The sequence below is a fragment of the Zosterops lateralis genome (genome assembly GCF_965231275.1).
Source record: "Zosterops lateralis genome assembly, chromosome: 5".
Lineage (NCBI taxonomy): Eukaryota > Metazoa > Chordata > Aves > Passeriformes > Zosteropidae > Zosterops > Zosterops lateralis.
In genome coordinates, this window is record NC_139766.1 from 68,564,910 (window position 1) to 68,686,805 (window position 121,896).

At 39.3% G+C, this 121,896-nt stretch overlaps 2 protein-coding genes across 3 annotated transcripts; both read left to right on the top strand.

The window, feature by feature from the left end:
• Positions 1 to 9,679: 9,679 nt before the first annotated feature.
• Positions 9,680 to 89,516, top strand: SYNPO2 (synaptopodin 2). 2 transcript variants are annotated; one of them, XM_083862458.1, is made up of 5 exons: positions 9,680 to 10,057; positions 62,429 to 62,580; positions 66,776 to 67,566; positions 70,617 to 72,802; positions 84,780 to 89,516. In XM_083862458.1, the coding sequence occupies exons 1-5, from the start codon at positions 9,929 to 9,931 to the stop codon at positions 85,344 to 85,346; spliced, it is 3,825 nt and encodes a 1,274-aa protein (XP_083718584.1). In that variant the 5' UTR covers positions 9,680 to 9,928; the 3' UTR covers positions 85,347 to 89,516. The 2 variants fall into 2 exon arrangements, with proteins under 2 accessions (XP_083718584.1, XP_083718585.1); XM_083862459.1 differs by lacking the exon at positions 84,780 to 89,516 and adding an exon at positions 77,053 to 78,405 and having other exon boundaries at positions 9,684 to 10,057.
• Positions 89,517 to 105,656: 16,140 nt separating this feature from the next.
• MYOZ2 (myozenin 2) lies at positions 105,657 to 121,273 on the top strand. The gene is made up of 6 exons (XM_083862376.1): positions 105,657 to 105,789; positions 106,336 to 106,439; positions 111,444 to 111,613; positions 113,044 to 113,173; positions 114,521 to 114,704; positions 120,858 to 121,273. The coding sequence occupies exons 2-6, from the start codon at positions 106,364 to 106,366 to the stop codon at positions 121,087 to 121,089; spliced, it is 792 nt and encodes a 263-aa protein (XP_083718502.1). The 5' UTR covers positions 105,657 to 105,789; positions 106,336 to 106,363; the 3' UTR covers positions 121,090 to 121,273.
• The last annotated feature ends 623 nt before the right edge of the window (positions 121,274 to 121,896 follow it).

The window sequence follows — 121,896 nt, forward strand, 5'->3', positions numbered from 1 at the left end:
AGGGCACTTGCCTTAAAGCCAAGGTCCTGACCCCTTGTAAAGTTGGTCCCTCTTAGCTAAAACCACTTTTTCCCCCCTGAAACTCAGTAAAACAGACAGTTTTATAAAATGCTTTATGGTCCACATGTGGTAAGTTCTATACACACCACACATTACAAAAGCAAATGTACTTTAGTAAAATGGCTGTGGCTGCCTTCTCCCAAAAAATAATTTCTGGCTAGTTCAAGCCTCTGGATTTCCCAATATCTGCAAACTGTGAGACTCCTCTGCCTACTCTCATTGACTTGCTATTTTGGCTTTCTAATGAAATCAACATTCTGGCAACTTGATCTGGAACATTTACAGAAGATGTGGTGTTCTGAGAAAACTGCTGTGATGTTTCAGTTGGGGAATTTCAATTATTTTTAAAATTCATTTACTACTGTCTAAGATGCATGATAGGAGAAGATTGCATTACCTGTTCTTAACAAAAAAACACCCCCAAGACTTGATTATCCTGCTGTAATTGATACATAATGAACTCTAACATAAAAACAAAGATGAGGTCTTAGTATAATCTGATTAATAATGTATCACTTCTAAAGCATTGTGAATAAACATTAGGCCATCAGTCTGTAAGAACAGCAGAAAGGTAAACCATTCTTTCTGTGTTTGCTGAATCTATGGAATTTCTCAAACATTGATATATTTCACTTTTACATTCAAAAACATCTGAAGGAGCTTTATTTACATTGGCTTTCATTTTACGTTTCCTGCTTGTGTTTAAAGTTTCTGATGTGTCAGTGGAGTCTTGCTGTAGAGCAGTACTCAAACTCATTATCAATAAAAAGGAGTAGCTGAGTGAGTTCTTCATAACAAACTGGTGATTTGACTGAGTTACTTAAGATGCAAATACTTCTATGTGTGTCCTTACTCTGTGCTTCTGCTTTACTCCCCCATTAATGTCAAAGTACAAAATCTACTTGAGTATGGAAAAATTTACATACAACAGGAAAGAATATCTGGTTTTTGTAAAAATATCAATCTTGATTACAAAGTATTTTTCAGAATACCGGGTTCATGCTATTTGGATACCTTTAGTATAAAGCAATCGATGCCCTCCCCATGATCAACAAACAGATTTATATATATATATATATTAATCTGTCATGTTGTTTTTACACCATAGAAGCAACAGAGGGATAGGAGATGCAGCTGGCATTAAAATGAAGGGCAGAAGCAAAATTCTACATCACACTTGGTGTCACAGCATGCATGGTAGATTTGCACCATGGAGACACATAAACCACTTGTTCAGCATTTGCAGACATAGGCAGTTGTCTGGAAGATAAACAGATCCATGTCAAGGCCAGCTAGAGAGTACATGAGCACCAAAAGCAGAGGCCTGTACCAGAGGCGGAAGGAGCTGAGAAGTCTGGAAACTGGTTCCTGGCAAGAAGATGCAGCACAACAGGCAAGGCTGCAGGATCAGCAGGGGTTAAACATCAAGGTGTTCTTGGAGGGCAGATTTTTCCAATAGAATCTGCTCCAGTTGGAAAGGAATTAGTTATCAAAGAGATGGAATTCTTGTTCCTGTTGCCAGGAACGAAGATAGCTGGATTGCTTTTTAATCTATTGCAGTTATTTGGATGGGGGGTGAGATTTCAGGTGGGGAGGTCCTGGTTGTGTCACCTCTGCTGCTCAGGTAAAGCCTAACCAGAACCATCCAGAGGTAGAGTGAGCAATGCTGTCTGCCTTTGCAGGCAGGACTTGATGCCAAGGCAACTTTTTACACCCTGTCCTTTTGCCAAATGCTGTAGTTGGAACCACTAACATGAGACCCACTGAGCAAAACACTTCCCTGGAGTTGTGAGTGTTAGAAACTGCTTCACAAACCTTACAGCTTATTTTGTAATACAGAGGAGAGAAGGAAGGAAAGGATACTCCAGGAGGACTCAAACTATCAAACTACTAAACTACAAGTAGGGAATTTCAGAAGTTTTCATATTTCTCAAGGTTTCACTGTATATCTAGCAGTTATTTCTCCAATTTTCCAGGCCAAAAAATGAGAGTTTTCAAGTGTCAAAACAGAACCCAAACTTCCCAAGACCCATACTGCATTATAACTCAGTTTTTCTCTGCTTCTCCTGTTCTTGTTTTCACTACAGAAAAATTCATTCTTAGGAACCTTCCAAGTAACAAACAATACCTGCTTTAAAATGCAATGCAAAAATAAGTTGATTTTTATGCTGGACTGCAGCCATGCAGGTAATTGAGCTCTTTCAAAGCAAACAGCAAGGGGAGTTCATCACCTCTACGCTTGCTAACAGGAAACAAAATTTAAAAGGTGAAATCTGATGCAGGTGAGTATTCATCAGACTAATTTTAAATTGTTGTGTTCAAACCTAAATTCCACATTAAACCATAATTTCAAAATTTAGATTACTTGGGCCTAATCCATATCTCAGCTATGATTAAAATATATTTTCTAACTGAATATGATGTGGTTACTCTTGATTAATTTCAGTGTCATACATCAGAGGGGAGTTTTGCATGGTGCATTTCTTTAGCATGAAATGTTCCTTCAATAGGAAGAGGGGAGATCATAAAATCCAAGTGGTTTAGATGAACAGATGGATAGAAGGTGCTGTGTTGCTTACCTGCCACATTTAAATGACAATTCAAAGAGCAGGATGAAGCGTTAGGGCAGAGGTTAGGAAAGTGAAACACCTGCTTGCATTACTTACAGGAGTGTTCCATTCAAGGCTCTTCCAAGCTTTGGCAAAGTTCAATTTTTATTCCCATAGGCTCTGTTAGGAAGAATGTGATGCAGCATCTCCCTGCCAAAACCAGGAAGAAAATGACACATAAATAGTCTTTGTTTCCTTTTAGACACTTTTAGCAGAATTTTTCCAACTACTAAAGCCAAAAATGTAGTCATCCCATCTCCAGGGAATGAAAATGAAAAAGAAATAGACACCTAAGAGTCTTTCCAAGTCCCAGGAGTAAATTAGTTTTTGCTTGCTAAAACACAGGGATAAGTAAAACCAGCAGTGGAATGACACCTGGAAACATGAATTCTAGCCCCTAACCCTACTTCTAGATTAAAAAGAAACAGTAATTCCAGTGTCACAAACTTTTTTTTCCATGTTCACAAACCTTGCAGTGAATGTGTTTTATTTTTCTCACAACAAAATCTTGTAGCTATTTTGTGTATTAATTTTTGGACACAATCTGAAATCCTTGTCTTTTCATAAAGGAAAACCTTCTCAAAAGATTTTTGTCCAAGAAGTCCAGGAAAAAAAAAAAAAAAGTTTACTCTAGCCAGTTTAAGAAAGTATTTCCTGATTATCTGAGACTGGCTGTGGTAAGAACAGGTAGGACAAACACCAAAGAAACATGAGAGGTCTCTTCCCCAAATTATTATCTCTTTGAGTTATCCATACATTTTTATGTCAGGTATTTAATGGTGCAGGTTTTGGCTGCAGAGGGCCCATGTACATGCTGTGAGAGCTTCTCATTAATTGGATTGTAGTTACATTTTCTACACAAATTTCTATTTACTCTGGTATAATTCAGCAATGCTCAATGCTAACAACATTGTTTCTGTGTTTTGGAGAAAAGTGGCTTCTTTTGCCGGTTTTTGGGGTTTTTTCCCCTCACAATAGATCCAAAGCTCCTAATCTAGGATGATACCTGGTAACCCAAATGCTAAGAAATACCCCTACACTTCATTTGCCAGTCTTGAAGCTGGGGAAAAAAACAAGAAAGCAGGACTAGTTCTAAAATTCCAACCCATCATACAGCACCTTGCCTCATAATCCACATTAGGAGTTTAATTTAAAAACTTTTACCTTTACTGGTGAGGAATTGCTCATGCCTCCTACAAGTGTGAGAAGAGTTTTCCTGTCTAGCCTTATAGGTAGCTAAAAATTATCTATGACCTGTATATTTAATTTGTTTTCACTAAGAACTTGTTTTTTACTGGTTTTGGTACCTTTGCCACTCAATGTCTGTCCTTCCAGTGAGCAAATCCTCTTATCTGGCAGTGCTCTGCAAGGTTCCTCATGCAATCAAATCATCTGGATTTTATTAATTTGTCTTGTAGGACAAGAGATTTTTGCTGGGCAAAGATGGAGAGAATCAGCTTTAATGGATGTTAGCTGGAGCCATGCATTTGAACCTTCCATCAATATGTTTAATTCACATTGTGATTTTATACCTCTTTTGAAAATTAAATCCTTTCCATATGTCTCTGTTCCTTGTTGCTTCTTAAGTCACGACAAAAAAAAATTAAGGGCAGCAACTAAGCTGAAATGTATTTTCTACTTCTGTAAGCTTTGTGGATGATGTTTAGATCTGCCTTCAAATTTTGCTTTTGACCTTAGGTATTATAAGACTATGAAACAAGGTGTGTTATTAGGCAGTGATTTGGGAAAAGAACATGTGCTGAGGTGTCACCCTGAATTTTCTTGCCTGTGAAATTCTGTACCTTTGCAGCGGCTTTCCCATGCTGCTTCACGTAAACAATATTGTATTCTTAGAACTTATCTATGTGTTTACATATTTCTTCTCTAGGAGGAGGAATGTGATTGGTGGTAAAGTCCACCAATGATGTTCATAAGGTGGTGACTCTTTTGGCCAATCTTTGGCCTTCTGTACAAAATGTATATAAGGATGGAGTCAGACATTAAATTAGAATCTTTGCTGCTTGACCTGCTGATGCCTGCGTGTCTTTTGTGTGTCTGACATAGCGACACTGAGGTGCTTGAAATTGCCCAGTTTGCAGAAGCCACTTTAAAAAATCATTTGAAGGGATATATTGAAAGAGGCCATCTTCCCTTCATTTGGAAGAGATTGGGCATCATGATTTCTTTAGTGCCATGGCCATGATTTTATCATTTGTTTAATTAAAACAGATATATCTATTTCCAATTGAGGGATTTTCTCCTCATAATTAAAAAAACTAAAAAAACCCCCACAAACAAACAAAAAAGCCCCTCAAAACCAAACCAAATCAAACCAACAAAAAACCCACCAAGAACCCACCAAAGAAATAAAGCACCGGCTTTAATTTTTTCATTTCTTTCGTCCCACTGCTGATTCTCCCATTTGGCTAAAATCACATTCTACAATAAATTGGGTATTTTATTAAATTGTTTACAGATGATACAGTTAAATCTAGAAAGCTGTTAAAATAGGTATTATTGAGGAACTAGCTTATGTTGATTTTAATGTGGAAAAAATAAGATATGAAAAGAAAATGAAATACAGAAAAAGGAGGAAGTCATACCATCTGGGTACTTACAGCAGTAAAATGCTGCCCATAATTTAGAGATCACAATATCCCCTTTCCCTCTGTCTCTTCCTCATTACTAAGGAATGGGTGGAAATGTTTGCATTTTTAAAGAATCCACAGACCTAGGATACTACTGTAGGAAACTGTAAGTGAAATGAAAGCTTTTCTTTTATTGCTGGATGAAAAGACAAACATATGTCTTATTTATTCTCACATTTGGAGAACCTCTTCTGAACTCAGCTGCAGAAGTACTTGATTACTAGATTTTAGATGAATCCACTTGTAGTAAAACTGTTCAGTATCATAAATTATTACAATACAAAGAGAATATATATGAACAAGTGGCAGCAGATGAGGCAAGGAAAACTAAGAAGTGGTCACCAAGACCACACAGAGCTTTACAGGAATTCAAAGCTGAAATAGCTGGCCATTACTGAGATTAGAGAGTGCCATTTTTTAACTAATGTATTCCAAGAGAGACTCAGAAAACAAGGAGCCTGTCAGCCTGATATCTATCCAAAGCAGAGAGGTGGAAGTTGTAATATGCAACAGTGGACATCTGGATAAATATGACTTATCTGGGAAGAGTTGAAAAGGTTTTCCTAAAAGGAAGTCCTGCCTCACAAACATAAGGCAGCTCTTTGAGGGGATCAAAAAACACGTGGATAAGGGTGATCTGATTGATCTTGGATTTACAAAAGGCTTTCAACAAATTCCTTCACCAAAGGCTTTTAAGAAAACTAAGCAGCCATACCATAACGTGGCTTAGAAGTATAAGGTGATACACGTTGGGGAAAAAACATTAATTCACATATAAAACCATGTGCTTTGAACTAAGCAGCCTCGGACAAACTTTTAAGATTTTGAAAGATAATTCCAGGAACACATTAACTCTGCAGTGTCTGGAAAAGCAAATTAGGTGTCAGCAGTGTTGGGGTTAGCAACTAGAGAACAAAATAAATATCATCATGTTAGTGCACAAATCCCAACTTTGTCCGCTCCCTGAAGGCTGCGTGGTGTTGCAGACCCTCATTTCAAAAAGGACTTAGAACTATAGAGGATGTAGAGAAAGAAAATGAGAAGAATGAAAGGTGTGCGATAGTAAAGGGTGAAAGGTGTGAGATAATAAAGGATGAAAGGTGTGAGATAATAAAGGATGACTATTCTCTGTTTGAAAAATGGTGGACATGCAAAAGGTCTGTAAAATAACTGCCTGGGAAGTGTGCCTAGGGGTTGCTAAAGTCACAGTTTCCCTTGATCCATGAACCAGGGACCCAGATTTAAGGCAGAGAAGGTGATTCTTTATGTCACGATTTAGTCAGCAACGACTTCCTGCACTAAGCTATAGACACTACAAGTTATGTGGGCTCAAGAGGAAACAACATGCAAAAGTTCATGGAGGAGAAATTCCTGTTACAAAGTACAGAGGAAAGAAATGCACCTTTTTCCATGTTCCATTTTCAATCTACCATCAGTGACAACATTCCAGGATAGATGGTCTAACTCAGGCTATTCTACAAGTATGGCTATTCCTACCTTATCACAGCTCATCCTGTGCTGTTGTGCTGGGTTTTTTGACTGGCAATTCTTGAAGACAGAGGAGCAATGGGAGGTTTGACCTGGAAATCTTTTAATACAGATCTCATCATACAAGATTAGATTGAAGCTAAAGCTTTCCCTATATCTGGGCACAGATAGATTTTGAGTGAGTTCTGCCATTTGTCATTTTCCCAGTTTATAGGACTATTTGTGACATGAAGGTTCTATCACTTGTTGTCTAAAACTGGATCTTTAGGTTTTAGTGAATCAATGGAGATGGTAGAAGTGGTTAAATGGCTGTATTTGACATTAGCTTGAAATTTTTCAGTGTATTTTGAAAATAATCTCAGAATTGATGCAATTTATTTAAGATCTAGAAATTACAGACACCAAAAAGTCATAAACTCCATGATGGATTTCACTTTTATCTTGATATCCAGTTTCTCACCAGCATTTGGAAATCCCAAAGGATGCAAGAATGGACAAATGGTTGTGAGTAGTATTAAAAAAGCAAAACATACTGCAGCATAAGCATTTAAGAACTTCATATAGGGCAAATGGGAATTGTTAAGGCCTGCAGAATATTCTTTGTGAGATTAAGACATAGGAAGCTTTGGGTCTCCCCATCATGGGAATAGTATAGCTACAGACTTCAAATTGTTTCCTTACTGCAGAGCAAAGAAGAAATTATACCTTAGAGGAAAGCAGCAATTTGTTTGGAATTGTTGTTATAAAAGGTCCCTCAACAAGCTGACAAAACAAAAATTATTTCTCCTAATTTTTTTCTCCTGTCAGGATCACAGCTCTTGTCATTTCAGACAAAGAGTCCCATATCACTTTAAATGTACCAGGTTAAAATATCCCCAAAGCTTTGTTGTACACCAAAGATCAAACAGATCCTGGTGTTCTGACTGGTCATTTTTTCAGCTGAGCAATCACTAATCAAGGTTGTTCTGTTCTAATAGTTTACACATTTCAGTTATATGGTCAAAAGTGATAGAAACATCTGTATCTAGTACACATTCCCATCACATTTGGATGTGACCATCCAAATGCAAGGGTGATTCTCTTTAATTTGACTTCTCCAATAAGTGTATGACGAAGTTCAGAAACAGAGATAAGATTTGATTATTCCTTTTTACCAAAATGATAAGGGACTAATACAAGCTCAAAACACTCTAACAGTAATTAAGCATTTAATCACAAATTTGTAGCATTTGAAGGATGAATAATTATGTGATAAATTCTCCTAAAACAGATGTTTAATTTTTGTGTTCAACAGAGTGTCATGGAGCATTTGTTTGCAGCTATATACTAAAGAATTTTATTGCTGTAAAATCTATAAAAACTTGCATCATTAGGTAAAAGGGAGAGAAGTTTGTCTAAAGCAAGATTCTGCCTAGGGACAGACTAAAAAACTGTCTGCTACAGCCACATATCAACATTGCAGAAGATAGCAAGCAGTTAGTCACCTTGAGCTATTTCAAATGAGCTGTCTGCTCAGAGGTTGTCAAATAAAGTCCCTTTAAAGGCCATCCCCTTTCCTAGTATGGCTTCTCTGATGGTGTTTTCCTTAAGTATTTAATTATATGGCAACCTGTGCTTGTTTGGCTTCTCCAGAGCTTTTGACTTGTAGTCAATAAAGCAAGCACTCTTCCTCCTACTAAATCTTGTTATTGAGAGAGTGACACTTTCCTCTCTTTGGTCAGGGACCTTCTCTCCTCCAGGCTTTGTGTTACTCTAATGTCTTAGAGGACTTATGAAGGACTCAAGCTCTCAAAAGTCTGTCTACTTTTTCCAGCCACAATATTTCAGTTTAATAGAGGATCCTATCTTTACTTTGATATTTTGCCTTTGAAGCATCACACCAGGGGTCACTGAATTGACAGATGCACTGGACAGGTTTAAACCCTCTGTGCTTACCTGCTACTTAGATGCAAAGTCATGTAATTTAAATGATGAATGTTTCCTGTAGCCCAGACATCTCTGACAGCTTGGAACCAACCAAATGGAAACACTTCAGAGAGGGACGTCAGTGAAACTATACTGTGAGAATCTGATGTCCCAGTACCCTGGGTCTCAAAGCAAAAAGTGTTTCTTTCAGAAACTTGTCCAGACATTAAAGATGGCTCACCTGCTGAACACTCTCCTTTAGAACCAGCTTGGTTCAAAATACAATGTTTTTTAAACCAGGCTACTGACTTTGGGCTCAGGTGAGTAGGAGATAATGCTGTCAGTTGTTAACACTCAGCTAGAGGAATATTCACCCTGTGCTGAAGAACAGTCACCTCTTAAACTACTCCAGTAATTATTTTTTTCTTTTTGGTGCTTATAGTAAGGTTCCCCTTTAATGACACAATGCAAACCATCCATTGATAGCATCTGCAGAGGGATCTGATACTTCACTAACCCTGTTCCCCTCTCTGGTAGGAAAGGCAGCACTATACTGAGGTCAGAGAGAACTAGAAAATGAAGCAATTCCACGACAGTGAAATTATAAAGCTTTTCTCCTTTTTTTTTTTTTTTTTTTTTTTTTTTTTTTTTTTGCTTACATGCCCACAGTGCTGCATGAAGTGCATGCAGAGTAGAGATGAAAATACAAAATCCATTTCAGTCTAAGTGAATCAGTTATTCAGAGGATGTATGTAGTGTTTCACTTGAGATTCTCTTGGAGTAAAAATGCAAGAAATGGGTAAATTAGGGTAAATTTGAAACGTCTGGCACGTTTACTAAAGTAAACTAATTTCCCAAATTGTCACAGGGAAATGTACATTTATTTTTGCTGTTGTTTTGATTTAATTGGCAGGAGAGTCATGTTTGAAGCCAGCCTTCTCTGTCTCACGGCCGAGCCTCTTTGTGTGCATTCCCTCAAGTTCCAAGTTCACTTACTTTTCTTTGAAGGTGGGCTGAGCATCGGAATCTGACGAAAGAGTGGGCTGTGCCCTCGGTGAGAGGCAGCTCTTCCATTCCCCTCAATGACTGTATTTGCTCGTGCAGTACACAGCAGCAGCAACAGTGTGGTGCTCTGGGTCTCCAGCTCTGCCCGGCAGGCGAATCTCCAGCCCGCTGAATATCTGCAAAGCCAAGTTTTTCATGTTCTCCTGTCTGTGAATGCTGCCCAACTGCACCGGGAAAATGGGCACGGGGGATTATCTCTGCATCGCTATGAGCGGAGGGGCGCCCTGGGGCTTCAGGCTGCAAGGGGGCAAGGAGCAGAAGCAGCCTTTGCAAATCGCCAAGGTAGGAGCATGACAGAAAGGTGTTGTTGGAGTTTTGTGGGCACGGATGACAGAACCACTTTGTTTAAATCCAACCCGCTTCCAGGGAAATGGTTGGTGTGGATCTTGTTATGATGCTTGTTTGGATTTGCTAACGTGTTTTGCGGAGATTCTACAGGCGCTGATTCCGTCGGTTTCAATAAAAAGGTATTGTTACTTTTGGATCGCTTGCAGGTGCTGCAGAAGTTTTGTTAGATGCTGGATGTTTCCCTTGTGACGCGATGTGTGCATTTCAGCTCCTGTTTGTTTCGCTCTCTGGCTCTGAGTGCACTCGGCACATCGCAAAACTCAATCTCATATTACGAAATGCTGCTTCAGTCATCTATTTACCATAATTTTTCTACTCTGGTCATAGAATAAATACAGCTTTATCGTGAGAAAATGTTCTTACTATTTTGGGAATTCTGGAAAGCATTACACTGACTTAGCTCTCATTTTGGAAAGTTATCCAGTCTTAGAAGCAGCTTTAATAGATGCCAACGTTCCCTCTTGTATTTCATGAGCAACGTTGAAAATTACTGGACACTTTATAAATTATCTGCATGTATAGAAGGAGGGCAAGACAGACAGTAGAAGCTGACAATAAATTAAAAATAGGAACTGGTAGCCCCAGCTTGCAGAAATAATATTTCAAAAATAGTTTTGTTAAAAATCAGTGCTCACTCCAGTGCAACAATGAAGATTTGTCACGGTTATTAAGGCTTATATAACTGTATGGAGCTGTATTCTGTTCCCTAGACAAGAGGGACAAATTCTGTCCAGAGGTCTGAGCTCAGCAAAATACCACTGGCTGAAACTGTACGAGGACTGACCACCAACTCTGCCTAGGTAAACTGAGGGAGAGAGTTTAACATGGATCTTATCTCCTTCCAGCATCTTGGTAATGCAGTACACTGAGTGTGTTGGTTTTACTGTGATACAGTGTTGTAGATCGGTAGTTTAGTATCTAAGCGGTAGTTTAGTATTTAAGCTGTAACTTTCTCAAAGTGTCAGTACATTTCTTAATTAGTTAACTTTAATTTACTGGATCAGTTGACTTTTTCACAAACAGCAGAAACAATAAATCTACCTCATTTTATAGAAGGTCCTTTTAGCCCCTCTGTCAACAAAAGAACATCTTTCACTATTCTTTTCACTTATTTCCAGCCTATCATATAAACCATATCCAATAAGAGAACTATGATTTATTGAGTGTCTGAATATTTTTTCTCATTCCAGTTAAGATCTTTGTTTGTTTTTCTGTGTTTTGCAAAACTTGAACATGTTCACTTTTTTCCTACCTATGGTCAACTGTTGCTGTGCAAGTAAAGCCTCTGATAACCGATGGCAGTGGACTCCTGCCATCTAGTGAAAACTTGTAGCTAGAACCTAAAACATGGTGACCAACGGTAAAAGTCAAGTGGCCCTGATTACATAAAACCAAAAGTAAAAACCACAAGATTATGACTAAACTTTAGTTTCCCTGATAAAAAATGGTCTATTCAAGGATGGGTTGTGTAATTTTTTTTCATGTTCACATCCTAGGTTGGTGCACTTAAGTCTGGGTTCTGTTTTAGGACTAAAGGTTGGGACTTGAGATAGCTGTACCTTACTTCTACTGTATTTTCAGTAATACACAGTATTTTCTAATGGGAAAATCCCCAGGAAAATATACCCACATTTAGAAAAATAATAATATGTATTATTAGGAAAAATCTCACAGGTCCAAGTTTGTTTTCCTGTAAATGAAAAAAAGGCTCCAGAGGCATTGCTTACCTTTGTTAGAGTGGAGGGAAGGGCACCCAGGTTCTGGTCATGAGTGGAGAAATGATTGTGATATAGATCTAAAGGAGAGAGGGATATGAAATGGAGGGAAATGAGATAATCCATTAAATTATGTCAGGACACAAAATTCCCAGATACCCACTTACCTACTCTTTGATACAGGAAACATATTGTTTTTAAAGCTGATGGAATAAGTCGCTGCAGCTCACTGCCAGAAGCAGCTTTTACCAGCTTGTTTTATGCCTTTTGAAATAGTTTTATTACATTTATAAAGAATATGTAAACCATTCCCCCTCTGCCTGGCTCCTAAAGCATATATTCAAGTAGCATTCCCACTGAAATCCATGAAAGTTTTGCCTGGAGTACAAATTATTGTCTTCCACTACCATGAAAAGTGTTACTGGAGAGATAAAGACAAGCCTTTTACCAAAATACATCTTGGTACTTTTTCACAAGTATTTTGAAGATAAAACAGGCAATTTTCATTCAGCAAATAATTTTACAACCACTGCATTAGATTCAAGACTCTTCAGTAATTTATTAGTGTGAGATTGCAACAAATGGATTTTTCTAAAGTATGAGAAAGTATCATTCTGCTTGTCAATTTTAAACCCTTATTCAAAACATACATTTGACTCATTTTCTGTAGAGGCTTAAGAATTATTTAACAATTCTCCTCCTCCAAACCCTGGCTCTCTACACAACTTACTTTGTGAAGTCTGATAACGTTGCAAAGACCTCATAAAAACTTGTTTCCAGTTAAAAAGAATTTGCATATTCTATATACTGTCCCAATATAACATAAGGGTTTTAAAAGAAAATATTTTAAATGCTATGTCCAAAGACACACTGCTAAGAAGGTTATCTAAAAAATGGATGTCATTTAAGAAACCAAAAAATTTAATCAGGAGTGCAAAGCTGAGGCAAACAGTGGTTGTGTGTATCCCTTCACTTAAACCATGTCAGTGCTGTGCTGTAGGATGGTTTTCCCAAAGCAGGAGATGGGAAATCTCAGTGTAGCAGTGACCCTAGAAGGATAAGTATTCAAGATATATAAAAGCTAAGCAACACATGATGTCCTTTCCATTTTACCATGAGATATATGAAAGAATATTTTAAAAAATTAATATAATTGTGGGCTTTTTTCTTGAAAAATTCTTTGCAGTTTTTAATTTAAAATATATACAAAAGAATGGCTGATTTTCTGAACTAGCATTGAAGGAATGTGACTTTTTCTAGTAATACTTAACAATAGTTAACAATAAAGTTATATCCTTTAAGGAGCATCTCTTTTGCAACAGGTAACTTAATGGAGTTGTCCCATAGATGATTTAGATTTATATTCAACGTCAATGTGACTCTATTAAATTATCTTTACAAGAGAGGTACATTATTCTCAGCCTATTTGTTACCTGCACCAAGCAGTAATTTGAAGAACTCCCTGTATCTGTCAAAATCTTGGTAATTTAAGTTTGGGAGTTTAACCAAATAGCTCTAATATTTAAAGGAGGCAAGTTGCATGACTCAGATCTATAGGCATGTCAAAGGAAATCCAGATTAGTACCCTGAAAGTAAAAATGAACAGATGCTTACAAGGAGACTTCTGCTGCTGCTTCCCAAATTGTAGCTTTACCTTTGGCTTAATAATGACATGCGGTAGCTGGCTGCCTGGTTATTTTAGACTTGTGCCCTTGTCCATCAACATGCTCAGCTTTCAAGTCTCAGTTTCATCATTTTGGATTCATTGGAACCTGAAACAGAAAGTGAAACTCAAAGACTTGGGAACAACCTGAACCAACGGTGTGAAAAGTGTTGTCTGAATACAATTACTTAGTATGAGATGTAAACAGAGGTGGGCTGTGTCATGGTAATTTAGCTTTTTCTCTGAATTTATCCAAAATACTTGACACATACAGAACAACCCCATGATGTTTTCATCAAGCTGACCTCTGCATCTTGTTTAGCAGAAAAAAAAATAAGGGGTGAGACATGTTAGCACAGTTATGCTTTGGATCCTGAGGTAAGGATCCAAATTAATGTATCACATCTATATGTGTAATGCATATATTAACAAACAGTTGGTCTCACCACAAAAGACATCACAGCTGCTGGGTTGAAGGAAACCTTTTTTAAAGTTGTTGTCACGCTCTTACATTGTCTCCCCTGCCAAATGCTCACACTTGCAGGCAGGTAAATGAGGTTAGTGAAAGCAGGATCTTCCTCTCTCTCCAGCTGTTTGGAACTGCAGCTCTCAGTGAGCTGGGTGAAGGCTCAACTCTGGGCTAACACCACCCTGCTGATACTGCCTCGTTTCTATCACTTGACATTTCAAGCAGGATTTGAACACAACTTGTGCAATAGCAATCAGCAGAACAAGCCATGTTTAAAACATTCTAGTTGAACTTTGGCAGCAAAGGAGGGGAGTTTAGAGTCAACCTACATGATTTTAAACACAACTTGCCTTACTTGGCCTGTATTTAAAACTGTTTGTTTAAATTTGCTGGCTAATACATTTCCAAACATAGTTTGTTTTTGCAGCCCAGACAGACTCTTATTCTCAAATTCACCCTTCAGACCATCTGACACAGCTGGTATTTGCTGATATTCAGAAAACCCTGTAAGGCATGTTTACATATTCTTTCACATGAGGAGTTGTGTGGAAGATTGTGGGTTTATTGAGGTATTCTGGAGAGGATTTTGAATGTGTTACAAGCCTTGACCCAATTTAATAGCCAATACATTTTTGCATGTGCTTAGTTGACACAGTTCAGCTTTTTCTTAAAGTAAATTACAAAACTTCTATTGACAGACTGGAAGAAGCTGGGCTTTATGGAGCTTAAGTTAATTTATTTTGCAAAACAGAGGAACACAGTAAGGTTCCCCAAATCTAGCAAAAATAGACTACTGCTAAATAACTCTGTTCTGAAAAATCTGCCAGCGCTAGTTGGAAAAATAATGAAGAAATAAATTCATACACCTTAGCCACCAAAGGTTTACATGTTCTTCCAAAGGTTAGGGCTCTGTGTTCCCTTTCAAGCTTTCAAGCTTTTGCATTCCAGCCATTGTGCCAGTGGAAATGTTTAGCACTGGAGTCCCATCCAGTCATTTAAAAGCTGCAGGCTGAGCTAGCACATGAGTGTATACCCTGTTTTGGATATACAGGACTACATACCAAGCTGGTTTTGGCTTGCTTCCCACAGTATTTAGGCAAACACAGGCATGTTTTGGATACATGGTATTATTCATTTGTGCTTATTTCCAACTGATGCCTTTCCAACTCTCACGCTCTGAGAGTTTTCAATGGAATAGGATGAACACCATAATTCACACTGATTTAAACTAAACAAACTAAAAAAAACAAACAGTGTATTCTTACTAAATTAGATTAGCTGCTTTGTATAGAGCTTTGCTTAATTTTGTAGTTTCTTTGCTGGAAACATTTAAAATACACTGCAAGACATTATTACTTGTTATTGTTTTGTATTTTCAGCCATTGCATTCTTATTGTGAATGTGAATGTAATAGTAGGACTTCTGGCCAAGTTCACATTAAAATATCACAACAGGAAATGTAATTTACAGAGTCCTCTAGGATTGTGTCAGATTGCTTAAGAAGACACAGCTAACAATTTATGCATATCATGGAAGGCTTTTCTTTCAAATGCAGAACTCAGTGTTCTTCCTATTTGCAGCAGAAATATTTAGAGCAGAAATTACTTTAAGGAATCATATTTCATAAGTTAAATGCTTAACACTCTACAAAGGGAGAAGAATTAGCAGAGATAGCTTCAGCTTTAAGAGGAATAATTCTGTGCATGGAATTAGCTATGGACAGAAATGATAACGTTTAGATTGCAACCAGTACTCATGAGCACTGTTCATTGGCTGGAACAAAACTGGCAGTAAAAAAACCCCCTGGATATCAACTTGAAGGTTTTAAATTTCAAACCTAATGCACACAAGTTACACAGTGGATTCTTTTTTTTCTTTCTTTCTTTTCTGTAATTTATCCCATCTGCACCATTTCATTAGAATCTGTAGGCCATAGTCAGTGGGAATTTTAGGATCAGACTAACATACATTTAAACTGGAACACCTCAGTGTGCACCAAAATCAAAGTGCTGTGTTTTGGTTACCTGCCAATACAACCTGGTGTTGAGCATGAAGGCCAAAAATCTTCAAAATACCTCAGCACCTTGCTCTGAGTGGAGAGCTAAGAACAGTGAAAAGTGGCTGCCTTATTCATGGCTTTTGTGGAAGGTAAATTCTAACAAAAACTTTGCTCTAAGCTCGCCAGGGAAAACAGGCTTTGACCCTGAGCTCTCTACAATGTGCTGTAGTCCTGGGCACAGCATGGATTGTCCCTCTCTTATTTAGCAGGTAAACTCTGTCTGCAAGTTGTCATTCTACTTTATAGAAATATATTTTGAATCCTTTGAGTCTCTTTCTTTGTTTTATATCTCCTTTTTACATCTGGGACTGGACACTGAATGCATGGGTAACCTTTTGCTTCAAAAGAGTTATGTCATCCTGGATTGAGTAGCTGTGGAATCATCATTTTATGAACTTGCCTTTTTGTAAGTATGTTTTAGAAATATGGTCTTATTTAGGAAACTGGATGCCTTGGGTCTTGAAGGCATGTTTTATATTACAATTCATTAGCAGATGAACTGGTGATGGGTCAAAACTATGAAGAAAGTAGATAAACTGTGGTGTTCTATACTGCTGGTTTTATTTGATACTTTCTCCATAGCATAAACATGCCACGTATGGCATAAATTGCTGCAATATTGAATTTCAAAAAGTTTCTAAAATAAAAATAATGTAAGACATCATATGTCCATTGTGGCTCTTTACAGTAACAGAAAGAAAAGCAAACAGAATGACAGGGGAACATAATTTAATAAGACTAAATTTGCCCTTCCTAGTACTCTCCACCTAATGCAGGAAGATCAGGAGTGCCTAAAATCAGGAATATCAGTAATGCTTGTTGTCTGAAGGCAGAGGTGGCAAAGCTGAAGCTCTGTTTTAAAAACCTAACAGCTGAAATTGCACCAAAGGAAGGCTTAAGAGAGGAGTTACTTTTTTTCCCAGGAACTTATTGGGAGCTTTGCCATTGACTTCAAATGGCAAAGAATTGGGCCTTAGTATGTACAATATAGTGCAGTTATTTAATTAGAAGCAGATATCATAAATAAAAACCCTCATTGGGAGGAGTATAGCAGATTTTGTTATGGATCTATGCAGTACAGATTTCTGTGTCTAGCAGAAGTCATTCCCTTCTAAGGAACAAAAAACTACCTTAGACTTTGGGGTATTGTGATAATACAGTTATATAATGTCATTTTTATTCAATTTACTTGGTAATTATTTGGTATATTTCCCAACCCATCTTTGTCCTATGTGAGGATAAAGATACAAGCTTGAGCTGAAGGCATTTCAATCTGCTTATTTGCAAGTGAAAGAAATGATTGCTAATAGTACAGGGTAGACTGACATTACTAGAAACTAGAAGCCATTTATTAAAGGACTGATAATATATCAGTGTAAGCTAAAGAAAAAATTTAGACAGTGGACATATCCCTCAGTTGCAAATGTTTACTGGTTGAAGGCATTCCTTGTAACTGCCCTCTCTTTCTTTAGCTCTGCAAACAGATTGACCTGTGTTGGCTGAATGGTATTTCCTAAAAAATTTAGATTTCAAGCTTTGCTAACTCACCTCATTTTGCCTGACAGCTCAGGCAGCAGTCCTAGGAGCAGTTTATCTGTCAGATTTGAAGTATAGAAACGCCCAGGTTAGGAGAGGAAGGAGGAAAGGGAGAGGGCTGCCAGGAAGCTGGGGGTGACCACATTTTCCAGCAGGCACAGGTGTGGCTGGACAAGTCTGTAACTCCTTGACACACCCATCTTGTAGATGTGTCTCCAACCATTTAACTGGCACCCTTTGGAAAGGCTCCAAGGGCCCTGCTTGTCACCTGTAAGAAAAGCATTTCTGTGGAGAACAATTACTGTGCAACAGTAATTGTAATTGTTGTCTATACCTGTGTAATGGAAGGTGTTTCCAAGATGTGCTGCTGTCAAGGGGAATCACATCATGAGTTCTAAAAGCTTTATTCATCCACCACCACTGAAAGAGCAATCTCTCTATTTACCCTTCTAAATCCTCATCTTCTCTGCCAGGAATTCTTGTTCTGCTTTCTCTTACCATTCTCACTGTAGTACTTCTATTTAAACACATAAGTACAGCTACTTACTTAAACATCAGTTTCAGTGAATTCACTGAAAATTGTGGGCAAAAATGCCTCCGACTTCAAACTTTGTTATTTGGTTAGAATAGTGCCCATCACTTCCACTGAACTTCCTTTGGACTGAAAGAAACACAGGAAACTTTCTACTTTCATGAACTCCCTCAGCACAGAAATCTCAGAACTACTAGAGCTTAACAGATGTGGCTGGAATAGAGTGATCAGCATTTTGTTCCACAAATTACATTTTCCTATTTTGCAGAGATCACTTCAAAGCCAGCTACAATAAGCCACTGATTTAATTACAGAGGATGCATATGGAAGTAATCCGAAAGGGATAAATAGCTTTCTATATTATCATATGTTCATAAGGAGCTTTCTGCATGCTGAAATAATACTTGCAGGGTGGACAGTGTAAGACTCGCTTGTAAAATCCTTCAAATTAGAAAAAAAAAATCATTAAATATGGATGTTTTAAGTAAATTCCAACATGTGATACTATTTAATGCCTTAGATCCTCATGAAGGAGCAGCTGTTAGACATCTTTCATAGAGAAAAAGACCAAAGTTTCAGAATTGTTGGCTTTCCAAAAAGAAAAATAAATAGATAGCTAGGAAATTAGAAGTGCTTCACCCAAATTATCAGTCAGTGGAATAAGAATATTATGCTAATTTATGCTAAAATAAGGCATTCACAAAAGTGGAGTTTCATTATAGAATAAAGAGTAAGATTACATAATTAGCTTTTGAAACAAAATTTTAGTATTAAAGTTGTTATCTCATGGTATTCCTACTGTTAGTCAAAGTCAGTCTTTAGATGCATTGTGCATTTGGGGGGTATCTGAGGGAAGGTAGCTGATATTTGAAAACCACAACTAGGACACTGTTTCCTTTGGAGCCCCCCAGCCCCTTTGGTAAGTGGATTTGCAGTGTGCCTTTATGTCCACTTTAAATAATCACCTTTTCATGGTACTGACATTATTGATTATCACTAGATGGTGCTCTTCACAATCCCCAAAATCATAGGTAAGTGAATGTAAAGACAGTTCTACCTTGTCTCCAAGATTTGGTTGAAAGGTTTACTGTTTTCTTACTGAAGCTGAAAGTATTCTTCATCTCAGTTACCCTCAAGCCACAAAATTTTAAAGCGCAGAGTAAATACCCTCAGGAAAATTTGTACATAAACCTAGTCGAGAATCACAGAATATCAAATTAATCAAAATCATAACATCAAATTAGTAATTCCAAATCTTCCTTTCACTTCTACTTATTATTCCCTGCACACAAATAAAATATAATCCCCTTAAGGAGGCCTCCATAAATTTGTACTAGGGTTTGACTTGTGTTTTCATAACACTACAGTTAGGATGAATTTTTGTCTTAGAAAAAACCTGACTAAAAAATATTTTGGTAGTATTTCAGAAGAAAGAAGCAGTTTTAATCCTTTAAAGAGAAAACAAAAGTATTTTTGCACCTGACACCATATTATGAACATTAAATAGTAATATTACACACAATTATTGATTACATGCAGTGAAATAATTATTAAAAAGAGTATTAAAAATATTATCTCAAGCTTCAGTTTCTGGCAGCCTGATATGACAGCCTGAGCAGACAGGGCTGGGAGCCCTGGAGGTGTAAGAACTCTCCCAGGTCTTGTATCCAATTTAAATCAAATTCTGAGTTATATTAAAATGGTGTTTTTAATAAATTCCTCATTAGCCTTTCTCTGCCCTCACTTATAGTCATGACGTCAGTCTGTTACACTGGATATTCATTTTACTAATTTGATGAAGAGTAGACTAACATCAAGTACACTAAATCCAGACTGCACCATTGACCAGCCATGGTGTTGGGAATCTACCCGAGTTTTGCAGCTTAAGCCTACTTTTATTCAAATAGTTTAAAATTAACAGATCAGTAGTACAGGTGAGATGTAACTAAATTTTTAATGGTTGAATTTTTATTTCAAGGACCCTGATGCAGCTCCTAAACGTGCTACACTTTTAAGTAATTTTCTAGATCCCCAGGATAATGTTACCAAAGCGTTTCTGATTTCATGGCACAACTTGTGACTACAGAAGGGGTTTGACTTTAAAACCTCTTGTCATTCTGTTTCAGTTTTCTTCCTCTATATTTACAGGAACAGAAATAAACAATCCAATGAATCTTAACATAGTGAGAGACCCATGAATGGCTCTTTTTCCACACCGGCAAAAACAGTACAAAGGCTACAACAATTAAGCCTGAGGAGGTAGTTATGGTTGTGGCCTGTCATTTTTTCAGAGTTACACTATGAACAAACAGAGCACTGAAATGCATGGCCTGAGAACAATGGTGCCCAGCCCCGTACCAGCCTTCCGGGTCACTCACTGGTTGTTTGCTTCCAGGCCTGATTTGCATAAGAGGCCTGGAAAAGTTGCAGAGGCTGGGAATTAGCACAAATTGATATGGGGTGTTGATTGATTCAGGCAAAAACTAAAGATGCACTGACCTGTTCAAATAAGACTTGCATTCAGGCCTCTGGATTCCTGCATTGTTCAGTGCTGAGGAATTAAACCCTGGCACGGTTCATCAGCTGCTGGGCCCTGGGATAAAAATAGACAGGCAGCAATGGGATCATGTTTTAGCATAATCAGCTGAAACTGGAAAGGGTGGGAAGGAACCCCTCCTCTTATGGAAAATACTTTCTTTTTGGGTGTTTTGGATGTTGGTGTAAAAAACGGCATGACAATCAAGCTCACCTAAAATGAGAGCCAAACAAAATCTACCCCCAAAACCTTTCACTGCTCTAGACCCTAATACTTCCTTAAGGGTTGAAAAATACTCATTGTTTGTGTTCCATCAAGAGCAAGGAACATCATTTATTTAAGTGACTGGATGAAATATGCTGGATGCAGCCCCAGTGATTCACAGCTGCAGGAGTTACCTGTTGCCTTAGCCCTATGCAGTGCCTCTCTTGTCTGATAAACAACCAAAAGCTTCTTCCAATAGCTTTCCATCAGATCATGCTGAGAAGAAATGATATGTTAGGGAATCCTCTCTGCTTTTAGAGGTCTGTAGTACTACAGAAAGCAGTGTTCACCCATGGGGATTCACATAATCTCATGTTATACCTTTATGTCGCTTAAAGCAAAAATTACACTCAGGCCCAAGTGAGTTTAGTTTAATTTAAAGGTTTTCATGAACTTTTGTGGATTTCTTCAGTTTTATATCTGCAAGATGCTCTCAGGCCAGATATTTTCATGCGCTTGGGTTTCCTTTTGGCCATTTAACTTGGCTCACACAGGCCTTGCATACCTCTAGTTTCTCCATTATTTTAACACACTTAGTCATACCCTAAACCAGTATCTCAAATACAGATCCTGACTCAACAGCATTTGCCTGGTTTTAATTCATTTCTTCCATGCTAAAAGAATGTGCTCACCTCTCTGACACAGTGACATTAAAATGCTTTTGCTGTGCTTTTCCAATTAATTGCATAAGTTAATAAGAAAAAGGTAAGTTTTGGGGCAAAATAATAAAGAGAAAAGGAAACTGAACACTGATTCTAACACTGAATTGAATTTATGGAGGTGCTGGCCTGTGACATCTTTTTAAAGACTACGTAATCCTTAAAAAGTGTGCTTCCCAGAGAAACTTGAGAAGATGCTAGCAGTTCATATAACAGGAGTTTTCCCTCAAAATTATATTAATAAGAGGTGTCAACAAAGTCTTCTGAGGCAATCTGAGTCAGTTTATCATATCATCTTTTAGGTGAAAAAGAGCACTGTACATGTTCACATTCCTATTCAGTTGCTTAAAAGGTCACTCCTGATCTTCAGTCAGTTTTTAAATGACTCCTTACATCACCAGCATGCTGAAAACTGTGTCTGATTATAAGGGTTTCTAAAAAGCTAAAATCAGTGCCACGATACACAACCTCCGAATTTTTAATGTACATAGTAATTTGAATTGTTGGGAAGTGCTTGCTCAGGAAACAAACACAAAATTATGGAATCAATTCAGATAAATGTCTTTTCAGTTTATACCTGTGCCTTCACAAGTTCCTCCTGGCCTCTACTCCTTTTGTTTAGTGCTTGGCATTTGGAAAAATGCTGCAGATCAGGGCAGACTTTGACATTACACGGGGCTTCCTTACACTCCCTGGAAAAATCACCCATGAATACCATGCTGTCATATTGCCAGATGTTCCCTCAGACTTCTATCACAAATGAGCTCTGAAAGCAGCATAGTGCATATGAGAGGAGAAGGCAGTGATGTCCATTTCCTCTTCTGCTTTTGTCTGCTGTTTTAAAGTTAGTATTTGACATTTCCTGGGAGTTGATGCAATTTCCATAGGGAAACGTCACATGGAGGATTTTGGATTTGTAGCTGCCAGAGTCTTCATTTCAGAAGTACATACAAAAGGTGCTTCTTAATTTGGTACAAGGTACAGTTATTTGTTGCTTTCTTATGCAGTTTTCAGTCTAAAAATCAATAATGAGGATCTGGCACAGCTTAGGATTTAAACATACTAAGGTTACTCAGAGGTCCCACAACAGCGTAGCCAAGTCAGATGCATAACTTAATAGTTGAAAAATATGCAGGACATCTTGGAGCAAAGTTGGAGCAACAGTAGCCACACAAAATGAAAAGGATGCTCCTAGAGTAATACAACTAAGGCTATCTGAAATCTTTCTGTGATCATGTTGGGGTGAAATCTGATGGCAAATAGGTATTTTATGGCCACATGTTAATCTTCTTGAGCAGGATGAGTTATTAGATTAAATCCTCAAAATGAGCAGCTCTTTCATGTGCACTTATATTTTCCAGATGTTTGATACAGTCAAGTTTATCCTGTTCATTTGCATGTGCTTCTTTTGTTGTTATTTTTAGAAAATTCTTTAAATTATTATTATAACATTTGAGTAAGATTTGAATTTTTATTTTTTTTTAGTCTCATAGCATTTTCTTGTTATCTTTCTTAATCCTTATTTCTATTGTTTAAACTTCTGGAAGAGACCAATATTTAATTTAAACTAATTAAGCAAGTAGGAATTTTGTCCTACATTTCACTCATTTGAGAGATTCAGCAATATCAGTGAAATTTATCTGTCATATTTAGCAGTATGGTTTTATAAAAATGACTAAAAGTAAAAGCTGTGCCTCAACCTAAATAATAGCATTTCAAAACGTGATATTTTTCAAAGGCCTTCCTCCTTGCCAGAGCCAGTGTTTCAAAAGATCAATGTGTGTTCAGCACGTGGCCATTCCCTGCTGAGCCCATCCCTCAGTGATCCCGGCAAGAAACATGCACCTGGAGATTCTGACCCTCCGCAGGAATTTCACTCCTAAAAAATATTTCAAACTGAACTTCCAACTGGTGCCTACGATCTAATGGCATCAGTGACCCTGCATCCCTTTCCTCTGAGAAAAGTTTCTTAGGAAAACATAACTACAGCTCCCAGAAGGAGCACATGGGGCTGCCCTTGCTGTAGGATCGATGCATTTCATGAATGTGCAGGCTGCAGCTTTCTGTCTGTGGAGCTGCATCCTTGACTTACCAAATGTCTTCAAGCTGGCACAGATCTGGGACAAAGATCATTCAGGATCTATCTGGGATGAGAGATGCCATATTATGTCTGTGCTAATAAATAAAAGTAATAATTCAGTGGAAGAAAATGAAGTTAAATCATAAAAAATGTATGCCAAAGGTCTGCTTGAAACAATACTCAAGCTTCTTGTATTAAGAATTGTCAAAAATGGCAGCGTTAAAAGCAACCCCATCTGGCCCCTTCCCAAGTTCCATGCCTTTTGGATTTCCTTAAAAATTCAATCTTTACAGTTTCTGAATAATGCAACCATTGTAATTCAAGGACACTCCCCTGCTGGTTTAGATTAATTTATTTTAATAACACAGAAAAAGTCTGCTGTAATTCCTCTGGTAATATAAATCCCTGTTACAAAGGATTCTGTTGTCTCTACCTCTCTAATAAACTGTAGTGTCAGGGGTTCAGAGCTAAATGGATGGCAATACAATTTCAACAATCCATCTCTGCTTATATGTCTGAATTAATATCAGAGTGTTTTCCCCTTCAACCTGTAACTAATTTATAACTCTATTCTTACCTTCCTATATAAGTAGCAGATCCAGTGAAATATGTTAATTTGCATGCAATCACACATTTTATGCTTTAAAAATTAATATCTTGAAAAGAATTTCAGATATCTTTAAAAAAATCCCAGTAAAATAACTGTGGCCATCTGCTCAACTTTTTAAAACTTACTGTAAGTCTCATGACAAATGCAACTTTCCTTTCAGTACCAGCTACCAGTATCTGGTTTTTACCTGAGTTCCAGCTTTCATTAAAATTAGAATACATTTCTGGATGTCCTGGATTGCAAAGTAATCCCAGCCCCAAGGGAGAAAAAAGCCCAAGCAATCCCAAAAGTTTAATGTTTTAATCTTTTTCTCATATGGTACTAGAGAAACTGGTATTTGCTGGTCTCAGGGCTAATGGAATGAGCTTGGCAGGCCCATAGGCTGAGAAAAAAACTGAGTTTTCAGTCTAACAGTGAGGACACTTAAATATCTGTTACAGTTTCTATGGACAGAAATTGAGTGGCACAACAAAGCTGCTATTAAAATAACAGTGGCTTTCACAGGTTGCAGAGATTGTCACAGCAAATTATGGCGTGCAGATATTGTCCCAAATCCTAAGAGCATGTGAATTCTCCAGCATTCGAGCAGCATGATTCTTTTTGGGACTCATACAGCACTTCAAAAGAAATTGCTGTTAGCTTAGTTATACAATTACATACTTCTGAACTGTTTTCATTTCACATAAATATTAAATACATCTTTGTTTAAACTAATTGATTTAAGACTATTAAATAAAAAGAAATCAAACCATTTTCAAGCTGTTTCTTACAGATTCCTGGTAAACTTGCCGCTCGTTTGACATTTTGCATGTGCCATTTCAACAATGCCCATATGTCTGAGTGCATATACAGATGCTCTAGGCTAACATTAAACAATGTTCTATAGCTAGGACTGTTTTTGAAGTCCAAATAAAGTAGGTAGTGTTTTTATAACTATCAATTCCTGGGTTATGGAGAATGTCTTCAAATAGAAATAGAAAGAGGTTTATCTTTACAAACAGGTCTCATTCCCTTAAAAGGAAGTTGTTTCTTTTTTCTTCTGCTTCTTTGGAGAACTGACTACAAACTGGGAATGGTTATTGTATGACTCATTTGGGAAGAATAGCTACAGTGTAAAAAGTTCAGAAGGGATTTTAATAAAACCAAACCAAATTATCTTCTGTTTTGGGCATGATAAGGATAGTTTGAAAGAGCAAAATATGGAGTTTTTCAGAATGCTCTAAGTCAACCAAAACATTGTAGTGTTTTGAAGGGAAGGGGTGAAAGGTCAGGAAAGACTAAAACATTTTCCCTTAGTTTCAGTTCTGTAGATAAGACAGAAATCCCCTTTCTTAAGGAAATTTTAATTTATTTTATTCTGGTCTGATCTAGTCTGGCAGTGAGCTCCCGCATGCACCAGGCAAATCACTGACTGCCAAAAGCAGACATCGAGCTTAGGAACAATCCCCTACTCAGCTATGCACAGGTAATGAGACTTGCCTACTGCAGCCCATGTACTTCAGGGACTTGGAAATTCCCCCAAACCCCAACACTGTCAGTTCAACTGTAAAAAATTGTAACATTAGTCCAAAAAACAGCATTAATGCTGTGCACAGTAGAGACTGCAAATGCTACAAGTAAATATTATTGCATTACTCCCTGCACTGCCTTCCCTGCATTGCCATAAAGGATACAATGGTAAAGTTAAGACAGGAAAACCTCTGTTAATGTTTATGATTCAGCATCCTTTCCTTACAGCCCTCATCTTAGTTTTTAGTTTTATAAATGAAATCACGGCAGGATGCCACTTACAGTTCTGATTCTCTTTGTGCTGCAGCATTTGAATATCCTGCCTTTCAGAGGAAGAAACTGGAGTTATGTCTCATAAAGCAAAGTTTAACAGGATTTGTGATTTGTTTATCTTAGGAACCTGCATTGAAAAGCTGCAGGCTGGCTCATGCAGTAGCTGAGTGAGGGATGCTCACTGTTTTGCAAGTGTTCCATGCAAAACATGGAAAAATGTAAATTTTCTTTTCAAGTTCAGCACTAGTTGTTTGCACATTGCTAATCTAGCAAGACAATTTCATAAAATTCTTCTTTACTTTCTCCTTACTGTACATATAATGTCAAGAAATTTGCTGCATTTGTCCCTTGTAGTCAAGTCATATTCCCTTAAATTTCAGACTATTATGTGGTTTTCTGTTTGAAAGTTCACATCCAATGTTGTCCATTTATATAAAGCTTCCCAAAGTGCCAATAGAATTTTTGTATTATTTTCTCATGCTTGAAGCATTATGAAACTTTTCCCTGAGTGTTTCTAAGATTGGTCCAGCTGAGGCTGAAGTTAATATAAAGTGACCAAGTGATTTCAATGAGAGTTTCACATTTGGAAAGCAAAATCATGACTTAGTTTTGGCAAGACTGTTCATGTATCTGAATTCCTATTCCTAGGAATTTTACAGGAAAATGCTGAACATTTCAAATTGCCATGAGTTTAACTGCATTGGAATCTTTTGAATATATCTAGAATGTCCAGTAGTCTTCAAGCTAAGGTTTAAAAGAAAAAACGCTTCAAAACCCTCTTCACCCCACTTCCAGCTTGCTCATGTTGGACCATTTGGGAATTTCCTGGCCAAACAAAGTTCATGGATGTGTCACAAGCACTTAGTTCTTTCAGCAAACCCAGAAATAATGACTCTGTGCTTTACAGTCCAGCCCAGGTTTTACAGTAGAGCTCAGACATGCACTGCTGATGCTTTATGAGGTACATTTGATGATGGGAGACCTACAGGCACATCCATAACTTACCCCTGCAGTAGATTGTGGATAGACAAATTAGAGAATTTGAGTATTTTAATAGATTTCAAAAACATATATATTTTGTAGATCTCACATTTTAAAAAAAGGTGTGGGTGAAACTGTTGTTGCTGCTGCTACTGTCACAAAGTGCTGTTCATTGGCTGCTACTTGGGAAGGGTCCTGCTGCTGGGAATGGGAGGCCAGCTGGGATAGGATTCTCCTCCTTGACAACAGTCTGGATAGTGCTCTGCCTGATAATGAGGGGAGTGATATTTCAACAGACTGCAAAAGAGAGCCTGTGACTCTTTTAAAGGCCTGCCCTGGACCTGGTTGCCAGGGAGCTGCAGGAGGGCGAAGGCTGGCAGCAGATAGGGAAATAATTCAGCTGAATTCAATTAGAGTGCATCAGTAGAACTAAGTGAACTATTAAAATAAACAGCTTCCCTAAATCAGAAAAGGTTATGACCACAGAAATTGGAGTCTTTACAGATTTCTTTACACCATATTAAGCTATTAATACTTTTTAGCATGAGCCACTGCATTGCACAGTTGCAAATATGCTGAGAACATGATTTTTGTTTAGGCTTGCACACTGGGCAAGGACCCACCCTGGCCTCTCTGACATTGGTCATTTTTCAGGATCCACAACAGGCAGAGGTACAACAAGGCACTGCTTTCCCCAGAGACTGAGAAGCTGCTGCCTTGGTTTGTGGATCAAAGGGAAGCATAAGTAACAGCATGAGAGCAGGACTGTGAGCAAACCCTTCCTTCCTCCTTCTACTGAGGACTCCTGCTGAACACCTGCAGGGAGGGCAATGGCTCCTCTGGTAGAATGGCTCCAGATTTTCTGAATATCCTGATCAAACCACTGGCTAGGACATAACCCTAATCCAGTAGAAATAGCCCAGCACTTTACTAATGCCTTCGGATATCCTGGGTCAATTTTCCTCTAAGTGCTACCTAATTGGTTTAACGAGAGAGATTTTCTTGATTTAAAAGGAAGCATCCTGAGTATTTCCTGGACTGTAGATTTAATTTGTTTGGCACTGGTATAGGTATTCATCAGCGAGGAAAGACCTAGTTTTAATTTATAACAGCCATTGCACTTCATACTAAAGCCAGAGATTTAGCAAGAAACTGGGTGTGAGAAAGTGCTGCTTGCAATTGAGACAAGTGTGCAATACAGGAGTGCACTGCCCTACTGCTTAGACTTCCTTGATGGTAGCTTTTGCAGATACTTAATCTAAGTGAAAAATCAAAGTGAAAAAACATAGTAATAAACAGCATTATAAGAAGAGCATATACTGCAAGAGATTGCTAGGCTACATATTCAGGGGAATAATACTATGTCCAGCAGAGACAACAGAAATACTTACAAGTGTTTAATAAAGAAGTACCTTGGCTTTTGGGTGGTGTTCTCAAATTATGATTTCCTGCCTAAAAGAAAAGAAGGATAATGAAGATAAGCACAGGTTAATGATGAGAAATAAAGGAAACAATATTTTTCAAAAAGAATAGGGCAGGAAGCAGCATACATTTTGTATATGAAAACTCCAAAGAAAGTGTAGTGATAGTCCATAAAAATGTTACCTCAAACTGCTGTGGAATTTGCAGTTGGGCTCCCATTTCCTTCAAAAGTTGAAAATGACAAGTTTCTGCAAAGCAGCCTTCTCAAAGTTTGCGAAAGCCAATGGTTTAGTTTGTATTTTTCCTACTGCAAAGCAAATGACTAACAGAGGTCAAGCATACAATTTGAAAGTTAAGTCCTTTCCCTGAGTCCCTTTCCTGCTGCTGCCTCCCCTCATTGTTCCACTCTCTTGGTTTCCAAGTTCTCCTATGCATTAGTTGGCAGCTACAGCTCATAGCAACACAAAAATTTACACAGGGCACCACCAGAATTCCAACTTGGTGTGTTTTGAAAGCCTAAATTTAAATCAACTCTTATGGAAGGAAACTTATCAGATACTTTCGCTGGAGGAAAATCTCCATGCTGACAATATAAAATATCATTTGCCTGCTTTTTTGCACTCAGAAGCAGAAACCTAAATTGTTTGAAAGGTTTGGGTTTGTTTTTTTTTCTCCAAGTAATACCTTTTTTGGTTATGGACCAGTGGTGCTGACAAATATCCAACTCTTGCCAGAAGCTGAAGTACTTAATGTCAATCTAGTCCATTTTTGACAGTACACATGCAAGATATGGACACAGCTGTTAACATTTTTAGCATGCTCCTTAGAATATCTAAAATCAAAACTGCAAGAGAAAGCACAGCCATTTTCAAACCTTGTTGTATAACTGCAATATTTACTTCTGAAAAATACGCCTGGTGCACAGAACAAGGGTGACAACAGGTTCTGTTAATCAAAGTGTACTCTAATGGAGCTAAATATGGAGTACAAACCAAAAAGTCAGAAATATTATTCAAACTTCCTAGCTTGACCCATTTTAAACTCCTTCAGTGTGGGTGAGAAGTCTGTAATATTTTGTGCTCATATATTTTGAGGCGTTTGGATGCCAGGACATAATTCTTAGCTTGGCCCCAATACTGCTCCAGCAAACTTATTTTAGAAACATAAACTTAAATTTTCACATTGATGTGATCAGCAGAACTGATTAATAGCAATGCAACATGCTGAAGGGTTCCATTGGAAGAGTTGGTTCCAGTAATTATTGCAGCAGTTATAAAGAGCTGATGAGGGGTAGGGATGAGTTATGAATCCACACAGAATAGTCCCACATTACAGGCCAGGGCCTAAACTTCTGAGTCAGATACAGCTTTTTCTGGAAATAGTTAGGACTTGGGTTTCCAGCTACTGCTCTTACCTGCAAACCTGCCTTTATCACATCTGAGTTGTTAAGTGGATCAGTTCTGAACAGATTTTGCAGTCAGAACCTCATCTAATGTCTCGCTGTCCCTCATCCCTCCAGGGGCTCTGACACTCATAGATGGTGTGCTCTGATTTCCTTTTTCACAGAGGCATGAGCACACCACTTTCACCCTCGAATTATCCACTTCTAAATTACCTTGGTCTAAAAAGCTGTCTTCAAACACCTTGCACTGCTTAGTCTAACCTAACTCCTAAACTTGGCCCTATTTTCTTCTGCTCTGTCCTTGGTTTTCTGGTCCTTTTCCTCTATGTCCTTCCACATAGATCAACTACATCGGCTGGGGTGTTATGGTTGTTTTTTGGCTATTTCTACCAGGGGAAATTGCTCCACTAGGCTTCCCCCTGTTTAATGGCATATACATGTCTTTCCTGACATTTCCCATTCCTTCACCTGTCAGGTATTCTAAGGAAGGGAACTCAACAGGCACATTTGAAAGAAACCATTCCAGGTAAAGGTATTGGGAAGCCCTGGAACATGATGAATACAACAGTTCAGTCTGGGATTGTCAGGGTTATCAAACAGGGAAGAACAGTAATTTAAATGTATTAACTGCTTCACTACAAACACTGTGAGCACAAGGAGATGTAAATGATGATGACAGTAGATTAAAATTGCTTTACAAGCCTTCAAACATGCTCAGTATGACATTCTTTTTCACTTATGCAGCTGAGCAAATTTACTTCAGCCAGCAGGTAGGGGGTCTAAGAAAACTGTTTGGACTATAGAACAAGAAGAGATCTGTACAGCTGAGAGAGCTTTGAAGATACACCAAATTTATTTGGGGTATTTTGCCTTTCAATAAGGTTAAGGCTCTTCTAGAAAAATTGTAGTATTTCTTCTACTCCTCATACCAAAAATAGACCCCAAATGACAACAGCATGAAGGACAGTTCATGAAAGAACTTTTATGGCCCTATAGATAGGGTGTCACAAAACAGAACAGTATACAAATGAAATATTGAATAGTTTACATGATGTAGATTCAAACGACCATCAGCCAAACACATCTTTGAAAGTGTTGATATGAAATACAGAAGTTGCCAATTTCCAGCAAAAATCACCTATAGATGCTGGCAAATAGCAACATCCTATTACAGGATGCTGTTACTATTATGCTTCAGTATTTAACTAGGCTTGGCAGGCAGAAAGAAAAACAAAAATATACTCACATTCTGGCAATCTACTGCATGCTGTACTTTAGAGCATTAGCCCATGTAACCATCTTGTCCTTTTTAGGAAATATTTTTGTATAGATTTCTTTTTGGGTTCAATAATGTAAGTGCAAGCTGATCCAAAATGACAATAAGCTTCATTCTAAGTGCAGTAGGAGAATGCAGACACAGACGCTGCTTCACTGCCTTTCCATAAGGAGGATTGCAAAGGATCTGTCAGGCTCCTAGAGGAAGAAGTCTGTTGCTAGCACCTCTCAGGCAGAATTTGCTAGTATTGCTGATTTGCTACATTTGTACACAAAATAGTAAGGTACATAAATTTCAAGACAGCATATTGAATTCTCATACAACATAAATGTTCTAATTGTGAAGCTCTGAAAGATTGGACTGTATTTAAAGTTAGGGTGAAGAAAAAGGAACAGTTCATCTTGTGCAGCTAAATTTGGGAAACAGGAGACCACAAGTGTGCTCTCCAGTGGTTTATGGGCTTCTTTAAGAACATTGTGCTACTCAGTACAAGTCAGGCCCACACTATTCCATTCCTCAACAGTGAGCATTATAGCTTCCTTGCTTAGTAAGTGGAAACACTGGGAGGGTGTTTGCTATTATCCTTCTATTTTCTCTGTCTCCCACACTACATAAATCTAAATTTTCAATTTAAGATCACTTGAGATTCAAATTCAAATGAACCTAAATGTGCAACTATCTTTGGGCCACATCAAGACCATTGCTTTGTCTCCTTTTATGATAGTCATTCATCATTAAATCTTTTGTGTCAAGAGAGGTAACTGGAAATTTCCGGCTTCCAGTTCTCTGCTCAAACTTGAATTTTGAATTTCTGAAGGATGCAATGGGTAAAGCACATTGGAATTCCTTTATGAAGCCCTCCTGATAGCTGTGCTGTTAGATCTCCTGTGGCCACTGTGGAGGAGATGGCTCCAGTCCCTGTGGAGACATCTGACAATCCTCTTTCCTAAGTAACTGGACACTGTAGACATTGGTGCAGCATCCCACAGAGGGCTGTCGTATGTTATTGCAGTCTTATCTCTGAGCTTTTTCTCCTCACATAAATTCATTTTTTCAATCCTAATATGAATTTGACACAATTTTTGGCCAAAAAAGAAGGCTAGTTCTGTGCCAGAAAAGCCCAGGATAAATGTGTCAGAACCTATTTTCATCTGCTTATTTAAGACTTCCAGAACAACATTTAAGCCCTTCTCTCCATCCAGAACTATGCCTACCTTGAATGCTTTGTTTATTTGTACTCAGGATAGCTAGGCAACAAGAGAATCCGTGAGCTGGTAAAACTGAACTGTATTAAGCTGAATGTGTCCAACTCTTTTTTAATGTCAAGGGATTAAATCAAATGCAAAACCTAGGCCAAAACCATGGAGCTGTGGGTTTCTATTGTTATCTTCACCTATTTTTTCAAAAAATTAATATTGCTGCCACCAAGCATCGCTGACAGAAACAACTGTAGCTTTAACTTCTGTTCCAAATCCTGCAGCCTCTCGGTGCACTGAACTCACACTTGCTTTTTTAACACCAGCTGAAGATGCAGTTTTGATGGTTTTTTATCTCCTCCCTATTAGAGTGCACAGAAAGCAAAGCATCATGACCTTTGAGACACCCCAAACGAGCTCTTGCCAGAGGAAGTGAGTGGTACCTGATGAGCTGTGGCTCTGCAAAGGGCTGTGGCACATGACAGGGCTGTGGCACACTGTGAAGTCTGGCAGGCTGAGTGTGAGGTAGGCTTGTCTGCCCCTGTATCCCAGTCTGAGGACTGGGAGTACTGGGCAGCACCATGGAGGAGCTGCCCTCATTCCAGTGGAGCCAGACTTATGAGCCCAAGCTCAGGGCTATGGCTTCAGCCAGCAGAGGCAAGGAGGACGCTGCAGCCACTTGTGGGAGCAGGGTGAAGTGGATATAATAGAGAACAAATCTGGCCAATTTTTTCAAGTGTGGCTTGGCCTCAGAACTGCTTGGAGTCATTATTGCGTAATAATATATTAGATGTGCCTGAACAAGTTAAATTTCTCGTTTTCTTGGACAATGAAACAATATTCCTTCTTTTCTGTACTATAAATTACTGTAAAATACAAATTGAGATATCCTGTTGATATGTGGGTTTTCTTTCTGGTTTTGTTTGGTTTGGTTGTTATGCCTGGTTTCTAACAAAGCATAACTTTCAGAGCACATTCATGTCAGCAATGTTCTTATTTGAAACAGCACTTCTTCTCAAGGTGCCTCACAGGGTGATGACCCTTAATTCCAGGCATCCCAGCTTTGATTAAAACCACATGAAACAAGTTCTTCTTTGTAACCCTGCACTAGTGGATTGCCTGCCTGCCTTCCTCAAACACACAAAAAGCCTGTATTAAGACTAGCCCAACTCATCTTTATGTTGGTCACATTTTCTTAAACCTTCCCTGTCACAGTTCAAGCTCTGAACAGTTATTACAATCACGAGCATTCCTCCTGAATGAGGAGCAGAGTCATTTTCATTTTAACTGCAAGAACAAATCTCTTCCTATAAGACAAGATTTCCTGTTCTCTCCTTCTACAGAAGTAAACTGCCTATTATCTTCCCTAGGGTTATAAGAAGATGAAATCATGGCTACTCCTGTCCCTCCCAAAAGTAGCTGGCTAGAATGGAGAGGAAAAGGAAAAGAAAGGAACATAGAATGCAACACCAAAACCACAAAGCTCTTTGGAGAATTGAGAATTTTAAAAAAGAGGGAAAAAAGGAGGCAACACAAAACTGCCACCACCAGTAACTGCAAAAGCCTTAAAGAGGAGCTGTGAGGAGCTGCCATGATTTTATTACCCATTTTAAGACAAGAAGCAACAAATATGATACAGGGCTTTTCAACGCAACTATGGCCATATTCACATTATCACAGTGACACAGGGCACCTAAATCCAACAAAGACCACCCTTCATGAATTCTCTCTCCCTCTCAGCAATCACTGCCTTCACTACTGCTGCTTTCTTTTTGTTTAGAGGTCAAAAAACTTGTTGGTTTGGTGCCCGTCATTCTCTCTCAGGCTTTCACAGAGGGTTTATGAAAAGTTGGTATGATCTTTCATGATCATAGTTTTGTGATTCCCATTTGAATACCCACACCCTTTTCTTTCCTTCTAAAGCAGCTGCTCTGATCATATAGGCCTTGTATCAATCCAAGTTTTTAAAGCTGCACTGGAGATGCCTCAATCCACTCAGACACTTGTGGAAATTGATTAATAATGACAGCTTTACTGTTCCTATCCACATAAACATCTTTTTATCCATCTTTCCTCTTCCTGGGGAGAAAAAAAAAAGGCCCCACCTGATAAAAATGAAATTTTGAATGTTTATCTTGTAATGTAACAGTAACAAGCCACCTCCATGGCACCCCCCGGACCACCTTAAAAACAGACCTCGAAAGCGAGAGCCCGTTCCCTTCAAAGAAGCTCGGCACTGCAGCTCCCCCACCCCCGCCAACGCCGGAGCAGCCAGCACTGCCACCGCCGAAGCAGGGGAAGAAAAAGCCGGCCACTCCCCCCGTGCTGACCGCGGGGCAGCTAGATGCCACCGTGGGGCTGGATCCCGGGGCCCGCGGAGCTGCGCGCCCCGGCCCCGACTCCTGCCACTGCGGGGCTGGCTCCCCACGGTCCCTGCCGAGTCGCTAGCTCCCCGCAGTCCCGGCCCGGGCCCAGCGCTGCCCACCGCGGAGACCCCAGCCGCCCGCGGCTGCCGCCATCGAGATTCTGCCTCAGGCTTCCCAGCACAGCGTGGCCAGCCCCGTCCGCGGCCCGAGCCCGGTGCGGGGGATCCCGGGGCCTGCGAAGCCGCCTGCCCTGGGCCAGACCCCCCCGCCGGACCGCCGCCCCGTTCCAAAAGAAGGGAACTCACGCCCGCCACGTTCCATTCCCACCTCACAAGCCCCAGCCCGAACCCCCGCAAACACTGCCGCTGCTGTGAGGCAGCGCGAGACCCCCCGAGACGCCATAACTGTTGTAAAACTGCCATGCGGTCGCTAGAGTCTCCAGCCGCCCGCCCCGGCCGACCCCACATGCAAATCAGAAACCCCAGGTGCATCTCGGAACTCTTTTAACACCAAAAACCCCTTATAAAAATAAAACTAAGTAAAATTAAAACACACAAGAACCAATGCTAGGCCGTGTGGACCCTAAAGTATCGGGGGAACTGATTTTTCCAGTTTCTGTGACTTGCTGTGACTTAAGAGTGCCAAGCCAGAAGTGAGACCCCCGAGGAAAACAAAGGCAATTCAGAACTCTAAGAACACTCCCAGCGAGGGAAGGGTTCTCCAGCCCTGCTCAACTCCTTGCAGCAGAGCTGATCAGCACCCTCCTCCTCCACGGCGCAGCAGGCGGCCAAAAACCCCTTGAGCAACCATTGTAAGAGCTGGATTAATAAAGGCATTTTAAGGAGATTAATATTATCTCCGCCCATTTTATTTATAACTCCACCCAGCATTTCAACAGATAAATAAATGAAACATTTTGAAAGTGTCAGCAGATTCCCAACTCCGTCATCACTGTTCAAGACTTCCAAGAGGAATTCAGGGAGAGCATAAAAGATATGAAATACTGTGTGAGTGATCCTCTAACATGATAGTATCTAATGTCTAAAATACAGTTGTTGTTTCTGGCTTCTGGTGAGCAAACTAATGCTGACTGGTTGTTTGAGGGTTTTTTTCGAGAGCACCATACAATGTTACATGCTTTTCTGACTTTCACAGTGTAACCATTGCAATAAGAAGCCATTTCTAAACAGTGTAGACTAACTTCAGTACATGGAGTAAACTCTCATGCTCTGAATCTATTAAGCATGGACATAAAAATTATCTTAAGCACCTGCTGGCAAAAGTTGTTAAATTTCTCCTTAAATAAGGAAATGCAGACAGAATATTTAATTGATAAAGCACCAAAACACCAATTGATAAAGCACCAAAAGTGACTTTCTGATTTACCTTCTGTCTATAGGTATGTTGATGTTTTCTCAAGGTTGTGAAGTACTAATTATCCCCAAGGCTAAAAGCAAATTCCTCATATAATAAATCCTAAGCATAAAGCAGCCATTACAGTTACAATATTTTGTGGAAAATCAGTTGACCCTCTAATAGTTCAAATTCTGGCTGCATAAATGCTTCTGTTCACTGAATTATGAGACAGAAACCCTTTATGTGCCCCAGAAAGTAATTCAGCCTTACTAATTTTCCATCAGAGCTTGTAGTCTTGCCTAAGCATTAAAGTCCAGATTAAAAAAAAAATTAAAAAGAACTTTAAAAACAGAAAAGTAATTGAATACTGTTTTTTTTCTAATTGTGGTTTCACTTTCTGTAGGAAGAAATGTTCCTGTGGGGATCACCTGAAGGAATGCCAAATATCCATAACAGACTTTAGCACTCCATTTCATAGAGTAGTGCAAACCTCTTCACAAATAAGCTTAGCTCAGTTTCAAATAAGCATGAAATTGCTTTATTTTTTCTTCAGTTTTCACGTGGAATTAAGGGAAACAGAGCAATTTTAATAGAATTTTGCAAGGAGATTTGTATTAGTTAATTTTAATTCAATTACCAAGCCTATAAGCTGTTTACATGGACATACCCAGAGAAAGCAAAATTTAAGTTTTCACAGCCATGCTCATGACTTTGAAACATGAAGTTATAAAAACCACATTCTTTAGAGTTCATAATTAAATGAAGGACACGTGTCACCTATATCTCCCTCTTTTAAACACCTGTAAAAAATAAAGCTAATCTATCACAATATTTGATTTCTTGAACATTCGGGTCAGTTATGCCTATAGAACAAGAATCTTTGCACAAGCTATATATAGAGCAATTGTAAAATGTAAAGACAACAAGACAACTGCTTGTAACCTGCAGATATAAGTAAACAACCAACAAAACATGGAGCATTATGCTGTGCTAATGTAATGAGGGACAAGGTTTCTCAAAAAATCTTGGAAGATGTGTTTTTCAGACCTTTGGGACTGAACCTGCAACTCATGAACACTGATTCCTATCTACTCTCTCAGGCAGAAGTGGCACATGATGTGCACTAACAACAGCCATAACCCACCAGAGTGCTCAAGCACATAATTTGTATAAATATACATCATTCATTTGTACAAGAGGTATCTGCACAGGCTCAGAATAATGCTGATCCAGCTGGCTGAACCACAGCACACAGAACTGTTACACAGTTACAGTGCTGCAATTAAACATAAAATAGAGCCAACAGAAGTAACAATTTCGTTACAAGGATTCTACTTCCATGAAATTGGAGGTTTTCATAAGCTTGTATGAGAGTCTACAAATTAATGCTGGTGGTATTTGCTATACTGGTCCAAAGAGAAAATCCTCACAGCATCTAAAATCACGGATCACGCAGATCATTTTTTTTTTCTTTTGTGAGAGAATCATAACTTGAGTTCTATCTTTAACCTGCTAAAGTTATTTCAAGTGTCAAACCTCTGTCTGTACTAAAGAATGGGACAGAATAGAAAGCACACAGCAGTCTCACACAGGCCATTGGGGAAAAGCTGAGTCCCAGTGACAACAACAATGGAAAAGGTGGATTTCTGCAGCTAAAACCTGAAGCCAGAGAGGTGCAGATGCTTTGTTTCCCCTGCCATAAGTTTAGGTATCCATTCAGAGGATTTAGAGATGGAGATGTGGAAAAACAATCATGCCAGCAAATTTTTTTGTGTAGACATAGTCCAAATTGAATTGAAGCCAACTGCCTGGAGACTCTGTGCTCAGAGACCTGGCACCCATCTTCTCCCATCTTCTAGAACACACATAGACACAATTGTTTCTTTTTTTGTTCCTAGGAGACATAAGTTGAATAATTAAAAGAAAAGACATCACATTGAATATGCAGAGAGATGACAAGGTATCTTGGGAATGAATGTATCCACATCAAAAATAAACATAGAAAAAGAGGAGAACAGAGCTAAGTGAAGGAATTTTTAGCAGCAGGAGACCATAGTGTGTAGGTAAAAATATACAATGATGAAATAGTAAGAGTTAATAATAACCTTAGTCTTGTGCAGAGAAAAAAAAAAAGAGATAAAAGGCCTGAGTCTTGTTAAACTTTCAAAGTGTAATGTAAATGCAAAGCACTAAAAATTATTGCTCTCATCTTATACACGTATCACTTTCTACAGAATTCAGGCAGTGCCTTTACATCAAAAAGAGCTGGAATGAAGCCTGGTCTGGCAGCCTGGTGTCTGGCTGAGCCTGAGCTCCCTGTGGATTTATACAAGTGCTACAGCCCAGAGCTGGGCTGGCATGGTCTGGTTGCCAATCATCAGTTTATCTTTTAGGGCAGCAATGATGGAAACTCAAGGGCTGGGCTTCAGCAGAAGCTCAGCAGTGCCTTGCACACACAAGCTGTAAAGCACTGCTGAGGATATAAATCCAGACAATCCTCGCAGAGGATCTTCCAGAACCACTGATGTTTCCAGTGCTGAGCAGCAGAAGGGCAGAGTTACGGAGGAAAATACACTCAGCGAGTAATGCTAACTGCAGTTGGTTAAGCATAGGAAATGATCAGGATGGAAGCTAAAACAAAAGTTTGGGTAGAAGAGTCTACATTCTCTAAATGGAATGTGAAACTGCTGTAGAAGGGGCGGATTCTGTTTCAAGTGTAGCCATTGCAAGCTCTCCCCTGTACTGTATGTCTATTCATATCTCATCTGTCTGGAAAGGAAAAAAATATTAAGGAAAAAAAAATCTTCCCCAAACCACTAGTGAGCTAATGAGGACTTCTGTACAAAATTACTTTAAAGTTTTCCAACTTGCTTCACTCTGCAACACAATTTATGGATTCCCCTGGTATTTAGCTTCAGTACACCACAAAGAGCCAGGCTTCCAAACTAACTGGATCCCATTTTTTGGTGGCACATTTAGGGAACAGTTTTCTGAGGATCTTCTTTCCTTGTTCAATTTCCCTGGTCCACATACTACCGAGATGCATTCAGTACAATTTTCTTACTGAAACAATACATTTCTTGTAACAGTTTTCACAACTACTTTCATCTTCTTGTGGAGAATATTAAGGATAGTAAACAGTGATTCCCACTCTCTCACAGCAGAATATGAGCCATTTTGATTGGAATTAGCATATGTTTTTCTAGCCAGCTTTGGAAGAATCAGGACTGAGTCAGGTCCAATTACAAGCAGATTTGTTGGAAACATTTTCCTTTCAGCAACAGCATAAGTCATCTGAAAATGTGTGTGGGTGTCCATGCACTTATATTTTTCTATACTTCATAAAGGACCTCTCCCTGATAGCTTTAAGCTGCAATAAGCAAGCAAAAAAAGGTCAATAAATATCTTTATCAGGGAAATATCAACTATTGGGGACTATATAAATATCAGGGCAAATCAACTATTTGGGACCAGGGAGATCCCAGTGTGTTCCCTTGATTAGGGAATTACATAGGATGGGCAGCACAGCTAAGACCATCCACTGTAATTACAGAACATTAAAATATGCATTCAATATTGATATCTGTTTAGCTTAAGAACACACCCCAAAAGAAAGTATTTGAAGGCAAGATATGGTCTGAGGAAAAAATAACTGACTTTGCCATTAAATAAAAACAACAGTCCAACCTGTTTAAAGTAGTTGATACAGGTTCACATAAAATGTGATAGTCACAGTCTGTGGAAAAAGGGATAACTGTAAAAATTATCTCTTAAATCTGCTTTCTTTTGAGAGTCCAGGATATGAGGAAATTCACATTAATAACATCCTCTGTAAACAAAGAAAAAAAAAAAAAAAGATACAGACCATGAGGCACAGGGGATTGCCAGGACTCTGAGTTTATATTTTAGGATAGTGCTCTCCAAAGACTCTTTGAACATTTCCTTGCTTAGCTTTTGTACACTAACTATGCTGTGAGATTCAGTCTGACCTTTAGCTTTTGGAAATCCCTGAGTTCATGCTTGCAGAACAAGCCTGCACATTCCAGCTAAACAGAAGAAGGAAGAACAGCGAGGAATGTTTTGTTATGGAAAAGACTAATTTTTTTTTTAAACAAAGGAACCTCTGCTGATTCAACAAAACACAGCTAGAGATGTGTTAAGTGGAAAGCAGGAGAAATGTTTGACCTGGCAAGCAAAATTTGAGTAAGGGGACATTTTTCTACAGCTGGTTGACAATAGTTACCATTACACAGAGGGCAAGTGGAAAGATACTTCTTTTGCCTTGCCTTGCATTTGTCTGCATTGCATACAGCCTGTAGAACCAATGCTTTGTCTAGATGCATGTGAAATCCAGCATACTATCCTCTATGAGGGAATGGAATAAGCCATCCCATTTACCTGTTGGGTGCAATCTACTGTGGAGGAGTACACAACATGCAAGGGAACTGTAGGATCATCAGCATCATCATGGTTGCCAAGCTCCCTGCTGGAACTGCCCTTGCAACTCATTTCTCTCAGCCTTTACTGTGACATAGAAATAGGTAACACAAAGGTAATGATCATCTCCTTATCTTCAGGGAGATGTATACCAATGCCCTAATCAATATTCATGTCATCTAAGCTGCTTCTTGGGAAAAAAAAAAAAAATCAAACCACAGCTAAAAGTTGTTTTATTAAGAGTGAGGAACCTCAATCATCTTTTGAGTTCTCACAAGCCTACTTAAAACACTACTAAAATTAGAATTTTGTCCTTTTTAGTTCATTACAACCCAAATAGTTTAGGCTGAGACAATGCCGGTGGTTTCCAGACCCACTTTTCCCAGTAGACTGCTTTAAGGGACTTTTATACTGGGAAATAAAACTAATGTCTTGTTTGTTGTCAGATCTGACTGGGGACAGCAGAGTTCCAAAAGAAATATAAGAGCTATTTGCTTATGTAAAGATAAAGCCTTGATATAAGATGTCATCTCATTTATGATTTCTCCCATAAATTTAGTACACTCAGAACCAGATGCTTCTTATTCAGAGTGATTAATTGTAAGAAAACTTTTTAATATCTGGGTTTAAGGTTTCTCACCTCATTTCATTTGAGTGTGAAAACAGACAGGAATGAAGTGCAGAGAACAAATATTGTTCCAGAAAAAAAGGAATAATTTTTCACTTCACAACCTGCAGTACTCTCAGCTCTTCTAAGTACAATACTTTAGGGGAGTCAAAACTTGTTTGAACTTCTCATATTTCCTTTTGACATCACTGAAATAATTTATAATTGAAAATTATTAGTGCTTTAAATGGAAAAGTTAAGTCACAGAAAAATAAGAAGCAAGGGTATAGAAAAGAGAAGTCTGAGGCCCTTAACAGTAAGAGGAATAGTGAGCTCCAGTGCCTTGTGTGTGTCTATGTTTAAGTTGGTTGATGATTTCCTTATCTTCCTCAGCATGAGAATTAGAGCAGCTGAACCACATGAGGGTTGTGCTATCCATACAGCATATCAAGCTTCCAGGTATTCTCTCTTTTTGTAATGTAACATAAAGCAAGGAATAATTCAGAAAAAACATCAAGCAGGGGGATTATCTAAAAACAGGTTAAATGGGGTCTTATAGCTACTATAATCTCCAGAGGCAGAGAAGAAATTGCTTAGAAAGGGAGTTAAAAGAAGTAAAAACCAAACCACTGTCAGAATTGGACAGGAAACAGAATTTCCATTTCACTGCTTTTTTTTAAGGTGTATCTTCAAGTGTAAGAAATTTCAGTTTTTAGGAATCATGTCTGGAACTGCTGCAGTCATTGTAAATGACAACTGACAAAATTAAGCCTGCTTCCCCTAAGTAAACTAGTCATCAAAAATCCTTGATTTCTGCTTTATTATATGAGATTTTGAGAAAACATGTTAATAACAAACATCCAGCTGCACTACAAACAAACATTAAAAGACAGGTGACTGGTACCTTAAAGGAATTGATCTTGCATGTTGCAACCTTTTGTTGTTATAAGCTATGCTTCTAAATACAGCAATACTTTCCCCTAAGGATAATCTGAAGAACAGATCTAGATGAGGAAGAAATCTCTACACCAGTCATAATTAACTGTAGAAAAAGATTTTATCACTTTATGGTCCACACCTATCTGTGTACACTTGAGGGACTGTACATAACATTCCCATATTTATTGCTCAGAGCTGAAGCTGTAGTTTATACATATCCAGTGACTCTCTACAAGTCATTAGAGAAAATTAAAATCTCCTGCCATTTTGGTACTTGACAGTCTGAACAGGAAGCCAGCACTGCTGTTGTGTGACACAGTGCTCAGAGCAAGTCTAGATGCAGCAATTGATTGAGAGGACAGACAGCAGTGCTAAATCAAATAGTTAATTTCCTTACATTACTCACACCAGGAAGGGTTTGGGTGTCCTACTCCTCACTGCATACATACAGTAACAAGAAGAGACTTCCCAGAAGTTTTCTCTGTGTGTACCTGTTCTCTCCTCAATGTTTTTCAGTCTTGAGCTGCTCTTTTTCAGTGTGCAGGGCCTCCTCAATACAGATGACTCATAATGAAGTATTCTCCAAATGCAAGGTGAACAAGCACCTGCAGGGGATTAGGGTGATATCAAAGCCATTCCAGATTCTTCATATTAGATATGAACTTGGATGAGGAAAGAAATAAAGCACTTGTTTATTGAATCATCCAGACACTTATCTCAGCCATACTTTGGGAGGTAGTTACACTCCCAACAGCAAAAGTGATCTGAAATCTGTTTTTCCAGATGAGTTGGGATGAAAGGCCTTCTAAAGGCACTGGGAGCTATAGGAGTCTCGATTTCCATAACCAGACCTTGTTAGAGTCACCAACAGGTGGAGTAACCTTTTCAAGATGATTTTAGAATCCTCTCTAGCACAGACTGTAGCTCCCTGCACTGACCCCAGAAGAATGGGAGAGATCATATAATACACACTTTTCTGTGGCTGCCACCCTCTTGTGTGAAGTCAGTCTGGGCCTTATGGAGTCTCAATTCTGCACTAAGTTGTTCCAGAAAGGAATGCATTTCTCTTCTCTTCTCCTTAAACTCTTCTAAAATCCTTTAGTGAAGGAGTTTCCAGGATTCCTAACTTAGCAAAATCTTTCACTGTCCTCAAAAATACTAAATATATAAGCTGAAATTTTCTTCATTGCAAAATTGATTTCTTGCTGTTTTAAGCCTACAAACAAGAACCAAAAATTTTCCTGCCTTCTTTATAACAGTTTCCCACTATGAAGAGGTTAAGTCCTCCCTCCCATCTCTATGCTTGTTTTTGTGGGGATTTTTTTTCCAAAAGAGAAAGACTGAATATAGTAAATTCCTCCCCAGCTTCCTCATAGGTCATGCTTTCTAACTCTTTCAGCGTAGTAACTGATCTACTTTGGACCCTTTCCAAATTGCCCACATCTTTCTGAACTCAACAGGGTACTCTCAGCACCAAGTAAAGATGAATAATTATCTCCCATGATCTGCAGATTGAGCTATCCTATTAATATGGCCCAGGATCACATTTCCTTCCTTTCCTAAGAAAAAAACCCAACAGACAACATAAAACCCTACCACCTACCTCCTGCCCCAGACTTCCCTTATTATTCAGTTTAGAACCACACCAAGCACCCCTCAGAACCTCTGTAGCTGAACTGATGTCCTCAAGACACTTCTTGATTTATAAATCCCATTTTTCAAGCAAAACAGTTTGTGTTACTCTAATGAGTCACAGAAATCCACTTTTTGTCTTGCCAGATCGTTTTGAATGTGGCTCTTGCACAATGCCAACAATCACCCCTTGTGGACTCTCATTAGTCAATTACATGTCTATACTCTTGCTTCAGTGAGGGATTAATGAAAAGAAGGAATAAAAGGGCATCCTTTGCATAACTAAAGCACTGCTGAAATGTAGAATGTTACCTTTTTTTTTTTTTTTTTTAAATACCATTTTCCAAAGGATCTAACCCTGCCAAGTTAGCCAATAATGATAAATGCCTTCAAAGGCTTGTGAGGAAATTCCTTCCCTGGTGTCTCTGAGTACAACATTAGTAGTTTTCTAATCAAAGATAGAATCTTCTGGCAATAAAGTATGGTGTGCTTTCTTTAAGGAAATACCAAAACTCACAGGAGATCTGTCATTAATGATAACAGCCAATTTTCAATCATATGGGGATACTTTCCTGCCTAGAGAGATTTGGTGAAATTCCTCATGTTCTCTCACCAAATAACATGTGAGAAGACAGAGAAGCACAAGAAATGCTCTATCAGAATGGTCTTAGTGAGGGCAAAAAAAAAAAGGTATAATGTCCTTATCTCAGCTAGATCAAACTTGTGACTCTTACTGTTAATCTGAAGAGATTGTAAAAATAGATCAAGAAATGTGAAAATGGTACCGAAGAATTTGTAACACTTTTAATGTGTAAAATGAAGTGCTTACCTTGATCAGAAATTATGTCCTTTAATAAAGCTGCTCAAATACTTCACATCAAATTACTCCTCTTTGCAAAACTGAGCTGTAAAGTCAATAGCTGTGGGGAGCAAAGAGTTTTAATGAGGGAAAGTTCCAAGCTTACTGGGTTTTTCAACTGATTGTGTTTTGGTGGTTTGCGGTGTTTTTAACATTCTCATCCTAACTGAACAGATCTTAGTGTTCATATTTCACTTCTGTTAAAAAATATTCAAACATGGAAAATTACATAAAATGCACCCACTACTGTAGCTGCAGATAATATTTTTTGTGTTTGTAGTACTCCTTTCCCTGAGTCTTAATTTTGACCTTCTCTCCTTTTCTTTTTTTCCCTTGTCCTTGTTCCTCTGATCCCTTTTATAATATATCAAGATAAAAAATTATGCAGTGTAGCAGACAGCAGCCTGGCCTGTAAGTTACAGTTACTTACAAAATCATGTTAGTTTATTAAATTCTGCCTGTATTAGGGCTATTAAGTTAAAAAAAAAGTAAAACAAAACAAACAAAAAAACCACCCCAAAACATGATACCTATACATGTAATTTATCGTAATTTACTTTGGGTAGGTCCTACAGTGGCTATTTCTGATAGGGAATGACTAGGAAGTGTGTGGGATTGTATGGAAAGGGAATGATACTTTTTCTGTGAGCATTTTCATTTTCCTGACGCGGGGATTTACTGCCCTCTGTTGTTTGAGACAAGCACAGAGCAGTCAGGGAACAGATTAACTTCAGCTGTAGCATCAGCTCGACTTGGGAAACCTGTAACCACAAAATAGCAGAATTCAACTTTGCACTGGTAGCAAAGCTTTCCACTAAAATAACACTCGATTACAGTGAAGGTCTTTGTCATAATGTCGATAAAGTAAAGCTACTTTATACTGCATTGTACGAAGGGCGCAGCGTGTGGGTGTGCACCTAAGCAACAGGAGAAAAAAAAAAATCAGTAATTATCAAACCAGATCAAACTCCACTATCCTACTTTTAATACATAATCTGGATTATTCAAAGAGAGATTTGGGCCTCCTGGTGGTGATCAACATCGACATAAATCCAGAGCTTTATAAAGCTAGAGATAGCAGTTAAATTCATCAGAGTATGGTTTTAATAGTGTCAGTTATGTTTTTAAATGCATGCTTTATGATAATTCCATAAGTTTTTAATAATATTTTTTCTGTATCACAAGAAAGCAAGGATAGTGGGGTAAAAAGCAAAAAAAATCATCCATTTGCCTAGTGTTCTTTATATGTGATGTTTAAATATTCAGTTTTAATGACATATGGTCACATACAATCAAACAATACTTAAAAGTACTCAACAGAAAAATAACTATTTAGCATTTCCTCTCAATCTCATTTCTTTTTTTCCTGTTTGTTTACTTCTTTCTTAGACCCCCAGAACAAGTATCCCAGCAAATGTGTTTCAAAACAGCTACACAAAAGGACTGCAGGAGTAGTAAGATGTTTACAAATATTTTGCAAATTGGTGGCTTTTCAAATAAATCTTTACCCTTAACTAAATTCGAGCTTGTACAAACACATGCCCAGTGCAGCTACTTTTTGTAACATTGTGAATTTTGTGCTGTTGAGTTAAGCTTCGGCTAGAAAGAGGAGGCCTGAGGAAATCATTGTACAACTGTGATTTACTAATTTACTGATGGTGTTTGTTTACAGCACAATGGTGTTGCTTAATCCTGTTTATCTCCTACAGCAGCATTTCAGTGAAAAGATGCTGCTTCTTTTGTTAAAGAAATGCTTGGGCTCTCTCTATCATTTAGAGACTTTTTAACACGCAGATTATGTTCCTGTCTGACATGACTGGAGACTGCTGAACACAGAAAACAGAAGTGTTTTATCTAGAGGGGCGTGAGAGACACACATTGGAACAAAGCTTAAGAAAAAATTGCAGATTGAGTTTGTACTGGCACCAAAATTTTGAAGTTGGTATTAAGAGTTTGCAAACGAAATATAAATATAAAGCAATTTAAATGATCAAATATGTATCCTTGTATTAACCATTTCAGATGATCAGTTGATGATGATTCAAATTTCAGGTGTGATGTTGTGTCTGCCTGGTTTTCAGGACTTTCAAGCTTTTTCTCTGACATACCCAGCCAATGTAGTGGGAAAAGCTCAGGTGATGCAGGGTTATATACCCTGCTGTAATTAAACAAAAAAAGAGATTTCACCTCAGTTAATACTTCTTTTTCTCAGGTCCAAAAGTGCCTTGGAGCTTATAGTCCTTTATTATCATCATCTTGGAATAGGCAAGTGTATATTAATATATTTGTATTCACATGTAATACATTTATGTCATTATTATAAAGATAGTGTTGATCAAATGGAAGCCTTTAGTTATTTAGCAACTATCAGTTCTGATCTCCCTATGGACAGTAGCTAAAAAAATGAAAACAAATTCAATTCAGGAACAGTATCTTACAAGTGGAGCATGACATTTTCAGTGGAAATAGCGCTGAAGAAGTTAATTGAGAATACATTAAGTAAGAGAAATGAGTGACTGAGATGTCAACATTTGACTGAGATGTACAACATTTTAAGAAATGGCTTGCCAATATCAGAAAATCGCTGCGTTTATTATTAAAAGCGAGAAGGAAAAAAATCCATTGCCATCTGAATGCGCAGCGAGCAAAAGTCAGGATTAACTACTGAACCTTCAGCCAGTTGCTCGTTCAGGAAACAGAGCGGGGATTTGTTTAATCCCAGAAGGAAACTGTCCAAGAACTGTGGAAAGACAGCCCGGGATTCCTGCCTGGAGACAGCTGCCAGGGGATTGAGTGAGGGCCGCGCCTTCGCGGCGGGCACAACGGGCGCCTTTGGGAAGCACCGCCATGGAGAGATTCCCTGGGGGCTCCCTCAGGGCACGGGCGCCTCAGAGGGAAGAGGGGAAAAGACACTTCTGATTCCTGCTGCGGGGCCGCTTTGCTCGGACCCCCTCCAGGACAAGGCATAAGGCCTTTAGCAGGAGGGCACAACGGATTTAGGGCGGCATTCCTCAGGGTTTTTCAGGAATGACGCCCGGCGATTGCTGCGGCGGGATGTCCCCTCAGCGCGGGCCACCAGGGGGCGCTGCAGACCGCGGGAAGCGCGGCCCGCTCCATGCCGGGTTCGTTCCCTCAGGGACAGCCCCGAACGCCGGCACGACAAGGACCAGCCAAGGGCTCCCTCCCTTCCCTACACCCACACCGCTGCTAATTAAACTGATTCATTAACGCTGATTGCACCAATAACTCTGCAAAGGTGCCCCGACGTACTTAATTCAGCTGCTTCTCCTACTGTTAATTACGAGCCTGGAGGATCCGCATGTCGTGTGTTTCTAAACGCCAGCAGTTTTATTCCTTTTGGATAACAAATGTCAAAGCAGAGATGTTACTTCTCCCGCTATTCCTGGCTCAGTGCTTGGAGGGGATGACAGGATTTCCCTCGTTCAAGCTGTTCAGCCTTCGCTGCCTGTGCTCCGGCTTTGCCACCAGCTGGTCTGCCCTGTTTTATCCTCTACACAGCCCAAGAATACTGTCTTTCCTTATGTTTTCCTTATGGAATGCATTCTAGCTGCTGTGGTTTTTTTGCACCTCTCATGCAGTGTGGCTGTTCCCCATTTTATTCACCTGAAGCCAAAAAGATTATGTCACAGCTGGCCAGACAATATAAAAACAAAAGTAGAAACACTGGGCAAGTTAAGAGCAGCATCATTTCAGTCCCATCCCTAATTCAGAATTCATCACAGGAACTGTGATTTGGGCTACAGAAGTGGAAGAGGTGTCCTTAATTTAATTCTGTTACCTCATTCAGTCCTTACTCAAGCCAAACCAAGTTGGCTCCAGCTGCTGAGGTAATATTGGCAACAGCTGCTAAAACCCGTGTCACCTGGCTGCCTCTGAAAGTCCAACCAGACCAGAAGCCCAACCAACTGCAGGAAAAATCACTTTGAGAACAGGAATTGAGAGCACAAGTTCATCCAATTCTGTACAGATCTTTTTCCTATCTATTATTACAAACCTAGAGATAAAGGGTAACAGAGTTAGGTGTTTCCTGGATTATTCTATGTGACAAAAAACAGGCTTCAGAAGAAGGCTCCTCAGCAAATACGGAATTTCAGATACTCTTCCATTTCCCTGCCATTAACTGTGACTACTATTTTGAGCACCTGGCCGCTGTCTCTGATGGCTTTGCTGCAGCACCCATTCAGTTTAGGCGTACTTTGTACTCAGGATAACTACTAAATATGTACCTGTAAAGGCTGAATCTGTAACATCAAGCTTTACTTTGCTTCACCATGAAGGGAATGATGATTATTTGTGGGGTTTTTCCTTGTGTTGTCACATGCATAGCAAGTTGGCTTTTGGCACCAAACTCTGCTTGGAACTATCTCTTCCCTCTTGCATCATTGCTTCAGACCAGTAGCCTTGTCTGACATTTTTAAAGGCTAAAGCACTTGTTTCAAGAAGTTGAGAGAAATTGGAATATTGAAAAACAAATACTGAGTATTCGGTTTTCATCTCAGTTCCTTCTCACCCAAGAAGGAAAACCAAGTGAGAGTATCTTTGCGTTTTTCACTTTTATACAGAAATTTTCTTCCCAACTGAGTAACAAATACTCTTATCTATAATAAAAAAGTAATGGTCTCCCCAGCACAGCCTTATATAGTTCTTTGAGTTGAATCTCTCTCTAAAAATAGAAATCCCTTTGACATTGAAGCTCCAGGCAGCAAGGAAACCGTTGGGTTTCAAGCTGAAGCTTTTGGAAAGCACGCTCTGTATTTCCTTTACGAGTGTCCCACAAACGTCCAAAATGCACGACCTGTCCTGTCATGAGATTTGAGCAAACAAGATTTTGTTTGCAGCCAGTGCTGTTGCAGCAATACCTTCTTAGAAACAAGCAATATATAAAAAAATAGATGCAGCACTGGCAAAAGGTGCTGAATTTACAGCTCTGCAAAAATAACATTCTTTCTTTCTCCCCCCCACCCCTAGACACAACTGCCAGCTTTTCCCAGACTGCCTGGCTAGGCATGATATCCTGAGTTAAGCCCAACACTTGCACTGAGGACAACAGAACAGATGAAAGCAAACAAACAGAAATCTCACACATCAGGGTTGCAGTTTTTTCCAGTTCTCAGGCAGACATTCCTTTTGGGAATACACAGAAAGGAAAGGGCAGGGGGAACACAAATCCTCTCCCATCCAGCCTTTGAAGATAATGACAACTTGCTCTTACTAAAGTCAGGCACTAAACAAGCCAACTCTGCCAGCATGCTGGAATTGGAGACTGTAAGAATAGGAGGTCTAACTCCTGGGAGCACTAAGTCCAGGAGCATTAAACAGAGCTCAGCGCCTCTGTGTCAGACTGGCCTCAGACACAAATGTGCAAGGACAACAGCCACAGCTGAACTATTGATGTGGGAGCCAGAAGTCTGGCTCAGGCTCCACAGTTACCATAGGAGTAAAACAGTGTTTCCTCAGTGTTCTGACTACTACTATCCATTCACCATGCCAAAATGGTTCTTCTTCCAGCACAATTATATTCCCCTGGCATCATATTTAACGTGAATTTGAAAGTGCTGATATTACCAAAATATAAGATGTCACCACTGATCTTAAATTCTGAATGAGGAGATGGGGACATGATTCTAGCTTTCCCTGGGAGAGATTCGTTCCTCATTCAGCCTTCAGTTCCAGGACAAGTCTCATGCTCTACTTGTGAGATACTTTGTTTTGAGTCTGGTTGGTCCCACACCTGACTTACACAGGATTTTATTTAAGAGCTGAAAGGCAGATCATGAATACCAATCTCTATGTCGATTTCATGATACTTGCACTATCGTCACATGTGTTCAAGGGTTGCCTTCACAAGAAAGGGTTAAGGGGGTAACAAAGTGATCTGTTCAGCAGAGATTCTTATTCCCGTTTATAATTATCTTTGGTTAAAGCCACTTCAGATCAAGCCCCTGAATAGGAAAAGTTAATTCTTGTGATAGTTTGCATCAATCCATCTATGGCCATTTTAGAACTTGATAAAACTGATAAAATTAAAACTAGGCAAATTCTGGATGTATTCTTTTAAAACTAAGACTCAAACTAAGGAAATCTTCATGGCAGATTATGGGCTTTAATTTTTTGATTAAAAGCACAGGTTAAAAAACTTGCCCATTGCTGTTGCCCAGGCAGTTGAATAAGCCCACAGAGGGAATATTTTTGTCTCTTAATTCTCTGGAGGTTTTGAAAATGCCTCTCAGCAGTCTCCAGCCTCCATTTTTCCCATCATTAGGGCTTCCAGCACAAGCACAGAAACCTCGTCTTCTCTTCTGGGAGGAGAAGCAGGTCACTGACCTCCCCTAGCAGGCTTGGATATTCTTGGTGTACATCCACCCTTGGAGCCATCATTGCTTCTTCCCTGGCCAGCTTTATTTGAGTCACCAGGGCGAGGTGAGGCTGATGAACATCCAAATTTCCTGATGAGTCACAAAACAGGAGCTGTCCAGGACAGCAGCCAGACAACACTGGAAGGCCTTCACATCAACCTACGTGTTGGTGCTCACAGAACGTTCACCAGCATTGGCAGAGCTTTTCCTCCAAGCAAGGCGGGTTGGCCTGAGACTGCCTCAGTTTTAAAAGGTTGTTTCAAAACATTGCACCCTAAGCATTAGGGATGCTAAGGAAATTAAAAGATAATTGATTCTGCCTGCTTTCTTTGATTGTTTGTTTAAAGAGTGAGTCTTGGGAGACTTGTCTGAAACTCTATTTCATGGCTAAAGCTACTAGCCAATATAAATTTGTACACTTCCTAAGATATGAAGAATTGAGCAATTAGAGAAATGTCAAGGAAGAGTGAAAATTCAGGGAAATAGGTAGTTTTGAAATTTGTCAGTAAAAACTTTCCTGGGAAGTAGAGAAGCTTGAATCTAGCTGACTTATTTTGAGAAGTTAAAGGATTAGATACAGTTCAAGAGAGAGCAACATGGTGGAGTTTCATGTGGAACCATGGTAAATAAATCTAGCAGCTTTCACAGAAGACCCTTTAGACTAATCCTAAATTATATTTTGTTGAACAGTCCAGGTAAAGATGACCACAAGCACTGGGAGCTGGAACACAGCCCCTGTATGAAGCTCTCAGCTGAGTTTGGGCCACTGTTTGATTCATACTTCTCAAATGACTCGGAAGACTGTGCTTTCCTGTGAAGATTATGTGGCATTGGGCACTTTGCTTGTTCAAAACATAATATCTAGATGCTGCCTTCACCAGGTGTTATTCAGTTTCTTTGAACAATGTCTCTCATTTATGCTAATACAGCCACCAAAGCCCCTGTAATCTGAGATCTGGCCCAGTTGTGCTGAGCTTTGTACACACAGAAAGCTCCCACAATAAACACCGGGCCACTGCTTTCTCCACTGGGAGTGAGGCAAAGCTTCCAGTTACCCCTGCATGATCCTGCTGGTGTTGACTGAATTGCTGCCTCAGCAGTGAGGCAAGCAGCAAGAAATACATCACTGGGCACACATTCCAGGATAACCTTGACATCATTGACAGCGATAGCTACAGCCCTCGCTGAAACAGAAACCTGGAAGACGGCATTTGTTCCTTCTTGCTGCCTTTGCTATTCCTTTTGGGAGGATGATCATATGCCATGCTCATGTATTTGCAAGTTCATGACATAATGTTAAGGGATTGTAATAAACAATACCATTTCAGGGAATTGACTGCGGAGACAGAACATTTTAGCTGTCACTGGAGTAGTTTTTCTTTAAGGATTAAATATGTTGTCTCAAATCCAGATTTGTAATGAGAACCCTCCTGTCTTTCTGCCTGCTCCCCTTGCATCAAGAGAATTTGGGCGGGTGACCAGTGGAGTGAAAATGAGACAGGGGAGCCACACAGGACAGAGTAATTGATACAGGATATGAAGCTAGGAATGAGTGGATTTGACAAAATGCACACCAGTAAACTGAGTGGCTCATTTGCCTGCCAGCAGAGTGGATTTATAGGCTGTGTGTCACTAAGAAGCCAGTCATCCCCCCTACTCCTACCACCCCAAAAAACCCTCATGTCCCTTGTGTTTCCCTGCCTCAAACGTTGCTTAATCTGAAAGGCAGGTCACAAGTCAAAGCATCAAATTACATAAACATGCTTTGACTAAACTGGGGAAAGTACAAAGACCTCCAGCAAACTAATTTTTTTTTTTTTTTTTTTTTTTTTTTTTTTAAGAACCTGAAGGGTTCAGTTGCTTCTCACATGCCATTGCTGTTTTCTCCCAGCAACCACAAGTCTAGGCAAGAATTTTTCTCTTTGTAACAGTGTACATATATTATATACCATCATTCTCTTACCACCAGCAGCAGATAAGTACTTTCAGGTGGCAGGTTTTGCTTTTTACCCTCTATTTACTTCTGCTCTGACTGCAATTTTGGTGTCAGAAATTTGCCCCTTTTCCTACTGGAAACACCTAGTGTATGGTCTTGGGACCATACAAATACCGCAAGCACACTGCAGTTCCTTTACTCACCAGTGATAAGAGCTCAGCCCCAGATTAGGCAGTGGATATACTTACCACAAGAACTGCCTATTGTAGCACTTGTTGCCTCCAACTGTTCAGTAGCAGAAAATAAAGACATTTTAGATCTCTATTCTCCCTTAACCTTATCATTATAGAAATTCTCATCTCCAGAACATAAGGTATACTGCAGTTAAAGACTTTTTGATTCTACCTTTATACTAAAGCCCTCAGTAAATGTGCATTATTTTCTCAGTCCCTAAGAAGCATTGACAATTCAGTTTTCTCTCTGCATGGGGAGCAGTGGGAAGGAAGAAATGGAAACATAGCTACAGTGTTCATGGAGAGATCAAAGCTGGTTAGGACTTAGAAATAAGGCAGGAAGCATGCAGCCAGTCACTGCTCAAGCAGTACAAGAAGAAAAGGGGAATGGAAATAGAGCAGACAATGCACAACTACCCAACTGAAAAGCATCATCCTCTCCTTGTCGCACGCTCTGCTGTGGCAAAAATTCACTGTAAAAAGGTAAAGCAGCACAACACTTTAGTTTTGACACATGAACTACAAGGATGCAATAGTACACACCATGAAAGGCTGTGCACTGGATCTGTTGTACAAAATGAATAGCAGACTTTAAGCACTGCACACCCAAGCTCACTGTTGGGAAATCTGCTGCATCGCCAGCATACCAGATCAATATTTCAGAGGTCATTATCTCATCCCTTCTTCAGCTGCTAACTTTGGATTTCTGCCAGAAAAAGGCAACCACCAGGAAGATGATACACCAGTACATTAGGCAAGGCTTTGGGGAATTTTGAGCAGGCTTTTCTTTTCGCTGAGATCAGTCTGCTCCCTGGGTCCAAATGGCACAAGAGATCTGTCAGTATATAAATGGCCAAACAGGTTCTGTAACCCTCCCACAATAGAATGACAAATGCAGTTTGGTAGAACTTCTTGCACAAACAGATACGGCGGAGAACTGAACCTTTATGTGAGTACTTCTGACACTGTGGGAAGGAGGAGACAACAGTCACCTCACTGATCCAGAATCAAGAAGTGTGATTTCACATGTGCAGTGCAGCAGAAGAACTGAAGACAGAGTTAATCAAAAAGTAAACCAAAACCAGTTAATCAAAAGTAACCAAAAATAAACCTGGCACCATCTCCCCTCTGCAACAGTGAGAGGAAAGTTCCCATTAACTTTTATGTGAGCAAACCATGATTTAAAGGTCTGCTTGAGCTGTGAGTTGCTAAGTAAAGCCAGAACTTTTTCCATAGGATCAATGGATTTTAAAGTTCGTAACTACCTTTGTTTTATGTGGCTTGGCATCCTAGATCTCCTATTTTGCCATAGGCTATTATATTATTACAGCAGTGTTCAATTTTTCCAGTTATGATCTGAGTGATGATCAATGGGAGCACTCCTATGCATTCAAAGAGTGATATCCTACCTCCGCTTCTGGAAAGACTTTTTGAACATTTAGTAATAAATCCATGTCTGGGCATATTAACTATTTTCTCCTTTGATGTCTTTAATGTGATTTTGTCTCATAACCCATTTAGAAATATAATTACCTTTACAGACAGGCATGAAAGTGGATGTCTGTTGTTCTGATTTTTTCAGCCTTCTGATGTTTACATTTTTTATTGGAGCTTTCTTACGCTTGTAACATAAACAAAGAATGATGTTTTGTAAATCATGCATTCCTTTCCAGGGGGAAGGACAAATTGATGGGCTTCGGGTTTGACTAGTGGGGTCAGAGAGGTGTTAACCTCATCCCCCAATCCATGATCAAACCCCAAAAGCTATTTAAACCCTGATCCCAAAATAAACTTTCTTCTTTCTCGTTCTCGCAACCTGACGGGTGAGTGTAATTTTTTCGTGTCCATCTAGCGACAGATGTCTCTGGGAAGTTTCCCTTACGACCAGGAAAAAAAGGTGGCCTGAACTGCCCAATTCCTGATATCATTATCCTGCTACCAGGAAGAATTTGGTGAGAGGAAATATTCTGTGCTTACCTTACAAGCCAAAGATACTTCATTATTCAAAGCTTCGTCTCAGGAAAACCATTTGAGAGACAACTTCAAAGCATCTTTGTTTAACCCAGTTAATTAACAGGCATTTGCATTGTCTTGCTAGTCTTACTGTGTAAATCCTGCCTAGAATTCCCAAAGGAGGAGACACAGAGAATTCAAGGTAAAATATAGAAAAGTATTTTATACTAACACTATTCATATTATCTATAGTAGCTAAAGTCACAGCACTGAGTTTCTCATCTGGGGCAAGACTCCTCATTGCATTCCCATACATTCAGAAGAGCTAGGAAGGGGATGGATCTCACAATCCCAGAGAATTTGCCCTGTCTGAAGGTTTTACATTGTGTCTTTTACCCTGACTGATTCTGAAAGAAAGTAGCTTATCTGGTAGAGAAATTCAGTCCAGAGAGGATGAGAACTGGAATCAGCTTGACACAAAGTCACCTCCAGGCAGCACAGATGCAAATAGCTCAAGCCACATCAGGCAGCAGACTCATGCTCAAGTACAGGCATGGCTAATGAAAAATTAGGTATGCCAGTTTTAAAGAGGCCCTTTATAAGAGTAAAATGCATTCAGCCATCGTAGAGTCTGTATACAGAATAGATTCACCCAGGTAAATCATCCCACTCCAGCTCCAGTCAATGACACTGTTACCTCAATACCATATCACCCATTTTGCTCAAAATGCAATCCATAAGCTTGAGCCCTGTCCTGCCAAAAATGTCTTCAGTTTAGACCAGAACACGATATTTCCTATGAATTTATGTGGATGCAAAGCCCGGACAAGTGTTCTAGTCAAGAATATTTCCTAATGATATGGCTTTCAAAACCTCTCAAGGAATTCCTCAATTCTGTCAGTTAAATCTCCAAGTGGCCCAAATTCTCTTCCTGAAGATCTGATGACTCTTTCCTCTCTGCTCATTACTATCTGTTCACTGACAACTACTTTCTCCTTATATATATATATATGTCAAAAGAGAAAATTAAGAACCTAAAGGTCTTCAAGCTTTTCTCATGTGTGGGCACTTTTTTCCTTTGAGACTCATTATTTATAAAGCCCACACTATAACTTGTGATGGCAGTGCTTGGGGATGGAGAAGAAGGTGTAAAGGTGGAAATACATTTGGATGTTCTCGTTGTAAACCTGACTTAAACCCCTGCCAGAAACCATGGAGAAAACAAGGGGAGCTGAGCTTGTCCCTTCATCATCCCCTCTGATTTAGCACTGTTTACTAGCCTGGAGTCTCTGAGCTATTTAAAGGATCTACGGAGATTCCTAAAAAACCCAAGCACATAAGGAGGTAGACTTAATTTACTGTACACTCCTTCATATCTAACCTCCTAAAAGGTCACTAACTGAAGGCTGCTTTTCTGTCCAAAGGATTCCTGCATGCATAACCATTGCCAAGCAAAGCCCTAGAGCCTTATTTATAAACTGTGGCTGAATTCACTTGATTTGTAACTTCATTTTTAATTCCCTAACTTCATACAAGTCAAACTACTAATACACTAACAACTGCACCTCCAAGTGCTTCTGCCTCCTGCTCAGAGCAAAGCACTGTACATTGTTCATTTTATTAGAGTGACAGGTAACTTTTAAATATATTTAAATACATTTACCAGCCACTGCCTTTGCTGTAGGGTTTATAATAGAAGAGAGGAAGTGCCATTTTTAGTGGGTTTGGGGATTTTTCTTTTTTTAAATTCTGTCTACAGGAAACACTGATCTTTGATCCCTGGTCCTGAACTTCATGACTAACGCTTAGCTAATCAACTAATGAGAAAAAAATAACTTCTGGAAAGTATGAGCTAATGTCTGATAAAATGAAACTAAGTAGTGGATCCATGGCCTTAAACATATTTAAGAATGTGTTAGCCAGATAAAGGTTATCACAACAATTAACAGGCAGGCCTTTAATTGTTGCTAATACTAATTTGTACTCACTTAAGTGGCAAAGCTGAGTTCCAGTATACTTTGTGTACTCTCACATGTAGTACTATCTGTCACTTTGTCAGCAGGCAGAATACAACCTCTTTTTATTACTTAGATTTTTGATCACTTCGTCACTTCTCCTGTCTCTTCAATCACTTTGAATCACCACCTCTTATGGCCAGGACTAGGCCATATTCAAGGCAGTTGACTTCATTGTTATTTCTGACATATAACCCATTTAACTTGGATTCTTAACTTAATTATACTTTCTCTCAAAGAAGCATCAGAACTGTATTCAGGGTGTCAAAGTTAAAGAGTAAGTTGTTTCTTTTAGAGAAACTATTACTTGCGAAAGGAGTGCATCAACCACTCACTGCTTTAATATTAGTATAAACATCAGAAGAAGAAGAAGTGTCTCTCCAGCCCCATTTTCCTGCATACTGACACCTGATTTCTCTGCTTCTTTACCATTTCATATCTCTGGCAATCCAACATAACAATTTAAAAAAACCTCAACACAAGGCACATTTAAACAATGTCACTCTGTTAGTTAATAGTTAGTTCTACAGAGTAATGGTACTAATTCCAAGAATTAGGGTAATGATTACTTTTAAAAGACTATTTAGTAGAAAAATTTTAAACACATTTCTGCATTATGATAAGAACAAGATATCAAAGGGCACAGTTTGCTACAGTAGTGAAAATTACTGCTTTAAAAGCTGGCTAGCTCTTGGGTCTGAGAAGGTAAACATCAGTCTGGGGAATCATTATTCAGTAAAGGCACAACAGTAGTCAAAGAACACGTCCTTTTTTCCTGATGTTTAATCATCAGTTTAAAAGAAAACACAAAGTCACTGCTGGTAAAGTTTGCAGCTGACATAACTAAAATAGTAAACAATAATGGGGATGGACAACTGATCTACAGAAGTCCCTTGCCTGGTAAGCCTTGCTATTTTGGGCAACATATTTCATCACAGCAGAACACAAGGCCAGCCACCAAAGATCCAAACTTACCATGAGGACACACATGTAAATAAGGGTCACAGGAACCAGCCTCAAACCTTGAAGGGCAACAGCAGCTCAAATGAGGTTTCAGGAATCAGACAGGATATTCAACTGAATAGGCTCTTCCAGAGGTGACCCCTCAAAGAAAGAAACTACTCTGTCTGTATGAGTAAGGGGACTGAAATTGCAGGGAAGGATATTCCCACTTCCAGTGGCAATATTTCCTGTTCTGCTGTTCAAAAGCTGCTGGTAAACTGAAAAAGGATGAGTAAATAGTTCTGAAGATAACTCACGGTTTTGGAAAGCTTGCTTTACATTCAGAAATTTGCTGTGCAAATACATATATATTTTGAAGCTACCTAAGTCTTACTTTATTAGATACAATTTTAGGCTAAATGGACTGTGCCTATGGTCACATTGCTCATTTCCTCAGATGGGTTGCCCTGTCAAGCTATACCTGATGTACAGCACTTAGACACATGTCCCAGATAAAAGTTTGTACTGCTAGCTCAAGAGTAAACTTAAACTCCAGGACAAAATTAGGATACATATCATCCTTACCAAAAATCACCGGTAAAACCAAGCTGATGAAACAGCCTAATAATTCTTGGTTGTGCCATTAGAGAACCTGGACTGCAGAGTGTCCTCAAGTCCATTTGCCTCACTTCAAACTACAACTCACTGACCTTATTACCAGGTTCAGCATACCTCAACTCTGATCTGCTTATTATAGGGCTCAGACAGGCACCCAAAATCATCAGCTGGTCAGCTGTGCCCCAGTTGTTGTCTGTGCATCCACTTGCAGCCACAACAAGTAACAGGTGCATCTACTCCAGCTCTTTAGCTTCATCGGGATAATACTTTTTGATGCAAGTTTCTCTGTTATTCCTGATTTACCATATGTTGTTTCACAGCATGGAACAGTTCTGGGTTGTAACTGGAGTGCTTTCAGATTAAATCAAAGGAGATCTAGTTATGTGGGAAGGAGTCTCCAGTCAGCAGAAGGAGACTTGATCTAGTTTAAATTAAAAGCACTACAGTCTACACAGGATGAGGGCTGGGCCCTCCCATTTGTTTTCTCTAAAAATACCCCTTTTCCCCACCCTCACATGAGCACAGCCACTGTGTATCCATCCATTCATTCATTTTCTTTTTCTACTGGTTAAGAAACTGACTGGAACTGCCATACACCGTGGGCATCCATGGCTACTCCAGCCCCAGCAACATCCTACAGCCACCACAGAAGATCCTGTCCTCCACTTTCCCCACATCCCTGTGTCTTTGGGAGGTGATCTCTCACCAGGCCAGCACAGCTCCCAGACCTTGCTCACTCACAGTTTCCACCTGAAGTCTTCACAGACCCTCCTGAGCAGCCTCAGGACAGCCCCCAGTCCCTGCTGGCTCTGAACTGGTGCCAGGGAGTCCTGGATCCCCTGGGGTGCTCAGATAACCCAGGCTAAGTTCCTCACACAGCATGGAACAGTTTTCTCCTAACTTTCCTATTTCTGTGGATATGCTCGGTACTTGGCATTTTAATCAGCAAAGGGCACTCCTGAGAGCAGGAAATTCTGGATGTAGGAGAAATCTGGGAATAAAAAGAAATTACACACTTCAGGTACGTGGAATGAAAGAGAGTCCTGACTTAGGGGGAGCAGGAAAGCAATATAGGCAGCACCAGCTGAATTTGGGGTGGAGCTCTTCGAGGTGCCCAGTAGCAGCCTGTGTCTTGGCAGGTTCAGCACCAGCCCAGTGTTGCTGTATTGTAGGCATTGGAAAACAAAGGAAATCTTTCCAAACTTTTTTTTATTGTGGTGAGATCCCATTCAAAAAATTTATAGGAAAATGTCCTTTTTCTTATTAAGGAAAACTTCAGCTCCAAGTTCATAGGAGAAACAAGTACCTGAGAAAGCCAGGGCTGCACTATGAAGCAAGAGCAAACACTGGTTTTGTACAAATTTCTCCTGCTTCACAACCAAATATGCCTTGCTTTAAATTCCCAAGAACTGGATAAAGATTTCTTATTGTCCCCTCTGTGACAAAGTCACATTTCTGCTAACAAAAGCAGCTTTTGTTTCCCTGTGGGCTCCTCAAAGGCTTTCAGCCAAAACTTTGAGAGAAAACTGTCCACCAAACACATATTTTACCAAGGAGATCTTTCTTTCCACAAATCTTCTTGGAATTTCGTTGTTGTTGTTGTTCTGGGTGGGTCTTTTTTCCTTATTATTTATTTATTTGTATTATTTTTCCCAGAAATCTGAAAAGTTTTGGTTTACACGAGTAAATTATTTATTCATTTTTGTGGGTTTCCAATGAAAACAAATAAACCAAGCCAGAAACAATTACAGCTTGCCTGGCAAAGCAGTCCACATATTGTTGAGTAAGTCGGTGTTATGCTGAGGCTGAAGTAACACGAATGATGATGGGATATTTTATCCTAGAAGTAACCTGCTATAATTTGCCACACAATCTGTCCTTGCCTATTTTCTTCTGGGTGCCCTCTCTTCTCTTTTATTACCCCAACAGAAAAACACACACACACAAAAACAACTCCAAAAAAACCCCAAACCTAATACTGAGGTGATTTTATATAGACATTGTTCAAATTTGGGAGGGTGTTTTTTCATGAAGTTTCAAATATCTCAGAATTGTGATCTCTCAACAATTCACAAGGCAGAAAAATGGACTGAGAGAACCTTTAAAGAACTTTGAAAGGAAAATCAATCCCCTTGTCTATTTTTTTTTCTTTTTAATGCTATCAAGGAGTCCCTCAAACATCAACAAAGACATAAAAAGTTTTCTTCTCATAATCTAGGCATCACATTATGCTTTTTCAGAGTTCACAGGTTTCTATAATGGATGTTTATAGATTTTTTTTAAAAGGGCCACTCAAAATTCTTCATGGCATCTATATTAAATATTTACATTCAGGCCAAGGATGTCTTGTAAAATTTTAATAGCATACTCCTATTTAAAAAAAGACAGTAGCTATACCTCAACCCAAATGCTAGCTCTTATATGAAGCAAAACCTTCTAAACACTGTCTAAAGCGACATTTCTTCCCAAGGCAAAAGGATGTTTATGCTCTTGTCCAAGGGGAGATAAACAGAGCAGCATACCACTCCATATTTGCAAATGTTAACTCTGCAAGGTAGAAACTGGCTTCTGTATGCACCAGGCTTCTGTTCCCTCACTGCTCTGAAAGCCATGATGTGACATATGGGAATGTGTAAATTGAACCCAGCAGAGACAGATATGGTGGCCCTGCCACAGAAAAATGTTCACTCTTACCATTGTACCCACAACATCCTGACTCTAAGGAACTTCCTTTCTGAAATGCACTTTGGATACCAGCCCAGTGGCTTAACAGAAAATCTGGGACAATTCCATGATTCTGTGGGGCATTTCCATCCTCAGATCCCAAGTGTATCAAAAGCAGCTTCCCTGGAGTCAGTAGGGACTGTCTCGGCTACTGAGTGTGGTAGAAATGCTACTTCTCTAAAAGTTTCCAAGAAAACACTATGGGAATTAACAGGGGTAATGCACTGAATCAACAACTGGATATGGTATAAGGCCAAAGTACTCACGCCAACAGGTAGAAGATTGAGATCCAAGAACTCAAGGTCAGCCCTTTTATATGTATATGCCATTCTAAAATAGACTCGTGCAAGAATCCTGGTTAATATAACACACTCTTTGCCAAATATGTACTTTAAAAATAGCCATCAACCATAGGCATACCTTGAGTGGTGTTAGAGCTGTCTGGGTTTTGTTATGCAAAGACTGTGAGAAGTTATAACACACTGCCAGTGGAAAAAGGAGTGAAACTGCAAAAACGGAGCTACACAGGATTCTTGAGTGAGAACTTAACAGGGAAGCTTAGACCATAACAGGCATGCTTTAATAAATGTGAGCACTTACTCACATGACTAAACATGGATTTAGGATCTCCAAGGATGCAGATGTCTATAGTCTGGAGACTAAAACTACAGTTGGGCATCTAAGGGAAAAGTGACCAGCATGTAGATATTGATACTCTGCCAAGAGAGGCCTGATTTACATGCTCTTCTTTTACAATCTCAGCACAGACTTCAGCTACTACTAGTCTTCATTTTCAGAGAAACTGAGGGGTTTTTTTTACAGTTCTGCTAAACTGTGATCAGTTGATTGTTGTCTGTCCCAAACTTCCATGTCTCCCAGTTTTAAAAGAATTAATGCAGCCTGTTTGACACCTAGCTCACAAGTGCAGTAAAACAGAAGGTTTTGTATTATTACTGGGCAGAATAATATTAACCTCAACTGAGACAAGTTATTAATTTGTGTTACCATAAATTTATTTATTTATTTATTGATCCTTTTGCACAGACAAAAAAGTATGCTGAGGACATAGTTGGTACAGTTTTCCAATGAACACTAATTGCGCAATTTGGAATTTGTTTTTGACTCGTAGGTTCGTGGCAAAAGCAAAGCAGCCAAGGCTGGACTGTGTGAGGGGGATGAGGTGGTGTCTATCAATGGCAAGCCTTGTGGAGACCTAACCTATGCTGAAGTCATTGTTCTGATGGAAAGCCTGACTGACGTCCTGCAGATGCTTATCAAGAGGTACAGGAATGCTCAGGATGCTTTGGTGCAATTCAGTGAATCACCTGGAAAATGCTGGCTTTGAAAACACTCCTTTTGCAGACCTATACTAAGAGGTTCTGATAGTCCTGTTGTTAATGTCTGTAACTCTGCTTGGATGGAAAAGGAAGACAGAGAATTTGAGCTGAAGGAATTAATGTATATAATTTGAACAGCAGCAGTCAGGCACAGAATTAATAGTACAGTCCACAAATGTAAGTATTAATACTTGCAAGGTGTCCCCTACCATATATGCATACTGCAGAGCCTTGAGCTCAGTTATTCTTTGCACCCCTTTGAAGCAGTGAAGTGTTGTTATTCCTCACAGATAGGGAAGTGAGGCTTACAAAAAACAAAGGCTGTATGGATGGAGAATCTGTGTTACCCAGATATGCCTTGATGATGACATGGCAAATGGTCTTCTTGGGTGGCAAAATGTGTTAGTGGTCAGGAGGAGGAGAGGTCTGGAAGTCATGAATTCTATTTCTGTAGCTGTTATCACCTCACTAGATGAGGTGGGGGAAGTCACAGCTCTCTGGGTCTCAGTTTCTGCCTTTGTAAAATAGTGAGAGGGAATTTCAGTTCTCTTGGCAAATGCTTCGAGTTTCTTAGAGCAGAAAGGCTTCATGCAAACTTGCAAGCAGGCCAGCATTACTGTGCTCACTGAACATCAGTCTATTCCAATGCCTGCTCAGTAATTGGCATCAGTGTAATAAATGCAACCTGACTTCAGAGCCACCTACAGTAAAGCACATTCTCCCCAGACTGTGAATTCAGATAGGATGAATTCTGAATTTCCTTCAGTGGGAGTAAGAAGAGGAAGAAAAGTCTTCAAACTCCCACACTCCTTGTAAGGACTTAAGGCTCCCCCCAGAGCTATTGCAGCTCCCTCTCACAGGCAGGACTAGGAAAGGATCAGGATTCATCATGACAGCTACCAGAGCAGTGTCCCTGGCTGCCAGGGATATCTACACAGCATGTGAAATTCCTCATGGTTCCTGCAACCTGCACAAAGGAGCTTTCCTCAAGTGCCCAGTAGTTCAAAGTGACAGTCTGCCTTCAAAACTAGATGCTCTCAAGGAGTGCTCATTTTATTCATAATAGACATTTTGCATGGCCTGTCTGTACATGTTGTCTGGGGTTGAGTAATGGCTCAGTGTTACAGGATCAAGGGGATAGTGGTAGCTGAGGATTAGAGCTCACCTTCCCCAGAGTGCACAGCTCCTGCTCCTGGTTCAGCAGGGGACCAGCTGAGTGTTCCTTATGTGATAGCTGCATTCTTCTGGTTTTAATTCATAACATGGCTATTTGAACTGCACTTGTAAGGATGATATTTGTGGCTGAGCAGCTGTCTACTCTTCAGCCATAGAAATAGTTCCACATACTTTGACTCCTGCCTGTTGCTGTTCCATAACTGATATTTCAGTTGTCTGAAGGCCACAGGATGCTGCAGCTGAAAGGGACTCTCCATTGCTCCTGCTTGAATACATGGTGAACAGCAAGGCATGTCATGAAAATTGGAGTGTTTATACCACATGACTCAGTGTTTCATGGAATGAAAACCATGTCAGAAAATTTAGGAAAATTGCAGTTGCTCAAGACTCTGAAAGTGATTAAAAGGTTCTAAAGAAATTCACTATGAGAATCTTTACATTTCTTCTCATCAGCTCATCTCTACCAAATCGCAGCCCCTGCTGTCTGTATTTTCCCAGGTATGGGAGAATGGACTGAAACATTTCTCCCCCTCTCCCACCTCGTTTGTGGGTACTATCCCTCCCACCACTACCCCCAGAAGGATTTTTCAGGAAGTGTTCTAGCACCCTTTGAGAGCAATGAGTAGCAAATCCTTCCTCTCCTAAGTAGCCACTTGTTAGCAGCCACCTCAAGAAAATGCTGGAGAGCATGAGGAAAGAATAATTTAAGTGGTATTCCACTGGTGATTTTTACATCTAAGTATCTTTTGTTAGCAGGGAAGAATATTTTCCACTGGAAAGCTCCTGGCTGTCCCTGAACGTTTAGCACGAAGGATGTGATTTTCACAGGCATTAATTGTTGACCTAATTCCGCCCTTACAAATCTTACTGGGAGGAAAATTGGGTTTTTTAAAGTAGTTTTTAAAATGCCACTTGGCCTTTGATGTCGCCCAAAAGTTTTCCCAATGCCCTGTAAGCCGCAGTGAGTTACTGACCAGCAGCAGTGCCCAGAAAATGCTCTGTTTACAGGATAAGAGGAAAGCGACAACCCTGCAGGGCGGGCACTCCCAGATGCCGTGCGGGGGAGCATCTCGCTGATCTTCCCGGCAAATGCTGAGCACATGGATCCGGGAAACGTGGAGAGAGAGAGGGGACAGACGCCGAAACGCCAGCCTGCCCTTCTCACATCAGTGTTAGTAGCTCTCGGGCTACTGCTGAGTCTGGAGAGGACATTGCTAGGAGGAAGAAGGGAGTGCTCAGTGCATGCCGACATGAAATACATCATGTAGGGAGTAAAACATGAGCCTGCAACAAACCCTGCCGTGCTGCCTCCAGGAGTTCTGCTTCCTTCCTGGAATTACACCAGGGCTCTTGTTCCTGCAGTGAGCTGGAAAGGCCTGAAACAGAAACAACGATTTGACAAAACAGAATCTGAAATGACAAAAAAAGAAATCCTACCGGCTATTCTGCCTTTTGACGGAGGATACAGTATATCCATACGTAGCAAGGGCCTTTTAAGGTGGAAATCTTTCTCTCCCACATATACACACAATCATTCAACTACCAATAAAGGCTAACATTTAGCTGGCCCAGCCCCCAGTCCATATCTTACAAGGAAATGTTTACAGATTTCTGTAATTTATCTGTGCTCGGGGGCAGAACAATTGATCATCCAAATAGCAGCATCCGATGGGATCCAGCAGCACTCCCGAGAAGCTCCCTAGATTAAATTCTGTCTGACCTTTAGCAAGTCCCATATGTGGTGAAATGGATCTTACACATTTTGTGCTGTTTGAGGCAGACACAGACTGCCACAAGCAGTAAGCTGCATGCCTGGAAAGCAGGTGAAATTGAAGTTTCTTCAGCACACTGACAGATTTATTCCTCCTGCTGCTTCTTCCAACCTTTATTTCTAGGGGGTTCCAAAGTTTCAGAATAGCCAGGGCTGCCTTTGATTTCAAAAATCTCCACAGTACTTGATAATAATACTCTACTAGGGACACCTACCACTTCCTTCATTTGAAAAAGTGCTTTGCTACCTTCTAGCAGGTGGGAAGTCTTATAACATGCTGTAGCCTTGCTGTACAGAGGTTTCTCCTCAAATTAATAGTAGTCAGTATGGTCCAGAGAACTTAAAGAAGGAGCTAAAGAGTTCATCAGGTGTCCTAACAGCAGTAAATCAGCTTAACTGGGCCAGAGAAATTAATAGTTTAGAAAAAGGAGCTACACCGACATACATTGTAGGTTTTACAAGCAAGAATACCTTTTTCCAGTTAGAAATAATACCTTTTTAAATAAGTAGGAAATATTGTATAGGTTCACCACCCTTCTATGCTGCACCACTGGAATAGGCCCAAAATATTTCAATTAATCCGTGACATTTAAGGATGATGATCCTCACAGGAATTCTTTGAATGTGTATTTCAAATATTCATTTCCCTCCTTCAGATCCTTATCCAGTACTTCTCTATTCCTTAGAGAGCGAATGATTTGGGACAGGAACCACATGAAAGGATGGTGCCTAAAACAGTTGCAGTAGTGGCTACAGAGCCAAAAATTAACCACTCCTCTGGTGCCATGCAAAGTTAATTTTCTCACAAACCTGTGAAATATAAATAAGTGTTGTCTCAAAAGTCTCAGCAGCATTTCTCTGGAAGCCCTATAACAGAAATGTGTCAGTGAAAACACACTGATGTTAAGAATGATACAATTCCACATTTCAGGGTAGTAGTGGGGTCATAGTTCTACCTGTGTCATGTAATTTCCCTCTTACTGGACTGAAAAGTTGAAGAACTTTGAAAGATACAAAGATGCTTCTATTTAAGACCTCCACATTTTGGGAAAATTCTTCTAAGTGGACCTGCTAGAAGGTCCCACAATTAATTAGGGTGGGGAAATACTATGCAGAAAATGCTTTTGTAACTCTATTTCCAATGGCTGTGCATACAGCAGCTTAATTCCTTGAATTGTTTATGTGCATGCAGATCCTCCAGTGGAATAAATGAAACCTTGAATGCTGAAAGAGAAAATGGGAAGCATGAGAACATAAAAATTGAGGACTGTAGGGAGAACACCACACTGCAGGTGAATGCAGCACAAGAGATACCCCGTGAAGATTTATGCATCACAGAGATTTACAGTGGGACTCACCATGGAGCAGCAGAAATCAACACATACTTTTCTGAAACAGAACAAGAGACCACACAAAGCCACAGAATCCCTCCTGAAGTGATAGGCACCCCCAAAGTGATCGTGACAGACGAGGCTGCTGGCAGAGGGACGGCACAAGAAAGGCCAGGTGCTACGGTTGAGCTGCAGTTTTCCCTCTCAAAAGACATGCACAAGGCCACCAATGCTGCTGCTGTGACTCTCTTGGGGGCAGAAAAGTGCCCCCCTGCAGGCAGAGGAGCCAGTGCCCAACAGGATGGGAGCAGCCCCCACATCGCTGTTCCCTTGGCTGGGAAGGAGGGCAACATCCAGTGGTCAAGCAAAATCGTCCACTTTTCCAGCAGCAAGGAGGTCAAGAGGAACCAAGGTGCAGCTCCATCTATCCCCAGAGTGGAGGTGATCCTAGACTGCTCAGACAGGGAGAAGGAAGTGCCCAGGTCTCTGTCTGACAGGGAGTGTGTTGATTCTCAAGTAGAAGGAGGGCAGTCAGAAGCACCTCCTTCCCTCCTCTCCTTTGCAATCTCACCAGAAGCCACAGTGCAGGGAGAAGACAGCAAGCCCTTGGAAAAGGAGCACAGACCTCTCAAGCACAGGGCAAGGCACGCAAGTGAGTATGTCCCTTCTAATAATTTGCCTGGGGGCATCTTTTGTACCTTTAGTTATAATTTCAGGATTTAGAATGCATTAGGAAAAAAAGTGTTTAGAGATTTTTTTTTTCAGCAGTTTTCTAACTTTCCCCCTCTCTTTTTCTTTTAAATGATGTTTCTGTTCTTGCTTTATATATTTTTTCAGAGTGATACAATGCTCCTGGTGATGAACCAAGAGTGTACCCATGCCTTAACTTCACCGAATAACTTTGCTTAGTAGACTTCCACTTTGAAATTAACTCCTGACTTTGTCCAACTAAAAATATTTATATCTCCAGACAGGGCTGAACTCTGCTAGGCTTCTAACTCATATTCAGTGGCAATCTGTAAAATATTAACAAAAAAAAAAGCAAGTTGCTTGCACATGTCTAAGTGAATCTTGTGGGTTTCTCCTTTTATAGCAAAAGCTTTGTGTTGTCATTTGCATAATCTAAAACCAAAGCCATGCCACTGTTTTGAAAAGTTAATAAAAAAAGTCTAGCAGCAAAGCTTGATGTTGTCTGCAGAGATCTTGACAGACACCAGCATGTGTATAACTGTTACATGATCCTTTTGATTTTGTCAGCCTTCTCTAGACTGTAAAGTGAACATGTTATTTCTCCCGATTCCCAGACCCAGAGGTCAGCTTCAAAATGTGTTCAAGAAATTCACATGGAAGCAAACTTGCCACTGGAGCCAATATTGATTAGCGGGGTGTAGACGTGTATTATTTATTAATTAATCTTTTATTTCTTTGTTATTTTATTCATCTTGGACCTTTCTATTTGTTGCTTGCTCCTTCCCAATAATGTGAAGAATCCTGTCTGAGGATTTAGTAGCAGTATGTCAAAGGTGCTTGAATGTGTGCAGTGAGATACTGTAGCAACAAGCTATTTCATATGCGTTGGAACTGCTTTGCTAACCCACTGCTAATTCCTCTGGAAGCATATTTTTAGCATGATAACCATTTGTGTCTCATTGGCAAGTGGATTAGGCAGTTACTTATGCCTAAGTTTCTGTATGCAGCCCACATATTTTGGCCATACTAAATGAAGTATAGAAGAAAAGTGCACATGCTTCACATTTTGGCTGCAAAGTCAGAACCAACTGTGGGACTGTGCCTGCATTTCTTAGAGAATTACTTGCAGTGACTGTCTTAAAAGTCAGAAATACAAAGAATCAACTACTTTTTACATGATAAACTCTTCTTTCAAGAAGAACAGAAGCCCTGTCCTTTTCCCACATCATCAGTCTCAGTCTCCTCTAAACTAGTGATTGATACAAATTTTTTTTGCATTATTATTAATCTATCTATACAGTAGAAAAAACAAATTGCCAAATATAGTGAACACCCTGTGTGCAACAAATACTACGCAAGTTTTCTGCAAAAATAGAAGTTATAATGCAGCATTTAAGACTGAACTAGAGAAGAACTTGTATTATGGGTGTTTGATCTCTTCAGCAGAAGTTTTCTCTGTAAATGTTATTCAGATTATGTTTACCTGAATAGCCAGCACTCTAATACTGAACCTCATAGTTTTGGAAAATACCTTCAGTGACTATTGTAAGCAATTGGATTGTCACAGGACTGAGCCAAGGATTTTGTGATTTGGCTCTCCAACAATAAAATATTACAAAATTCTGGTTTGGGTGCCATGCTCTTTTCTTTTTCATAGATTCTTTGTGAGGACCATTGATCCAGTTGTGCAGTCATCTGGCATAATGGCAAAACTCCAATTGTCTTTAATAGGAGAAGTATTAGACTCCATCTACTGACATGGCTAAAAGGATCATGACTTGAAAACACACAGCATGGCTTTTTTAAATAAGTTTGTTTTATTTATGCCAGCAAAAGACAGTAAATAATTTACTTTTCTATTCTCTTTTTACTGTTCTATTCTCTTTTATCAGAGGCATGCTTTTTTCCTTGTGACTATTGATTTAGTCAGGAATAGCTTTAAATTCCAGCTTTTTTGGAGGGAGGAGTTATTGAGGCTATCATTGATGAGATTCAGTGGCAGAATGCGAGGAAGGGAAAGCAGCAGGGACAGCACCTGACTGGCATTGCCCCATGAGGCACATGCTCCATGTCCCATTACAAGGAAGCAGTCACACTGATGTCCAGTGCACCCATCAGCTTTGCAGCTGCATCTGTTCCTCTTTCACATGACCTGATGAAAATCAGTAGTTCATGCTTTCAGAAATATTGTCATTGATACTCTTATGAATACCCTTGAAGAATTAGTTAAGTCTCCTTGGTTCTGTTCTTAAATGTACATTCACTCTTGCCACATTTCCAAAATAAATATTCTGTATACATCTTACAGAACTTATATTTCAGGCAAGCAATGCTTGTTGAAAGATTGAAACCCGCTTTCATTGAGTACCACGGACAAACTCCCACATCTACCAAGGGGCTGAAAGTTAATGTTAATATTTTCTGTGTATGCCCTTCTGGATTCATACTTGCTTTTAAACAGCTAATACAGAGTAGCATACTGAGTTTCAGCAAGCTTGCAATTTATAAGAGTAAAATAAAGACCTAAATGGCAGAAGCTGCTGCCACTGTCAGACAGAACCTATTTAGTTCCTTTGGTCTCAGATATGAGCAGTCATGGGCCTGCCTGGCTGGGAATGGCTGCTGTAAACCCAGGAACTTGTAGTCAAATACTTGGAAAATACCAGACTAGAAACTGGATAAATGAGAAGACACTACCTGCTTGTTGGTGCTGGGAATAAAAATTAAGAATGCTAGAAATAAAGACACATATAATGTTCCTGTTGACCTTAAGAGGGTCCTAAAGAAAGTGATGTAGCCTTTGAACTTGCATGATGTGTCTCCAAGGAATGCTGGGTATGGATTTTATAACACAGCTGGTACTGTGAGAAAAACTCGAGTCTCATGAACTTTCCATACAAAAGAAATGTTTTCATAATTAATAAATTCCAGCACAGAAAAAATGCATCTGTTAGTCTCCTTGTAATCTTGCGGGGAGCAGGAATTTAATGTGCACTTTGATTCTTTCCACAGGGCTCCGGCGAAGCGAGAGCCTGTCAGAGAAGCAGGTCAAAGAAGCCAAATCTAAATGTAAAAGTATTGCACTGCTGCTGACAGCAGCCCCCAACCCCAATTCCAAGGGGGTGTTGATGTTCAAGAAGCGCCGCCAAAGGGCGAGGAAATACACTTTAGTCAGCTACGGGACTGGGGAGTTAGAACGTGACGCGGACGAGGGGGAAGAGGGTGAAGGTGAAGAAGGGGACAAGGAAAACGCTTTTGAGGTGAGTTTGCTTGCAACAAGTGAGTCGGAAATAGATGAAGATTTCTTCTCTGACATTGACAAGGACGGTAAGATTGTGACGTTCGACTGGGACAGTGGTCTGCTCGAGGTGGAGAAGAAGACAAAAAGTGGAGAGGAGATGCAGACACTTGCAGACAGCACAGGGAAAGGGGCCCTCATGTTTGCCAAGAGGCGGCAGAGGATGGATCAGATTACAGCAGAGCAAGAGGAGATGAAGGCAAGCGCAGTGCAGACAGAGGAGCACAGGGAAACCACCGTGACAGAGAACTTCCAGAAACTGAGCTCTTCCGTCTATCAATCAAAAGAGGAGGAAATGTCAAGACAGCAGACCTGTGTGAGCAAAAGCTACACAGACATGAGCCAGAATGACAGCAAAGTGGTACAACAAAATGGCTTTGGCTTAGCACCTGGCACAAACCTCTCCTTTCAGCCCTCTGGAAGCCAAAAGCCAGCATCTTTGAACAAAACAGCAAAACCCTTCCTTTCTGGGGTTCAAAACCGAGCAGCTGCACCATTTTCACCTGTAAGAAATGTCACCAGCCCCCTTTCAGACGCTGCAGCACCACCTCCTTACTGCTCTGTCAGCCCACCAGCTGAGGCTTTCTACAAACCTGTCTCAGCTCCTGTGGCCAGCAAGGCTCCCCCGCCAGTGTGGGCAGCCACCGAGCCCACGGAGCACATCGCCTCCAGGGATGAGAGGATTGCCGTGCCGGCCAAAAGGACCGGGATCCTGCAGGAGGCCAAGAGAAGAAGCACTTCCAAACCTATGTTCAATTTCAAAGATGCACCCAAAGTAAATCCTAATCCTGCCCTTTTGTCCCTTGTACACAATGCAGAGGGCAAAAAAGGGACTGCAGCTGGTTTTGAGTCAGGACCTGAAGAAGACTACCTCAGCTTGGGAGCAGAAGCTTGCAATTTCATGCAGACTCAAGCATCTAAACAAAAGGCCCCTCCTCCTGTTGCTCCAAAGCCTTCACTCAAGGTGTCTCCTTCTGCTGGTACTCCAGTTTCACCAGTTTGGTCACCTTCAGCTGCAGCTTCCAACAAGCCTCCTTCTTTCCCAGCACCAGCCTCACCTCAGGCAGCGTATCCTGCACCACCCAAATCTCCACAGTATCCTCATTCTCCCGTCCATCCCCCAAGCACTCTCAACCTTGCTGGTCCTTTCAAAGGGCCTCAGGCCAGCCTGGCGAGTCCAAACCTTGCCCCCAAGGCAACACCAGTCACCCCAAGTGCTGGAGAAACAAAACCTCCCTTTGAGATGCCACCAGCCATGAGTGGGAAAGGAGCACAGCTGTTTGCCAGGAGGCATTCCCGAATGGAGAAGTATGTGGTGGATTCAGAGACTGTGCAGGCAAACATGGCACGAGCCTCATCTCCAACTCCATCTTTACCAGCTTCTTGGAAATATTCATCCAATGTCCGAGCACCTCCGCCCGTTGCTTATAATCCCATCCACTGCCCGTCTTACCCTCCTGCTGCTACCAAGCCTTCCTCTAAGGCTGCTGCTGCTACCAAAAACACGAAAAGAAAACCTAAGAAAGGTCTCAATGCTTTGGATATTATGAAACACCAACCTTACCAACTCGATCCATCTTTATTTACTTTCCAACCTCCCAAGGAAAGTCTTGCCATGAAGCAGACATTGAAGCTGCCCACTTCAAAGCAAACACTGCCTTTACCTTCCTACCTTCCACCTGGTACTGGCTCTCCCACCAGGGCCCGGCCTTCCTCGGTGTACTCCGTGCCAGCCTATGGCTCCCAGCCTCTGTTCCCATCAAATGCCTCTCTGTCAGGAAATGAATCATATTCACCCACAGGCTACTCCGCGTTTTCTAAGCCAGAAACCACCACATCCTCTTTGTTTACTGCTCCGAGGCCAAAATTTTCAGCCAAGAAAGCTGGAGTCACTGCACAGGTGTGGAAGCCATCGGTTATCCAAGAGTAAATCTGGTAGCAGAAACTTAGTGTCCATTTTGCTTGCAGTTCACTGGTTTGCAGTGGTCACCTGGCACACAGACTGTGCCAGTGGTATTCCTTAGCTTACTTAAGAATGTCAGATGTATCACCTCAAATCTGGGTCCAAAAGGTTTGAACTTTTTAAAGGAATCAAAATAGATCAAAAAATTTTAGCACATTGGTGCATTTTATTGGGTGCTTTGTAGACATGACATCCTGAAATGGAGAGGTACCATTGTGTGAAGTGAGCAGGACACTAGGTTTTTGCTTTAGGACTACAACAATAGAAACAGTGAGCAATATTCCTGGTATGTCAAATCAACAGAGAACAGCTTTCCTCTTGTCCCTCTCCCCAACTGTGTTCTAATTACCTAGGGATTTGAGGACTCTGGTGATTGGTGTTTTTTTTAAAGAAGTGCCTTATTAACTAATAGTAATATGTATTATTAACGCAGCATAAAATAGATACAGTGTTAGACTCTGACTGGTCACTAGCAGAACACAAGGGGATAGACCTTTGGCCTCATGAAATTCACTCAGAATTTGTCCTGGCTTGAAGGTCCTTCCACAGGAATCTCATTGATCAGCCAGGGGCTTAGCTTGTAAGCTATGTGGATCAGCTGTGATCCAAAATCATGAATTGCTTCTGTGATTTCACAGAGAATGTGCTATAAGAGATGCTGGAGTGTTATGAAGACTAAAAAGAGGTGGAAAGACAGCTGGACAAATTGTTTAAAATTTCTCATTTTGGGGAAATTTCACATCCCACATGCAAGCATATTTTTAGCCAGAGTTTGCCTTGAACCCAGCAAATATGAGAGAAGCCTGTAAATCACAATTAGTGAGCAGTCAGAGAGGTGAGCTGGGTTTTGCAGCTGCAATGTAATGCACCAGTTTCTTGTGAAAGCACAATGACTCAGGACTGGAGGGCTACCTATAGAGTAGAGTGCTGATTCTTGCTCCCAGAGTAGTCTGTGCCACAGAAATTACCAGTAAATCATGATTATGACCATGCCTTCTTACTGGCCTCTTGTACACTATTTCATTATTTTCTCTTGGGCCTCTACAGTGCTTCTTCCCACTTTAAATCTTTTTACTCTGGTCTTATACTTTTATCTTTTACTTGTCATATTGGGGACTAAGGATTGAAATACTGCTACTGGGGAAAACTTTAAAGAGCCTGTGGTCTTGAAATGTACTGTATGATCCTGCAGTGAATATAGGGTGAATATTTGAGTAGTATAGCATGGCTTTCATCAGCATCAGTGGTGCTAGGCCTAAAACAAGGTGCTGTTTCTCATAACTAAAGGAATCAAAATCCATCCCAGGTGTGAAGCTAAAGATTAAGCATAACTCTGTCAATAAAGATGGTAGAATCTGTTGGCATATTTGTTTAAACTATCATTCAGCTAGTTACAGACCAGATTATGGACCTTGTATATCATAGCAGGCTTTGACTAACTATCTTGATGAAGAAAACATTCCTAAATATGAGCAAAATCTCCATAGTTTGGTCCCGTGATGGTAACTCAAACTGAAATCAAAGATGAGAAGAATGCATTTGGTTGCACATGCAGAAAGCAGGCTGAATTCAAACTCTAATCAAACCAGTAAAAACCACTCCTCTGAACTATGGACCTCCAAAATTCTACTCTCCCCTTTAAATTTTAGATTGGGTTACTGACTGCATTAGAATAAAATGACCAAGGGGTCCATCTCCCTCTTAAAATTCAGAAAAATGATAGGAAATTCAGAGGGGGGAAAAATGGAAAGCTCAAAAAATATTTATACTGCATGTACCTGGAAATAGAAAGTAGCAATATTTTAGTCCTTTGGAGATCTCCCTTCTACCTGTTTTCCACTGTCAATACCTGTACTTTTCTTCTATCATTAAACTTGTCCCTTTCCTCTCTGCCTGTTTGCGGCTTTTTTCTTTGGTTCAGCTGCTATTTTGTTTGTTTGTTTGTTTGTTTCACTTCCAGGTACAGACTGCCAGTATATTTTTGGGGGAAGTCTATTCCCTGTGCTAGCCAGTTAATATGAAATCTCCTCCCTCCCCTTCCTCTCCCCTTTCCTCTTCCCTTTCCTCCTTCCTTTCTTTCCCTCTTTCCAAGTTCACCCTGGACTTGCACAAGCTGTTTTAGGTAGACTTTAAGACACCAGTATGAACCTGGAATAATGATCCCTCACCAAAGGTAAGTGGTGCTGTGAGGAGACACAGAAATCCAACCAGCCTCATATTGCCTTCCATGGTTTTGCTGAGTCTCCTCCTGTAAAGCACATCCGTAAATTATAATCATAGTTCTGTACTTGTTCACTCCACCACCGAAAGGATATTTCCCTAATGAGGAGATTTATAGCAGCTTTGTCCTTCCTCCACAAGTGTTGATATTGATGCTTGTGGTTATGAGATACAGGAGCTTAGAAAGTGCATCTGTGCTGAAAAGTTGAATTTTCATCACATTTGGATTCGAATACAAATATTTTATATAACCTAGAACAATGACAGAAGGATTTTTAAAGCACCAGTAAGAGTTAAAACCAAAAGTCTCAATGACATTAGTGCTCTTAACTCGGTTCAGATCTTTTGAAAATCTCATTCAAAGCCCAACTCTGAATTCATTTTCTTATATATACATCATTCTACACGAAATAGAACTTGGATCTAACTTGGCTTCAAGGCTCTTTTTACTGATCAGGTAAGTCTTTAATTTTTATAAATATTTCAAAAGGCTGGTCTACCTACAGGTTTATCCAAGATGTAATCTCTGATGAAGCAGATGTTTTGAGGAAAGCTGAGCTGCTCACTGTCATGGGTCCAGATGAAAAGCTAAAGACAACGTCAAACGTGGCTGAAATGTCAAGGAAATGAATTGTTTGTGTAGAGGAGCCATCTGAAATTTCACTTGGAAAGGGCAGTGAGCTTTTGTAAATGGTTTTCTGAAAAAGCTATTAGAATTATTTCATATAATATGTCAAGGCAGCCAAAGATGCAATTGTCATCTTTGCTATGGAGAAGTATTTAACAGTGAATTTTAAGCCATCACCAATAACAATACTTCCAGTATGCTCATATTAAAAGAGGAAATTAAGTGGTTTATGACTATTTTAACACATTTAATTCCAGCACGGACTGGAAGTCTGCACCAGTTTTGATCTCACATTCTGGATAGCCTTTTCATAAAAACAGCTACCTCAATCAAGGGTTAATATACCTTCAATTTATGATTCAGTTACAAACATCTTGCTATAAAACTGAATTGAAAAGTTTTGTTTTGGAGACAATGGAGACAAGTGGCTTTCAGAAAAAAAAGTTTAAATTTCTTCTTCAAAAATAAAAGACAAAATTTAGTTCTTCAACAAGGAACTACTTAACTCTTCCTCCCTTCTCTAGAGGAACCACTCTTACCCTGTTTCTGCTTGCCAAAAAATAATATATTATGAAACAACCAGAAAGAGATTTCAATTAATTTTTCCTATGAGAACATGTAAAATGTAAACATTATCATCTCTTACAAGTAAGCCTCATTCTTTTCCTTTCTGCTCTCCTAAGGAAGAAACAAAAAATAAGAGGTTGAGGTACCAGCAGACTCAAAAACAAAACAAAACAAAACAAACAAAACAAAACCCAAAACAAAACAAACAAAACCAAAACAAAACAAAACAAAAAAGGAAGTGTGGAGCTTGTGTGTGGTTCAGATGGAAAAATCAGTGCTAAGTGGCAGAGCTGCAATTTTGAGAGAAAATACTACTGGGATTAGAGGGAGGCAAGGAGGTGGGGGGACAAAACTCAAAAAAAAAAAAAAAAAAAAAAGAAAAAAAAAAGTGTGGCTGCACAGGATAAAATACCTGTCAGAGGATTTTGAAATACTGAAGGTAAAAGAACAATCAGCAAGAGGGCCACACCTATTCTGCATATAGAGACAGCTGACTATTTCCTGACTTCTGTTGAAATTTTTTGTATTGTTGTTGAACCCTGATAAAAGGTTCCAAGCAGTTATAAAGAGAACTTCACACCAGATGATGTGGTGTGGGAGGAGCATTACTTATCAAGTATCCAGGATGAGAGCTCAACAAAGGACCAGCCTGACCATCACCTGCTGCTGCTCCAGCCGTTCTGGAGTGGGGAATGCTCTGTGAGGCAAGGGAATAGCAGGGAAATTACAACAACTAACGCTATGCAAAATCTTTCTCCTCTCTTTTTTCCAGGAGCCTTTTCCAGATTTGCTAGCTTTAAAATTCCAAACCCTTTGGTTCTAAAAAAGATTCCCTCTTCCAGTATTGCCTTTTTACATGATGCAACTTTCTTTCCCTGAAGTCAAACACCTGGGATCCCACTGATTGCTTTGGTGGCTTGGCACGGCAAGTGCAAACCTTAATTACACAGCTTGGCACAATGGTATGTTATAATGACTCTGCTCAGCTTGGAATGGAAACGCTATATGAAGAAGAAACTTGACAAATCTTCAAAGACCTGTGGATTCAGAAGGTCTGAATGATTCACTGCTGGTAGATCTCTTGGGAAAATACGTGAGCCTGGTGATTCCACGGCAGTCTTGGTGCTGCCATCACAACTTCACAGACCTCATGACAACAACTGGTCCCATTTTACAGTAGACATTGCTTTTGCATGCCTTTACATAAAGGAGGAGCTGGAATCACTCAAGAGTTATGTTTGACAAGTAGTTTTCAGGCTGGTTGCTTACTAAAGGAAGCACCTCAGGTTTTTATCAAATGATTTAAAAAGCAAGAAAAATCCTGAAGCTCTATGTTGAAATTATCACTACAGATGCAGACTTGAACTCTTCCTTTACAAGCTAAGACAAACCATATGACAGTAATCTCATGGGTTTAATATTTGCTTCCTTAAGTAAGGCAGGCAAAGACTTTTTCTTTGTGTGCTAATTAAGTCTCCAGTTATCCTCTACAGCATTTAAAGGAAAAATCTATTCCTGATTGTACTGATCTTGACCAACATTTTAATTGCAGTGCATACAAAACATATGAGCAGGTTTCTACCTTAGGGTAAAAAAACTCAGCTATGAGAAAATAACTTCCTGAACTTACAGACTGACTATCTGGATGAAGGCTTCATGTATGGGGAATTAATGTAAAACCAGCATTTTAAAACATGAATCCTGACTCTTTTGTATGTTTTTAAGACAGAAATCTTAAACCAGAGACTTTCCTCCTCATTACAGGCAATTAAAAGATAAGATGCTATAAAATAATCTGAAAATAACCAGGTCATTTCTAAATAGGTGTCAAGACTGAACTGTTGAACAGATGAAGTGTTTCTCTTGATGTTTCCATCTAGATCTGAAACAGCAGATTGTAATGGTTTTAAGAAACATACAACAAACAGAAGAAAAGGAGGAGCATTACAGAAGTAAAATACATTCCAAGTCACAGGAGCATGTTGGATTACAAAGAGTGACATGGAGCACAACTTTCAGTTTCACTGTGAGCTTTAACTGAGAGAGAGGCAAAGAATTCAGCATGTTTATATTAGGAGCAAAAGTTTCCATACAGTAAAAACTTATGGATTAATCCTTTCAGTTTTTTTAAAAAAAAGATTATTTTTTCCCCAAAACCCATAAATAACTGCTAGTGATTTTCGTTTTGATTTGTGAGAATGCTACTTCTCACAGCCTTTCTATGCAGGTTGTTGTTGGTACAAGGCTCTATAATGCAAACAAAAGCAAAATATGTGGCATCTGGGTACACTTGGTTTTCTTCCTAGAGTACTGAAGTAGTACTGAGGCAAGCACCTGACACTGTGTATATAGAACTATGGGAAAAACAATATTAAACACTACTGTTTGGATTGCAAAGTGAGGCAGTTGGAATTCTTGTTACCTGCGTCGGCTTAATCCAACCTTCTTGGGCATTTGTGTGGCCAGAACATCTGCAATCATGTCACATCTGCTATTCTCTGCTGTAGGATTCCAACCAGGGATGCCCATCTGACAAACAGCTCTTTGCTGCTTTGTTTTGACATCATTCCATGCTCAGCACCATTCCTTACATACTCAATGCATACTCTTCAAAAAGTGCCCTTCATACAGAATTACTCTCTTACAGACTTTTGCTGTTAGCACGCAAATCATTCAGAAGCCAAGAGTTCATCTTTACACTGTTGCACTCTGCAAATGAGTAAATAAGGCACAGACTGAGCAGCACTGACACCAGGACGCTCTGTAGCCCTGGGCGTCTGGTTCCAGGCACTCCAAGGACTCTCCAGAGCCCAGCAGCACATGCACCAGTTACTCTGTCAATGTGATCCTTCACATCCCTCTGAGAGTGTTAACAGCTGGCAGGCTCCAGGTGCAAGTCCAGAAAGGGAATCCCCAGTGACCAGCTATGCATTCCAACCCACAAAAGCATCCTTTTTTACAATATACTCCTGTGTTAGAGAACACTTATATTTCCTAAATGAATCCCTGAAATGGCACTGGTGGGGAGAAATCCTAAAATGTAATCAAAATGCATCAGCACTGAGCAATGGTGCTTTCATTTCAGAGCTTTTGGAACAGCTCCCCTTCCAACTTCACTAGAATTGCTTCGAGGTAGCTTTTTAAGACCCCAAATAAACCCTGGAATACTGTCATGGAGCAGACTGTAACAGGGGGTTTGAACCACCAGATACTTTTAGGAGTGAATAAAACCCTCCTACTTCACAGACTGCAGGGTGGAACAGGCTGTAAAACCACGGGGCTCCTACTGAGCCTGCATCAGGCTCTCAGCCTGAGTGTTCACACATAGGGACATTAACACTGAAATATGGGACACTTCAGACACAAAGATTTGTGTCAAACCAGGCAGTGCTGCCACATCTCAAGATAGAAAGGTCAGAAAATAAGGCCAGCTTTGCACTGTGCAGCTGTGCAGTATAAAATCCGGAAGGTGGCAGCAAATATTCTTCCTTACAAGAAATAAAGAGTTTATTCCAAGGAAATCTAAGATGGCTATGGCCAAAATTTTCAGACGTTTGCTTTCTATAGGCATAAATGTACTATATTTTGAGAACTGCATCTGGATAAAGATTAAATGATAATGAAAAGCTGATTTTTCTTTCATTTGCACAGGTGCAAAGTGAGCTGACTTTATCACAAGTTAGCAATAGTCTTATGTTTTTTAACCATGCAGGCATTTTGCAGTAGTAAAGGCCTAATTCTAATAATTTAATTTCCTCTTCTACTTGACAACTAAAAATGACTTTATTTTCAAAATCAAAATTTGTCACAAATTTTGTCACAAAGCTTATCTGAGTTGTCCCAAAACTTATGCGAGGTGGCTGACAGGAACAGCTTCATTAGTTTGTATACAAATTATGAAAACAAGATTGTTCTCACCTGAAATAACACCACATTTAGAAACAATCTGAATTTAGAATAAATTAGACTGAAGTCCTAAAATTCCCTATAAATTTTCAGAATCAAGCCCTGACAAGACAGCTTTGAGGAGGTCAGGATCAGGCCTGAACTATGTGATTCTAATCTACTCCTGGTCTCAGTACAGCCACTGACAAGATTTTATTTCTCAGGTGAGATTCCCTCCCTCTCCAGCCATTAGCCAAATTTCTTCATTCTCATTTTTGTCTACCATAAAATACTTCAAGATTTTCGAATTAAAAAATATTTTCCCATTTTATTTCAAAACTTTTGGTAGTTGTATGGTAAAATAGCTGTAGCATTTACTGCAGAGCTGGCAGTGTTTCAGAAATTATTTTTTCATTACATAAAGTTTAAATAATAAATGGTTTGGGACAAAAAAAAACCCCAACCCCCTCCCCCCCCCCCCCCCCCCAAAAAAAAAAAAAAAAAAAAAAAAAAAAAAAAAAGCTGTAATAATATTAATAATATGTCTCCCTTCCAAACTCAGCTCAGTTAAAAAAGCTGAAGTGCTTCTTTCATATTAAAAAAAAAAAAAAGGAAAAAAAAAAAAAAAGGAAAAAAAAAAAAAAGAGAAAGAGAAAGAAGGAAAGAATTGAAAGGCATAAAAATTCAGCATTATTTATTTTGTCCTACCATTTTTTCAGTGGTTTGGCCTCTAACTGCAGTGGCCATTAGAAAGCCCATAGAAAGCCAAAGGAGAAATGCATCACTCTGGGCTTTTTATAAAGACAGAGTCACTTTTTGAGATAAAACAATTGTTTTATCTGCTTCCTCCTCTTTTGTCCCCTTTCTGTATAAACAGCATCCAGGCACTATTGTTAACTCAGATTTCAATGTGCTTTGATATGGGATTAAGGACCAGGACCATAAGGAAAAGATGAAAATAAAACTGCTTTAATGACTTAGACACCAAGGTCCAATTTATTCAAGTGACTTCATTAGGGAGGAGTTTATGTGGAGAGAGATTCACTGGATTATTCAGAGACCAACCCACTTTTGTCTCCCTGACTGGTGAGAAGGCAGCTGTGGCATGTAAACACACACACACAGAGTTTTCTCTTACTGAGGTGCACCACCTGAGACAGAAAAACGGCTGCTGGGAAATCCTTTCACTAAGTAGTATTATGCATTCTTATTTAGTCTGGAAAAGGAAAAATGCCTTTCTGACTCCTGCCTTTAAAATTTGCGCCATTTTATGAATCTAAGTGTGGTTCTTTGTGTCTTTCAGATTTCAAAATTAACAAGAAAATTGAAATAGCTGTAAGTTCCAAGTAACCCATTTTTCCTAACTATTAAGATATTATTGAATCAAAGGTAGACAGTCACACTCATCCATCTTACATTAACTGGATCTATACGTGTGCACACACCTAAGTACTGCTTTTACATTCATTTGCTTATACATGGAAATAGTTACTTTTTGAAGTAATATTATATAAATTTTAGTTTATATTGACACACATCTTATAAATATCAGAGATTCTTGCAATGCCATAAATGTTTGCTTCAGTGAGCAGTTTATAACTTGTTTGCATTTTCAAAATCAGTGTTAATCCAAACATAACCTTAACAGTTTAACCTGTTTGCAGTGACACCCAAAGCACTCAGTAGCTGTCAGGATTCTGTGATTGCAAAGGACAGCTCTAAATGGCCTTTTCTTTACATTTAGGAATAACTTTCCCTTCAATAACTACTGTAGAAAAGGTTTTTCCCTCTGAAAACATCCAGGAATCAGAAAAGAACAAATTAATCAATGTAGGGGGTTCTAGTTTGTCTTGCTGCATAATACTTCAGTATTCTAATAACTGTTTTACCACAAGATTACATGAATACAAAATGTGATAAAGTAATAATTCTGGTAAGATTTAACTTTTCTCTCCTCCCTTGATTTCTGAGGTGAAAAATGGAAAATCTTTACCCCTCTTTTTATGATTTTCTTATAGCTTAAGGGAGGCAGAGGAGAGAATAATTATTCTCTACTTACACTTCATATTTTCCACTCTGTCTGGGTTTGTGCATTGTTTGTAGTACATGCTTGTCAACAGATGTATCTCCAAGATTTAAACATAAAGGGGAAATATCAGAAAGTATTATCATATCTGGCTGCTGCTGTCCAGCAGGTGAATTATGAATTCTAGTCACTGGAAGTTGCCGTAATTCCAGAGTCTGTGTTTGTTAGCTTGAGGGGGCTGAACACCAAAGTATTGTGCTAGTTAGTAACTGGGGATCTCTCTGAACTTCTTCCTCAAATTCCTTCAGACCATTATGGAATGGACAAGGTTCTCCCCATACACTTCAGTCTTCTTCCAGGTAAATCATCTGGAATGCTATTTACCCTCACAGGTTTTGTCCTCTCACAATTCAAGAAGATAAATATTAGTTAAACGCACACACTGTTCAGTCCTTACTTCATGGAGGCAGAGATTATCCTAAGTTTACCAAAGCTACAGGAAACAGATGTGCATTTTCCCGTTTTGCACTTTGAAAGTGAAAACCCTGCCTATTTATTATAAATAATAATAAAAGCCTTTAGAACTTTTTCTAAAGCTATCAAGTGGGAAATGTAAGCCCAGACCAGGACTTCCACCTAAATAATACAGTAGAATGATTCATTTAGATTAAAAAGTAGTGAAACACACTTAAAAAATAACTCATCATTCTCTGATTAAACTCTGTCAAAGATAATTAGTTCCTGCTTTATAACTTATGGCTACACCAAAAAGATACTTCCATAACTTGATGAACTCTGGAGTTTTTCTCTGAACAGGACAGACTAAACAGTATCCTGTAAATGTCTTGAAAAGCCAGATATTTTATCCAACATTTGTTTCAACAGTGTAATTTCACTCTGCATCTCTGATATCCTATTAAGTACTCACAGGCCTTTGAACTGAAATTTCCATTGAAAAAGGGGAACTTTTCTGTTCTAGAACTCTACTGAGAGCAGCTAACACAAGTAGACTAATGAGGTGGACCTGTTTGATCAACTTCATCCCTCTCTACAACCTTATCTTCTCAATTGCCATATATTCTTAATGACCACTTATTTCTTGTGGTTTATCTTGGGTTATCTGATTAATTTCTAACATAGGGGCGTGTGTGGGATTAATAATGTTGGGGAGTGGAGTTTCCTCTCTGGAAATGCAAACTACGAAATAGCTGATCATAGCTAAGAGGTGCATCAGTTGTGAAACTTGTCAAAACTCTCATGATATAATCTCTGAGTGTCACTACACTTTTTAAAAGAGATTCAGGCTAAGTACGACCAAAATGACTGAAAATGATGAAATCTGAAGTCTCTTCCTCAGTTTCCATTTCTCATACAGAAGGCTGATATTACAACATGATTTAAAACCTGAAGCATGATTTAAAACCTATTCACGTTTCTTAAATGCAGCAAGATCCTGTGGCAGGGAAACTTAAAATGTGACACTTCTATGTGAATCTTTGCTAGATCAGCTATACCCTGAATGATCACACACCTGGCTGGCTGCTGTTCTAGTTCTTGCTCAGTGTTTTAATTTTGGGAAGCTCATTAGGAAAAGTAATACAGGGCAATGTTGTTCAGATTAAAATCTAGCAAAGCCTCTGCCAAAAAGAGCCAGGAATTTCACAACAGATTTAAGAATTAAGGGCATTTAAGCCTGAGAACATGAACCAACGAGTGTAAACTGATGAGTTGAGGAACCACATTTATAGAGACTCTAAGAAGAAGGTAATTTGTGCCACACAGGGAGCGAGTCTGGCTTAGGGACAGGCTGTACCTGCTCCCCACGCTGTCAAATGGCCGCTGAGGCAGAACCTTCTCACCAACACAGTTTCTGTTTCAAAGTGCTGCGTTACTAAGAAGATTAGGATTTGTCAAAAATGAATGGATTGCTCCTATAAGTGGGTCGGAATGTACTGAAATTCTGAGGGCATTGCCTTTTAAAGAAGCCAAAAGCAGCGTCATGTAAGGGTATTAAGTGAGTGATTGCATTAACGCCTTTAATTGCTTGTGTTCACTTTTGTGCCCCCCAAAAAGTGAAAACTAGGATAAGTCTAATAATTTTTGAGTAAGAAAAGACTTTCTTAAAAGGAGATTGCCAAAGATATGTTCTTGGACACGTGTCCTAGACAGAGTCTGTTATCAAATAAATTAGACTGCGCCTAATGTTAGAAAGAATCTTATAAGCACACACAGAACTGTCACAGCATGACTCCCTTCTGCACTAAGAATGGTCTTTTCAGAGCAAGGGAAAACAGCTAAGTAGTGGGAAAGCTGCACAGTTGCTAATGCCACTGTACTTTTTCAGTAAAAGCCTGTCTTTGGTCTGCTTACTTTCCTCAAATATTAAATTTGCTGTGCCTTTGTTCCTGTTTCTTTCTCTGCCTCCTGCTTTTCCATTAAATTGAAGTTCTAAAAAATACCCGTAGACATAAAAAGGGACTGCCAAGATGTCAGGTGCCTTCAGGGTCTTTTGTTCCAGTTTGGAAATGAAGAGAAGGGGCTTCCTTTCTTGCTGTTTAGTAACTGTATTTGGCATTTTGTCTTCCTAGGGAAGAAGTGGCGGCCGCTCATTGTCGCTTCCTGGGAGACCTTCTTCATTCATTCCTCGAGCCATGTCTCCCACTTCTCCTCTTGTATTTCAGCCTGCCCCTGACTACTTCAGCAAGGCAGACACAGCAGCTGACAAGCCTGGCAAGAGACTGACTCCTTGGGAAGCAGCAGCCAGATCTCCCCTTGGCCTGGTGGATGAAGCTTTTGGCCCCCAAAGCATGCAGGAATCCATTGCTGCTAACGTGGTGTCAGCCGCTCGCAGGAAAACGCTTCCTGAGCCACCGGATGAATGGAAACTTAAAGTTTCTTATGAGCCTCCAGCCCCGAGTGGTAGCACAGCCTTACTAGGAGGGAAGCAGTTGGGGGTTCCATCACCCCAAAAAAGCTCCCTGTCTGCCCCAAGTGCCCCCAGCCAGGCCGGCCCCAAGCTGCAGTATCCCTACTGCACTCAGCGCTCCACAACAAATCCTGATATCATGTCCATGGATTCCAGGTCTGACTATTGCTTGTCAACAGCTGATTCAAACTACAATCCACAGCCAAGGGGATGGAGGCGTCCAACATGAGCAGCTGGAGGGCCTGGGGCATTTTCCCTTCCCCCAGCTCAGCAAGCCCTAAGATTTGAGTTGGAGAAGGAAAGTTTCTTGCCGGCCTGGCGATCTCTGAAGTAAAAAAAATTGAGGAGACAAAATTGAATGGAGCACAGTTTTCACATGACTGCAGTGCTAGCAGCCTCTAGAATAGACTCAGTTTTACACCTAAGATTGTTCTGTTTGTCAAAAGGCAAAAATATGCATTTCTTGGGGTGAGGGGGAGATGAAAGTGGGGCAATCCGTGTACTTGATGCAAAAAAATCTAGCAACGATGTAGAAAGTGACAGCAAAAATGCTTGCAGTTAAGCTAATGTTAAAAAAAAAAAAAAAAAAAAAAAAAAAAAAAAAAAAAAAAAAAAAAAAAGAAGGTAAAATAAGGGCATTTTAAAACCAAGAAGTATTTTACAGGATCTTGTAGGTTTTCTGAGTATGTTTGACATGGGTTCCAAGACACTAAATATAGTCATATTTGCAAGAGTTCTAATGGAAGTGGAAGACTTTGAAGCACTGGTTTATTTGCCATATGGTTTTTTACTGCATTTCTATAATGAGTTAAGAAAGTAAATCCATGAATATTTTTACTGTGGCAATGGTACCTGAATCACCACAATATGTAGCTACAGGAAATCATACACAGTCACTCATTTCAGCTGGATTTCAAGACAGTTTCAATGAAGTTTTACATCTTGTAATTAATCTGAAAACACCAGGAAGAAAGGCGTTGTTGATAGAAATCAAGACCATGATACTTGAACAACAAGAGAGACGAGGAGTGTATTTAAACTGGATTGCAAGTTATTTTTGTAATAAACTGTCAAACAAGTCAGAGGCTGAACAGCCTTTATTTCTCTGTGAAATGCACTATTTGCTGAGCATTTACTGCTCCAGTGCCTGGTAATCCAACTGGCTGGGCAGTTATTCGTGTTTCTAAGGTAGCTCAATCTTTAGAAAGCTTTTGAGTTGTATCATTAGTTGGGAAGACATAGATAAGTTGTTTAGCAAGTACAGTTCCTGCTCTACATAGAAATTGGTATGTGCCAGAGGGTTTCTGATACGTGGTGCACAGTGTGAGTCTAGGAGCAAATATTTGGGTGGTTTGGTTATACCTCGGTGATGCTGATGGATCTGAAGGGATGGTGAATAATTTCTGCTGGTGAGACATACCTTGCAGTTTACTCAAGCAATAGAGGTATGTGGCTAAAAATGTATGTATTCCAAGCTTCCTGGGTAGTTTAGATGGTGTTAAAGCACTAAATGGATACCCTGAGTTTTACAAAGTGCTGTCATTCCCTCTTATTTTGTGGGGAATTCTTGAAGGATTTGACAAGCACAAGGATTAACTATCCTTAGTTTCAGTAAGGCTGTCACTGTGAGTGACACTGTGAGTGTCACTGTGAGGGAATAGATTAGAAAGAACTAAAACACATATGCAGCAAGAAAAAATACAGTACAAAAAATTCCCATCTGCAAAGAATTTTCATTACAGCAATTGCAAAATGTTATTGGTACAAAGGAGAAAGGAATATTAAATCCACATTCACTTGAGCTGGAACTTCCTCTAAAAGCAAATAATTGCAGGAAAAATATAGCCTTAATGAGTTTAAGTTGGCAGAAATTCTGTAGCCAAGCAGAAGCCTCCCTAAAATTCAACTGATCATTCTGACCAGTCAGGAAATGAAGACATGAGAGCGCTAAACCTTTAGAATAAGATCACATTGCTACAGCACTTTACAGATTTATCTCACAATATGAACTTGCAAAAAGAAAAAAAAGATTTAGAAGAATTACATGAACAAGGCTGCCACGATATGTCCGAAAATGAGCTTGGCACAGAGTTACATATGCACATAATCACAGTAAATTTTCCTGCTACACAGGCAAAAGTAGGTGTTTCCCCACTGTGTCCCTTTATGTCCCCTTTTATCACAATTGGGAATATTTCACCAGTGGGACTGTGGGAGTCCCCTTATCCTTGAGGGCTTATCTTCAGATCTAACCTATTGCCTGAGAAGTACATGCCAAACCTTCACTTAATTTCAGTTAAATTATAAATCAAATTGAAATTCAGTGAAATTTGTAGCTCAAGGTCATCAAGGCCTTAACTATTCAATAAATAGCAGTGCATATGCATTTCACAAAAGGCCTACATCTGAAAAGTCCATGTCTTTTACATATTTTGCTGATCTGTGGTCCATATTACTATAACAAAACAAGTTCCTGTTTACAGGTCAAGTTTTCTGGTTCTGTTTCCTTTACATCATTAAACAGAAAATCAGTTTAATGAGTGCATTAAGGCATATTTTTTACCCAATATCATTATTTTAATTGTAAGAATTTGACACCTAAATTTACATTCCCATTGAAGCTACTGCTGTGAATTCTGAGGTCATGCATCTACCAGAAGCAAGTCTGTGCTTAATTTTAAGGTACGTGCAATTAAAAATTGCCAAAAGTGTTTTTAAATTCTGATATTGCAAAAAAAAAGTTATGATATAAAGTGATCTTGGAAAGGCTTTAATGCTGTGATCATGTGGCATTACAGGAAAACATGCTCTAGGATGAAGCTCTAATTCCCCACCCCAAATACACAACAAACATGGAAGTGAAGAGTTTCAGACAGATCACAGACCTTCTGTCAAACTCCCTAGAAGAAAAAAATGTGCAGCCTTATAATTTCATTCTATCACAAGTAGGAATTAATCCCTGGTGCTTCTGTGAACATGAGAATTCCTGATGCTGGGTTTCATGTGGCTTTGTATCTTATCGTAGATTAATCTGGGTGTTTGACATGACCTACTCTAGATTTGTTTTTCTCCTCCTGCTGAGGATTTCCTAGCCCTCTTTCCCATATGGATTTCCCCATATCTAATATGGAATGAGTTCCCAGTGCAGCATTCTCCTCAATAGCAATGCTGGTAAGGTGGATCTGACCTCTCTGACACCATCTATTTTTACAGAGTCTGTGGGCAATGGATTGTCTCTGAGATCTGTCCCTCTGCCACAGAGAAATAGAAAAAACGTTTTTGAAGATAGAATGGGAGGGCAGACACGAGGGCAGGCGTGCAGACAGATCACATAGCCTTGTTCAGAGGGAAATCCGGCTAAATCCAGATTGAGGTCATGTAATGATTTTGAAGAAAGCAGCAGGCCTGGACCAGTAAATGAAATATTAATGCATCAGAGCTTTGGAAGGAGCCCACGGCCTTTTCCACTTTCTGCCCTTCACCCCATTCCTCCACTAGCAAAGCATCTTTCTATCAAATAGTTGTGACTGTTGTGTGTGAGTGCTGAATATATTAATGCAAGTATTTCATACATTTGCTTTTGAATGCACAGACCTGCTCAGTAAATGTGAGGAAAATCTTCTCTCAATATTTTAAATTGTTGGCTTTGTGCTCACCCTCAGAGGTGTCTCTGTTAACGTGCAGAGCACCTGAATACACAATATAACTGAAAATTTAGTTTCTTTAGTTATGTTAGATGATGATGTTCACAACTCTTGTTCATAGTTTGTTTTCATTTTGGTGTGCTTTAACACAACCAAATATCTATTCACACTGCATTTCTGCCTAGTAGCAAGAGACTGTGTTATCCTTATAAAAGACTTTTCACTTCTATAGGCTTTTGGTCATTGCAAAGGACACTTTATTTGACAGTGCATGCCAGCGATGTAAATTGTATCACATAATAAAGTGATTTGACCAATCAGATGGGAAACACAATTTTATTTTCCCTAAAATCTTGTCTGTTTAAATAATCTGAACCCAAGTAAAGCCTAATCTCTTTTTTTTCTGCACCATTTTTAGACTCACTGACTTTGCCTGTCAGTGACCTCATGCTGGTATGAGCTCCTAGAAGCTTAAATCAGCAGCAGGTCAAAAGGAAACTTATCAAATTTAGTAGAATTTCATTTCCATACTGACTAAGCAGAGGAAGGAAACCCAGTTGAGCACACAATTTACCCAGGTTAAATAACACAGACAGAACTGTTTTTATTGTTTGAACATTTTCATCCCAACCGCAAAAATCTGCAACTGTAATCTACTTACTATACTTACTTGTCTACTTTACTTGCACCTAACCTTCTGTTTAGTGCCTTGTTCATTGCTGTATTCTTGTTGTGCATTCTCAATTGAAACATACTGTTCAAACATGAAATAAATATTGTGAATAAACTGTGAACCCAGTCTGTACACTCTGCAGGCTATCTGGATAAATAGCTCTCCAGGAAATAAGGCCAGCATACACAATCCAGCTGTGGAAAGGCAGAACAGATTTTCACTATGGGCATGAAATGAATCCCAAAGCACTTTTTGCTCTTGTAAAGCAAGCAGGATTCTGTCCCCAGTACAAGAAAAATGATTGATGCATTTAAAACTTTGGGAACTGAAAAGGTTTTGAGAGCTTTCCTCTACAAAGGATTTACAGAGTTACAAGAGACCCAGTACTATTCCTTTCCACGGCTACATTTCCATTCTTCTTTGGTAAGTTCTTAAATACATAATAAAGAAAGTGAGCACAAGCCAGATTGACAGTTTAACGTAACTCCCTTGACTTCAGTAATTGGCAAGAGATTAAAAATCTCTCTGCCAGGTGAACAGTCACAGGTTTTGTAGGATGTTTCACTCTCCAGAGAGTGTACCCTGGGTTTCTTGGAATGCCCTCGATTTTCTGGTGCATTCATCAACGCTTAAGAGCATTTAAAATTACTCCAGTGTGGCAGACTGCTCCCTTACTGAATGCAAGGCTGGCAGAATGAGGAATTTTAAGTCCGGAAAGGAGGATGTTTCCAGGCAAATGTCTGGTTTTCCTCAAATTGAACATTCGTGCTCTGAAATTGTTCCCTGGATATATCATTGGACCTTAAAATAGAAGCCTTGTGACATTACTGAGTCAGAAATTGCTCTCAAGATGCTGGAAAATGTCTGGTGTTTGTTCACACACTTTCAGTCCTAAAAAAGGGCTCAAGTATTTCGCACTTGAAGCAAAATGACCTCGGGAGTGTTTGTGTGTGTGCACATGAATTTGTGAGGCTTTTTTGTGGAGAAAGAAAGGTAATGGTCAATTAACAGATGTTAATGGAGAACTAGGAGAACATACTGTTCTTCACTACAGTTCAAACGGCTGGAAGGTTACAATTCACTGACACACATATGAAAAAGAAGGTGTTGATAAACCTCTAGATCTAATTTTATCTTTAAAGTAAATCAAAACCCAAGGGTAATTTTGTCTATGTACTGCAGAGGTTCATGACTAATTTTCTCCCTGTAAATAAGGAAACCAAAGGGAAGGTATGCTAACTGCTGAACCAACAATGTTTTATGTTGTAAATAATTTAAACCAAGCTCTAGACCAGCAGAATTCGACCAAGGCAAAAATGGACAATAAGAAGCTTTACAGAATTCTAAATCAGAATAAGAGATGCGTTGGTGTAGTTTCCCAGCACGAACAACTTCACAGAACTGTGGCAGCTATAAAACAATTTCCACTCTTTATATTATTAACAACTGCTGTCATCTTCACTTTAATCAGTCACTTCCTAATATCAATGGATGCACTTGAGTTTAGTCTCAGAAAGTCAGTAATTTTTAAAAAACAAGAATCAACATAAAGTCAGCATATTCTTAACTCTGTGGTATTTCTAACATTCTGGAGATTTTTTCCTAACAGAAAAGCTTATAAGCATAAACACAGCAGCTTTGATCAGGTACTCATAAGCTACTGACTTTTAGGTCTGTTCAAGACAGTTTATATTTGAATGCAAATATTTTGCCTATAAAATAGTTTATATACAAACACAGGACCTGAAGCTCCTTAGTGAATTACTTGTAAGCAAAATAGAATATTTTTAGGAAGATGATCAATACCGGTAACTTCTGTGGTTTCCAAGAAATACCCCACCACAGATCCACAGAATTTCATGATTTTGTGAAAGTTCAAGATTGCTTTCTCCACTATGTCTGTGGAATTCACCATTCTTTACTTCCTTTGGCAGAAAAAAAAATTGTGTAAAAATTCATAAATCTTCCTACTGAATCAATATGCCCTGAGAAAACCTGCATTTCAAAGAAACACCAAGAACAAAACAAGGCAACAAAACTCCTTTGACCACATGGAGCAAAATCCTAATACCAGCTAAGTCAGTGGGAGCTTGACTAATTTACCACTTATGCCAGCAGGGCAAGGACTTCACCTAACCAGAAATATGACACCACAAAACACAGCAAATTTACCAGCACTGAACTGGTGTCAGGGGTCCTGTAGATTTTTTGTAGAATTCAAAAATGTGATTGACAAAACAATAAGGCATTAATCAGATTTTGTAATGGTATCCTCTGTTAAGAACTTGCTCACTGATGTGCAGAACTATGGAGAGTTATCTCAGCTGGGACTCTGCTGAGGCTCAAGTTGCTGTCTTGGCCTTCTGTATAACCAGTGTGGAGGTGTATTTTCTAAAAAGAAATTAACTCCATCTCCAAATAAATGCCTAAAATAGGTGGACTGGATCCCAGGACCACAGGCACAGCCCTTACACCACTCCAAACTCACCCAGGCTTGCAGAGGTCTGTTTGGATAACTCTGTACTTGAGAAATGGATCACCAACAGACCAGAAAAACCACCCAAGGACAGTGAAGAGAGGATTATTGTTATATTGGGAGCCATAAAGCTCAAAGGAACAGATCACCACTCATCTCTTCCTACATTTTAATAAGCTGCTGTTTACCCTGCAGTATTAGATACAGATCATTGTGTTTTGTATGTCTATTACTGGAGTTAGATATGACTCCTCTGCACATAACCTCAAATGAACAGCAATATGAATACAGGTTTGGAGAGCAGCAGTCCAAACAGATAACATTCAGACAACAGCAACAGTAGCTTTATTTTTACTTGTGACCTTTATTTCTACTGCTCTGAATGCTCTGCCATAAACAGTGTACTGGAGTGCAGAGAACACAAAAGTAGTTAGGGCTAAGTTCACAACTGCAATGAGGATTATGGGCACTTCCAAGAAACACTGTAATTCTTTTCTCCCTCAGATAATAATTTGATTGTACCTTTCATATTTTCACTTTCCTGTTTTAAGTTCTTGCCATTATTCACCAGCTCCCTTTCAGGTACTACAGTGTATATGAAACACATTACACTTTTTGACAAAGCATATAAACCCCCTGAAAAACCACAGACAAACTAAATACAGGAAATACATTATATTGAACACTCACCTACATATACACAGGCCATAGAAGCTCACAGGCCATAGAAGATGGCAGGTAGGCAGAGACCAAGAGGATAAAAATAAAATCATGTTTTACCAGTAAAGCAGAAAGATTCTATGATATCAGACTGCAGGACATGGAAGGTTTCCAAACTTTTATTTCCCTCTGCATTTTAGGGACTGGTGCAATCTCTGGAAGAAGGATGGTCAGTTTGTCACTAAACACTTCAAGCTTGCTTATACAGTATTATCAGGTTTATTGCTCTAAAGTTTTGCAAGCCCAAAAGAGGACAAGCGCTTTGACTAAGCCTGGTGCTGTCCAACAGAGGGCAATGGTACACAATCCATAACATTTGCTCTCCCTGACAAAGCCTCTGTTTCAACACAGAAGCTGTGGCACAGTTAGAGATCTAAGGGGACACCAGACACCAAACAGTGGCATTATCAGCACGTCCACTGGAACTCAAATGCCACAAAACTTTAAAGTCTGATCTAAATCAGATGGTACAGGAGGCATTCATACAGCACTGTTTAATGAGTCCTGCAGAGATAGTAGCTGATTATGCCTGACCTCAGCAGCACGGGGTGGACAGATGTCATTATCTTGTTTTACCAATGGAAGAGAACAGGGAGTGGAAAGAACATGTGCACTGCCCAGGGCTGCTGGGACAATGGCAATGCTGCTCTTGGATGAGGACATTCCTGGCTCTTACCTTCACCTATAATCCACTGGCTATTTATAGCAGCCATGCATACTTCACAACGAGCACAATTACGTTCTTACAGCTCAGAAAAGGAAGAGGAAGGAAGCTCCAGGTCTTTTGAAGAAACAATCTAGTAATTCAAAAGACAGATCAAGTTATGACCCAGACTGCCAGACAAAATTCACCAAATCCCATGAGAGAGAATGCAAGGCTTTGGAGTTGTTTACTCATAGTAACCACAGCTGAGTAAACAGAGATTAACCTCAAAGGGTAGTAGAAGGATTAGTTTAAAATATCAGAATTAAAGGAGAGTCCACATTTGCTTACATCAACAGAAACCCCTGTCTTCTCCCACATCACCACGCTAGTCTCACCTAAAGCCTGTAAGAAAGCAAACAAATCCATCCAAAGGAACCAAATCTTAAGTTCCTGTTGAACCATGAGCGTCCCCATGAGCCATTGCCAAATGGTCACTGGCAATGTCTTCAGTCTGACGTCTGTTACTAAGGAGCACATATTGTTTCTGTATCTGTCCCAACAGTAATGTACAACATACACCCAGCTGCTACCCAGGAGATCAACCCTGCCACTAAAGGGAAAAGAATGGCACAGCCACACTCAAAGGCACCAAAGGAAGGTTTGTATCAGGAGTCACTTCCATTAACCTAGGGAAAAGGTGACACACATGAAAAATTATGAAAGATGGTGCAAGATTTTATCTTGTGCCTCCTTGAAAACTACTTTAATGAGAAACGTGATTAATTTAAAAATGAGTGAGCAAAACTTGACTAACTTGACACTTCTTTTTCAACAAAGTGGAGTTAACAATTAACTTCTTAGCAAGTAGCATAACAATAAATGTAGATAAAATCAGTTTACTGACAAAGTATTTTGATGAACAAAAAGCTTAAAGAAAAAAAAATCCATGCTAATGGATTAGCAATACTAATTCTTGGAAACAGAAACCTCCCGGAAAAGAGAGACAGCAAGTACGTAAACAGAAAGCAGCACAAGCACTGCCAAAGAATCTTCCTTGAATGCACAGTGGCAAGGGACAGCTTCAAGATAACAAACAAATGTAGAGTCAGCCCATGTGATTACCAGCTCCAGCTGTTTCCATGCAAGATACTGAGGCACAGTCTCTGGGGGAAAGGGAAGGAAGCTGGCACAATTAAAATGCATTATGTGCACAGTCAAAAGTCACGCAGGCTTTGGTATTTCCAGCTTCCTTGCCACACAGGCCCAAGTCATCCTCCACTTGAATGACAGTATTAAAGAGCTGTTTAATTTAAATTGTAGGAGTAAATACAGTTCAGGGGGAAAAGCAAAAACATTAGATCTGTCATCCCTAATCACCCATACATTCTTTCCTATTTGCTCCAGAGCATGGCTATTTGTTCTAAATAACAGCATAAAGATAAATATTTCCCTAGGAAAAAAAAACTTCAGCCTTTGTAGTTAAATGTGTACATAATATATTATATATATCTTTTTTTCCTAGTGCAATAACACTGATGAATGGCTTCTGTCAGAGTTTGGATGAAAGGGAGTCCACGTTTCTGGGAAGTGTTACTCTTCAAAAAGTCCTGCACCAATGACTTTTACTCTTGCAGTGTGTTTTTTGAGGGGGATGGAATTATAAAGACAATTCTAGACCTTTGCCAACAATAGTTTCTTGTTTCTTTTAGTTCTGTTCACTGTTCTGAGCAAAAGAGGAATTCAGAAAAACAATTAAGCTGCAAATGCTGGCAGCTTCTGTTTGATTTGACAGATAAGCTTTATCTGAATTAAGGCACATAAAAGGGTTGGTACAGCAAGTGTAACCCCACAGGGCACAATGCCCACATTCAGGGCAGCTCAAGTCATGGAGGAATTACTCAGGAGAGTAAAACACACATGTACAATCCCACAATGCATTCCCATACAGTGCCAGGAGTTTTAATTCCACATCTGTAGAATATCAAGAGTAAGAATGGAAAATATCTATGGCATGGCTGGACTCAAAGTGGAAAATATGAGATCGTAGGAGTTTTGTTTTCTGTTAATCGTCTAGCAAGCCCATTAGTCATGGAATGCCTCTAAACACAGTGAATCTGTGAGGAAAGAAACAGGAGCAAGAGCCTTAAGAGAAAATACAGCACATTTCAGGAGTGAAATATTCCTTCTCCCACTTTAAAATAATTCTTCTTGCAAAGATGGAAATATGGATCAAAATTTGGCCTTGTTTCTTTCATATTTAAGAGTTTTGTGAGTTGACAATTATTTGGATGGAGCAAGTTACTTTTTACTTTAAAAAAATTAAAGGGGCAGACTGATGATGGTATAACCCAGCCAGTATTACTTCCAACACCATTGATCAGACTTGGTAAAGAATAGTATCCAACCTATTGTATTTTGATTGTATATTCCAAGTACCCTGTAAAATACATTCTTTCTGGGGCAACCTGCTCACTGATCTTTTCTGCATGACTCCAATATTAGCTAAAGTAATAAAAAAGGGAAAAATGCCAAGAATTAATCACAAACTCAGATACTATCCCTGAAACATGTGCATAGTAGTACAGTAGATGTGCTCCACACAGTGAAAACTACTGCAATATTTTGCACTTAAAAGGATCAAATTGACAGGTGTATTTGGGAGTATAATGCAACTGTGATATGTGACAGTTTTAAAATTTATACTTGCTTAAGTTAATGATGCTGCATTCAGTTGCACTGAATAGCAGAGCTTTTTAAATGGGTTTGGGAACAGTGTTCAAATTTTTGAAAGGCAAGGTCATGACACGTCTTGATGACACATCTTGATGACACAGCAACAAAGAAATGATACTTCTAATTCACCACTTTTGTGTTAACTTACAAGAAAAAATAAATCTGCTCTACTCCAGGCTTCCTACATTTCAGCCATGAAATGTTCTATTTAACTTCAAAGTTAATGGGATCACCAGAAAATACCCAAACACTGGAAAGGCCACAAAGCAGAACAGGAACATCATCCGTACCATTTAGGGAAAATTCACTTAGGATGGCTGCTGACAATTTGCACTGCTGAGTGCAGAAATTAGTTCCTTACATGTGAGACAGGGGAAAAAAATGCCCCCAAATCAAATTGATAGTTGGTGTTGTTTCAATGGTGACAATGGTGTTACATTTTTTCCAAGCTGGATTTTTTCCACAAGGAGATCACTTTGGTGGTGGGCAAAGACCTTTCTTTTTCCTCAGTGACAAGTGAGAGACTCCAAACCTTCTTTGATAAGGAAAACACCAAACAGAAAACAAATTCAGCCAGACTATAATCTCAGAAGTGAGGTCTACACCTCATTTCTGATAATTGGGAAAAAACCACAACAGAAATACACCCTACATCTTCCCTGCTAATCCTGAGTCTGCCTGTGAAAAACACCTAGAGAAGAACCTTCACAAATGCCAGAGGCAGATTTACAGCTTTAGAACTATCCCCTTGCTAATAAAAAAAACATTCTGCAACTTTATTAAACAAATAATATCTAAAAGCTTCTAAAACACATCCAGGTGTCCCTGCCTCACAAGCCTGGTTGGTAAATGACACTCAGTGCCTATAAGGTCAGCAAATAGTGCATGTTTGCAAGGGGAACATCCCTTGCTTTGGTCACATGATAGTCAGCTGAAGATGACCAGAGTTTATTTGGATTACTTTTTTTTTTTATTTCTGCTACCTTCACTATGTAAGGGTTTCATTTCTCAGAAAAAATTGAATAGGTAAACAGAAAAGCTGATTCTTAAGTACTCAATTGTCTGAATGGAACTGATTCATTTTGAACTAAAATTACTGTCTTTTTTGTGCTGTATTTTAATTTTCCAAAATATAGCATATGCTCTTCCAAAAGACCAAAGTAAACTTCTCTCTCTTCAGAAGCCAAATAAGGAACCAGTTTTCCTTATACAACTAATACAGAATTAACATCTTACATATACGTTAAAAGAAAACTCGGTCTGTCCTAAGGGTGAATTGTCCTCAGATCTCTTCTGGAGAAAACTGACCTCCCAATAGAGGATCTGTTCCCTGAGCATCATCTACAACCAGCCTTTAACTTACTCTCTAAGTCTTCGCATATGCTGAATAAAGAGAAACAGTTACCGAAAAGTGTTGGTCTGAATTTGTGGTTTGGTAACCAGCAATCTCTGCTTCAAAAGTCCTTTTGCCCAGTAGCACATTGTGAAGTCTGAAAATAACCTAGCCTCTATATTTATACGGCTGGATAAGGTAAGTCCCTAAATTCATGTTCAAAGCATGTAAATAAAAATTACTTTTTCAGAAGCCCTGAGCTCTGAAAACAGTAAATGGCTAAATGCCCATCATGTCTTAAAATCAGCCCCCAGCTCTGTAGCCTGAATATGGTGCTGCATGTGCAGTTCTGGACACCTAGATTTAAATGCTTGCTAAAAACAGTCTCAATAAAGCTGGTGACAATGGAATTTAGAGGCATGCTGGTTTCTCCCAGTAGATTAGATGCTTTCTAGCTTTTCCAGCCCAAATGTTTCCAGATGCAGGAAGAATAAAACAGGCAGCAGGTTCAATGCTCCCCTCGGGACCCAGCTGCAGATCCCCCTGCATTGAGTACACGCAGTTTACATGCACATTGAGTACACTGACGCTCAAACAAGCCCTGCATGTGCTCAAGGGGAAATCTTATTTGGCCAGTGACACCACCACAGAGCATTGCAATCCTCTGAGTGCAGAGACAAATCCTGCTTTCATTCTTCTGCAGCAGCAAAGCCACATTAGCTGACACTCCCTTGCCTGAACCAATCATGGACGTATCCTTGCTTTGATTTAAATATGTTCCTGTGCAGGAAGGGCAGAGGACAGTGATTTATTTGCACAGAAAAATATGAGTGGCTATAATGATTAATGGGAATGTAATTTTTCATAACACTAGGATACTAAAAAGAGAAAGAAATGTGGGACAAGTTATGTAATGTGTACTGACTGAAATATGCTTCATCTCTCTGAAAGGAGACATGACTTGCCACCTCTGGAGTGAACATGAGCTTTGCCACTGAGGGAAACTTCAGCTGCTTTAAATCACAAATCCATTCCCCCTGATTTATTCTAATTTATGGTGAAATGTGCATCAAAAACTGCTACACCCAACACGAGAGTGTCCACTGCATGACATATTCTTGTCTCAAAAAGAACAGTATCATCCCTGTGACGTGTAGGCCTAAAACTCAGCGGCACCAATGAGTACAAGAGCTGCCTTGCCCCAAAGCCCTGAAGATAAAGCAAGGTTAACACAGCTGCCCTGTGCGAGGACTGAGGGTTCCTGCAGATTGTGAGACATTAGTCTGAATCACTTACAAATAGCAACTGTACCCAGAGGAACAAGTGTCTTGGAAAGAAACCACTGTTACCTAGGATGACACTTCTCTTGGAACAGTGCTGAAGTTTCCAGGACAGACTCACTTCTGTTCAAGGGATTAGAAGGCATGTTCACAAATTTTTACTCAGGGCAGCACAGCAGTATCACAACATTTCTCTAGTTTCCTTGTGAAACGGGATTAGGCACTTGTGCACATGTCTGCATCAACAGGATTTTTAGCTCCAGTCTATGGGGCACTGGGGCCAGCCTTCAAACTTCTATTATGGCCTACACAGTGACCTAAGGGAAGAATGAAAAATTATCCATGTCCCTTCTGCTGCAGGCTGCCACTCTTCAAGGACACGTGTCTCTTTATCCTTTCTCCATCATGGAAGCATGGACAGAGGCTTCCAGGCTGTGGGAGCTACTTTCCTCAATAGAAAACAGAAGAATGTTTATCACCTAGTGATTATAATAAAATGACTGCTGTAGCATCTAAAGCCTTGCAAAATAAGTAATTAGAAGCTATGTTAGATTGTATTCTTCACTTAGGCAAAAAGAATCTGCCTGGAACATGAATAAACCAAAAGCAAAAAGAAAACCAAAACAAGCCTACTTCAGAGGATGGTGATCTCTGGATACAATTACTCTTTATATGAAGTTTGTTATTATGCAGGAGGGCAGGTTGTCCTTTCTGGAGAACAGAAAATACACGTTGAATAAGTTCACATCCCAGTAAGTTTATCAGTCGGGGGAAAGAATTAGAGCAAGTGATAAATGAAACCTGAGATTCTAAAGGAATCTTGACATTGATTGTCAAACCAGAAGTCCACTAAAGTTCTATGCAGAAGTCCCAGGCAAGATGATAAACGTACAGAGGATGAAACAATGGAGGAAGAAACTGAAATAATATTGGAAAATGCTTCTTTAATAGATCTGCTTCAGGAAAAAATGTTTAAAAGGACTGAAATAGGCCAGCAATAAAACAGGTACTGTGTTAACCCTGCTGCAGAGCGCTCCTTGCTGAGGGCAGTGGTTACCATAAGGTATTGTATCAGCCACAGAAATATTTTCACAGCAGGGCTGGCAGCCAGAACACCTGTTTTTCAACTAAATGTTGATAACTTTTCTCTTTCTCAAGTGTGGAAAAAAAATGGGAAACACCAAAGTAAGCTCTTACACCTTATTTGTACTGTTTTTGGTTGGGTTTTTTTTCTTTTTAAATATAAGGGTATTTTCCTGCCAGTTTTTTCCTATGAAAACACTTGGCCAGCTGATTCCTTCTTGGGCTATTTTATTGATTATTTCCTGCCAGCACAGTTCCTGTGTGTGCACAACAGTGTTCCTACTTAGCCAGAAGTCCATCTCAACTTCTGTGCCTTTACACTCACATGGTGTTCTCAGCTTGGGAAACTGATGTTTACTTTAAAATTATTTCAGCATGAAAAGCTATATAAACCATACTTAACAATCACAGGGCTTCATAGTACTCATGTTTGGATGTGAAAAAAATAGTCCAAATAATCTTCTTGCTGTTCAAATTTGTTTCAAAGCCTTTCATTTTCTCTTTCATACCATTCTTCTATTGAAGAATTCTTGAACTCACACTTCAATTAGTCCAGTCTTGCTTTGGAGCTGCAATCCCTGGTGATCAGTGGGCCAAATACACATAAAATTGAACTGGTAGGATCAGGAGTTTATTTTTCTTTAAACTAAAAATTATTTCCCCTCACCCCCATTATTTTCAGCTTTATTTACCAGTGTTGACCATTTTAAGGCTGATTTTAAGTGGCAGAATTTTGCTCTCTTCTTTGTTTATTTTGAAGAGTTCACACTGTCCTGACTTAAAAACAAATATATAAACTACAAACCACATATGAAAGAACTCAACCTGCTCATAACAAAAGCCTCTTGTCTTCTCTGAGTTAGTTTCAAACCACCTAGTTTATAGAAGTCAGATCAACAAGATACTTGCATCATAAGTACTGCCAGCATCACAAGCCAAGCTTCTAGCTGCCTTAACAGAGAGTAAAAAATTCAATATATATGAAGGCAGCAAGTTTTTGTGGTTTTGGTTTTTGTTTGTTTGGTTGGTTGGTTTTTTCCCTGAGTCAGGAACAGCAATGCTGTTAATATGCCAGAACTTAATCTCAAATTTTAAAGTGGGTGTTTTTTTGTTTTGTTTTGTTTTGTTTTGTTTTGTTTTGTTTTGTTTTTCCAGCTCCTGCATTCATAAGAACCTGGGTCTTCCAGTAGCTTGTTTTCACAAAATTCAAAGATATCTGCAGCACATGCCTGACAAAAGTTATTATGTACTTTCCCCACACTACAGTTAAAACAACACATTCTTTACGAACCATTGTCCGGAAGATGGCTCTTCATTCTGGATGGCTGGATTTGTCAATATAAAGTTAGGAAAATAAATATTAAACTAACCCACTGATCTGATAGTATCAATGGAGTTCATAAAAATCAGATATACAGTGAGGTTTGCCTCGGATCTGCATTTTCAAATACTTTAAAAACATGCTACGTACTTTAACCATTATGAAATGTGTTTTGGACTAAAATTTCCCCCTTCGCCTTCAAAAACAAAATCCTCCAAATACTCTGCCAGTTTGATGTTTGGCACTACCCAGCAAACAGAAGTTCAACAACTTGGCAGAATAGTCAGTCTTTTCTTTGAACTCCTATTTCGTTTGGAATGCTTCCTTTTAAAACCACAGCTCCACATCAGAAACAACAAAATAAAATTCTCAGGTATCCAAATCCTGTGGTGAAGGCATCTAAATAGATTCTCTAGGTATGGAGAAAGAATTTGGAATTGAATGCAGTACGAAAAGGGTTTATCTCCAAACAAGCATCAATCTGCCAGAAAGATGTGCATGCCCTGCAATATTTAAAAAGAAAGGACCTTCTCTTTAAGAGCCCTTTACTCGGGCACTCTCCATGCTGGTGACACAACATCAGACTGCAATGTTGATGCAAGCAGAGAGAAGACCTGTATCCTTTTGATGGAAGAAAAAAACAACTCCAAAGAGGAAGTCAGGCTAACAGTGCAGTGGACCACCCACAGAAATGAAGGAGTTTTCAACCAGTGACCATCAGAACATGCACGCACTGAAATAAAGCTCCCTGGCCAGCTGCTGGCTCTGATTAAGTCTTTGACAGCACAGGCTGGTGCTTATGGCCTTAGCCCTGGGGATTAAATCAGGCTGTCAGCTTTTTGTTTTCTTAAAATGCCTATTTCAACTGGAAATGAAGCATGGAAGTGTCAGACAACTGTAAGTAATAAACCTTGAGTAGTCACCCCGTATCTGTTGTCCTTGTAGGCTGAATTCCAGCCAGAGCCACCCCACTATCCCAGCCCTGGGCTGCTGAGGCAGTTTCCCACTCTCAGGGAGGGTGGGGGCAATACTGTGCCCCCAAAAATTAAGCTCCATCCCCACCTCTGCACAGAAAATGTATTTCCAATGTGTCTGTACTAAATGCAGAAAGATCCCACAGCACGGAAAAAAATGCCACTGAAGAAATGCTCCTTGTTTTTATTGATTATTTACCTTCAATCAAACACAGACGAGAGTCTCCAATGAGTTGTACCTATTGAACCATGAATTTCAGTGAGAAGTATTATTCAACAACTAAGATAATTAAACCAGCCTGTCAGCCTGAGAGCAAGGGCAATATTAATCTGTCATCCTCCTTTAGGTCTTCTTCTGACAATGCAGGTAAAAGGGGGCTTTTTTTTCTCAGGCATTTATGTGAATTGCTACTGGGTCTGATGTAAATCCTACAAAATAAACCATCCCATTTGTTTTAAAAAGCTTGAGGATAATGAGATTACTAAATCATATACTAAATCTTAGAATGTCTTCCTATGGATCCCAGAAAAAATAATATTCTTTGGATCCTGAACAAAAAGATGACAGTAACAATAATTTAAAAAACCTATCAAATTCTTTATTTTACTTTATTGAATACATCAGTATCTCAAATGCAATGATCCTTGGCCAGTCTGCTCAATGGAGCTACAGAGAAAGTAGCAATGAAGTATATAATTGAAATGAAAATACTTCATTTTTCATCTGAAAAAGAAAAAAAGTTCCCTAAGCAAAAATTCCAACTGGACATATTTTAAAAAAAAAGGTTTTTCCCACACTTTTCACAGGCAGAGAGGGATATTCCAGATAACTCTACAGTGAGAGGCTTTTCCACTCAAACGTATTTGACTTCAGAAGCAGAAATGGGGAACCCTGTACTGCCTCAGTCAGACTGCAAGATTTGTTTCATGGAAATTTATGACAACAATAGCACTTGGTCTCATTTGCAACTCATGTAGGAGGCCTAGGTTCAGAATTTAAGTGAAAACAAGAATATAAGCACATTTAGATCTATGGGGGCCAGTTTCATTTGAAAAAAACAACTGATGGCAGTTTATCTCCAAAAAAAGGACCAGGTTAATTTCTAAAAGCAACTGTTGGTACTTTATGTCTACCTAACTTATTACTTGGCTCCAGCCAGGTATTTTACAGTAAGTTATGCCTGTAAATTGCTGTCTGAAGCATAGATGGACACAGAATACAGAAACATCAGCTTCATCATTAATTGAACAGCAACTTTGCCATTGTCTAGTAATTATAACCCCTTTTTACAGATATTGCTCATATTGTGTATTATACACCACACGTACGTTAACAGCCTGAATAGTTCATTGATTTAAATTCATGGCATGAAGTTAGGCAGACATGGCAGTCACAGTCTCAGATTGAATTTAAGCACCTGTTAAGAACTGAGGCTTTATTGAGCATTTAAGTTGCCTGAAAGGAGAGGAGAAGCAAAGGATGGAAAAGGAGAGAAAATGAGGGAAAAATAGTTCAGGCTTTTTCCACTTGCCAGCCTGGGTGTCCTTTCTGGTCAATTATGCAATTCAGAGGAAGCAGTGTGGTGGGAAAGAACCCACAAGGTGCTGGAAAAGACCAGACCCAAAGGAAAAGTCTTCCTTGGCTAAATAAAAATACCCTAAATGAAGAAGACAGGAAGATATTGCTTTGTTACCAGGCTGACTAAACATCCTAGTTTGCCACTAATAAAGTAGTTCTTCTTGATGTGCAGGGTTTAATTTTTGTGATGATGTCACATGGTACTGTTGTTCTTTCACCTGCCATAGCTTTTACTAATAATGATGGATATTCTGCTAGTCACATGAATAAATGAATGATGTTTCAGTGATTTGGTGTATTTTTGGTGCCCTGAACCTCTTTGAGCATCATAAAAGAAAGCAGCATTGAACAGAAACAGTTCTAGTTTTGCAGTCATGACAGATACACATTCTTTATTTCAGCTGCAATGACAGGCTTATTTCTACTTCAGCTCAAGGCAAAATTTTCACTCTAGTAAGTAGTAAATTAAATTCTAGGATAGTCACTCTACAAAGTTTTTTAGTGCTCAACTTCAAAACAAAATCAATGTACTTTTTATTGCATCAAATAATTAGTCAATGGGAATTGGAATAGACTAAACATGAGACTATCCCATTTGGGATGCCTCTTGATATTTCCTCCTGGATTAAACATTTAAGTCAGTGTCAATCAGGTGAATGCCCACCTTATAATTGCTTTTGGATATGGCTTTACTGAATTGCATCTAAGTTCCAAGCTCCCTCCCCCATTCGTCAGGCTATTTTAGCATTTAAATTCTTCCCTTCAATCCCATTTGACAGGCTGGTGGTGAAACACTGAGACTATTTGAAGTTGTTAGTTGAATAGGTAAGATTCAACCAAGACTGTGACTGTGTTTGTCAGTACTGTTAAGTTTCTGATCCAGGCACAAAAGCCAGAAAAAAAATCAGCAATAGCAGGAGATCAATTCTGATGGTGAGGATTAAAAGGAACATTTCTTTGGGGCAGAGATGGCCAGGATCTCAGAAATATGTTTTGCAAAGCTAAGCAAAGGGAATAGAAACCTTGAGGGAAAAATAATGCAATTTTTCAGTTGGAAAGGCAGACTTTCAGGACATTGGATCAGGCACATACATTTTACCTGTCTCAAAGTGCTTCTTGCTGCGAAAGGTCTGAACATTGTGTTGGTTTGTTTTGTTACTCTCCAGATTCTGTTTGCAGTCAGAATTCCTTTCTCCTGTCATATCAGGGTAAATGCAATTTTCTGATCAATCCTCCAAGCCAAATAAGACCATCATTTTCCATAACAAAAAGGAACTTCCTAGAACAAACTCAAATCCAAATCAGAAACACAGGAACTTTGCCTTGCTTTTATTGCCCCAAAATTCATCAGCTGAATTCAGACAGGAGGGTAAGGGGGGGGAATGTTCCCTTCTGCCACTGTTTTATTCTGTCCAAAATTGTTTTGAAATATCTGTGCTCTACAAACCACACATTTCTTTGATAAACTGACACAACACTATCCTGGAAGGCAGGATATTAGTGAACTTCAAACTGCTGAGGGGTTTTTTATCCCTAATGCTCAAAGAAAGTGAAGGGATTTTGTTTTTGCGAGGCACGTGCTTGTTGAGCAATTTACTCCCCAGCACGTATAATGCTGAAGAAAATCTCATTTCTTTTCCAGAGCAGGCTCTGTATCTCAGCCATCTGCCACTGACTTTAGCCATCAGCCCCTCCACAAGTAGGGTTTCATCTTTCACTGAAGGATTAACCCGTGCCATTCTCATCCGCTATAGTCTTGCCTATCTATACACTTAACACCTTATTTATAAACGTCTCCTTGCTGGTTATAACACACAGATTATAATCCTCAGAGGTGAGGAGAAGATGAAGAGACGACCTGTGCAAGTGTGAGATGGGCATTCCATCAAATTTTCAATAAGTTCTGGAAGGGATATACCCTGTCTTTGTTGTGGGCGCAGTTGAATCTTTTCTGTTCTCTTCTTTTGCCAGGAAGATATGAGTGGCTGGAGTGTTTGAGTCTATATATAACTGGTTGATGTCAGCTGGATGCCAACCCCTTTGGAGAGGATCAGCCCCCCAGTTTGTCTCAGTACTAGGTACCATGCAGATCCCAGCACAAGGGGTACAAACCATCCAGGACCAGGCAGGTCATCCCCATACATAACTAACTTCTGAAGCCTCAGCTAAAGAGTTGACATCGCTTTTTATCTTCACAACAAAACAGTAGGGTAAGTGTATTGTTTCCTGAAATGTTTTGACATTGTCTGTCCTACAAACTGTCATATACAAGACATTTATGTAACCTCTTGACTCTGCAGCTTAAAAGATGTTTATATTTTTACTTAATCAGAAATCCACCTTCTTTAAAGATGCCAGAGGAACTGGTTTCATTCCTCAGATTCTTTATTAGATTAAGAAATTTCAAAATGTAACGTTGCTGAAAACATGAACCAAGATGTAAATTAAAATTACTTAGGAGTTTACATCTTGTAATGAGTAGATGTCAGAAGGCCTATATCACTGACACTGATTTTTTGCGGAAGAATTTATGTAACCAACTCAAAGTCCATTCCTTTGAATCTTCTATCCATCAAAACATGTCCTAACATCTGTCTGCAAGAACAAACTGCCAGTGCATTTTGCAGTGCAGTATTTCTCAGTCAGAAACCCCTAGCTTCACTGTTTAGCCATTCTAAAGAGGCTGTTGGAAAGGAAAGTTGGCCAAACTGTGTGAGCTGGCTCAACAATATAAAAATATGTTGTTTTTTTTGCAGCGAGGAAAAATCGTGTCAGAAAGTCACAATGTTATCAGATTCTGCCATGGCCAAAGAGAGGAAAGAGCAAGCATCAGCCATTATGGATGAAATACACAGAAATGGTATAGCACTGAACCCAGCTTACTGCATATGCAATGTCCTCCAGCTCTCCCTAATACATTTTTTTAATCATAGAGTTTAACTCTCTTACAGCTTTGTCTCTGGGTGTTTTGCCATAAATAATCTTGTGGGAGTATCATGCTGCCTATGGTAACTAATCCTTTTGTAGTTGCCTCTTTTCATCTGAAAGCTATTTTCAGATGAACAACTGCTGCGGAGGAATGAAGTACTCTAACAGCTGATATACATTCTGCTAGGATAGCCTTTCAGAACATTATTTGGGGTTAATAACATGACTTCATTTCACTTTAAAAGGCTATCATCTAAGAAACATAATGATCTGTACCCTCTTTTTTTTTTTTTCTCTGTTTCACACTGCTTTTTATATAAATGATAAAAATTTTTGAAACAAATGCTTACATCTCTGTTCTTCTCAAATCTTGTCTTTGTAACTAACACATTTTACTAGCATTTGGCATTCTCTCTAAAGCACAGTCACCAATTAATCTTATTTGACAGCAATTTTACTTCTCTGTAGTTGCACTGATGAAAATGCAGGCACTTATTGGAAGGTTGTTTGATTTTCTAAAACAGGTTCTTGAAGTTATTCTTCTAGCATGACACCTTAAGAAGTGATTAAGTCTGTTGGGAACACAAATCTGCTTGGCTTTTATTAGGCATGTGCTGGATGCTTTTGGAGAGCCTTCCAATCCTGCCCATGAAGCCTTTTTTTACCATCTTCATAAAAGATCCATTTTCTAAAAGTGATAAGCACCCCACAAGGCTCACTGCAATCACAGGGAGCTGCATTAATATTTAGAATTTATGAAAGTTACATCACTTTCATGGGATGAAATACTGAACATTGAATTCTAGTTTTGAAAATCTTCTCAGTGGGCTTTTGTTTCAAAGAACTTGTGTATGGTTTCTGCACTCACTCCATGACAATTGTGAATGCATGAAGAGTAGGATGAGAGACTTAAGAATTTTTAGAACAAGAAGCTACAAGTTTGCCTGGTCCTACTCCTGATATTTCCAGAGGTTTTTTTCTGAAGCTTCTATTCCTAAGCAAAAACCTCTTTCTTATTTCCATTCTCCACTGAACACGCACTCAAATCTGAAAGTCAGTCTGTCCTTCCAGATTTCATTACAACCCATTTTTCTTTTTGGTACTGTAAACCCAAGCACTACATGTGCCTGAAATAGGCTGTAAGCTCTTCAGGGCAAAAGAAGGAAAAAAAAAAAAAAAAAAAAAAGTATTTCATATGTTTGTTTGGAACCAGGCACTTCACATGGTAAATGTTGCTACTATTCATAGCAGTACTAATAAATGTAGCATACAGCCCTTGAAACCACTGGTGTATTTGGATAATCTGTGCTGATGCTTAACATTTGCCTCACATAATCTTCCCCTTTATTATTTACGTATTATCAGATTAGCTGTCAAGATTCATACTCATAGTTATGGCAGCTTATCCTGCAAGATATGCTGTGATATGTGGCCACTGAAGGCAATTCCAGCTCTTAGAAAAATTCTATTTTTGCCTCTCCTTTGGATGCTTGAGATATTGATATGTTAAAAAAAATGAAAGTCCATGAAATGAATGTGATAAGAGACTGACATTTGTAACTGCACAAGCTCCGTGAAGCCAGATAGAAAACAGAAGGATAACCAAAGCTTAACAAAGTTTAAGCCAGTTCTTAAGACCCAAATCTGAACAAGCCTTGGAAAAACCAAGAAGAATTTAATTGGCTAGATTCAGCTCAACTAATTTTTGACATTTAGTTTTGCCTCGAATTGTTAATTCAATGAGCTTAATTTGAGATCTAGAGGGTGAACTGCTGTCTTTCTGGGCTTGGAATCACTACTCCTAATGACAGTCAAGGCAACTGGTAATCAATCACATCAAAGTTCCAGCCAGTCTCCCAGCCCTGTGAGGACTCCACTGCTAACACAGGTACACAATAACAGAAGGCTCTGTAACATAAACCCTAGCACCCTGGAATGCTGCAAGCATTCCTACTGCATTTTTATTTCAGACCCTTTCCATTTCAACGTTTTCAGGCAAATAGTGACTCTCCACTTCCTTGTTAAAAGATATTCATAGCAGAAACAGTTGGTAAACTCCAGAATCAGCCAAGTTTTTTGGCAGTGTCTGAGATCACTGGTCTCTGGGCAAGACTGGTGAAGACTGAAAGTCCACCTCTGCTGTTGGCTTGTGGGACATGAGTTTGTCCCATTTTTTAGAGGAAGTGGACACATCCTAAAATGCTGCAGGGATAGACACTAACTTTAAACCTGCTTACAGTCTCAAAGAGAAACTGCATGAGTAAATCAGTGGGTGCATACAGCGACCTCCTCAAGCACTTGGTTTGTCACTGGCAGACTTGGAATAATCAGAACATTCCTAAAACTACTTGGTAAAGGTAAACTTGGATGTAGATATGTACATTGAAGGAAGCCCTTGGAGTTCATTACTTAAATCCCAGGTCCAGTTCTATATGACTTCTTAAATGCGTTCTTCAGTGTCTACATGATTAACTGTCTTTCCTGACAGAGTTAAAAAATCTTAATTCTGATATTAAACAAACACACATTCTAATGTTTATTATTAAAGTTTATAGTCCAGATTAAGGTATTTAGAAGATTGTAAACTGAAGGATTAAAGGAATATAAGGTAGTGAATGCAGGAAGAACTATATAAATCATATTTAAATACAATCCACTGTGATTTTAACCACAGGACAAGAAGGACTTGGCAGGAAAAAATTAAAGAAATTAAGTTAAAAAGTTAAGAGAAGGATTAAACTATGAATTAAACTTTCAATATTATCTTACAATGTCCATCTATGACATTAGGGGTCTCTTTCTATTGTCCCCTAAATGTCCTCCTTCTCTCATTCTCCATCACCCTATCTGCACTGACACTGAAACTATCCCTAGACACATCATAAAGCTAGACAGATGATTAGATTTTAGTTGGCAAGGAATTCAAATGAACTTTACACTTATAATTTTGGGATGCTGCCTGGACACACAATAGTACACAAGGGTGGGTTACAAAGTAGCTTGGAGCCTCCAGTTAACATTAACAAGAACAGTATGTGTGTAAGCGAACAGCAAGGCCCAAAATAGATAACACCCAGAGTGTCCCAGAAGAATCCCGAGTGCTTTGGGCAGAGCTCTGCAGTTGCCTTGGCTCCCCAGTCTCTGAGGATGTTCACACTCCCCTTCCTGTGTGCAAACAACAAAAGCTTTTCTCTGTGAAAACGTGGCTGATTTTGCGGGGTGAATTTACTTCTTACCAACATAAAACCATCCAGAAGTCTCTACCCCTGCAGTCATTTTGAGAGATGATAAAATCGAAATATGACTTCAGGTCTAAATTTCAGGCCATGGGCCAAGAACCAGTACAGTTATGTCCATGTCAGAGCCAAAATCCCACCACTATCAGTCACTGATAGGGCTACACTGGGCAAGCTGAGTCATTTTCTTCTATGTTAAGAACTCTCTGTTTTGTAACCAGCTCTTAAATAACAGGAGGTTGTTAGGATTCTTTGCACACACTATTTTTAAAGCAGAAGTGCACAGTCCAGCTCATGTCAACTTGCTCTTGTTCCACTGAAATCCACTGCAAGCATTAAATTGAAATTGGTATGGACAGAAATGGATCAATAATGATGCACTCCAGGGCCCATCAACTTGTTTGATTTACTACGTGGAAAACTTTTGTCCATCCAGCTTCAGCTAAATATTTAATATACCTGTCTCCATTAGTTTTGCTAAGCATCAGCACATCACATTGTTTTTCCAACATAAAGTTACTAGGAGACACATGCCAGGCTGAACGCGCCATTTATTCAAAACAAAACCCTTCACATGCAATATTGACTTTGGCATTAGGTACCTTCCACAGTTAATTAACTTGTAATGTTAATTTTAAACTGGGCCTCCCGTCTGCTTTACTCTGATAGCAGGACACGTATTATGACACGTATAATTTGTCCTCATTTCATTTTAATGTATTAAAATACATGTCAAAGTTCAGAATTTTAAATCCTGGAGACCATAAGAATATATGAAGCATAGAATGTCCTGTTATTGTCATATTTCTTAAATTCTGCAATGTTCTAAGCAAAAAACAAATAAATAGAAAATTGTTTCTTCAGTGTTTAGGTTCCTGTATTCTAAGGTTTAAGTTTTACCTCCAGGTTGAGGACATTCAATGATAGTTCAGTCACTAAGCAATAAATTGCTTGATGCTGTCAGCATCCCAGCTTCCAGAACACCACCGTGAAGATGACCATAGGAATTCTGACATTCAGAATTCTTTGTTTATAATCCTGATTGATCTTTCTTTCCCCTTGCCTATGCATTCTTCTTTTCAAATTCCACAGGATGTGAAAAAAGACATAGAAGAAATTTTCCCCAAATACTGAATAAAGAAATATGCATCCAGTACTTCAGTTTCCTCTTAGAGAGAATAAAACCCAAAATGTCCTAAGTGAAACAATTCCTAGACAGGTGTAGTAATTCTTTGTTAGGACTCTCATTTTCCACACCTTGAGCTTTATTTTGGACTTTATTAAAAATAGTATTTAATAGATACTGGCAGGTATGTTTAAAAGGGGTTGTCTCTTATCTATCCAATGCAGGACAAAGAAAGTGAACTGAAGGTTTGATGTGGGAACTCGGGATCAGAAGGAATTTTGTTCCCAGTTTCAGCAGAAGCCATTTTTTACTAGCCTGCTATTAATATAGTCAGTAGGACACTACAGATCTGATCTTGATAACAGCTAATTTGGAGCTTGAGGTGCTTTTCATCATCGAAAATACAGGTTTGTGGTGCTCAATAATCTCCTCCAAAGTTCTGGAAGAAGGCTTAATTTCACTAACACCACGTGACACCCTGCTATGTGTTAGCTCAATGTGCACAAACATGTTGTTGGATTTCAGGTGCAGAGCATGGAATATCAGAGGTTTGTACTTATCCATTCCATTGCAGTCTCACCCAGCCTGAACCTTGGGAAAAAGGTCAGCACGCCTAGAGATATCATGGTGGAGGAATTGTCCACGCTCAGCAACAGAGGGGCCAGGCTCTTCAAGCGGCGCCAGCGCAGATCTGATAAATACACATATGAAAATTATCATTACGTGGCAAACAAGCCAAGAAATGTGAGTATTTTGTAATGACTTCTTAGTGATTCTACATCAGGTTGCTTTGGTGCCCATGGTACACATTGTGTATGATTTACCTCTAGTTTCAGGATAAAGAAAAGCAAAATCCTAGAATGAGGCTAAGAAGAAGTGAGCCAATTGTATTTTATTAATTGAGACCCTATAGACAAATAAAAAAATAAATTCCCTTTTTTTTTTTAATGTGGTATAGATATTTCCAACATCTTTGATCACTTGCTCAACAGAAGTTAAATTACACTGGGATAAAATGAGATCAAGTTTGAGCTTCAATAAAGCTGCCTTTTAAAAAAAAATCTGCACAAAAGAAATCCCATATAAAAAAATCTGAGTAACTCCACTGAGCACCCAAGGCTATTATTAAACACTATTATTTAAAAGCCCATCTATGAATACTCTCCCCCCATTTTTCCCTCATCTGAGTATTAGAAGCTACACAGATAAATTCTGAGCACACCATCAATCTTGTCAGAATTCTGTATGCAATCCCATGATTTTGCTACACTCTGACAGATCCATTTCCCTATAGTCCACTTTTTCCCCCCAAAACCAGAGAGTACACATGGTTTATTCAGTATGACATTCCAACACATAAAAAACAATGCCTCTGGCTCCTGTTCCCTCCCTTAAGTGTCTATTTAGCACTGCTGGTGGTGTCTGCATCATCTTTAGGATTCTGCCTGCCAAAGTTAATCTTTCTAACATACTTCGGAATGACTAGAAAACATTCTGCCTTGATCTTTTTTTATGTTGTTGTTTCAAGTTTAAACAAGTATTATTTGTTTGCTTTCCTACTTCAAGAAACTCTTACTCTAAATCAGTCTATATTTAAATTCCTTTTAGCCTATGTGTCATAGCTAAAATAAGATGCTGACTTCTTATGAGACTCTCTCTAATTCTATATTTGTGCAACAAGATTAAGCCTTCAGATGTTTCCTTAGAACCGATATCCCAATAGGAGAGTGGAAAATAACAGCGTATCATGAATCTCCAGAAAGTGACCTGCACTGAAGTTGTTATTTCTACTACAAATAAAGGAAAAGACAATCCCAAACAAAAGCAGTTCAACAAATGTAGCAAGTTTTCAACTGATAGTGAAAGAGATGCTTTGAAGAATCAATGCTTTGAAACTCAAAGGGCTCAAACTTGTCAGATTTCTTGACCCTTTGGGTAGCATGGGTGCTCTGTCTGGCACAGAACAGCTTCTAGTGGCTAGTGATGGAAAAAATGCTCATTTTTGGTTACTTAGACAATTTAAGTGCAAAGGGAATACTCTACCAAACAGCAGGACTATGTGCTTTAGGACTGTACGCACTGAGAACCAGATCTGGGCAGTAAATGGGAGCATTGCTGCAGCCTCCCCAGAGGATGCCATGGCTGAAGTGCTGTTCCTTTCTGTCTGAATGCAGCGTGGAGAGCCCATCCCGAGTGTCAGGATGGATGGCCTCAGTGTGGAAGGGATCCCCCAGCACGCCCCAATGACTCCTCCCAACACGCCTGACCCCCGGAGCCCTCCACACCCTGACAACATCGCCCCAGGTAATGCCTCAGTCTGCAGACACTCAATACATTCAGTCTCGTTTCACAGCAAAGAAATTACTGTTTTTAAGGCAGTATCTTCAACAAGAATTTAACGGACTCATATTAGAAACAGACACATTTAACTAATCAGAACTTCTCCCAGAAATGTAAAGTGATGTTCTTAGTCACTTGTGTTCATTGTTGAAAAATCTGATATACCTTTCTAAACTGAAAACATATCTTAATATCAAGAGAGACTGCTCCTATATATACAGGTCTTAAAAACACTGCTAAAGAGATCTTCTGATTTAAAACTACATTAATATACGGATTTTTCTTTGCCAAATCATTGTTTCCAATATAGGACACCCTGCTCAACAGTCAGCAAGCTATTCATTGTAGTTCAATTATCCATAAATGTAAATCTGAAGCCACTAAGTTTTGCTAGAACCCTTTAGAGAGGAGAAACTTTAAAAGGAATTTGCCTCTGCTTGCATAAACTGTTTTTTTTTAAATCTCTAACTGTGGGGGTACTGTTGGCTTTATTTAAAGGAGTGAGTTACAAGAAGGCCTTATTTTGTATTCTTTAAAGACTAGAGAAGGCTAATTTGTTTTAATTAATTTATTCAGTGATATAGCCCTTCTTCCTGTTTATGAATTATCCATGAACAGGCCGTGGTTTTTACAAATTCACTCTTTGTTCAGATTTACTCAATGCATGTTTTGTGCAGACCTTTTCCAGTCCATGTAAACTAGGTCAGTCCTGCTCTGCTGGTGACTGCTGAGGCTCTGTGCATCCTTTGGCCAAACACAATGCTAACAGAGGTAATTTCCATTGCTAAGAGATGATCCAAATCTTCAAGCCTTTCTTTAGGCAAAAAAGGTCTGGTCAGAGCAGATATTAAGCCACAGAGGGGTTTAAGCTTATAGACTGAAATAGCATTCATTTGAAGACCTAGATGTAGATATACTTGTGGAAATTTTCACTCAAAAAGGTAGAATTATCTTGCTTTTAATCAACAGTCTGTTTTTAAAACATCTTTTTTAATTTACCCCAAGTACTATGTAGGTGCTCTCTGGTTTCAAACAAATGCTTACAATACAGACAAATTTATAAAAAGCCAAAATAAAGTTAGCCTCAAAAGAAGCTGGAATATTTTGGACCAGTTATGTATCTAAAAGACTACAAAATTACCCTACTAGGTCTCTGTTTCTGTGTAGCTGTGGCCTAGTGACTTGACCCAACTGTTCATTCTAAGTCACTGAGCAATTCTGCTGTGTTAGTTTCTGCTTATACAGGATGGTGGCAAGGAAGCAGAAAACACAAAGAATCATTATAATCATTTTACCTTGATCGCATTGCAGGATATTCTGGACCACTAAAAGAAATCCCTCCTGAAAAGTTCAACACTACTGCTGTGCCAAAGTATTACCAGTCTCCCTGGATAGAAGCCATTAGGGATGATCCAGAACTGCTGGAAGCTTTATATCCTAAACTTTTTACACCTGAAGCAAAGCCAGAGCTGCCTGACTACAGGAGCTTTAACAGGTAATCCTGAATGAACACTGAATTAATTTTACTGACCAGAGGAATATTACTATGAAATACAATTTTTCCACCAACTTTAAAAATCTTACCACCTGTGTTTGCAAGTGTAAGCATAAAAATGAACCACACACAGAGATTACAATAAACAAGAGCATTAAGGAGCAAATTAGTCTATCTCTAAAGTAAGGAAATTCAGACTGTAGAACCAGGAATAGAAGAGAAATTGCTAAAAATGTTGAAAGAAAGAAAGTATCAGAATCCAGTGCCCAGAGAAGTTGTGGATGCCCATTGCTGGAGGTGTTCAAGGCCAGGCTGGATGGAGTTCTGAGCAACCTGGTCTAGTGAAAGGTCTCCCTCCCCACGGCAGGCAGGTTGGAACTAAATCATCTTTAAGGGCTCTTCCAACAACACTTGTTTCAGTGTACTCAATAAATGGGAAATATGAGCCTCAAAATACTTTCAGGATGCCTGTTGTTGACTTCAGTAGGTATGCTATAGTCAGATGTCTCAGTTAGAACTTTGTTCCTAAGTTGTATAATGCAAAGTACTCTATTTCTACTTCTTGTTTTAATACAGCTCACATGGCTTTGTTTCAGGCAATGATGGTGGAATGAACTTTATCCCACAGTCAATCCCTCACACTAAATAGCCAGAAGATTTCCTGTTTTATTACAGTATACCATGTTTTATATCTTTGACAACCTTCAGCAACAAATTAACAGATTAAACTTTGCTTTATTTAAATAGTAACTAATGTATCATGGCTTTCAGTAGAACTTCTAGCTATATGGATAACACGGGTTTTTTAAAGCCTTAAAGCAAATTCTTACTCATGTCTTTTGCCTTCTTTCATTCCATTTACACTATTTTTATTTACTGAAGTAATAGACAACCCTGCTGAGTTCCAGACAGCTGAGACAAACAAAAACCCCTTCTCAAAAGGTCAGACAGCAATCTATTGAAAAACAAAATTGTTCATGGCAATACAAACTTAGAGAAAAATACCACAAACATCACTTGTGTTCCTGACATTGATGTGGACCTCAGCTATGAGTGCAAGGACTAAAACATTACACAATTCAACATCAACATTGGCACTGAAGACACTGCATTAGTTCTGATTTCCTAGCAGCAATATACACTGCCATGTTAATAACTGAGTCTGTGTGACACACTCTTCTCAGCAGACAAAACAGCAAATGCAAGTCAGAGATGTGCCACAGCTGCCAACATCAGAACAGTAACAGCACAGTTTATGTACTGTGCTTATTGTAACCTAAAAACCCATAAATTAAAATAACCTAAAGAGACCAAGAAGAAATGCTGAAGACACAAATACATGGAGACAGAATCAGTTCTCCTTCTCACAAGAGGTGCTAGTCATTATTGTGAAGGACAGCATCAGACAGGGCACAGAGACTCCATTAACAGGGATTTGGGTCTTGACATGGTGTCTGATGGAGTCTTTGTGAATTTTAAGGCTGTCTCTGTGGCCCCGTGCTCTGTTACTTGCCCTCTTTACAACACTAACTATTTGGATTTCTTTCTATATGGAGTTTCTCTACATATGACATGGCAGAACTCTGTCTCACCAGAGTCTGAGTTTTCTGAACATAAGTGAATTCTTATAAAGAAAAAGTCAATAGTCTCCCTTGCAACTGCCATAAAACCCCTAAAATTTGGCACATAAATCGAGATACAGACTGTGAAACTGGTAAATTCAAACCAAAAATATTTAAACATAGTCCACCACAATTTTTCTTCTCATGGAAAAAAACTGATATCCAATAAAAAAGGATGCCTGGTGGCCCTAGAAAAGCTGTCGCATGTTACACTCAGACTTACATTTTCTAGCAGATTCAAAAAGAATTTGAGAATTTGAAAAATTAAAATTCGAGATACTCATTTTTTGGAGAGGATTTTACAGCCAGTAAAAAAAGAACAGTAACCAGACTTCTGTGTCTAGATCCTAAGGCATTCTGTGCATTGAGCCCACAGCATCCTTGGCTTTTTAATTGCAGTCATGGAGAGAAAGCAAATGGTGCTGTATTAAACAATTAAAGTGTGATATCATGGCATCATTTGGTTATCAGCGAGGGTGGGTATCTATCTAGGCTTTCCATCGTGCTTCATCATCCAGTAAAGTGCCATCGTGTTTGTTCTCCTGCAAAGCACTGCTACAGACACCATTAGTCAGGAAGGGGTGTGGTTAACAGCAAGTGTGAGCCACAGGATTCCCAAGGGAAATGGACCTGAGATCCTTCCCGGTTCATTCAGTGGTGTCTGTTGAAGTGGCACTCAGACTTTACAAACTATTTCAGGCTCCTTTCAGCTTTCCTTGTTACACAACAAACTAGAAAAGCTGCACAACCTGGGCAGGTAGGGAGGTCTGATGTGTTGGAATTCAGGCACACATTCTCAGCTTAAAAATATCTTCAGCATTAAAGAGCATCTGGATTTTTCCCAGCAGTGAAAAGGTGACTTTGGATCCTGCAGCAATTTTTATAACACAAAGGAATTTTAAAAAACAAATAAGGAATTCATAGAGGCTTTTTTTTTTTTTTTTTAGTCCATTATTCATTTTTAAGCTGCAGGGACCTCGCAGTGCTGGCAGGTCACTGGAGGAAGGGCCGTGGCAGCAAATGTCAGGAGGGTTTGCACTGTGACAGCACAGACTGGGCAGAGGGGAGTGGGGCTCAGAGGGGCTCTGAACACACTGTGCACACCAGGCTACTCTTTCACCTACTCAGAGATAAAACCAATCTGTGCTAGCAGAGAAAAGCAGCAGAACAGACCATGCCATCTGTCTTCTCTTGGAGATTCATTCCTGTTAGGATTGAAGAAGCATTTACTAGTGAAAAAATTTCTTGTCTCTCTTACCAGTGTGGAAGCATCAAGTAATGAAATCTGTGGGATCTGTGGGAAAGCAGCATGAATCTGCATTTGTTAAGGAGTTTATAATATTACTCAAATTAGTACCTTTATTCCATCTGCTTTCTTGGACCTGGATAAAATGTCAAAGGTAGGATTATGAGTAACATACAAAGCACATCTTACTCACATAGGACAAGCAAGTCAGACTAGTTCTGCCTCTCCTACCAGATACATTATTGCTCAGCTTTCTCAATTCCCAAAGTCTACTCTTTCAAAAGCACTACAGGAATTCAGTCCATCTGGACTGGGCTCTGTTTTCCTTGATTCATGGATTCTGAAATCTATTATAAAGTGCTAAGATCCAGAGTCTCACAGGAATTTTGGGTGCTAACTTGAACTGATGTGAGATTAGTGGGAGCTGGGTGCTTAGCCAGTTCCTTAGCACCTAAGTACCTCTATAACATTAGCATTAGCTCTTGCACTAAGCTCCCGTGAAGCTCTCTGAGCATTTTGCAGGGTCAAATTCTTTGCTCCTATGTCTCATTTTTTTTTCACAGAATTTACAGTAAGCAAAATGTTCTATGAATGATGGTCCATTTTAAAATGTGAAATTCACATTTTTTGTGATTATGTAACCAAAGGTGCTAATCTAATGCAGTTAAAACATTTCTTCAGACTTTCCCAAATCATTAAGTACAAGCAATCTCCTGTGTTGAGACAATATAATGTTCAATAAAAAAGATTAAGGGCAAAAAATGAAAAAGAATTCCTGTTAAAATGACAGCTAAAAAGAAATATGATTGTGCCTGCTATTAAATCAAGCACCTACTTTTTAGGAATATGCAAAGCGAATATTAAACAATCTGTTACACTTCCTGGTGCTATTTCCTATGGCTCTGAACCAGCATTTCCACCCTTGTTATGAGCAATGACTACTGGAATTTTTTAAGCATGAGATTTAGGCTTCTATGCAATGAATCAGAGCTCAAGTAGTACAGCTGATGAGCACACAACAGAGGTCATTACAGCACCATGTTGTCAGGCAAGTTACTGCTCACAAGAATATATTTACTGCGGCTGTAAAGGAAAATCAACATCTCTTAGCCAATTACTGTACTCTCCTTTGTGTCCATCATCATGTGCCCCTGCCTATAAGGCAGGAATGCAGAGTCGTCTGAGGCCAAACTTTTTATAGCAAATACAGGGGAGTATTTTGCCACAAAAGATACTTGGATTTCCAAAGAAAGCCCTCCTGTTTCTGTTACATACAGCAATATGCTCTATTTAAAACCCATAAGTACTAAAAGGAGGATGTTTTAGACAACAGAATTGTTTTGCAATTTATACAACTATTATAAATGTGTTTATTTTGATTATCTCTTTAATATACATATCAATTATAATTAAACATCACAACAATGTGAGAATGTGTATCGTAATTAGGGCAGCAATTAAAACGATATTTATTATCCGGTGAGATGTAGATCACTACATTCACTCTGTGCCAATTACCAAGCAATTATTTTTTAATCAGTATCATACGGTATCCATGTTGACACTGTGACCTAGAAGACAGCTCCACAAGAAAAGCCTGATACCACAGGCTGGATACCGACTTGGAATTAACAATTTCCTTTGACCTCAAGAGAGTTTAATGCCTGGACTGGCTGCTGCTGCTGCTGCAGCCTCTTGTCTTATCATCATTTGAGACATATTTTTATAGCTTAATCCAAAGCAGTGTTCTTCTCCCAGTGAGGGTGCATGCCCAGAGCTTGCATGATTTTTAATATCTCACAGGACTGATGCTTTGGAGTTAACACCATCCCCTTCAACAAATGCTGCTCGTACCAAAATGCAGTGACTCATCCATGTAATGACAGAGCAGTGCCATCTCTTTTATGTCATAGCATCATTTTTTCTGAACTAATTTCTTAGTTTTGTGTATATGTACTAAATTCTTGCTACGAAACTTAGGGGTTTTATCCAGCTGAAAATCCTAGACAGATCTTCAAAGGATCTCTTTTAGTTTTACTTGGTAATATTTTCTCTGGGCTTCTGCTGTAATACCTGGGGCCACTGAAAATATATTCCATCAGATCTGCTTTTCTGTACCACACACCAAATATACCAAGGCTGGTGAAATTCCATTTCAACAAAAATTCATTTTCCCATGTCATTACATGTCTGGTTTTGCAGAAGTCAGGTGCTTTGTGCAGTTTAAAGATCTGACACTCTTCAGTGGCCAGAATATATCCCAGCAAAGTTATGCAGCTGATCAAAATGCAGAGCACAATTCATAGTCTGTTTGTTTGTACAAAGGTGGCTGGAAGAAGTGACAGGAAAACTCAAGGGGTTTTTCTCAGTCTGAAACCTGTATATACAGAAGATCAGGGGAGGTATTTGGAAATACTGTTGCTTTAAAGTGTTTGCAAATACATGTAACAGTCAGCTCTAGCTTAGTATTCCTTATCTTTCAGTTTCTCAGGCTTACTGCCTGAGGGAAGATTTACATTTAAATAACATGAAAAATGCTGGCTGAACAGTGTTTCGAGGTTTAGTTACATAAACATTTTCTTCAGAAACGAAGCTGGTGTATCAAGTCCTCACCCATTCCCTCCCTTCCAGAGCCTGTTGTCTTTGGCTGTTCCTTTCTGCTTCACTCATTAAGCTCCACTCCTCTTCACTTGTATTGCTCCAATTGTTGGAGCATGCTGAAATAAAACAGATTGCTGAAATAATTTGGATTTTGAAGTGCTCCTTTGTTTTGAAGGGTCTTTGTTTAACCCAGATCACAGAAGTGACCCAAGTTTATAGCACAACCCACATACATTCTAACTGGTACAACAATATGGTGCTGAAACACAGTGTAGTGGGAGGAACAAGCAGCTGAGGAGAGGAGAAAATGGGGTGAGAAGTTTCTGAACTAATTACTTGCTAGAGAGAATGTGTTGAGCTGCAGTTTCAGACTTACCAAGTTATCACCAACAAAGTAATTTTAGTAACTGTGACTCACCAGTTACAGGGTTTTCTTGCAACATCTTTTTCTCTCTGGCTTTTCCATCCATTTGAATTTTAAAAAAGGCTTTGAGATTTATCTAAGGGAAAATTAATCAGATCTGAAAGAGAATTTCCCAGAAAAACAAACAGAAGGCTTTTCTCCAGAGCTTGAAAATGTAAACAAGAGATTGGAACAAAAATCTGTTCTTTTCAGCCTCTGGGAGGGAAAAAACCAAGTCTTTTTAAAATCACATTTAACTTTTATTTCTTTGATATCTACAGAGTTGCCACTCCCTTTGGTGGTTTTGAGAGAGCATCAAAGCTGGTTAAATTCAAGGTACCAGATTACAATATGCTGATGCTAAACGATCCCAGATTCATGATCCTTGCAAACCCTCTTGCTGCCAGAAGATCCTTCAACAGGACTCCCAAAGGATGGACGTCTGAGAACATCCCTGTGGTGTTCATTCAGCCTGCAGAATCCAACACCGTTCCAGAAACAGAAGACCTGTGAGAGAGGCTGCATTCTACATGGAACAAAATGCTGACAGCTGCACATCCGTGTATTTTTGGTCCAAACATTGCTAAAGGCTACTGACAAAATTTGTCCTTGGAAGCTGGAGTATAACTAATAATGTGGGATGCAGTGTCTCTGTCCTGGCACCCAGTTTCATCTGTAAACATGAGCTAAATAAAGTAACTTGGAAAATATGATGGTGATATTTTCTATTTGTGTTTACATGTTCTTCTTTTACTTTCTGAAATCTTTGCATGTCATTTAAGAACAAGTGTACCAAGAAAAAAGAAGTGACACTACTCTTAAGGAACTTGATAGTGATTTATTAAAAAAACTATGGACATTGATCTAATACCAATATCCAACTATGACGGACAAAGACTCTCTAACAGTTTAAAGTTAGAAAGTGTATGTTTATTACGACGCCGGGCAGCGTGCGGGATAGCTCCCAGAAACACACGCGCAATTTACAGATCATCACAGGGCCTTTTATCTACAGAAGTATTGAATACACAAACTACAAATGCATATTCATAGCTCTGATACCTCCCATTCCCCGCTTCGTATGGTAATTAGCCCAAAAAGCCACCAAGCATGCGTCTTTGAAATGGGTCGGTGGTCTTTTTAATGGGGTGGGGTCCCAAAATGATGAAGTAAGATTGTCTTCCTCAGCTCTGACTTTTTAACCTTTAGTGTTTGTGACAGCTAAATCCTGTTTTTCTCAGGACTGTTTGATTTATGATTGTATTGTATTCATGGGGTCTATTGATTATTCAGGATGCAGAAGCCCTAGTTTGACAGCTC

Excerpts from the sequence above, each read along its gene's own strand:
- MYOZ2 (XM_083862376.1), top strand. The coding sequence starts at position 106,364 with ATGTTATCAGATTCTGCCATGGCCAAAGAGAGGAAAGAGCAAGCATCA. Across the intron at positions 106,440-111,443 it reads GGATGAAATACACAGAAATG|TCTCACCCAGCCTGAACCTT; the intron begins GTATAGCACTGA and ends ATTCCATTGCAG. Across the intron at positions 113,174-114,520 it reads CCCTGACAACATCGCCCCAG|GATATTCTGGACCACTAAAA; the intron begins GTAATGCCTCAG and ends ATCGCATTGCAG.
- SYNPO2 (XM_083862458.1), top strand. The coding sequence starts at position 9,929 with ATGCTGCCCAACTGCACCGGGAAAATGGGCACGGGGGATTATCTCTGC. Across the intron at positions 67,567-70,616 it reads GCACAGGGCAAGGCACGCAA|GGCTCCGGCGAAGCGAGAGC; the intron begins GTGAGTATGTCC and ends TTCTTTCCACAG. Across the intron at positions 72,803-84,779 it reads AAGCTGGAGTCACTGCACAG|GGAAGAAGTGGCGGCCGCTC; the intron begins GTGTGGAAGCCA and ends TTGTCTTCCTAG.